The sequence below is a fragment of the Watersipora subatra genome, chromosome 6, assembly GCF_963576615.1.
Source record: "Watersipora subatra chromosome 6, tzWatSuba1.1, whole genome shotgun sequence".
NCBI classification, from domain to species: domain Eukaryota; kingdom Metazoa; phylum Bryozoa; class Gymnolaemata; order Cheilostomatida; family Watersiporidae; genus Watersipora; species Watersipora subatra.
Genome location: NC_088713.1, coordinates 73551 through 217729, shown reverse-complemented (window position 1 = coordinate 217729; position 144179 = coordinate 73551). Strand labels below are relative to the sequence as shown.

The 144179-nt window shown below is 35.1% G+C and overlaps 1 protein-coding gene across 1 annotated transcript; it reads right to left on the bottom strand.

The window, feature by feature from the left end:
- Positions 1-122532: 122532 nt before the first annotated feature.
- LOC137398823 (uncharacterized) lies at positions 122533-125271 on the bottom strand. Its single transcript, XM_068084997.1, has one exon. The coding sequence runs from the start codon at positions 125269-125271 to the stop codon at positions 122533-122535; it is 2739 nt and encodes a 912-aa protein (XP_067941098.1).
- Positions 125272-144179: the final 18908 nt, after the last annotated feature.

Sequence of the window (144179 nt, the reverse complement as noted above, 5' to 3'; positions counted from 1 at the left end):
GTTTTCTATTATATTCTACAATGTGTAGTAAAGAAACTTACCTGTTTCAAACTCTAGGTTTTTTATAAACCTTAATTGACCAATAATGTTTGCAAAGCAAAATCTGAATAACAAGTAACATGATTCAACAAATTTACTTCTTTAAGATAACACAATTTCTGAATGGAACAGCTTAGCTATTAATTTGGATTCCCATTAAACCTCCCTACTAATTGATAGGTACAAAATATTGCTGTTCAATGTGCATTTATTTGACATCCAAAATACATTTGATGCAAGTAAAAATACAATAATCAGTGGTAAATACAACAAAGGGAATATCTATGCGAATTAGTAAAATCACGTAGTGTAAATTTTATCTATTGGTTCATATACATATTTAAATTTGGTTGCAAATGTTTCTATTTTAAGACAGTAGGTAAAATTTAATTATTATATGGTTGCCCTTAAATAAGGTCAACAAAATTTGAGAGGTTGGTTGAAGACACAACAACATGATATTTGATAACTTCGATAAGAATAATGCAAAAAAACTTAATACTGATTGTGAGAGGTGCTAGGGAATATGCTGACTACCCTTGTGTTTAACAGAGCTATGTAAATAAGATAAGTAACCATTGGCTAACTATTATGTTATTCTCAAAATATAAAAATATAAAAAAACGGCAACAAATGAAAACATAAAACAGCCAGTATATTTAAAAACCCCTTTAGTCAATGAAGCATAATTGTTAGCCTTCTATGTGCTTGCTGGGTTTTTTAGACTTTTTACTGGCATTGTAATATTTTACTGTTTTAATACATTTGATAAAATTGGTTTAGATTTTTTAATTAGCCAAATTAAATTTAAACAGTTTGCCTAAATAGCTTGTAAAAAAATTGACCTTAGGTGAATATGAAATTTTGCTATGACAAATTTACAAACCAAAAGTTCCTTCAGGCTTTTACATATTTGTTGCACAAAAGCAGCTGTGCGACTTTGTCTGAGACATTTCTCGGTTTGATAACAACGAAACCTTCAGGAATGGTTACATGCCTAGTCTTAATAAACAACTCAGGTTACATAAAATTTTTGCCAGAATAGGTGGTTTCCTTTGATAATTAAACATAAGCGCTTTCGATCAAAATGTCATATCTGGTTGGGTGTCTCTAGACTATGATAACATATAACTATTTCCATACAGCTTTTTTGCCAAAATAGTGTACGACTCTTTAGCTAGTAAATTACTATTTACAGCTCCCAGATCTGTCACAAATGCCAAGATCAGTCCTTCACAAAACATAAGTGTTCTTAGGATTCGTCTTACCCATTATAACTACAACTTTGTGGAATCTTCTATTCGCTGCACTGGTCATTTTTCTAGTTATGATTTCGAGGGAGAGCAAAAATGTGAAACATATTAAGTAAGTTATTAAATCTTTTATTTTTTTTGGTTTAATTTAAATCAAACTCAATTTAAAGTAAAACAAATGTATTTTGTTCACCATAATATGTTTTTTTATTCTTAGGTTACTTTTTTGGATAAATGCTCCTGACCACTTTTACACAGCTTACAATTTTATAATTAAGAGTGACAGGCTGGACATGTTCTAAAAAATCCTAAAAAACGCTTCATTGTACTGCTGTCACAAGACCATGTTTAGAAGACTTTTTAACGCTAAAACAGCAGTGTAAAAACTTTGCTGGACGGTTCAGCAAATGATATTGCGCATAATATAGAGCATCAACAAAATACAGCTAAAATAACCTGTGAAGCGTTTACCACAATTAGACACTATAGAAAGCACACTCTTGTCCCACTCTTTGTAGGGAGACCTTGCCATCGTTTTCATATTCGTAATGAAGTGCAAACATTGAAATTTGTAAAACAATCTTTTGCCAACATGTAAAGTCAACATTTAGAGTTTACATTATTTTGCTGATTTATTTTATATTGGTAATACAAATGAATAAAACTGTTAATTTGCTTCATTTCATTTAAGTTCAAATAATCTTTCTTTATTGATAGGCTACAAATTTTACAAATAGACCATGAACTGCTAACAAAAATAATAAAAGTCAATTTGCTTGGTCACCAAGGAGTTTTGGCAGCGTTTTCATTAAAGGTTGACTTGCAACAAAATTCACGTAACAGTTATTTGATAGGAAAAGATTTACCATGTCTTACTTTGTTGTGTTGTAAGTGCAAAATACAGTATGTGGAAATGTGATTACAAGCTCTTAAAAACTCAAAAACGAACAGTTAATCGCAGCCACACGAGACCGCCGTAGTTTGGATTCTCTTTCCAAAACGGCTCAAATGTGATGTAGCCGTGGTAGATGGCTTCTGTTTAAACTTTCATGCAACCTTAATTCGTCAAAATATTTTCACAAATATACTTCACGCATTCAATAAAACGATGTCTATTGTTCTTACGCGCCTGTTTTATCGACATTGTAATGCTGTCACTTTTAGCACTGATATCTTATAACCTACCGTAAAAACTTGTTTAAATTTTTAGCCTTAGCTTGAAGGAGTACATATCATTGCCTGATAATCATGACAAGCCTATTAGTCACTTGTGATAATCGAAAAGTGCTGCAGAAATTATTTGCGAAGTATTGGGTCACATGATCAGACTACGACTTGCCGATTAGACCAACCCGAAACAAAACTGTAAAGTAGCGAGCATCTATATTTGATACGTAGTCTTCGGTAAATCCCAAAGTGTTTGTCATAAACTAGTTCTACGATAAGTTTTATATGGAGCTTTTTATTGGCCTTTCAATACACGTGAGAACATCACGTGACAAGACAATAACCAAATTTTATGACTACGTCAGAGAAATAAAGAGATTCTAATCTACAGCGGCTTTTCGTTTTTGAGCTTTTAAGAGCTTGTAATCACATTTCCACATATTTGGCATCTACAACACAACAGAGTAAGACATGGTGAATCTTTTGATACCAAATAACTGTAATGTGAACTTTGTCGCAAATCAACCTTTAAGCAAACTAAAAAAATTCACAAAGAGCCAGTTAACTAAAAAAATACCATGTTACAATGAAATGTTATTACCCAACATTTAACATTAAACATTGTTAGAACATTTTTAAAACCTTCATTTCCGAACATACATGTAAACGTCGCTACACCAGAATGTTCCCTTTACACTGCAAAATATTGTTATATGGGTGTTTAGACTTAAATAAAATTGACCTTTGGGTAACCTTAAAATAGCTTTCTTGTTACATTACTTGGAAATCAGCTAAAAATAAAAAATGAGCCATATCATCAAGTTTTTTTTACATTGGAATTCAATGTTACATAGATGTTTATGTTCAAACACTCTAAATTAACTTTATAGGACCGGTAAAGGACGGGACGTTTAATAAAATTTTCAGTCACAACATTACGATAAGAGTAGATGAGTTTTTGCCTGTAACATTTTCAAGAGCATTAGGATAATATTTTAGAACAACTTCTGTCAATCTTCCCGCAACATTGTTGTAACGTAATACAATAACGATCACGAAATAAAATTTTTAGAATATTCTGAAAACGTTTGAGGAAAGCGTTGTTTTTTGCATAACAATATTGAATGTTTTAGCAGTGTTGTTGTTATCTGGGTAAAACCATAAAGATAAAAATTGATACATTTTTTGTAGAAAAGGTTTTACTTTTCTACTTAAACTATCAGTATAATTTTTCACAGATGATTTTTAAAATGATGATTAAGAAAACTTTTAAAAAGGGTAATATTTTTAGCTTGTGCCTATAATAACTCTTTGGCTGGATAAAACCCCCAAAAAACAGCAAAAAATGACGTAATTTATTTTTGAAAATTTAAAAAAATGTAGTATAATAATAATAGACATACTATAAATATTGTAGCTCAGACTAAGGTTTATTTATATCAACAAACTATCTTGCTCATAAAAATTCATTCACATAGGTACTACTACAAAAAAGCTACAACTATGTACAATTGTCAATGTATGAAATGCTTAGAAGCATCACCTTCGGCCATAGCGAAGCCAAGGCCATTAGCATTTTCATCATCACTTTCATATCAATCAATTTTCTTTGTATATTTAGAGGCTTCCGGGTTTACTTTACAATCGTCCTGATCAGGCAAAAGGTCACTAACGGTTGCAGGAACAAATAAATTTTTTTTCTTGTTGCAAACATCAAGCAGTACGTTGCCTGGTTTTTCCAAATTCTATTTTGTCAACGAAGTCGTGATCTCTTTAGACTTTAGCACAAGGCAACGCCTCTCAGAAGATTGTTTTTTAGTGTAATTTATCGACTAACACCTTGTCAAAGACATTTAATATTTATTAGCGTTTATATCTTTGTCTATTGCTACTAAGCAACAACTTTATAAACGACTTCTAAAATCAACAGAAAAGTCGTTTCCCGACGGAACCGATCAACTCATTATTTCTGTTTTCCAGTGAAAGGGCTAACTTGTTTTTAAAAAAAAAATTAATTTTAATCAAAGACACACTGCTAACCATTTTAAAAAAAAATTTGTATTTTAATTTGCAAACCCAAATTATCCAGCGATATTGCCCCACCAGCAAAAATTTCACAGATTTTAAAGATAAATTGAAGATTATTACTTACAAAGTCTTTTTTGGTGGATTATTCACTGGAACAATACTGTTTTGTGATAGAGGAAATATTCTATAGATATGAACGACTCTGTTGACTAACTAAAGTTAGATTGTGTGTAAATAAATGGCCTGGGCCAAAGCCTAACTAGATAAAAAGCCGACAAAAAAGGCTACCCAAGCCATGACCGACGACTGTCGGTAGCCTTCCCGATCGGCTAGCTACCGAGTTGGCCTTACTACCAAAAAAAAGGGCCAAGCCAGCTTCAGAAGCTCTAAAAGATGCCATAAAAGCGACCAAAAGCTGAATGCTTGAGAGTCCTATGCATATACATTTATTGCATACTCACCTGTACCTGTACCATTATATATGCTGAGAAATGTACTTGTATCCATCCATTTGCCGTGCCCTTTAATGGTTTTTTGTGTGAAGCAAGTACAAAAACTCAAAGAATTTATTAAAACCGATGGCAACAGTAAGATTGTAAGTCTTGATCCTACAGCAATTCCCGCACCCCTGGACGCTTTAATTAAGGTTTCCCTACTGATTTTAAGGAGAGAGTTTCAAAGGAAATGAGTGCTTCAACGCAAGACCATCTCTTGATCACAACAAAGCTTTAGCCATTCTGAGAGTAGCCTGCTTCTGAGGGTGTGAGAGGGACTTTTGTAAAGGTCGGCATCAGAATTTTTATTGAGCTTGATCGGAATGCAGACCGGGGTACAGACTATTTGCCAAAGATGCTGGAGAAGATGATCATTAATTGTTCCTTCTGCCCTGGCTCATCAGTTTAAATCACATAAGTACTCTGATTCTAAATAGGCGGATCTCTTCATCAGTCAATTCCAACACATGACCAATGTCAGTGAATGAACTGAGGTAGCCTGCTTACTCTATTTTAAAAAGACTCTGGAGGAGAATTCCGAGCACTGTGATCAAGTTGGTTGTGTGGAGGCCATCAGTATTAGTGTAAACTGAGTACTCTGGCAATAGCCACAACAGCTATCCTCTAAAACATGCATGCAAAATAAAACAGCTGAGCTTAGTGGCATACAGAAACTTGCCAGCTCCCTACTAAGCAAACATGGCTAACAAACTATACTGAAGCACCTTGAACGACTCCAGCTTTGACCCTTTGAACCCAAACAGCTGTTACTCCAGAGTTGTGTCGGCTGTTTCAGAAACCTTAGCAGCCAGAACACCGACATTCACATGACTCTGTTCATAAAATCCTGTTGTAACAGCATAAACCAATTTAATACACTTATTTAAATATGGTACCAAGTTTTTGAAAATTTTCAACGATATCCTAAAACTTACCCATCTTATCGGATGATACATAACTAGAAAGATTAATTTGGCCTAAAATCGCCCCTAAAACCTGACAAGCCTTTTTAACCAAAATTGAGAACGGCCAACAAAATGCCCATAAAGTCGCGCGACAGAAAATATAACCATAAAGCCGTGCGCATTTCTCAAGAAAAATGTGCAAATTTCACCAGTTCAAGGCATTGTCCAATTGCCGGATGTTTCTGTAATAAACGTAGACCGTTTCAGGTGTAGACCGTAGACCGATTTACAGGTACAAAAATGTTGTACACAGTTTATCAGCCTATGTTTTTTGTCCAATTAAGAAGGTTTCATTAAATTATCTAGAACATTAGCCAAATTTCTATGCATCTTATGTACAAGCTTGAGCTTAACTACAATGCCCCGTTGTGACAAGAAATTTTTTTTATTTTGCTCCAGTTTGCAGAAACACCTCCAGACACATGTGAATGCTAATGCTTGCTTTCTTTTACAAATTGCTGTCAAACCATTCTACATTCAACACAACCAACTTTCAGCTGTGTATATTATTTTACTTGCCATTTTACTTCTAATATTGCATTTCTTCTATTGCAGGGAGAGATATAAACATATAATCTTTCATTTCATTATTGCTGTTTGTAGTACATAATAACACCCAGTACATTACAGCTACCATTGCAGTTCTCCTATTGCATTGCAGTTCTCCTACTGCATTGCAGTTCTCATATTGCATTGCAGTTATCCTATTGCACTGCAGTGCCATTTGACTGCTAATGTTGCATTTCTCAACTATCAGCACTCTTTCTTTTTTCCCTTATCACTCTGGTCATTGGCTGTATGACAGGGGAATTTCTAGTACCCATTAAAGTAAAAAGTTAACCTGCTAGAACTTCACATTTCAACTACTGGAAAACAACGATTTGTAACTACAGTGAAGGGTGAAAAATAGTAGACCGTCCAAGTCTTAGTTTTCCCCAGCAAAAAAGTTAGAAAAATTTTATATGCACCATTTCAAAAGAAAAAAAGATGAAAAAGTACTGCAGCTGTTAAGCCAAGGCAACAAGATCAAGGCTACAAAGTAACAAAAATATGCACAGAGTGTAAAGACTATGGTGTAGGCCTTTCGAAGGCGAATATTCTCAGCAGTACGATAGCTAAAGGAACAGTTAGATGAAACAATGACTTGAAACACAATTTTAAGTGTTTACCTGCATCCTAAAAACATAATACAAGTAAAAAATGTCCTAAATAAGAGTGTACAAATGATTTATTTTAAATTGTTTTTTGCAAAATAAAATGGTTCATGGCCTGAAATGGCTAAAAAAAAACCTGCAATAGGGTTTATTAATGACGTCATTGTTCAGCATCAACTACGAACTGTTTTTATTAAGTCACCTTGTAAGCAAAACTTGCATGTTTCTTCACAATAAAAAAATATTTGATTACAGATTGTTTAATAACAGAAGCAAATAACATCATTGCTGCTTATCTATTTTCAGGAGTATGGAAGGTGCTCATTAATGTTATGTATTACAGAACCAATCACCCCAAAAAATTTGACAATAATGGAAAGGGTGAGAAGGGACTCGGTCGAAGTTAAAGTGGCATGGGCAGTAGTTGAGTGGACATTTCAGGAACAGTTTTTCTTAAGTATATGTAACAAGAAATCAGCCTGTAGCAGCCCAATTGAAACGTGGAGGAAACCATCAACAGCTGGACAACTCTCATACACAGAAAATTTACAGCTAGCAGTTTCCCTTGAAGTAGGATCTTAGTTGCTTTCAATTAAGTCAACTGTTAATAATCAAAACTCAAACTTCCTTTCAACACATTTTTGTATTGGTAAGGCAAGATTTTTGCAATTGTAAATGTTCAAATGACATTTCCTTATAATTTCAAATGTTAGAATACATATTTGCCTTATGCTAAGGTTAACCTAATTTTGTCGCCAGTTTAGAATAACTTTTATGGTTTGCAGCTTTTGAAAATATTGAAATAGCCTTGATTTGTTTCCAAATGCCAACTGTTAAATGTATTTAAAAATCAATTTCAAAATTTTTTTAAAATTTTTAAATTTTTCTAAATATTATTTAACATTTTACAGTCTAGTTTTTGTTAATATTTAGATACTTTCTTAGGTAAATTATACATGTATTTTAATTTTTCAAAAAATCACAATCATATTTCAGCTATAGAATAATAGTAATATAAGATTAACACTTTACTGTAACATGAGAGCAGAAAAATGGCTTCTGTACCAGCTGACGCATTTTCAGATGTTGTTAGAAGTGTAAACAAAAAAGTGAAGTGCATTATTATAGGCCCGAAAGAATTTGCCTCCCGCAACAGCACATCATCGGTAATATATCAATTAACTAATTCTCAACATACCGCTCAGAATTCATCACCAGCTGTCGCAGACAATAACTACTACTACCGACTACCGCTACTACTGTCCCCTGTGAGCAGCTATTTTTTAAAGGTTGACTTGCAACAAAATTCACATTACAGTTATTTGGTATCAAAAGATTCACTATGTCTTACTCTGTTGTGTTGTAGGAGCAAAATATGTGGAAAGGTGATTACAAGCCATTAAAAGCTCAAAAACGAACAGAAAATTGCAGCCAGACGAGACCGCCGTAGTTGGGATTCTCTTTCCAAAACGGCTCAAATGTGACGTCGTTGTGAGAGATGGTTTCTGTTTACACTTTCATGCAACCTTATTCGTCAAAATATTTTCACAAATATACTTCACGCATTCAATAAAACTATATTTATTGTTCTTACACGTTTGTTTTATCGTCATTGTAATGCTGTCACTTTTAGCACTGAAATCTTATAATGTACCATAAAAAATTGTTAAACTTTATAACCTTAGCTCGAAGGAGTACATATTATTGTCTGATAATCATGACAAGCCTGTTGGTCACCTGTGATAATCGAAAAGTGCTGCAAAAATTATTTTCAAAGTATTGGGTCACGTGATCAGATTACGACTTGACGACTGAATAATGCCGAAACAAAACTGTAAAGTAGCGAGCATCTATATTTGATACGGGGTCTTCGATAAAACCCGAAGTGTTTGTCATAAACTAGAGCTACGACAAGTTTTATACTGAGCTTTTTCTTGGCCGTTCAATTTACGTGAGAACATCACATGACAAGACGATAACCAAATTTCATGGCTACGTCATCTAAATAAAGAGATTCCAGTCTACGGCGGCTTTTCGTTTTTGAGCTTTTAAGAGCTTGTAATCACATTTCCACATATTTGGCACTTACAACACAACAAAGTAAGACAAGCTGAATGTTTTGATACCAAATAACTGTAATGTAAATTTTATTGCAAGCCAACCTTTAAAGCCAGCAATATTGTATGTAGTAAGAGAGCATTTCTTCATTCGGATAATGCGAATAGACTGTGCTGCTTCAACTTTTGGGTGGCTCAATTATTGACTTTCACGGACTATTTTGAAACTCATAATAATTAATCCATTGTAATTTATGTACATTGTACATAACTTGTACTCCTGTTAACAACAATTGTCTCAAATATAATTAATTTATATGTAACTGTATTAATTGTTTTTGAATATGCAGGTATTTGCTAGATTATTTCTAAGATTAATCAACGATTAATTGGTTGAGACCAGCTATTAACCCCGATTAATATTTATAATCGTTGAGCAGCTCTAATATATATATTTACTAGCGATGCTACCCAGAGTTGCCTGTGTAATAAAAAAGGTTTCCGAACAAAGAATTGATTTTTATTTAACATTCAACAACATTTGACATTCTAAATTTCAAACTGCTTGTCATGAGAAGAGTGTGCTGAGTAGTTGAAATAAATTAGAAAAAATAAATAAAAACAGCCGTAAAGATTTTCAAATTTTTCCAAACAACTGTAACTTTCAAACTTCATATCATGAAAAAATGTCTTGCGCGGAACAAACAAATTAAAACAAATTACAACAACAATAATATTGTTTAAATGTAAATGAGGAATAATTAGCAAGTAATAGCTAAATTAGGTCTGTTTTGCTATAATTACAATAGAATATATGATTCAGTAATGATACAATTAATACAGACTGAGTAAACAAATTAATAATCCTGAATAAGTTGATTTAATAATAACAATTCGTTGTATAGAAGTGTGTATATAAAAAAGGTAACTGTTCCCCAAAAGCTAACTATCAAAAATTTGAATACAGTGATACTGTTATCTCTTGATACTGGTACCAGTATAAAAATGAGATGTCATACTGTTGTGGAATGTGGTCCACTGGGAGCTGAGCATACGGCTGAGTTAAGCCAACCAAGCTGTGTTCAGTTAGGCGTGTTAATGAGGTCAGAGTTCAGCCAAGCCAAGCCAGAGCCATGCCGTGTCCAGCCAAGTAGAACGGAGGCGGAGCTAACTAGCTATATAAGCTCGAACATTTGCGTAGAAGAGCAGAGCTGTTCTGGGCCTGTTCATTACCTGTTACTTGATTCATTCTTGTACACTTTATGAACTGAGCAGAAATATATGTATTGTACTCATGCACGAGTCTTGTACTAGTGGAGGAACATGAAGGTCGCACAAAACCTTTACAATACTCTCGTGGTCTGCCTCAACATAGAGAATGTAAAGGCTCTTTCTACGGAGATGATGCAATTGATGCTATAAGTAGATATGACTGTGATATAGCATTTGACCTTTGACCCTAACGAAAAACCGAAAAGGAAGTTAAAGAAAACATGAAAAAGCATTATGTTTCATATAGTTAATGGAACTTAAAGTGTTTCAAATAACACGTCATTTAGCACGTACACAAATTATACAGCAAATGATAACGTCTTTGATCAATTGATACACTTTTGATGAATCTTAAGTAGAGAGTGTCGATTTAAAATTTAGAGTTGCAATATCTATGAGTTCAAATCCAGCAGGATGCGAAATTTTAATACTAAGATATTAATTGCTATAGCTGGGCAAACACAAAAACGGTCCCACAAAACTTGAGAACCACATGTACACACACACACACACACACAAATAAACATACACAGAAAGTTACATAGTGTGTTTATCATTGTCTGCTACTGTCAATTTCTTGCTTATGCATTCATCAAGCTGCGGATCTCAACTAGACTAAGATTGTGGCTTTTCAAATATTTTGATCTGTCATATGATGGGTGGATTTTGCAGTCTTCTGATTGGCTTGTTTCTAAAATTACAAAAGAGATAATTGTTGAAAGGAGAAGAGGATGAAGCAATTTAATTTTTTTATTTACTCTTTACATGTAAAGTTTTTTAATACTGTAATATTTTTCATAAAGAGACAAAGGAATATTGCATTATTAAAAAACCTTTGTAGTCAACACCTAATGAAAACATAAACTGTTTGTTCTCGTTTTCTTTTCCTTCTTACCTTCTTGTGCTTGAGAGAGCACCACACCGATTCCACAGCTGCTTGCTTCCATATCTAGGGCATACAGTTAACTTGAATCTGGGCAGCAAAGAACATGTGCTGAAGACAGATGTCCTTTCAGCTCATCAAAAATGCTCTGCTCGGCCTTGTCCATTTTCCATATTTTTCCCTTGTCCATTATTTGGTGTGAAAGCTGCTCTATGAAGTCAAAGTCAAAAATGTACTGTCGGTAGTACCCTACCATTTCTAAAAAGCTCTTAGATCCCGGAGTCTCTAGGGATCAGCCATTAAAAGATACTTTGGGTCTCCTCTAAAACAATAGCCCCTCTTTCATAGCTTACAACCTAATTTAGATACTTATTTGTGACTTAAAAAACTTAGAGGGTTTCAAATTCAAGCCAACTCCTTTCAGTCAATATACCGCCTTATACAAATGTTGCAAGTGTATGTCAAAGTTGGAACGATGACTGTGATGTCATTCAGGTAGAGCACTAGACAGTATATTCAGATGCAGGTCACGCAGCACTCGCTCAACCAACCTCTGAAAGGTGGTCGATACTGATGTAAGAACAAAATGCAAAACCTTACACACCCAGAGTCGAGAAAAAGTTCTAGGTGTTTACTTTTCTTATGCATCAGAGTCCAAAGATACCTTCTACTAGCCACTGACCAAGTACATGGTACAAAAGTACTTGCTACCAGACAACTTATCAACAGTGCTATCAATGTTGGAAAGGGGTAAATGTCCTGCCCGGTGATAGCACATAGCCATTAGTAATTAACATATGAAAATTCTTTGCCGTCCTATATTTGGATGATTACCACTGAGAAGCTCCAAGCACCTCTAGAAGTTTCAATAAGTCCCTGGTTCAGCACATTCTTGATTTGATGCTCTGCTTCTTTTTCTGGTTTTAGTCAATGTGGTGGCTGAAAGATAGGGATGTTATTTTTTGACTGGAATAGAATGCTCCGCGTTGGACGATAGGCCCGAATCTCCCTCTTTGGTGCTGAAGATACCCTGGTAGCCTCTCAGCAAGCAAGCCATCTGACAAACCTGTCTCGGCTAAGTAGATTTGTATCTTCAAGGTGTTCTAGCACCTTTCCATGTGACAAATTCGCTTCCAAAGGCGCAACTTCTGAGCCAAAAGATAGGTGACTCCTCATTCAAATGATGGTTCTGTATTCCGGTGTACATGTCTAGCATACTGCCAGCTCAGATTTGAAGAGGCTTTTCTATTGGATTGAGGCACTACGCTATTAAGCTTCCTTTCGACCTACGTGTGTTCAAGCTTGTAGCCAGCAGCAATCAACCCAGACAATCTTTGATCACCTTAAACATGTAGTGAGTGATTCTTTGTAGTCAACGGAGATGAAACGCCATTTCTGGCTTGGCTGGCGCAACAATGTTGTGAACCACTTGAACCTTATTGAACAGCAGCTGACTATGCCTATCCGTGCAACGGACACCGCAGACTGCTGGAACTTTAGCGTCACATGGCGCACCACTACAAATGGTGTTCACAGAGTGGCAGCCGCACTGATGTGGCTTGCCACGAATACCTCTGCTGCCTTCATGCCACGAAACCTACTGGCCGCCATATAATACAATAACAAGAAGTTGGGTTGCATCAGTCAAAAGCCTGTGACTATCACTTTCTCATAACAGGTTTCTGGCAACATGAGAAAGCTTATTAAACACCTGCTTGCTTAGCAAATTTGTTTGCGTTGAGTTTCAATCAGAATAGTTCATGCTTTCTATTTTTTGGAATGGAAAACATCTGATGGAATAAGGCTGGTTTTGCTTCTGTGCTCGACCTGACTTAGCACTTATACATTTAAGCCGTGTGAGTTTATTTTTACCAGGTACTTCTGACACTGCTGAGGCAGCTCTCTGATTAGCCAGTGAAATCTTGCCAAAATGTTTGCAGAAAGTAGGTCTTTATGCCTTTAAGGCAGTCTAATGAAGCAATACAGGCCAATCCAGTCAGCACTTGGAGCCCATGTTACGCGGACAAGCTCCCAAAGCAGTTGACCTGGAAGAAAAAGTGATAGTTGGCAAGCTAGCCAGACTGTAGATACAAGCTTCCAATGTTGTTTTGTTCAAAAATTTTCTAGTTGATCATTTAATGCATTCTAGGTAGAGCAGCCTCATATAGTTTACCTTGATATCAAGGACATACTGGCATTAAGGATCCGATTCCTCTAAAGCCTGATTGTCCTTTTGGGAGCCACAGCGGAAGTCTGCTCTGATGACAGCGTGACCAGTTTAGCAGGAACAACCATCCTTCTTCTTGGCTGTCCACCCTGCTGCCAATGTTTCTGGAGTGGAGTCCTTTCTTGCAAGACTTTCTCTGTCAGTGATAGGTGGGATTGACAATTATGACAAGCTGTCAACTCTGCTTCAGCAGATTTCTTTCTGTCAGTTTGAAAGGAGATTAGTGGTAAAATGTGGGTCCGTTAGTGCAACTAATAGTCAAAATTAAAATTGCGGGCCTTTTGTGGTTTTCCTGGTGTAGCCTCTTATTGGAGCAGTGCCAATGCACATTCATGGGAGTCCTACAGCAAGAAAGCTGCAAGGTTTCTTGTTGTGTTTTTCTTTAGATTGGCTTTCATCATTTTCCTGTTGCCGTTGTTGCAAGTGCTGTGTTAGCTGCTTAATGAGAAGGAAGAATTGACTGACCATGTCACATGGTCAGTCTGTCAACGAACTGCTGTAGTTCTGGTGCACATGGCATGTGCACCAGAACCACAGCAGTTCGTTCCTAAAGTACTTCATTTATAGCTTAAATTTTAGTCATTCCTTTCTCATTTGGTAAGATTTAGAGAAACTCAGCCGACTGCTTATGTATTCTTTCAGTGCGGTCACACGTGCAGTCAAAACGCACCCATGTAAGCTGACATGATTCATGTAGTCACCGGACAAAAATCTGGCTATGTAGGCTCTGTATGCAGCCAATGGGTAACCATATGCCATACATACAAGCCGTTCCAGCTAACAGGCATATTTCTAGAGGGTAGTAGCTGTGGCCACTCTAACGGTGCTCAACTTGCTACAAGCCTGGCTAGAGGAGAGACTAAAATGACCTTACAGCGCATCGAAGAAAACTTATACCCAGTCAGATCGTCTGTAGTCCTGCATATCCTCTAGACGTTCCATCTAAATGTGGTGCTTTGTCACTTTTTGAACCCTGTCGATGAAGCACTTGAAATATTTGGGTCCAGAGCAATGAGATGCCTTAAACAACAAAAGGTCTTAGCTTGGAGTACAAATACCAGTCTCTCAAAAACTTTTCCTAGCCAATCTGTATCTCTATCCCTGTTCTCCACGCATTGGTTGACAGCTCTCCTTGCATAAATGTTTGCCAACTCAAAAGGTAGTCCTGTTTCCTCAATACACAGTTCACCGAGATCAGAGACTCTCCTCTTCACCAATAATTTGGGTGAATATTCGGTAACTGTTAAAAGACAGTGACGCTCACTCCAAAAACATGACCCGCCAAAGGCCAGGGATGACTTTTGTCTTTAGTTTGGATTTTGTTGAGCTGAGAACCTTAAACTCATGGTTGTCACCATTTAAAGGCCTCTACACCGCTCTTCACTGTTCACAAAACCAAAGAGGCATACAAACACAACAGGTGTTTATTCAAAAGAAAATGAAGGTATATAAATAGAAATAATATATACACCTTATTTTTAGTAGTGATTATATGATAGTACATAAATTTCAAACATCATCAAGCATGCATAGAGGGTTTATCGAGCTCGCTCGCCATGGAAGACCCATGGCAGCTGGCTATACCGGCACCTGTATAGTTGTCTCACCAAGGTATTTAAAGCTAGATACAGCAAAGATAAAGCTTCGTTTAACCACAAAAACAAACAACACCACACAGAACTGAGCAAGCAGATTTAGAAGTTGAAATACAGCAACTCAACATACAACATAACATAAAAAATATTAGCTCAATCACAATTATACACAAACAAAACAAAACGATGCAAACAATGTTTACTAGAAGAATACTTCATAATATGCAAACCACACTTAAACACATTGAATAAAAGAAATGAATTGATTTCTAATTGCAGACATGCTAGAAGCTATCTCCTCGAATACATTTAGCACTAAATCACATGATTAACACAGCGAGCCCATGTCTAGCATTTCGGCACATTCGGTGCAGCTTTTCGTTGTAGTACAACCGCGTCTGATGAGTGCATCACACGAAACAAATTTGTAGCACAATTACTGATAGTTTGATTTTTCCTTGATATTTTTTCAAATATGTCACACTACACTAATTATCTTTTAGGTTTTTAGTATAGAGTTCTCTTTTTATATGCTTTTGCACCTGTTTTTAGTTTTATATATATAAACATATACTATATTTATTTAATATATACACTTAATGCTCATACCAAATTCCTAAAGATTACCCTAGATCTATTATTTATACTCAAAAAAAGATTATGAGTAGAAAATGCTACCAATGAAGTTTATTTTCAAAATGCGTGTATAAATTGCATTCCTGAATTGTTGAATACAATCATAGTTTATTCATTAGTAATTTTTTACAATATGGGATAGCTTTTACAAAATTTTGGTGAATTAACTGAAATAGTCTTTACTGACTATGATGTCAACCTGGCTTATGAAGTCAATATACATCTTTATGTATTCACAACTGCTGTTTTTCTGTAGAAATTTAATTTTATGATGAAAAAGATGTAAAGTTGCACTGAGTGTGAACATGTGATAGACAGTTTATTAGATAAGATACTGGTAGCAAATTGAGCATTTATTTTTGTTCTCAGAAGTTTATTTTATATTTGTAACATTTTTACAGAAATTGCAATTTTTTTAAATTTTCTCAAATCTTTCTAGCGGGTTGGTCTTAGATTTAGTGTCCAATGGGTAAAATTACCTCAGCATTCCAAGGCAGCTTAGCAAATGAAAGCAGTGCCATTTATAAAAAAAAACACTTTGTAGCAATATAACAAAAAAATGAAAAAGTAATTTTACATAAATTTCGGAACGAAAACCTGTGAGTGTTTCAATTTTTTGAAATAATGATTGCAGATCTTCAATCCATCACAGGAGCAGAAATAAATCCTGGACAAAATGGAAATGTTCTTAAGATTCATCTTATCCACTCTAACAACAACTTTTTGGAGTATTCTATTCTATGCACTGGTCATTTATCTAATAATAATTGTGAAGGAGAGCACAAATGCTTCGCATCATCAGGTTGAGTATTGAAACCGATAAAATCTAATTTTGTTTAAAAGTAAAAAGCTAATTATTAATTAAAGCAATATAAAGTAGTTAAACACAAATATTACATTAGTAATCAACTTTTTACAACAATATTTTTTTTCATATATACAAACTTTTGACGAGAAATTATAACGTTTTTTAACAATGGGTATTGTACTTGCTGCTTAGTTGAAAGTGAAAATTTAATTTTAAGTTTCAACTTCAAGCTACATTTAGTTGCTTTTAAACTATTTAATTGGCTTTGTGTCTAATCTTGAATTTGATTTTGTTGAAGTATTTCTCAGAATAGAGGATTTACTCTTTAACATATTCAGAACAAGATTGACAGTCTAATAAATACAAGTTTTTAGATTCCTTCTATTTCTATTATGTGCATCTTGGTAATGATGGTCAATTGTTTAGGTAAACCTTTCACCATTGCTTTGTGTGAAATACCAATCAAACATGGAGAGATCTATACTTTGACTGCATTTACACACGATGGCAACCTGACCTCTCAACCATATCTGTTTAACTACACTGGACACCAAAGTAAGTTGCATAGTTGTTAGACATTTATTGAGACATTCACGGAGGCAGGTAACACGTGAACCGAGTTAAAAAAGGTGAAACGAGGGGTACTGGAAACTCTAAAAATTAATTATTTTTGATGATTTGAGGTAATCTTCTTATTACAACTAATCAGCTATTGATATTAGTCTCTGACTAAAACAATATTTTTTGTTCTAAAATCATATATAATGTCTGAACTGAATCTTTTTAAACAAGTGTATTGACTTTGCACTTTTTGTAATTTTAACATGAATATTGCACAAAATTGAATCTACATGTACATGTCATTCAGGAACAGAAGGTTGGAAACTTCACCAAATAAATTAGCTGTATTAACCAAAAAAAAGATAGTAACCTAACCTGCCTGCCCTAATAGACCAAAGGTAAAATATTTTGAACACAAAATAGAAACCTTTTTCTAAAAGGTTCTACGGCTCGCCTACATAAATTCTTTGTTCATATTTTTGACAAAAGAATAGTTATAAAAATGAGGCTATGTACGTAGTAGCGTACATATTATTCATTTTTAGTTTTTACTTCCTTGTATCTTCATATTATATCGGAACACTTTTATCTGATCATTGCTGTATCAGTAGACATGCGATCTTGGCACCCCCTTACATGTCTTCTCAAAAATTTTAAATTTTTTTTAGTCAATTTAGCTAAATCCTTTTGGTCCTACTGTGTTTTAGTTTACTAAACTTTAACTGTCCTATTTAGTTCTGCTTGGTGCTCCTTACTGTAAAATAATGCAGTCAAAATTATCTTCACTTGGCTACCTATTTTATTGGTTTTTGTACAAGAAAATCAATAGAGAGAAGGCGGGAAAATTTTTTCATGGCAGTGAACACCTTCAAAATCCCTCTCCATTAGATGTAGCAACTTTTTGTGCTGCTCAAATAAGCAATCAAACTTTGTGTTTTACATGCACACTTCTACATTCTGTGTTACATTATATTGATTCTGTATTCAATATGCATTGTTGACCCATACTGAAATACAGATAAAGTGATGAGGCAAATGGTAGCCTGAAATCTGTTAAATGCTCCCTTGTTCAGGTTCTCATTCCTGCTGCTCTTCCGTAGAAGTCAACTAGAGAAGTGACAAGGCTGTGGCAGAAATCGAGGATGTAATAGCAGAACTCCCTTTGTGTTTCTAAGAATCTAATCAAGTCCCTGGCTTTTTTACGTAACTAGCAAGTCTCTGACAACTTGATTCTTCTCAAGATCAACAACCATACCTTTTCACAAATCAATTGTCCGGAGAAGCAGACCCGTGAATGCAGTAGTTTGGAGTTGGCTAGTATGAGCTTTAGTCAAGAACCGCAGCTATTCGACTAACTTATCAAGCTTATGCCTGTGCATATTAAAATATTTAATGATGAAAAAACAGTTGTTCAAGTACAACAACAATGTTTTTCAGTGTAAGCTTTGTAAACCTTGTTCTATAAGACTCTCAAAAGTAGCTGAGGCATTGGTAAACTTAAATTGAAAGACCTTTCACTTTTAAAGTTAGAGCAGATAGCAAAAGCTCATTTCTCTTGTACATCAGCATCAAGTGAATCTGTCAATAACAGCTGACCTGACATAATGTAATACAAATTTTGGCTTCAGAACAATAGCTAAAAGTTATAATCAATCAAAAGATGGAGTGTTCAATCAAAAGTGTTCTGCTCAATTTTTAAAGACAAATAGATTTTGATAATCTACACAGAGCTTTACGTCTGGCAATTATTCTAGATCAACCACACTGGGGCTTCAAGCATCTCTATGTGGTCTGATCTGCTGCTTTTTCCCAAGTTTACTGACAAGTAATTCTGCATTCGCTTTTGTTTATGGCACCAGTCAAAAGGTGGTTAGTATTTGAGAGGATGCTTTTTTGCTAGAATAAAGTGCTTTACATGTACTTTGAAACTTGGCCAAAATCTTCCTAACATATTTTCAAAGTAATCTGACACTTGGTCAATGGGTTGGCTAGTCATTTGGCTGGTCCCTGTTTTCTGCCTTTTTGCCAATCCGTTTTGGCCATATCTTTTCAGGTGGGCAGTCTCTTTTTACTTGTAATTCTTAATTTCTGGATTAGAAGTTGAAATCAAATTAAATACCACTCATTTTCTACTTCGTGGCCTTTTGCTATTGTGTAGGAGTTCCTTCTAAAATTAGCTCGAAATCTTAGCAGATGTTCAGTTCGGTTCAAAAATCTCATTACCAGCTTTTTATTTGACCTAAATTGATAGAAGCTTGTGGCCATGGAAGCCTCCAAAGAGCCACCCCAATGGTCAGCAGTTTTTTTTTGGTGACCGGTCATCGAGCATTTTTTTAAAGAATAAGAACTACCGTTTCCAACAACTCACATTTTCCTTAACAGCGATTGCCCGCAGGTACATTTTAATTGCATTCAAATAATTAATGAATCCCTTAACTAATTGCTATTAATCAGAATGCTAAAATCTTTTGGAACACGGGTGACCGATCAGGTATGGCGTTCTAAACATGAGGCCATTGCTAATGTGACTTACTTTAGAACTGTTTCAGTTTTTACATCTCTTTCGAGAAAATAGGCAGCTGAACATTTCCACAAAACAGCCTTTGGGCTCATTAGAAAACAAGGGCAACTCTAAATTTTTAAAATTAGACCCTTACTGGCCATGGAAACCATTCAAACGGTTTCTTGCTTATCCAGTCAATTGTAAGTCTGCTGTCTAAAAATAACCGTACACATTGACTCTCTAGCTTTTCTAAGATAACATAGTTAGTTGACTTTGGCCGACAGATTTGAGGCAACAGCCCAGAAGTAGATAAACTCTAAGCTTGGCTCAGGCAGACATATTATTGCTACGTACAAGGTTGGTAAATAGATTGGCCATCCAGCAGTCTGGCTGAGAGTCTTTAGGCTAGTACTGTTACTTAAGAAAACTATCAAGTAAAACCTTTTTACTCAGAAGCAAGTCTGGGTCTTGAGAAAGGTGCTGCTCCATAAGTAGTTCTTTCTAATTTTTGTCTGACTTTCAGTTCTTGATGACCATGACATACTGTAGATAGGAGTAGGAATAGAATTACATAGGGCTATTTCTATGGCTACTTTCATGAGGATTGAATCAATCCATTTTATAGCTACTAAATGGTGGTTTTTGGCCCAAGAATTTCTTTCATTTTGTGATCTATTGTCTGGTTTACCATTTTATTGCTATGAGTTAACTCTGCCTCTCGTATTCTGTTCACCCAAGTAGTATTTTTCTTTTGTGGTAGCTTTCAAGCAAGCAGTAATCAAAAATCCTTGTGCTACCTCTGCCCATTTTCAGTTGCTTATTTTTCCATTATTTGGTCCTTGAACAGGTACTCCACTCAGATGTTGCCAATTTTTCTACAACCATGCAACTGATAGGTCTCAGAAAGGACTGTTTCCTTTGGTGTACTGTTTTGACACTGATGCTGCTAATTCTTCTTTGTCAGCTGATGCACCTAGCGTCAATCCAGCCATATGTTTGGTCTCATGCTACTAACACTTGCTCCGCCATCAATTTTTATAGCTTTGACCAGTCAATTCCAGCTGACCTATTTTTCCAATTTGGAAAAATTCTATGCTAGCATAATTGTGGGCACTGTAAATACGTGTTGCTGCATATACAACTTGATCAGCACATCTCCTTGGCCATGTTCATTTGGTGCAAATGTGATAGATTGTTGTATGTTACTCAGACAAAATACTCCACCTTTACAAGATATGTACATTGTGAGTTCTCCTCTACAAATTACTCATCTTGGCTTGAGCGTGCTTGAGAAACACATTGATTGGAGCCTGAAGTGGATCAAAAATGATTCTCTTTAATCATTCTGGACACAGTTCTCTACCTACTACTTTAATGTCTACAATAGTCAAAGCTTCTTATGAAATAATCTAGGTTCCTAGTCTCAGCCTATTGATGTGGTTTAAATCAATAGGTAGAGTCCACACTTTTGCCTTATCAGAGAACCAGAAAATTTTTAAAGTCTCTGTTTTGCTCTTTACTATGGGCTGATCTGGATACACACTAATAGTATTTTTTGCCTTGTGAGCTTTAGCAAATTTTTAGAAGCTCGGCTTTTTTTTAGGTTTGCTTAGTCTCTATCAAGCAAAAAACTGTCTTGCTGCAGGACTAATAGTTTTTATCGAGTCTCCTGTTTTCTGCACATTGAAAAATAGTGATTAGACATTCATTCAAAATATGGCTGGTTTGTTTATGCAGAAAATTTGAGTAACCCAGATTAGTTACTGGAAGGACTAGACTCCGACCTTTAGTTTTGTGCACCTGAGAGATTTAGCCATTTTGTGCTTTAAGTATTAGTGTATTTAATCAATGAATATTCATGCATCAAAAAATGTTTATTACTGCAAACCAATGTGATCAACGATCACTCTTGTGCATGTGCAATCTGTTATACTTCAGTTTGCAATTTTATGTAAAATAATTTGCTTCTCGAGTTTGTCAGGCTTTTCTTCTGTCACCTCTTTGGCATGCTAAATCAGTTTCCTAGTCTTGTTTAGTCAACTAGAAAATTGAGCAGTGTCCTGGGGCCGAGCTGAGTAGAGTTCAGGCCAGCGTGTAAACCAGTATCTACCGGGTCAAGCTTTCGATTTTTTGCAATGTGGTGGTTTGTCAAATTTTACTTTAAACCCTTATTCATCAAAAATAAAATGTTAAAAAACAGTTTACAAATTTTCAAGCTGCTTTCAACTGCTCCATTAGTCTGTTATATATGTAGTATTAATTTTCTCTGAAATAGCTTTTTCATAAAGATATGTTTGCTTTTAACTTTGGACTATTGCCTGTTACCTAATAACTTTGCTTATGTTTTGACACACTTTTTTACCAGCATTTATTTTATTTTCTAAGCAATTACTCAAAATGATGAAAGTTTGTAAAGTAATGTTTTGCATTTGAGAGTATTTATTTTTTTGATTATGGTCATTTTCCTCTGTATTTTTAAACAATGTTCAACCACTACTTTCTTATAGCAATTTTATTGCCGCCAAATTAGAAATAAATAGACAAAGCTAGTCTCTAGGAGCTCAATAATCAAGGTGGCTAAAAAGCAGAAGAAAATTTCTGTTAAGAACTAGGAATAATCAACCCCAAAGCACACTATTAGAATAAATATCGAAGATTGTAGAGTTACTGGGAAAAATAATTTCTTTTTAACTAAGAAGTAGTCATATTTTTGAGCAAATGCGCAAAAAAAATTGTTTAGTTAAATGGATAATTCATCGATGCAAATTAGTTAAAATAAAATGAATTTTTGGACCAGCCTTTTGTTCCTCTGAGTTATGACCAGCATGCACAAAAAGAGCACTTGTCAACAGTTGACAAGTGCTATACAGGTCCTGTATAATATGGTGGTTGATCATTGTTATGCAACAGGGAAGTATTGTTGTTATTGTCTCAAAGTTTTTATGCCACCTTAAAAATAATATTTTGTTCTGTTTGATTTTAGCATCAAGATAATATACTAAAATTATTTTTTACGAAAGCCACAATATTGCGCATAAATATGGTGTTTTACAGGACCGACCACTCCTACAAACTTGACAATGTTGGAGAGAGTGAGAAATGACTTGTACACAGTCCAAGTTGAATGGGAAGTAGTAGAGTGGACTCTTCAGGATAATTTTTCTATTTGGATATGCAAAATGAAGCAACTATGTAAAAATCCAATTAAAGAGCGGACAAAACCTGCATCTGCTGGACAACTGTCATATGCAGCAAACTTACAGTTGACTGATACTCTCACAATAGGCTTTTATTCGGTTTCTATTAAGGCAACTGTCAGGAATCAACATTCAGCGCCTCTTTCAACACAGTTCAAAGTTGGTAAGCTAAAATTTGAGCCATAATAAAGCTCAGTTCAATTATTTTTTCTATTAGAAGATATTTACTTAAATATCAATATTAACCTTTTCGATTCGATGTTTATACTGTTCTACGACTAATGTCATGGAAAAAAGCAGTAAAAATTTATTACCAACTGGTAAAAAAGAGCAAAACATTTTTTTTGATGCATTGAACAGTACTGTAGATGATCCTAAAATGCCATGCAGGTACCTTTACTATGCTTTTGCATTTCATTTATGTATCAATGATTTAAGTTAATTGCTTTCATAATTATAGGTGTTTTGGCGTAATCATTATTTAGTCATAATCAGTGCTTCTGCATAATCATTTTTGTTTATAATATTTGACTCATTTGCGCAAACATTTTCAAGCAATTTTTATGCAAAAGCTAAAAATAAATTACATAGACTTACCCTCCCAAAAAGCTAGATCAGCACAGATTTTTAATTACCTAGTATCAGTTCTTTAATGAAGTGCAAAGGATGTTTGTAATTAAAGTAAAACTGCAGTTTTGTATTTTATTTATGCAAATAACAAATTGAATAAAACATTTCATAACCACAACCTTACGTTTTTTTAGAAAAAATATTGGAAGGTTGGTTTCTTTAATGATACCCAAACTAGAAAAAAGAAACCTTTCCAAGGGTTTTTGAAGTCCTTGAGCTCTGACTATTATTTTCAAGGTGTATTGTTTTAATATTCCAAGTTTTTTTTCTAACTATCGGAGGTTTTAAAACTTTTGTTAAACATTTCTGAATACATTAACAATCTAAAGCTATTGGGTCAAGAATTAATAAAGTAATCCAACCACACACAGCAATTGTCATCAAATATAAACAGAGCAGTTCACAGTTTTTTAGTCAAAAACCATGCGAAGTAGAATGATTTAAGAACTATTAAACACCTTTTACAGTTGTATCTAATTTATTCAACAAATATTCTCCATTGTTTTATTACAAAAATGATTGGCCAAATCATGGCTGGTAATATGTCATTGTTTGTCTACATGGCAAGCATCTACTACATACAAAAAACCATATCATTTTTTTCACGATATTGTGCTAGAAAAGTTGTTATCATACCAAAAATGACTATAGATTAAATAGAAAGCTGTTAAATTGAAATAGAATTTCTGGTCTAATACTTTGTGGTAGAATTAATTTGATTGATTCACACTGTTACTTAGAAACAGCAACTGTACACAGAATCATGCTAGTGCCAGTTTTGTCAAGTCTTCTGGCACACGCTATTCCATGCTAAAATACCAGTCATAAGGGCTTCCGCCAAACCTTATGCAATGCCACCAACCAGTTTTCAGGGTTTTTGGTATACCCTATGCATTACAAGTATTTTGGTCATTACAGTTTTTAGCAAACCCTACGCAACGCCATTTATTTCAATGCCCTAGTTCAACCGTTAAGACATTAATCGTTGAAAATTTCCCAAACCTTTCGTAACTACAATGGAACTCATTAGAACTTTCTCATGTTAAACATAATTTATTATCCTGTTTGTTATCCTGCACCCATAATTGTTAGTTTGTAGTCCCAATCATTTTATCAATCACATCCATAATGTTCAACATACAAAAATCTTTTGATTCATAAACAATTATTCTGAAATTTTGTGAGTTATCCCAGTAGTTTTATGACAATGCCTAATTTAGGTTTTTCTGTCACTGTTATTGGCTCATGGGAAAAAGGATAAGCAGACAATGAAGAATAATTTTATACAAAAGATCAAAAATGGGCTGGCTAATTTACATTTTCTAATTTCAACTAGGTTTTTGAACTTTTCTTTAAACATTAGACTTTTTATTCTATTTTGTTTTCACCAAACCACAAGTATGTATTTATACTGGGCATTTGTTTTTAGTAAATGCTCCCTACCAGACTATGTTTTTTTCAAACATTTTTTGTACATTGAACATTTTCCTGAGGAGAAACTGTGATGTGGCTCGATGAATTTACAGAAGCAGTAACACTATGTAATAATGCAAAATGAGTCTTTAGTGAAATAATCGATTGAATATAATTAGATAACAAAAAATCTTCTCTGAAATAATTATTAAAATGCCTAATATATCTAAAAAAAGCACTCAAACAAATTTAGAAAAAGTGATGCTTCAATTTTGACATAAAGTAGAAGGTTTTAAAAAATGTAAATAAAATTCAAAGCGCCCAAAAAGCTCCAACATAAAATTCCTTTTAGTTTGTGAACAAGATATTGTTTTGCCAAAAACAGATGACAGTTATCATCTTGCTAAGATATTAGCTCAATTTTTTGCTTGCAAATGTTAAATTAAAACCATGTTCGCATATAGAATTTCACAAGCAAGATACCAATTACAACCACTTGTAGTGCAATACGTATTACTAAATTATGCTCACAGGCTATAATACATAATATGTATTATAGCCTGTGAGCATAATTTAGTAATACGTATTGCACTACAAGTGGTTATATTATATGACGTAACAAAATGATGGATGATGAATGGTTAAAACACTTGCCAATTAATTGCCTGGGAATAATGTAGATAATAATTAAGCATTGCTCTTTTCAATTCTGTTCATGACCTACGAAATTTTCCACTTTTTAAAGTAAATCATAATTTACTGTGAGCCATAAATAACTAGAGAGTACACATTATGAGTTCTTCAAAAAGTAAAATTTGAACTAGCATATTAGTGTAGGTTGAAACTGAGATCTTGTCATAAAAAACCTTAACAATTGATACGCCGTAGTTTACGATACATTTATTTTTATTACACAATTCATAACATAAGAGGCTAGTCGAATTTTAAGTAAACAATTTGTTTGAATTAAAAATTATGGTGAAACGCTTCAGGCAGTAAATAGATAATTATGACAAGAGAAAAAATATTTAGTAATTTTCGCAAATGAACATTTTATTAGACAAAATTTGATTTTCTGATGAAAAGGATTTCTGTTGAAACTTTCTGATTCTTTCTCGGCAAGCAAATTTATAAAGATATATTTGCTTGATAATTATTTGTCAATTGACCCCTTTTGGGAGTTTGCACAGTACTATGATAAAACTAAATACCAAGGAGATCAGAAAATCACCATACCACATTATTCATGTTAAAATTCCAGTATGCATACACAAAATGTTGTGAAGTGTTGTTTATGTGGCATTGATTTTGATAGATTACGTTACTAGAGCTTATCAGGATGTTTCTGAAGCGATGACTTTAATCCAGCTCTTTTGCAAAGGTAATACTAGGAGTGGTATTCAAAACTGAGACACGCGTATATACCCATAGGTTCAGCTTTTTGTTAATATGCCTGTAAACCGTAGGCATGCTTTTATTATTAACAAATGTGTATAACAATTGGTTTAACTAATAAAATGAAATAAATTTAACAATCTAACAAAATTTAAGTAATAGTTTTAGAAGTCTATTAAACAAGATAACAATAATTGAAGCTAAGAGTATCACTGTCAGAATATTAATAACAACCAACAATCGACTCAGACACTTTGTCTTTTGTAGATGCAGTTCCAGCCAAACCAAATGCTGAACCCATTTTCATAGGTAACTCAAGTCAAATACCATAACAGCTATATTTTAATTTAATAATTAAAGTCAAAAAAGCTTTGTTAGCAAATATGAAAAACATTAATACCATACATATTATAATATATCGTATCATATTATTTTGTTGAAAAACACGTCTGGTAATGTAACTAGTTCTCTAAATACAGGATTAAAATCGTGGTGTTTGTTTCATTTCATTACCAATATTTATTAAATGTGACACCTATCATGTCAATAACTTAAATCTTACTCTGAAATCAATTTTGTCCTTGCAACAGCCATGCAATCGTCCATTTTGGTAAAACTTTGTTATCAATTGTATAGAAACTTTGAATTGATTTTGGATCTTGTAAAGACAGTTTACTTAGTAACAATAAATTACATGTTAACAGCATCAAATTACAAATTATAATTATATTTATTTGAAACTTTATTTTTTTTGCAGCAAAAATAACTCTTTAATCAAACAATTTGCGTTGAAGTTTATTGTCTTTGTTTGCTTCGCTAAATATCATTTAAAAAAACTAAGAATGATTATTGTGTTAAAATAAGATAGACATGAGCTCAACAAACTTCTTTGGTATTTTAAGGTTTTTAACTCTTAATATAAAATGTCTTGATAAAGGTTGTAATCAATTGAGTAGCCTATCAAAGCAGTTACTTTAATAACAATAGTTTAGATGTTCATAGAATTCAATAACGGTTACAACATATGATCAGACGCTTGCTTTTCTGGCATAAATAAAGTGTCATTGAGCTTAACTAAATCATGAACTGTAGCTGTATGTAACAAATGTAGCTGTATCATTTGCTATATAGATTATTTTTGATTTGGTGGTTTTGCTTGTGATAAAAAGGACTTACACAAGTTCTAAAAACTTGTTTGTAATATTTTTGCTGTCTCGGGGCTGTTAAATCAAAATATTTTATTAATTATTCTACAAGGTGTATTTAACTTCAACTATATAAACAAAAGTTACAGATCAGATGAGTCAACTATGCAAGAGCAAATTACACTTTGATTAGGCTAGTACACGTATCATAGATTCATTTTATTTTGTTACAGACTCGTCAATACTCATAGCAATTTCTGTGAGTGTTTGTTTCCAACTTAGTTGTGTGGTGGCAATAATGCTCCACCGCAAATCTGCACAACGCCGAGTAGGATTGAACAGGTAATGTAGATTATTCTTTGTTTGAGATTACCGCTAAAAGTGCTCACTTGAAGGTTTTTAAGGCCAATATATGTTTATTGTACAAAAGTATTATATCTTTGTGAGTAAAGACTGCAGATGATCAAAGTACCCAAGGTGATGTGCTGATGTGCTAATAGAATCGTGCAATTAATATTTTCTTTTGTAACAATTGACTTATTCAAAATCAAAAATAGCTGCAATGCATTACGTAATGATAATAATTTGTCGCATTATTTATTGTTTAACCATTATACTTTTGTTCACTGCTTTGGTAGGCTTTGCGACATTAGAGTTCTTTGCACTTTGCTGAGCCTTACTTATATTTCACAGAACTTTATTTTTCTAAATAGGTTGAGTTTGATCCTATTACCAGACATCGATTAACTGAGCAAAAATTAGACTATAACTTAAATAAACCAGCAAATAGTCAGTGGTTTCTGGTGCTTATTTACTGTTGTATATGTTCAATGTCAAACACAATAATGAGCTATTTGAAATAGTAAGTTTATAGTGAGATTCCAAACATCTACCTTTGAAAGAGTTTACAAACTAACACGGAATAAAAATATTTGCCTTTTTTGCAATTTCAAAAGGTCTTATTTCTCTCATTAAAAAAAAGTTACCATAGTCTGCAATATTGGCACACCACATTAGTGTCCAGCTAAGACTCAAAAGTTACAGCATCAGTATACAAACTCAAAAAAACACTGATTTTTATACATTGTTTACCAGATATAATATTGCATACAACTACATGTACATGTATGTATAAATTAAAATAGACCCATTTGAAGGTAGTTTTTCTGCCGACAAATAGGCTTCAAGTGTTTGTTTCATCATTTTTTAAATGATGCACATGTTCTAATCAGTCTATGTTTACACATTATAAGCATTCCAGTTGTTATAAAAAGATTTCATGTTTGCGAAGTATAATTTATGTTAGCCAAATGCTCAAAGTTGGATGGGTATGAAAAACAGATTATTAACAGAGGCAAGTGATGTATTTGCCTGGCAATTGCCATTATCCTGTCACATTGCCAATAGCGTATTTGAGTATGTTAGTATCTGTTTTACTAATATTGCTAATAAAAGCTGTGACAGCAAGTTTTAATGATGTTACGTGTATAACAGGGTAAAACAGGCTACAAGTACGTATTTTAACCCACATAACGGCTTATATCACCCAATGGATACCTTGCATCGCATGTAGACTATTGGGTTAGCTTATCAACTAGTACAAATAAGGTCTGAAATTAACTTTTTTTTGGAATGCAGTTTTTCATTCCTTGATACTAATCACTAGAGCTAGACAGACATTCGAAAAACTTTAAGATTTTTGTAAACATAGATTTCAGAAGCTTACATATGGTTTCATAACTAAACTTTACACAAATCTTTCTAACCTCAATTAGTCTGATTCTAGTCTTTTAAACCTCACCAATGATCTGAGCTTTAAAAGTCATTTTAGCAAATAATAGTTTAGCTATTAGCAGTTCAGTTAAACCGATTACTTTTTTTCAGTAAAAACAAAAGATTTAGAGCAGACGAGCAAAGAATGCATGCATCTCGGAGGATGACCGATGTGTAAGTACATGCGATTAGGTACATTTAAGATTTATATTTTTAAAAGCTAACCAGAGCATATTCAACTTACTTTGCTTTCACCTAAGGCTTTTAGCAAAACAACTTGTAGAGGTAACAAGTTCCATTACTACTTTTCACTAGCTCAATAATTTAAAAAATCTTCTACTTCAGTTAAAATATGTAAATCAACCACTGAATGCTAAATTAAACTATATTTATTTGTTCCTGCATTACTTTAAAAAACATAATAAAATAATACGAATCTCATCTATGCCAAGAAAGGTATATGTTAGGTGACTAACCAGTTCATGAATCATTAAATGATAAGCAAGTTATAGATAAATGTATAATTTTTTCTGACTTCAATTGATGAGAAGTAACTGTCTTACAAAATACTTGTTTGTTTTTGCAATATTTTTTAGGATATATTTGCAAGTTTACAATTAAAAAACACAGTTAGCTGTTTGTGTATCACTGAAAATTTTATTTAATAATTGAGCTATTTTTTAGTCTTCTTTGAGCATCTGAGATTCTCTCTGATGATATTATTCCATCAGATAGTATGGTGTCTCTACGCCGTGGTTCGAATGGTTTTGGTTTTGCTACTTTGTGGTTTGGGTTTACTGTTATTTGACTTGATAGCTATGCCAGAAGGTGGTTCTGCATCTTTTGTTAATGAAAATGTTGGACAGAGCTGATCTAAAGGATTTTTTTAGGCTTGTCATTAAAAACGAACTTATACAGTTTCCAGCTCGTTACAAAATACTCAGAGTACAACAGCCCCTATTCATTTAAATTGTTGTCTCTTCTTGACTACAACAATATAAATTGTAGCATGGTGTTCCTTTGTGTAATAATATATGATCTTAACAGACCGTTTATCTTGCATCTGTTAGCGCTATGCCATGTAAACTCGAGGTGGCAGCAAGGTGTCAATCTTGGTCCTGGTTTGTTTTCTATTTAATAGTTCACTTGGTGAGTATGCATAACATGAGGGTGTCATTTTATACTGCATCAATAACCTTTGCGCTGCAGTCGTTCTAAAAAGATCAACCTTTTTGACTGCTTGTTTGAAAGATTTTATCTTTTTTGCAACGCTCTACTAGAGGCATGATGGTATGAAACTTTAGTGTGTTAGAACATTTCGCCGTTTTTGTACTATTCTTTGAATTTTTCAGATTTATGTGCTAGTCCATTATTAGATACAAAACTATGTAGACATCCGAAATGAGCAGAGTTTACCTCTGGTAATTCTGTAGTAGCTTTATTGATACTGGTGTAGTGGCATATATACATATGCTTTGTGTAGGCATCCACTAACACCAACCAGTATGTTTTTGTACTATTCTTTGAATTTTTCAGATTTATGTGCTAGTCCATTATTAGATACAAGACTATGTAGACATCCGAAATGAGCAGAGTTTACCTCTGGTAATTCTGTAGTAGCTTTATTGATACTGGTGTAGTGGCATATATACATATGCTTTGTGTAGGCATCCACTAACACTAACCAGTATGTTCCAGTCAGGTTGATTGCATAAACATGTGTGCATAACGATCATGCTTGCATCATCCAGGGTAGCATTTAAGGGTAGCAAGGAATCATATCTGACTTGTTTGGATAATTTTTTGCAGGAAGTGCCATGATGTGAAGTATCAGATAGTTGCTTATCATCTGGACGCAAAAATGCCAAAGATGTAAGATTTGAAGAACTTGTCTCAGTTAAGATATAGGGGCTACGACTTTGGTTCTGTTCAGTAGAAATCCACTATTAATTGATAATGACCCCTCCAGTATCTTGAAGTCTTTTATGAACCAACCTTTTGTAACAGTATGAGATTAGTTGCTGCTGCATCTTTAGGTTATCTGTCTTTCAGGTATTTTATCACAGAGCTGATTATAGGATCATTTGCTGGCTCTTTCTTTAGAATATTCTGATCTGTTAGATTGAATTGGCATTCATATTGTTTTATAACGCATACTGTATTAAAGTCCTCATCTTCTTCCTTTCTATTAAAAATGTCCTTCAGGCCAAATGGCAAGCAGCTGAGACCATATACATACTGTATCCATGATCAGAAGTTGTTATATAATTTATGGTGTAGTCATACTGATTCAGTGTAATTTCCCATCTCACTAACCTATTTGCTGTTAAAACTGGTCTTGCTATGTCAAGTGGAATAGTGCATACAACAGCTTGTGATAAGTCACCAAAACAATTTTTTTCTGTAGACGAACTGATGAAACTCACTGAATGCATAGATAATTGAAAGAGTCTCCTTTTGAATTTGGCTATATTTTCTTAGTGTGTTTTCGATTCCTTGCTAGCATGACAAGTTGGTCTTCCACTGCCGTCCTTGTACCTGTAAAAAATACAGCTCCTATTTTAACCTCTGAAGTCATTGGATGTCTTTGCAAGCTGAGGTCCATTGCATCTCTATACTGGTATTAACAGCTTGTACTACCTTCACAAATTTTAAAGGCTTAACACTCTTCTGTTTTTTTTTCATCAAACTGCATATACTTCTATATGTCCTGTGAGCTTTCAAAAGTTGCAAGTAATATTTTTGTATCTGCGTTCGGTTGACTTGTGATTTGGTTTGCTACGCGTATATCATACTTTTATATTCTCAGAATCAGTGGTAGGCTTCTCAGTCGTTTTCTTTTTGTTCACGACTTTCACACAGTAAGTTCAACCATATCCTGGTTATTTTTGTACTTCAGCTGTTTGTTTCATTTCTATAGTATTGTCAAAAGCTGTGGTAAAAGTGAGCTCTTTATTGTTAGGTTTGAAAAAGCGCTTTACAATTGCTCCGTTTTAAACTGAGCATATGAACCTTATAGATAATGCAGATTTCTGAACATTGATAATGGTATGCTCGTGACAAGTTGTAGCTTAATTTTTAAATCTTGCTGCAAGTTCTTGAATTGTCTTTCCTTGATTGCTTTTCATATTGCTTGAGTAAAATTTGTTCTTCTTCAATAAAACATGTCATTGGGTTGTATTAAGTCATCATGTACCTATATATTTTTCAGTATAATACCTTTCAAGTTTGTCAATTTGTTTTTGGGGCATTGTTGATACAAACAACCAGTTAACTGTTGTTAAATAAGTTATGATTGATTTGTCAAAAAATCTGTGGAATGGATCATCGTTGCAAATGATATGTGGTGTTATCTCAAATACTTGTATTTGTTATTATGCAGTAGTGAGTGCACATAAAAATGGTAAAATATACCCTACTTACGTGTATATAATCAGAGACTTGCTACCAATTTGGCTTAAATAGCAAAAAAATATTAATCACATAAAATCAGGTTAAAAAACTCAATAGCAAAATATAGCAAACAAACAAAATAATCATATGCTTAGTTTATTTTGTAGCAAATGATGTCTTAAAACGTTTTCTGTAGATAATAATTTCGTAAGTTAAAGTAACTTTTAAATGAGCCTCACAATTTAAGGTATCATGTGATCATGTTTTATGACAAACTTTTAATGACAGACTCAACACTTATTAAAAACAGATAATAGTACCACAAACATTTTTGCAACTATATGAGTAGTCAAAATTTACAATAATTGATTAGAATGTGCAAATTTCCAACCGTGATTAATAGGGGCTAGTTAAAATGTGCCTTTTTACTCAAAAGGAGAATAGGTTTTGAGATGAACCTATATAATTGAGCTCTGAGATATGGAAAAAATCTTACCTTGAAAGTTTTATACAATAAATGTGTAATCCATAAATTATGAGAGAAAAACCTATCCTGAGCCTCAACGTTTTTAAAGCTTGTTTAAACATTAAAAACTAAACTGTAATTACTTCCAATTAGTTTCAAAATTCATCATCAATAATTGATCAAGTGAAAAAGGCTAGAATAATAGATTTAACAATTGTTTTAGAACTTTTAAAACTGTTTTTTTCATCAAATGTGTGTCAGTTTCCCTGAGCAATTTTTCCAACAATAGGAACTTTTAAAAAATTGATTAAATATATCTAATTGTATCTAAATTGTATATCTAAATTAAATATATTTATCTGTTTGTGTACCAGTTGTAAAAAAGTTCAGCAGTAAACAGAAAATTTCTCAAAATGGAAAAGAGCTTTTTACAGCTTTTCAGAGTAAAGCCACAATAACGGATGCAATTTAAAAAAACTTATAAAGCCCTTTTCATATGCATTATAATTATCAAGCGCAGGTTCATCATTGTTTAATAACTCAAAATTATGCCCAAAGTTAAGCTTAGTGCAATATAATTTTTTATTTGCATCACCGACATCTACATCCATGCCAAAAAAGAGACGTGTCAATTTTTTCGAATTTTTGTCTTGGTAAAAGATTGTTATAATGAAAGAAGTGAATAAAGATACTTGAAAGCAGCAGAAACAGAAGTAAAAATCTTTGCATAAAGCCTTGTTCAAAATCTATTTTTTTGGTTGGTGCTGTTGTTTCAAACAGTACATGTAAAAAGACTCATTTGGATACCATGGTATAGCCAAGATATAACCATGGTATGTCATTGTATTTAACCATGATAGCATGGTTTCTTGGGTTTGACACACTTTTCTTAATGGCAGAATACTGACCCTCAGGCTTTACAATATTAAATTTAACAAATTAAAGTTGAATAGAAAATAACTGAACAATCAAAAGGTAAAACTGCTTTCGAATTGTGTTCATTAACCAAACATTCAAAAATATATTCAATATATAACAAGCACTTGATTGTGCTACTCTCAAGGGCTTTCTAGTGCATTATATAGTTAGCCATTACAATAAAAACTCTCACATAAATCAGGTTAGGAAGAGATGCAATGTTGATTTGTGTTTTAATTCATTCTTCAGTGTATCTTTAATGTTGGTTGATCTCAATTTTTTAAGTAGAAGCTGTAATAAAGTTTATCATTATTAGACACATTATATTGATTTAGTATACAAAAGGCACCGACTGTACAAAGTTCGTATGCTGGACACTCATTAATAGACAAATTATATTGATTTAGTATACAAAAGGCACCGACTGTACAAAGTTCGTATGCTGGACACTACTGAAGAAAGGGAACTTCTAATCATTTAAAGTCGAGACGGTATGACAAGTTCAATTTGGGTAATCTTCCAGCTTTTTCAAAAGTTTAAAATATATCGCATTATACTTGTTGAGCAAATGTTTATCATTGTTTTAAGACTCAAAATAATGCTCAAAACAATGTTCACAATGCTGGTAAGTTTAATAAAGGTTTTAATATGCTTCACCATCATTCAGAACATACCAACAAATGTTTCTTACCAAAATTTGTCTCAGCAAAATCTTTGTTACAACAAAAGAAGTAGATGAAGATATTTAAAGGTAGACTTGCAACAAAATGCACATAACAGTTATTTGATATCAAAATATTCACCATTTCTTACTCTTGTGTTGTAAGTGCGAAAGATGTGGGAAAGTGATTACAAGCTCTTAAAAGCTAAAAAATGAACAGCTAATCGCAGCCACACGAGACCGCCGTAGTTTGGATTCTCTTCCCAAAACGGCTCAAATGTGACGTAGTTGTGAGAGATGGTTTCTGTTTACACTTTCATGCAACCTTATTTGTCAACATATGTTCACAAATATACTTCACGCATTCAATAAAACGATGTCTATTGTTCTTGCGCGTCTATTTTTATCGTCATTGTAATGATGTCACTTTTAGCAATGATATCTTAGAACTTACATGAAAATTCATTTAATTTTTTAACCTTACCTCGAAGGATTACATATCGTTGTCTAATAATCATGGCGAGCCTGTTGGTCACCTGTGATAATTGAAAAGTGCTGCAACAATTATTTGTGAAATATTGAGTCACATGATCAGATTACGACTTGATGATTAGATCAAGCCGAAACAAAACTGTAAAGTAGCGAGCATCTATATTTGATACGGGGTCTTCGGTAAAACCCGAAGTGTTTGTCATAAACTAGTGTTACGATAAGTTCAATATCAAGCTTTTTATTGGCTTTTCAATTCAGGTGAGAACATCAGGTAACAAGACAATAACTAAACTGTAATGAATACGTCAAAAAATAAACAGGCTCCAATCTATGGCAGCTTTTCATTTTTGAGCTTTTAAGAGCTTGTAATCACATTTCCACATATTTGGCACCCACAACACAACAGAGTAAGACATGGTGAATCTTTTGATACCAAATAACTGTAAGGTGAATTTTGTTGCAAGTCAACTTTTAAAAATGGCTAAAACGCAAGTAGAATTTTTGGTCTAATGCTCCTTGCACAAGTTAATTCGATTGGTTTGCGCTGTTGCTTAGAATTATCAGCTGTAAAAAAAACTATGTAGCTACCAATGTTTTGGTTCTTAGAGTTTCTGATGCACCTTTTTTAATGCCAGAATACTGGTTGTCAATGTTCATAGAGCTAAAAGTAATGAAAGTAAAAGTGAAAGTAACGAATTGCCGCTGAACAGAAAAAAGAAGGCAAAACTGCATTCAAATTGTGATGATTAATCAGCTGCTACTAAATTATGAAATTTTAAAGATGTAAATATACAAGAATAGCTAATAGGACTACAAGATATAATCAACTTGGCTTGGTTACCCTTACGGGCTGCCTATAGCATTGAAATATTAACCATCACATTAAATTTATCCTAAATAATTCAAATTATGAACAACTGCAACTTTCACTTTTGCTTTAATGTATTCTTCAACGTATCTTTAAAAAGGATTTAATTCAAATCTGCAAGCAGTAACTGTAATATAGTTCTTAATTAATTTAGAGTGCACAGGTCATTGAGTGTACACAGTTTGTATAATGGGTACTACTCAACAATAAAAACCCTGATAATTCACTGCAGAGAGAAAGTATGGAAAATCTAACTTTGATAATGTTTCTGTTTTTTTCAAAAAATTATAAAAATTAGGTTAAAAATATTTTTGGTTAATTTTCTAGAGTCTAAACCAATAATGTTCTATTCAAAAAATACACAAAAGGTTGTTAAATACGACTGCTTCCTGATAACTTTTTTTATTCTTTTATATAAGTTTGCAATTGCAAATACTGTTGAAATGATTTGGAAAAATTTCTGGTTAGTAAACGCATCCAAAATTATGCATTGATTTTAACTAGCTTGTAACTTTTTTATTTTTTTTATTTAAGTTTGCAATTACAAAAACTTTTGAAATAATTTGGAAAAATTTCTGATTAGTAAACGCATCCAAAATTATGCAGCCATTTTAACTAGCTTGTACCAAATGCTGTAACTTTCAAAATAATACATTGGGAAGATTTTGCAAAAAAAGAGGCAATGCTTAAAATTCTCAAAAACGACCTAATAAGAAAGTTCAGTGGTGAAAAAGGGCTATTTATTCCAAGTTAACTGCCTCTGCTGGTGATACTCAGACAACATGATTTTTTGAGCCACAAAGCTGCATTTCTTCTACATCCTTAATAAATATTTTATCTTTTCAAAATTTAGTTTCAAATAATCATTGCTTTGCCTTCTTTCCAAGTATTTCTACATGTTGATATTTTTAGAAAAACCTCTCTTGTGACTAAGCACTAGCAAGAGCTTTTTTGAAAAACGCCAATTAAAATTTTGACAAGAAATTACGTTGAAAACATATTAAGAAATGTTTATAGCAAAAATGGCTTTATGACAGTAGACCAATCATAAAATTGGTAGAAATTCATAAAATGATTCAATCTTTGATGTTAATTCTAGGGCTAAAAATCTTATGAATGTTTTTACTGAATCTTTAGCAAGTTTAATAGAGCCTCTATAACTCTCAGCTAAGTAGTAGTGACTAAGCTGTTTTCTGTGAAAGTCAGAGTTGAAAGTTTCACACTGTCTCGGATCCAATCTTTGCAAATTGCACTCTTGAATAAGTTAACAAAATTCTCGCAAGTTTCCTTTTTTGAGGTTCACTCTGGTAAAGCTTTGATCCTAAATATGCAGACTTTTAAGTTTTCCAGTTCAACCAGGTAAAAGTCTATGGTGATATGTTCAAGCAGTTGTCTCTAGTTGATAAAACTGACTAAAATTTTAGACTGAATATGATTCTTTGTACATCAACAGTGATTTTTCAGCTGAGTTACACTGATTCAAGAAACTGCTTAAAGTGCCAATTTGTTGCAACCCCATGAAAATTTGGCAGCGCATGCTCCATCGCTATATGAATAAATATTCGAAAGAGTTAATTTAAGCAAAAGTTATTTTGTATTTGCTAGCCTAGTTTGGCAACATCTTAAAGAGAAATACTTCAACGATAAACAGAGGACCGACATCATGTGACATTGTTTGGTTTCTTGGCCGGCGTTATACATTGAAAGTGTTGTATAAAGCACCATAGAACTCTATATAAATTTTCCAATGCAAAGAATTGGCAAAAATCATCAAAATTTATATACATGTGATGTGTCAAAAGAGTAAGTAAAGAAAATTAAATAAACTTATGTAACTACAGTAGTCTACAGTCACTCTAATATATATCTACTAACTTATATATATATATATTTCTCAAAGTTTGTCTAATGACTTTTCATTGTAAACATCCATCTATTGCTATTTCAATCTTGTAATTAAATATCCACAATTTGATGGATTTGAACTTATATAGATTGCTACTGCAAGATTGTTACCATGAACTCTACCACTGAGCTACGAAAGGTATTATATTGATCAAGTATCGTTATCATATACCGTATAGCGTTTGCTGCGCTAGATGACGTATTATTTAAAAGTATGTGATTTTTATAAACTTTATAAAGTACAAGACCCTTTTGCGTTTTCATGAACTTCTATTTTTAGCTCTTTGTAATAGTTAGTTGCTAAATCACGATGAAGGTCAAAACTTTTCACGAGGAAAAGTGTAATATCTCGACGAGGAATCGCCTCTAAATTTTCTCATCGTTCGGTCAGACAAGGACAGTATGATAGTTCATTTTTACATTTGTATTATCAAGGGGTACCAGTATTGTCATATTCAGAGTTTTGATGAATAACTTCTGATGGAACAGTAAGCTTTTTTATACATACACTTCTGTGCATGAACTGTTATAAATTAATTCAACATTTTCATAATTTTTATTTTGTTTCTCATTTTGTGGTAATTGTATCATTTTGAAACATCTCTTATTGGGTTCATAGCAAAAAAGAATTGATTTAGCTTTTACTTGCTAACTATTTCACATTTACATTTATACTTTTTAAAACCTTTCTATTTTTTTAATTGGTTTGACCAGCACCAAACCTTTTTTCTCATGATGAGAAGTTTGAAAGTTGCAGTGGTTTGATGAAGTTCGAAAACCATAAAGTTGTTTTATTTTCTCTCTTAATTTATTTAAATTTCGCAAAAAACTTTTCTCATGATATGTAGTTTGAATCTTAGAATAGCAAATGTTGTGACATGTTAGATACAAATAAATCAGTGGTCCAAAGACTTTTTATTACCCGGAAAACGCTGGGTAGTTCGACTAGTATATACATATATATACGTTATTAAAAATCTTATAAGTACTACATATATTATTCTCCATATAGCAAATATACATATACATGTATATGTATAATTACAAGTAAAGACAATATTATAAAACAATATATTGAGAGCTTTATGATAAATTGGAGCAAATAATAATATTTAGTTGAAAATGCTGTACTTAACTTGCAGCTAATGACAGTTTCATTATTTATTACGTCAAGCTTCATGCTGCTACTATTACTATTATATTGTATATAAGAATTACTACACACATATATATACATACATAAATATATATTATATATATATAAATTGTTTCCTCACCCCGGATACCCCGTACGGGTGGTAAATTCTGCTTTAACTCGGGTCTCCTACCAGAGACCTGGGAGTTTGAGCACTCGCCTCAAGATCTTAGCTGTTCCCAATAGCGCACTTTTCTGCAACTCACCTGAGTTGATTGTTGTTGGTATTTGGGCATGCCACATTTTATGCGCCGGTGTTATTGCGCCCAGTGCCCCAATGACTACTGGGATTACAGTTGTTCTTACATTCCAACATTTTTCAATCTCTTTTTCAATATATATATATATATATATATATATATATATATATATATATATATATATATATATATATATACAGGACAGATAGCGCAGTTGGTAAGGTATCGGGACAGTGAACATCAGGTCCTAGGTTTAAAGCCAAGCAACTGAACCCTTCTGCCAGGTCCTTAGACAGGACCCTTACCAGTATATTGTCTACAACGTCTATGATGAGTGCAATAATCAAAGCCATGCCGGCTCGAATGTCGCCCGGTCAAACAAGGGCTGCGCTGCCTGTAGCTGAACTAGGACAAAGCAGTGAAAAGTGGGCTACTGGTTCAAAAACGGATGAGTGCTCAAACTCCCAGATCTCTGGTAGTAGACCCGAGTTAGAGCAGAAATTACTACCCATATGGGTTCACTGGGGTGCGAAAACAATTTATATATATATATATATATATATATATATGTATATATATATATATATATTGTTAGTCTATAGGATACATGTATATTATACATATTATAGTTTGTGTCTGTGCATTGGTATGTTCAGCTATAACAACGCCATCATGAAATACAAAGCTTCATGCTGGCTTCAAACTCTTGGAAATGGCAACATCAAGTTTTTAACCATGCATTTAGTTGCAAGTTAGTAGAAAATACTCAAATGCTAAATTTATTAAACACTTTAGTGTTTAGTATTTTGTATAAAGCTTTATTCATCATATATATATAAATATATATATATATACATATATATATATATATTAATATATATATACATATACATATGTTTATATATATTTATACATATTTATATATATATATATTTATATATGATGAATAAAGCTTTATACAAAATTCTAAAGACCAAAATGTTTAATAGATTTAGCATTTTCGTATTTTTCACTAACTTTTGTTTCAACGCAGTATCAAGCATTTACAAAACAGTAAGAATATTGAACTAGAAAATGTGAATGTGTATTTTTTTAATTTGTTGTGGGAGGGATTTTGACTGACAGCACATTGACATATTTGTTATTCTAATTTCTTTAGACATGTGGCAGCCAAATATCAGTTTGACGAACATTTATATTGGTGTTGTAGGGTAAAATATTTGTAGAAGAAAAAAGATTTTGTCTTCCGCCTCATCGACTGCATCATCATTGGGGAAAAAATCAACCGTAAAACAGGAATGTCAGAACCCAGTAATGCACTGTATTTAAAATACTGTCTTTCGATTGCGCTTTACATATTACACAGCAACTTATAATTTATTCAACAATAGTTGCCTAAAATTTAGGTTTCTAGCAAAAAAATATGCAACTTTAACCAATTCCATTACCAATCCTTTTTACTAGATACAACACTTTAGCCGTCTTCAAATTTAGATAAGAAAAGTGTATCTAACATTAAACACTAAAGTCAACTTGGCTCCTATGTTCTTGCAGTGTTTAACATAAAAATATTATAATATAATAAACTTGATCTATGTCTTAATATTATACTAGCTCACTAATCAGCCAGTTACTGAGTCATTGCATGATAACTAAGTTAAAGATACAAATGCAAATTTTGGTCATTAACTCATCAGACTAAACTGTTATTCCACACATTTGTAGTTTTTTGAAAAATTTATAGAAAAGAGCTTTTTTAAGGTCATTAAAACTTTTAAATGAGCCTCACTGCTTAGGACATCAGGTTATCAGACAATCTTTCAATAGTAGACTCGACACTTAATCAATACATGAAATAGTATCAGTAGCATTTTGACAACTATATGAGGAATCAAATTTTAAAATAATCAATTGAAAGTTCAAATTACCAAGGCAGGCAACAGGGTTTGCTTCAAAATGGGCCAAATTAATTTGAGCTGAGAACTGCTTTTAAAACAAACATATAACATAGAAACCTGTATTACGAAAAATTTTAACCTTAAAAATTCTACGCAAGGATGTTTGTCTTCCAACAATTAGGAATAGAGGACATATCCTAGCCTTTAAAGTTCTTTAAACCTGTCTAAACTCAGTGCATTAACGATATAAGCTAAATTCACCTCAAGTTACATGTAGTGCCAAAAAACGCTATCGACAATTGATAAACTTAAAAAATTTATTCTAAAAGAAAAAAATTAGAAGTTATATCAACATAAGGAATGCTGACAAACCTTTTAAATGAGTAAAATTATCCCTAGACAATTATTTTCTAATCATAATAAGTCTTATAAGTTTTATTATATAAACTTAAATATGTTTATAATCAATTGGTATTTAGGATACCATTACAAGAAAGGTCCAGCAATGTATATCAATTGTTTCCAAATGGAAAAAAAGATACTTTCTACAGTTTTTGAGCTAGCATCTTGAAAACTGTTCCATATTAACAATTTCTAAAAGACTTTACACAAGCATTATATTTATTGAGCGCATGTACACTATGTTCATCAGTGTGGAATGACTCAAAATAGTGTTTAAAATAAAGGTTAGTATTATATATTTTTTTGTATGTATCCCAATCATTTACACTATACCAAAAAATGAGTTGTACCAATTTCACTAGCGACTTCATCACAGTAAAAAAAGTTTACCATTAAAGAACTACGCAATTCTATTTAAAAACGACTACAAACTTAAGTAAAAACTTTGGTTTTAACACTATGTGCAAGAGTTAACTTAATTGGTTCATGCTGTTGCCTAGAAACACCAAGTGTAAAAAAGAGCCATGTGGCTACCAGTATTTCAATCATTAGGACTTCTGGCTCACCTTTTTTGCCACAAAAACTTGCCATCAAAGAAAAAAGAGTTAAAAATAACAAATGAACCTTCAACAGAAAAAAACCAGTAAAATTTAAACAGTATTCAAATTGTGTTAAATATCTAACACCTCTAAAAACTATAAAACTGTAAAATACAAAAATATAAAGAGAAACTCACACAACTATTATACAAAAAAATAATTTGTCTGTGTTACCCATAAATGCTGTCTAGAGCATTAAATGTTAGTCATTACATTAAAGATACCCTTAAATAAATCAGATTAGCAAAAGATTCAACATACATGTGTGTTTTATCGTATACTTCAATGTAAATTTAACGTAGCCTTTTCTCGAATTTGCATGTAAGAACTGTGATATATACCGACAGTATATGTATAATATAACTGTTGATATGTTATATTGATTTAGGTCACAGAAGGCACCGACTGTACAGATTTTTCACTCAAGGCATTCGTCAATGAAGGGAACTTCGAATTATTTACAGCAAAAACGGTATAACAAATTTACCTTTCATAATCTTTATAATTTTTTGAAAGCAACAAAATATGTGTTACAATCAACATGTTAAATCCTAAGAGTTAAAATCAATAATCTTTTATTGCCAAAAAATAATTGCTAAACATGAATGGCTCCTGGCATGTTCTTTTATAAATCATATTCTAGCGAAATGCTCTATTTTGATCTTGAAGATAGGTCTTGGCACAGAAAATCTATTTCCATTAAACATATATAACAGTTAGGATTTTAATATTTAAACTTAATACCATGAATAAAGTGTTTTAAACTGATAAAAATTATTAAATAGAAGATTAAGTAAAAGAAAAGCCAAAAAGACTGTGAAGACTTTCGGGTGTGATTAGCAAATAGCAATTAGCAAGTATTGGTGAAATAATATGTTTGTCTACTATGATTAAAACAAAAAATGATTTGATACTAATAAAATTAATACAAAATTCAGAAATACAGACTATGAATATGTTGAATTAATGATGATCTTTAGTACTATTACATAGACCTGTGTTTAGAAATAGGTTACTATTGCAGCAAAAGGTGTTCATCTAAACTTTAATCTAACGAGACTGGTTTTTCTCGATATAGGTATAAATGCGAAAATAAAATACGGAAATTAAATACATGTACATCAGTAAAGCACACAAAAGTACTTTGTCTGAAAGAATGAAGAGAGAATGCAAAGGCAAATCCTTTTTGAGAGTTTCCAAGTGAACCATTTTTAGTTTTGCAATTTATAGCAATTGCACTTTGGAAGAAAACGGAAACTGAAGGCGAAATTGTACCCTTTAAAATAATTTGAACATTCAAAATCATTAATGCAAATTTATAGAAAATTAGAAAATTAGATAAAAAGTAACGCTCATAACATGAGAAGCATTTAAGCAAAAAATAATTGCAAAAATTAATCTCTAAAAATAAGCAGTTTTTTCATATTTAATTATTGTGGAATGCTAGATAATTGCTATAATTTTTTTATAAATACGCTTTAATCTGAATCAAGAAAAATATAGTATAGCTTAAAAGTCTTCTGAGCAGAGGAAATAAGTTAGGAAAGCAAATAAATTTAGATACAAAATAAATAGCAAAGATGTGAAATACAAAACAAATGATTTGATAATGATGGCAATTAGGCAAACTAAAAAAATAAAATAAAAATTGTTATTTCATCTTAATTGGTACAAAGGTTTGTTGATATCATATGGCAAAAAAACTAATTTAATCTAGGATAAGACAAAAAAATCGTGTTCCAAAGTGTTAGGTGGAGAAATATTTTACAGCAGGGCATTGTAATCCATAAGCGCACTGTGTAAATTAATATGTCATTGAGAGCACAAAATGAGGAAAAGTATACATAACATGCAGTAGGAGCAAAGAAATGTAAGAGCCATTCTAGACTTTTGGTTAGATGCTTTGTTTAATTACATACGGTTGTAATCTTGTGAGTTCAAATCCAGCGCGACACAAACCTTTCCTACCATCATTTTAATAGCTATGTCTAGACACCGGACAACAGATGCCACACAAATTTTGAGATTTATGTATATATGGAATCTTGCAATTATAGAAAACATAAGAAATTGTTTTTGTTTTGCTAATTAGATATATAATATTAGGCTTTTGTATGTAGGTTATTTGTATTAGATGGTTAATTCCTATTCTGAATTGTAGCAATAGTACAAAGAACAAAAGACGTTCAGAGTTTGTCAAAAAGGAGACTCACTAAGAAACTGAAAAGATTAAACAAAAAGGCTGTATATCCAAAATGAGCTGCATTTGCTGATGAATGCCATAGAAAAGAAAATTTTCAGCCACTCAACTGTATTTCTTCACCTTTCTCAGTCAACATCTTATGCTTTAAAAATGTATTTCTTAATACCGAAAACTTAAGCGTTTCATCACATGTTTCTAATGAGTTGTTTTTATTAGGGAATCTGCATTAACAGCTGAGCGACTTATAGACTGTTCTAACAAACAGCAAACAATAACTTCACAAAAAAATTACAATGTTTAAAAAAATTAGCCAACACCAGTTTCAAAAAACTAACTTTCAGACAATAGGAAGACAGATAAATTAAGATGAAGCCCCTACCGTAAGCATTATTTGATGTTCATTCCACGGCTGTAAGTTTTTTCAATGATGTAAAACGCTTGATAGAGCTGTCTCTATTAATCTCTCTTTACATTGGACTCACATAGAATACTTTTAAGGCGCGATTCACAAACCATAAGGCCTCTTGTAACCACCCATTTAAGAGAAACTCTACTGAATTAGGCAAATACATATTATCACTAAAGGACAATAATACCAACTACATAATACCACGGAAAACTCTTCAACATTCTGAAGCATACTAGAATATATCTAACAAGTGCAACTTATGCCTATGGGAGAAATTCTATATTATTTGCTGACCATCATTAGGCACTCTTAATAAACGTACCGAGCTATTATCATACTGCAGACATTATTCTGTTTTTGCTACACCGTTGTATCACCTAGCGATATGGCTTTTAGCTTCTATACCCAACCATTATCAGTATAACAAAGTCTAAATCTGTATAACAGCGTATTACTGGTGTATGAGATTTATTTTAGACATTTTATCTGAATAGTGTGATACTTATTGTACAACATGAAACAATCAGTAAATAAAATGTAATTTATAGAGTGAAGTTCCAATTCTACATATTATATATACATATATATATACATGTACATATATATATATATATACACTGTATATACATGTATATATATATAAATATATATATATATATTTATATATATATGTATATATATATAAATATATGTATAAATATATATATCTCTAGGCACTATCGCTAGGCACCCTTAGCGTAGCACGTAGCAGTTCTTGCTACGTAATTGTATCACTTAACTATTTGGCTTTTCGCTTCTTTACCCTCATCCAATTATCAGCTTATCTAACTCTGCATAACAGCATACTACTGGTAAATAAAGTTCATTTTATACATTTTAACTGAAGAGTGTGATATTTATTGTACCACATGAAACTATTAGTAATCAACTGTTTAACTTATAGAGTGAAGTTCCACTTATACATAGTTTATAATTTAGCTCTGATTTATCATAGAGCACTCTGAAACGACTTGTGCAGCATCAACTTTATATATATACATATATATGAAAAAATAAAAAAAATTGTTTCCTCACCCCGGATACCCCGTATGGGTGGTAAATTCTGCTCTAACTCGGGTCTCCTACCAAAGACCTGGGAGTTTGAGCACTCGCCTCAAGATCTTAGCTGTTCCCAATAGCGCACTTTTCTGCAACTCACCTGAGTTGATTGTTGTTGGTATTTGGGCAAGCCACATTTTATGCGCCGGTGTTATCGCGCCCAGTGCCCCAATGACTACTGGGATTACAGTTGTTCTTAACTTCCAGCATTTTTCAATTTCTTCTCCAAGAGGGAGATATTTCTCTACCTTTTCTTTTTCTTTGCTGGCTATATTGTAGTCATTGGGTACTGCTATATCTATTATAGTAGCCCTCTTGTTCTCCTTGTCTACCACCACTATATCTGGTTGGTTTGCTAGGACATGCTTGTCAGTTTGGATGTAGAAGTCCCAGAGGATCTTAGCCCGGTCATTTTCATTGACCTTACCAGGAGCTTCCCACCAGTGTTGTGGTTTATTAAGTCCATACTCATCACATAGACTTCTATACACAATACCTGCAACATGATTATGCCGCTCAGTGCATGCGTTTCCTGCTAGCTGCCTGCATCCACTGATTATGTGTTGGATGGTCTCAGGTGCATCTTTGCACAGTCTGCATCTAGGATCGTCTCTAGTGTGATAGATTTTCGTTTGGAGTTGCCTTGTTGGGAGCACGTGCTCCTGGGCTGCCATGATTAGCGACTCTGTAATGGCCGTTAGGTTTCCTTTGTTCAGCCACATATATGTCTGGTGAAGATTGCCAACCTTAGATATTTGTTGGTGGTAAGCACCATGAAGAGGTTTCGTGTGCCAGTCAATTTCCTCATCATCAGGGCGTAGGTCCGTTGTAAGAGCAGCCGATTGAAATTCAGCTAGCAACTTATCTGAAATGGCCATTGAGGCTGCATATGCTTTGATGCTTTGCTCCTCCTCTTTCACTGTCTGCTGTACACTTTTGAGTCCCCTTCCGCCATCTTTCCTATCAAGATACAATCTAGCAATATCAGATTTTGGGTGGAGTGCTCAATGCATGGTCAGCAGTTTACGAGTTGCTATATCTGTTTCTTTGATGGCTTCCTCAGTCCACTTTATTATGCCTGCTGGATATCTTATTACTGGCAGTGCGTAGGTATTTATTGCTGTGATTTGGTTCTTGGCATTGAGCTGGCTCCGTAAGACCTGCCGAAGGCGTTTCTTGTATTCGGTAATGGCTTTGTGACGTACCTCGGCTTCGTGGTTGATGTTGCTTTGCATAATCCCCAAGTACTTGTACCCTTCTTCTATATCTTTGATGGTACCATTTGGCATTCTTAGGCCATCTGTGAGCACAGAGTGGCCTTTCTTAAGAATTAGCCTTCCACATTTCTCAATACCGAAGGTCATTCCGATGTTCTTGCTGTATACCTGAGTGAGGTGTATTAGCGAATCAATGTCCCTTTCTTTGTTAGCGTACAGCTTGATGTCATCCATGTAGAAGAGGTGGTTTATCTTGGTGCCACTCTTAAACTGGTACCTATATTGAGTCTCCTCCAGCATATTGCTTAGAGGGTTTAGGCATATGCAGAAGAGCAGCGGTGATAAGGAGTCACCTTGATAGATGCCTCGCTTAATTTGTACACTCGCCAGCTTTTTGCCATTAGCCTCCAGTTCCGTCTTCCATTTGGTCATTGACATCTTTATGAATGCCACAAGAGCAGGGTGAACATTGTACATACTGAGGCACTCAAGTATCCAACTATGGGGAATTGAGTCATAGGCCTTTTTGTAGTCAATCCAAGCCATGGCAAGATTGGTTTGCCTTCTTCTGCTGTCTTGACAGACCATCCGATCCACCAGTAACTGATGTTTAGCTCCTCGGGTGTTGCGCCCAATTCCTTTCTGAGCACTGGTCATATAGTGACTCATGTGCTCTTCCAGTTTGTCTGCAACTATTCCTGAGAGCAGTTTCCAAGCGGTGGGCAAGCACGTTATTGGTCGATAGTTTTTGGGAATCGGCCCCTGCTTTGGATCTTTTATCAGAAGTACAGTTCGTCCTTTGGTCAGCCATTCTGGATGGTCACCTTGTTCTATTAGGCATTCCATCTGCTTAGCCATTCTAGTGTGAAGTGATGTCAATTTCTTTAACCAGAAGGCTTGAATCATGTCATGGCCAGGTGCTGCCCAGTTCTTCATACGCTGCACTCTGCACTTGATGTCCTCTTTGCTGATGGTGAGTCCTTGCTGAGCCACGGTGTGTTGATGGTTCTCTTTAAGCCTCTTCAACCAATTTGCAGTGGTGTTATGAGTAGTCTCTTTCTCATAACACCTCTCATAACACCTTCTTATATATATATATATATATATCTATATATATATATATATCTCTATAGCACTTCTAGCTAGATCGGCTATATATCTATAGCCGATCTAGCACTTCAAAGTTCTGGAAGGACATCTGGGAGAAAGAGACCACTCATAACACCACTGCAAATTGGCTGAAGAGGCTTAAAGAGAACCATCAACACACTGTGGCTCAGCAAGGACTTACCATCAGCAAAGACGACATTAAGTGCAGAGTACAGCGTATGAAGAACTGGGCAGCACCTGGCCATGACATGATTCAAGCCTTCTGGTTAAAGAAATTGACATCACTTCACACTAGAATGGCTAAGCAGATGGAATACCTAATAGAACAAGGTGACCATCCAGAATGGCTGACCAAAGGACGAACTGTGCTTCTGATAAAAGATCCAAAGCAGGGGCCGATTCCCAAAAACTATCGACCAATAACGTGCTTGCCCACCACTTGAAAACTGCTCTCAGGAATAGTTGCAGACAAACTGGAAGAGCACATGAGTCACTATATGACCAGTGCTCAGAAAGGAATTGGGCGCAACACCCGAGGAGCTAAACATCAGTTACTGGTGGATCGGACGGTCTGTCAAGACAGCAGGAGAAGGCAAACCAATCTTGCCATGACTTGGATTGACTACAGAAAGGCCTATGACTCAATTCCCCATAGTTGGATACTTGAGTGCCTCAGTATGTACAATGTTCACCCTGCTCTTGTGGCATTCATAAAGATGTCAATGACCAAATGGAAGACGGAACTGGAGGCTAATGGCAAAAAGCTGGCGAGTGTACAAATTAAGCGAGGCATCTATCAAGGTGACTCCTTATCACCGCTGCTCTTCTGCATATGCCTAAACCCTCTAAGCAATATGCTGGAGGAGACTCAATATGGGTACCAGTTTAAGAGTGGCACCAAGATAAACCACCTCTTCTACATGGATGACATCAAGCTGTACGCTAACAAAGAAAGGGACATTGATTCGCTAATACACCTCACTCAGGTATACAGCAAGGACATTGGAATGACCTTCGGTATTGAGAAATGTGGAAGGCTAATTCTTAAGAAAGGTCATTCTATGCTCACAGATGGCCTAAGAATGCCAAATGGTACCATCAAAGATATAGAAGAAGGGTACAAGTACTTGGGGATTATGCAAAGCAACATCAACCACGAAGCCGAGGTACGTCACAAAGCCATTACCGAATACAAGAAACGCCTTCGGCAGGTCTTACGGAGCCAGCTCAATGCCAAGAATCAAATCATGGCAATAAATACCTACGCACTGCCAGTAATAAGATATCCAGCAGGCATAATAAAGTGGACTGAGGAAGCCATCAAAGAAACAGATATAGCAACTCGTAAACTGCTGACCATGCATGGAGCACTCCACCCAAAATCTGATACTATTAGATTGTATCTTGATAGGAAAGATGGCGGTAGGGGACTCAAAAGTGTACAGCAGACAGTGAAAGAGGAGGAGCAAAGCATCAAAGCATATGCAGCCTCCATGGCCATCTCAGATAATTTGCTAGCTGAATTTCAATCGGCTGCTCTCACAACGGACCTACGCCCTGATGATGAGGAAATTGACTGGCATACGAAACCTCTTCATGGTGCTTACCACCAACAAATATCTAAGGTTGGCGATCTTCACCAGACATATATGTGGCTGAACAAAGGAAACCTAACGGCCAATACAGAGTCGCTAATCATGGCAGCCCAGGAGCAAGTGCTCCCGACAAGGCAACTCCAAACGAAAATCTATCACACTAGAGACGATCCTAGATGCAGACTGTGCAAAGATGCACCTGAGACCATCCAACACATCATCAGTGGATGCAGACAGCTAGCAGGGAACGCATACACTGAGCGGCATAATCATGTCGCAGGTATTGTGTATAGAAGTCTATGTGATGAGTATGGCCTTAATAAACCACAACACTGGTGGGAAGCTCCTGGTAAGGTCAATGAAAATGACCGCGCTAAGATCCTCTGGGACTTCTACATCCAAACTGACAAGCATGTCTTAGCAAACCAACCAGATATAGTGGTGGTAGACAAGGAGAACAAGAGGGCTACTATAATAGATATAGCAGTACCCAATGACTACAATATAGCCAGCAAAGAAAAAGAAAAGGTAGAAAAATATCTCCCTCTTGGAGAAGAAATTGAAAAATGCTGGAATGTAAGAACAACCGTAATCCCAGTAGTCATTGGGGCACTGGGCGCAATAACACCGGCGCATAAAATGTGGCTTGCCCAAATACCAACAACAATCAACTCAGGTGAGTTGCAGAAAAGTGCGCTATTGGGAACAGCTAAGATCTTGAGACGAGTGCTCAAACTCCCAGGTCTCTGGTAGGAGACCCGAGTTAGAGCAGAATTTACCACCCATACGGGGTATCCGGGGTGAGGAAACAATTTTTTTATATATATATATCTATATATATATAAAAATAAAATTTTTTTTATTTTTATATATATATATATATATATATAGATATATATATATATAAATATATATATATATATATATATATATATATATATATATATATATATATATATATATATATATATATACATACATAAAGAGGATGCTGCACAATTTGTTACAGAGTGCTCAATGGTAAATCAGAGCTAAATTATTACTATTATATGTATATATATATATATATATAAATATATATATATATATATATATATATATATATATATATATATATATATATATACTTTAAATATTTGACCATTCACTGAAATCTGAATTGACTATAATGTCAGCAACTTGAGTAGTTTTTTGTCTTTAAGTTAAGAGGTACGTAAAAATGCCATAACAACACTAAACAGTTCGAAATCTGGAAAAGAAAAAAAGTCTGTTTTTGAATTAGAAAATGCTAAACAAAATATTAAAGTTACTTAAGAAATTGAAAATAATTTTGTAAAGAGACCATTGAACAACACTGTCAATACCATAAAGGTCCTGAGGATCTTTGGTTATGCTGATAACCAATAATAAAATCAATCCACTACGCAATTGTTAGAAATTCGCAAAAATGCGGATACGGCAGTCGACTATAGATTTCGCAGTCTACTACAGATAAGGTTTTTACATGGGCAGGTAGGTTGTTTATATATACAGATAAACTGCTCATTTGGGCAAATAATTTGCATATATGCACAGATGTGCAGTGCATATATGTATAGATATGCTGTTATTTTGTACCGGAATGCTGTTCATACCCACATATGTGATGTTGATACATTCATATACAGTATGCTATTTAGATTTTAGGGTATGTTGCTCATTTGTACATATGTGCTGTTCATAAGTACATATAGACTGTTGTTTTGTAAAAATGTGTGGTTCATATGCCCATGTACGTTGATATTGTGTACTGATTTACTGGAAATGTGTACATTCATGCATATGCTAACAATATGTATGTTTGCTCTGTTCAGGTGTGCATGAAACTGGTAATAATTAAATATACACTGTTCATATGTACATATAAGAAGTTCATATCTACATAACTGCTGTTCATATGTACAGATAAAAAGTTCATATGTACATACATGCTGTTCAAATGCACATATAAAAGGTTTATATGTAGAGAAATGCGGTTCAAATGTACAGACATGCTGTTCATATGTACAGACATGCTGTTCCTATGTGCAGACATATTGTTCATGTATACAGATATAAACACATCTTTTTACCTTCAGTTGAATGACTAGGCAGTGTTACCAGAACGTTATTTTAGAATGTTGCACCATAAATGTTTATATGACAGTGACACACAATCTAAAATGATTGTTACGGCGAGACCTAATTTTTACCAAACTTAATGTTCTAATAAAGCTCATATAAAATTTAATTATTTAATGTTTAAAAAAGTCAGTTTTATATGGATGTAAACATCCACATAACATCAATTTGCATTTGAAAGAGAACATTACTGTGCAACATAATTTTTACTCATGAATGAATGTTATAGCAAGCTTCTGACAATGTTCTAGTTATAATGATGTGTAACAGCATTTTTATGGTAATATTTTAATTTCGCTATTCAGCAATCGTTTCCACAACCTTTGTTGATAACTTATTAACTGTTTTGGCAAAATGTCTTTAAAAAATAAATTAAACTTAGTTTTACAACTTTTTCTAAAAAACCATCATTTTTTTTGAAAGTTTGTGTCCTTTGATTGTGAAAATGGGATGTGAAATGATTGGAATAGATTTTCCAGGCTACCAGTTGTTTATTTCACCTGTGGTTAAGTAAATGTTGTTCAAAATTATGAAAATTATGCCAGATCGCAAGACCGATGAGATCTTTCCAATGCTAAAACATTAAAAAAAGTAGAATTGTGTGGCTTTTTAGAGGCATAAACTAAGGACTTAAATTTTATCAGGATAACTTTCACCAAAATATGTATGTAACATTAAGTTGTTCAAAGTTACTTTGATTATTTCCAAAACTGAAAAACAATGAAAGTTGCCAAACGTGAGCAAAAAGAGAAGTGAGTTTTTTCATGACAGCATTAGAATAAACCAATAGGAGTGGTTTTAACTGCTCTGTAAAAACTAGCAAGTAAAGTTTGTATATTATATAAAATAAAGTAATATTGTATACCACAACATGGTGGAAGCAGCTCCAATTGAATTGAACAGTATTTGAGAAAAAGCAACAAAGGTTGTAAGAGATGATTTTTTGATCAATAATGTTTCTTATCAGTTCATTATTGACTAATTGATGTTAAATATCACAATGTCTAATTAACAGATGTCCAGTTGGTACAACTTACATAACATCAAAAGAATGCATGAATAATTTGGTAGAAAATAATTTCAATTTGCGCAGTCAAAATTATAACGCAATAAAAATAAATATTGAATGACAACCTAATGATAGATTAAAATTGTTGATGTGCTTTAACTGATTTGTCAGCGCTGTTTATGAGGTAACAAGCAAACTTTGCTAATGTATACAATGTAGCAATAGAGAATATGTTGAAAAACAATCGAGCGATGATCAGCATTGACAATTTCTACATATATATCTCTCAGTTAACTAGCATAATTATAGTACTGCATAGCAACAACCTTTAGCAAAGTTCTCTTATTTCTTCAGAAGTATGCCAAGTATGTAACAACAAAATTGTACTCCACAGTTCTTTCAAACTTGCCACTCGCATCTGCTGATCACTTTCTGTGTTTATATCAAGAATGACGAAAAGTATCTGCTTGTTCGTAGTGCTTGTTTTTAGCTGTTGTATATATGGAGCCAACCAAAGACCCTGCAGGTAATATTGGAAGGTAGTGAGTAACTTTGATCAATTTCTGTGAAGAGGAAAAAATAAAAACATTTTGAATTTTGTGTCTTTTAATTTCTAAATGGGATCATGGATTTAAAGAAATGGAAAGCAACATGTACAGAGTGTTATTTTTGTTCAGTTAAAAATAAAAACCATCTACATTGATTAAACTTATAACAATGTGTAAATCATTGAGATTAGCTCCTAACATTAAAAGCAATATCACTCGGTCTTTTATTTCATACTAGCTTTATTAACCGGCTTCGCCCAAGTAATGAAAAGGCTTTGGACAATATTTTTAATAGTATTTGACATATAACAGCATTTATAATTCTAAATTTAAAACTACGTATCATGAGAAAATTTGTTTGTGTATTTGAAACAAAATTTGGAGCAAAATTAAAAACAGCCGTTAAAGTTTTAAAACTTTGTAAAACAAATGTAGCTTTGATACTTCATTTCATAAAGAAGATATTTTAGCAAGTAGAATAATTAAAAAGAACTATAAAAAGGGTTTACTTGTGCAAGTTGGAACTGAATTTAATCTGTTTGGCTGCGGTTTCAATAAAAGATGACTCGGTAATAATACAATTAATACAAACTGAGAAATCAAAATTCAACCTCTTAATATGTTGAATTGTTAATAAAAATTCTTGCATAGAAGTGTGTTTATAAAAAGATTGCTGTTTCACCAAAAACTTCCAACTAAAACTTTGAATACAACGGTACTGGCACCTCTCTATACTGGAACAAATGTAAAAATAAAATATCATACTGTCTCTGCTGGATTGAATGGGGAGACAAAATGCTCAAAGTTTTCTAAAAAGATAATACCATTGTCCGAGTGAAAAGAATTGGCTTTGTTTGTAATTTTGGCAATCAAGCTTCAATCAATCAATCAAGCACAAATAAAACTTGGCGAAAGATATTCTAGGACCATTCTTGTTCATTTAAAAGTTTAGGTGCATTCAAATTTCAAAGAAGCATAACTAGGGCACTCTCACATAGTTGAAAATCATGAGAAAGCCTACTGGCCGGTTGTAAAGAGTTTGTAAATTTTGTAGTATAATCGACATAGTCATTCTTTTCAACAACGCAGTCTTTGCTAAAAAATGAAGTTGTAGTCTCAGGCAATTTTTAAGCAGTAGTTAATTTATATGGTCAACAGTGTCATTTGTAGCTGCCACAATTACCTTTTTTTCAGTCGTTGGTGCTGAAAACAATTTTCAAGAATATTGGGGTGAAATTTGTAGTAAACTGTCTTTTTCGTCTACAATAAACCTCCAATTTACACTAAGATATATTATTCCATTGTTAACTGGTAGATTTCTATCACCTATATTTATAAGTTGGGAAGAAAATCCCCCCAATGGTTTATTGTCTCGCAGATGCACTCTCATAGTTGTTGTTAGTAAACACACATCTACACAGTGCAAAGTATAAGACTCTTTTAAGCAAGCTTTGAGTTCATCAGCTGGAGTTTTTTTAACTATGACCGATAAAGTTTGCGATAAATCGCCAGCATGAAGTAAACATACACCAGCCATAACTTTGTCACTGTTATAAATGTCTTGAAGTGTGCGATACAGAGCTTCCAATGTTGCTTTATGTGCCAAACGGCAATCAACCCCAATAATTAGTTTTGTGTCTGTAATAAATGAGCCAATTCAGTACCTTTAGAGAAGTTGCAAAACAGGAGTCTCTAGGTGTCCTATATCTAATGGTAGTTTAAACACGAAATGAGGCGTTCTACCACTCAGCAGCGTAACGGCTATACCGTGGTATGAAACTGCCAGTGCAACTTGTCAGTAAGACTTGATTATTGCAAACAAAATATCGAGCAAGAAAGTTTTTCCAACTACACCGGAATGGTCGAAGAAAAATATTGCTCACCATCGCCATCCACAACTTTAAAAAACTTTTACATAACTATAGTCTGAATGAATGTAAGGTTTGATTCGGTGGTGGTGAAAAACCTATTCAAGTTTGCCATGTCATAATTAGTTTCTCAGAACAATTCTGTCTGTGAAAGCAGGTTTGAATCTTTACATGTCGATGTCAATTCAAGCTGTTCTAGTCTCTCACCAGAAATGTTAATTACTTTGTCATCTACAAAAAATTCAAGCTTTGTTGAAAATTTTGCCGGTAAAATCTAAAGAGATCTGCGGTTGAAGTTGATTCAATTGTTGCCATACATCTTCACTGATGATTTTTTATGATTTAGCCACAATTGTTTAGAATCATACAGATTACAGCTAATCTGAGTAACAGCAGAAATATTATGCGACCAACAAGGTGAATCTGCAACTGATGCCTCCCAAAGAGTGTTGTGCCACTATCTGTCATCTTCTAGTAATCTTTGTTTGAACGATGCTTCCTCAAATGCTGACCAAGCGATTCTGTCAAAGGTTCGACATTGTTGAAACATAGTTAGTGCCATGACTTTCTGTAGTAAAATGCAGAAAAGAAAACATTCAACATCTGTTGGTTGAACGGCATGTATCTTTCCGAGCGCATCTGATGCACATATGTACGTTCAGTTTTCAATAGAATTCCTCGTTTTTTAGATTGCCACTTTTTAGTAGAGTTGAAGCAAAATCATTGCTTTTGCATGTGTAACAAAATTATGTAATAGGCATCTTTGGTGTTTCTGCACACATTGCTCAATGTTGTCTTTGTTTAAGTATACTCACTGTCCATTTACCAAACGTACGGAAAGTGTGTTACTGCAAGATGTCTCTGATGAATTGGCAAACCTGAAATTTTCCAAACAGTGTCATTGCTGGATATGTATCTACCAGTTTGCAAACTAGTCACTTCATCTGACTTATTTTCTATTACAAAAGCTGTCGGATTGCAACTTTAAGTGGATGTGTTTGTAAATTTATGTTGTCGATTTAACCAATTGACAATATGTTACATTTATATAGGTGTCAAAAAACTTTCGATAAAGGGAGATATTTTGTCACAATATATCTGTTATCTATCTCTATTTATGTGCCACTGCACATAATCTATTTAAATTTTCCTCCCATTCCTAGCATTCGCCTTTTATGCTGTGAATATCCAAGTTGTTCTAGTGTCTTACCAAAAATTTTAATGTCTTTGTCATCATGCGCTTGCTCGGATTCAGCTGGATTCTCAGGAGACGACCTGTAATGGAAGCTTTCACACATAGTTGTTCTAGACAAATCACAATGTTCACCAGCAGCAGGAAATGTTAATGGCATAGCTGATGTTTCAGTGTGCATTGTTGCCAATTCAGCCCTTCCGCTACCGCTAGTTTGAGTATAACTAGTCCCTTCCCTAGACTGAGTGAAACCAGGCCAAATAGTGCTGCTTGCTCATGGTGGTGTATCCTCGAGTTCAGAGGTTGATGCAATGTTACTTGATAAGTTAGTGGTAGGTCGGAGTTGTGAGTGAGTGGTAGATTCTGACACATTACTAGACAGGAGACAGGCTGAAACTGTATGCTGTGCTTTGCTGTTCACATTGAGGGCGGTGTGGTTTGGACATGCATGCATTCTAGGTATACTATAAGCTCATCTATAGTTGATACATAACCAGGCGAATCATCAAATGGACAAGTATCAAAATGATTGTATAAATCTTTTAGAGTAGCAAGATGAGCAGATGCCTGGTTAAAAGGGTCAGAGCTTTACAGCAAGAGCTCAGCTGGCCTACTTGCAATTCTAATGTCACATGAAAAAAAGTACATGATTACTTGGCATATTGAGCTATTGTGTCAATAAACAGCTGTTCACCAGAAGCTAAATACTAATCAAGCCAAAAGCCCGAAGCTGTTTGATGAGCCCGGAATAGCTTATCTGATGAGACAGCATCAGTGTATTTGCTGTGCAGGTCAATTAACTGTTTGTAGGTCTTTACTAGTTGTTCTTGCAGAGCCTCAAGTTTGCTAATATAAATGTTCTTACATTTGAACTTGTTGGATATTGACGTGAGTGCTGTTCGTGCTCTGCTGCGCCTGGTCTTTAATTCAATTATCATTGTCTCATCAATAATCAAAGAGGAAATGATGGTTTTAGTTTTTCCTTCTCTGTCTATTGGCACTGTTCTAGTATCTGGTTTGAGATGCATGGATGGCAACAATGAGTAGGTATTATTGTCTTTTGAAATGTGCTTTATTTGTTTAATTCATTTTATTGTGCCCTGTATACAGCATGTCATGCATACTTATAAACAGAAAAAAAAATTATGCACAAAAGTTAAGAAGAAAAATACAGAGTATAAAAACCAAAAGACAGGCAAATGCATTAGTTGAATTGAACATACATGTATGGTACCAACACTCACAATAGTTGGGAGATATCCTCCAAATACTGGTACGCCTTGTCCCAGCTTAGGAAGGTGATATATTAGCTGTTGTAATAATTAACTAGTTGTCGTGAATCGAATAGCATTCTGGAATATAACAATTAGATTCAGCTTAGTACATGTGCAAAAAGTCATTAAAAAGTTGAAAATTACATGTAGTTGTAATAGAAAAAATGAAATTACTGTTAATTCAGATGTTCCTTACGTTGAAAACTTGAAAACTTGCGCACTCTCAAGTAATCATCACAAACTAGCTAATGAACATTGGTTGAAGATAAACTGCTTATATTAGCTGAAGTTATAAACAATGTCATAGTTTGGGATGAAAAGCTTAGCTTGTTAGTTTAAGGTGGGATAATAATATTTCTTGTAGTGAATCTGAGACAGTTATGTCAGCATTGTCCGGCTCCGCTGTACAAATAATAGCTATAGCCAGAATGACAGACAAACGAACTTGGAGAAACATAAATATATATATATATATATAGTGCTCAAAGTTGTCCACCGATAAAAGCTCAGAAAAGCTAAAAAGTTGTCCACCGAATACCATAAAAGCTCAGCTTTAGTATGTGTTTTAAATTTTTTACTGAATGTGACCTTTTTTTCTCTAAAATTTTATCACATATCAGTTTTTGTTTCGCTTTCACAGTAACTTTTAGCGAACCTGTTTAAAACAGTTTTTCAACCAATTTGGCAAAAAAACCTGGATGATGAATTTTTGCAATAAATTGTTGTTTTGTTAGCAGGCTAATTGAAGCTGTCTGACCAAAAAACCTTAGGTATGAAGAGATTCTAACTTCAACTCTGCTACTAGTTTTAAAAGGAAAATATCGCTTTCCACATTAGAATTGCTGAAATCAGAGATATTGGCCATCGGGTCTTTTGTCAGGCATTGTGGCAATATTTTTTGCAAGCACAACATTAGTATCTTTGTTATTTTGTCACACATAATAAGCACACAAACTGCCAAAAGTGAATTTTTTTAATATGTTCGGAGGGATCAACTCGTAGGTGAGGTTAAACAATTGTCATATTGTAGCTTGTAAGGTGAAAAATTGTATATCAGGGTAGTCCTATCCTGAAGGTGCGATGTATTTACAACCAATTAAAACTATTCAATAGATGTTAGGCTGCAAGATCCAACTTGTTAGGGAAAAGTTGTACAAGTTAACCAATACCTGACAAACTTGAGACTGCCTTTATAAGTAGTGTTGCAGTAAAAGTTTACTCAAGTGGTGACTATATAAAATGACCATTTAGTTTTTTTTAAAAAATTTTGTATGTCTGGTTCGCTTTGATGTTTTACCTGCTTTAATTAGTGAAGAAGTGGTAAGGTTGAAACAGCCTGTTGGAGTACTGTTTTGATTATTTTGTTGATTTGAAACCTGACATTGTCTCCATGATCAAAATTATAACCACATATGAAGTTTAATAATTATTTTCATGTTATTGTTTAAAAAACCTTCTTTTACCAAAGAAAATTGTGGGTATCAGCAAAGTATTTATTGAAAAACATTACCAAGCTTAGTTTGCTAAAGTGGTCTGTTCTATTAAGATTTGAACTCACTGGAAAAGGAGATGTAATATTTCATTATACCAAACTGGCAAATGACTGTCGTGCGCTGAACTTCAAAGTTGATTGCAAGTACTCGTATTATGGTAGAAATGCTCAAGGAAACCTCACTGTTATTGAGAATGACCATCCCTGGTATAACCCTTATGGCGATGGGGCAATATTGAGTAGTGTAAGTACTTGAGTAAACAGTAATATTTACACTGTTGAATATATTTTAAAGACCAAGTCTTTATTTCTATTGTTCAAACTATTAGGACAAAATTGTTAATTTTTTCCATGTGAAAAATTTCCTAAGAAACTTTTGCAAAATTTAAAAAATAAAAACTCCTGGTATGCAGAGGTCCGACTAGCGTAGGAGTATGTAAAATTAGTAATATAGATGTTTTTAGTTGGCAGAAGTTGTCAACACCACGTTAAAAAACTTAATTTTTGTGAATTTTGCTCGATACAATTTTATGACAAAGTTTTAATCCAAAACGTTTTATGTTTAATAGAGTAAAACATATGAGATGAAACAAAAATATCTACCACTGATTTTAACAGTTCAAAGATGCTGCAAAGTTTTTACATGATACGGATGTTTAGTTGAAAAGGATTTACAAAAGAAGTCTTCAAAATTGTGTTTCTGCACATTTTAAACCAACATGATTACTAGCGAGTAGTAGTTTGACAGTATCTGTACCATTGTACCATTGTTTATAATGTGTTTATACTAAATCAAGCTGAAATGTTTGTACATGTATATTTAAATATGAGGTTCTTCTGCCTGCTTATTAAACAAAAATGGTTTTGGGAAACAAATCCCTTCCAGAAGCAATTAAACATAAAACCTTTATTTTTGGAAGCAACAAACTTACCCAGTAGACCAAGCATAGAGATTACTAAACATTATGACATCACACTGATAAAAGTACGCTTAGTTATGTGTTGTCTCAGTAGTGTGATTGTTTAGTTAGCTTAATTAAAGAGTACTTAGCACTGCAGTAGTGAAAAAACAAGTATACCTAATAAACAGTATTACTATATAAATAGTGTGATGGAAGAGCATCACAAAAAGAGCCGGTGCCAGGCTGAGCCGTGCCACCCTTTTTCACCCGGAGGCCTTGCCAGCGATAAAGGGACAAGATGACTCAGAGTGTGCGAGTCATGAAGCAGCGAACAATACGACGGGAAACAGAAACCGCAAGTGGGTGGAGCCAACGAGAGAGAAGAACATAAAAGGAAGAGTGTGTTAGAGAAGCAGGCAGAGCAGTGCAGCTTCCTGCATATGATGGACACTGTATTCCAATACTGTTTATTATTTATGTATGCATACTAGACGATTGTTATAATAGTGCAAATGTATTTATCACACAAATATATGTTGTAAGCTCGGATAACAAGTCGGTCTTCGTGATTTACTCAACTTGTGGATAACCATGAAGGTGGCAGGGTAAAGTCCTTTACACTGGTAGCTGAGGTGGAATACTTAGCCCGAATCCACAAAAACTTGAGACATGCTTACAAGATCTCACTTGTAAGCAAGGATCAAGCACATCGGGATTAGTTAGCAGTCGGACAGAAGAGCACACCTGATCCGGCTGCCGACTTTGCTGTTTTATTGATTGGACACACCAGATTGTTGAAGGCCACATAATAGGAAGACCCTACCGAGACGTTATTCCGTATTATATTGATACTGGCAGACCGTGCTGAGGCATGCAGTCGGTTCCCAGTAAACAGGCATACTCTGGGACAAGGATGCAAAGGAGAGCACAGAGCACAGAGCGATGGCCCCATGAACTGAGGCCCTCAGGCAACAGTTGGTGTGTGCCAGGCAGGTGTGACAGCTAGGTGTTTCAACCTCACGAACAAACCCTATCACTTGCGGGCAAGATTAGTCGTCGGTAGCTACAAGAAAGTGCAGAACCTACAGGTGGATGAAAAACCACCTTCCCCCAGATCCGGGCCCGTCCTGGGAGACGTGGAGGTAATGCCGGGTGAAAAGGTGCTAGCCCACCTAAGAGATCTCTATGTGTCTGCCGTAAAAAACTGCCAATTACAGGACCAGCTGGCCCTGCTGGGGCGGCTACTGGTGCATTATCAACACACCTTTAGCATAGGGAACAAGGATGTGGGCCGTACCTCCAAGGTGAAGCACTCCATTCCACTGACGGAAGGTACTCGCTCCATCTGCTAGCCACCTCATCAGCTTGGACTGGAAAAAGGAGCAGAGATTGAGTGGCAGGTACAGGAGCTGCTGGACAGTGGGTTAATCGAGCCAGCCAGGGGCTTGAAGCTCTCCGGTAGTAATAGTCTGGAAGAAAGATGGGAAATGGCAGTTTTGCGTCGACTACCAGCGACTTGACGCCATGACTGCACAGGACGCATACCCACTCCCTGAATTGATGACAGCTTCGATGCCTTGTCCGGCAGCCGATATTTTAGCATGCTCGACCTGATGAGTGGGTATTGGCAGGTACCTCTGGACGCAGACATGCAAGAAAAGTCCGCTTCGCAACTCGATTCGGGCTCTGGAAATGGAAGGTGCTGCCCTTCGGTTTGACCTCGGCTTCGGCCACATTCCAGCAACTAATGGAGCTGGTCCTGCGTAAGCTGCACTGAAAGACACTCTTGTTGTACCTGGATGACATCTTTGCTGTTGCCTAAGATTTTGATACTTACAATGGCTGAAGAAGGTATTGTAGCGCTTGAAGGGAGCTGGACTGAAGCTTAAGCCATCTAAGTACAAGCTACTGCATCCATGAGTTTGGTACTTGGAACATATAGTCAATGAAGAAGGAGTAGCCACCGACCCTGAAAAGACCCTGGCAGTCTAGCAATGGCCAAATCCCAGGGGTCTCCGCGAGCTACAGGGCTTCCTGAGTACTGTGGTGTACCACCGACAGTACATGCCCAGCTTTTCTGATACGGCGCCTTTTGAACCAATTCACCAGCAAGGGGGGAGGCCTGGTCTTAGGGTCAAGAGCATCAAGGAGCGTTTTGACAAGCTGAAGGAGGCGCTGTCCTTGGCCACCGTACTTGGATACCAAGACCTGACTCAGCCGTATATACTAGTTACGGATGTTAGTAATTGCGGAGTCGGTGCAGTGTAGTTCCAAATACAAGGGAGAGTTGAGCGATTCATTGCGTACTTCAGCAAAACATTGAATCCGGCGAAGCAGAATTACTGTGTGATTTAGAGGAACTGCTCGCCGTGGTGAGGGCCGTAAAACACTTCCAGCCATACCTCTATGGGCACCAGTTCTTCCTCTGTACAAATCATGCATCCCTCCAATGGCTGTGTCGGCACAAGAAGCCTTCCACCCAGGTGGCCAGATAATTAAAAATCTTTGCCGATTTCCATTTTACCCTGAAACCCAGGGCTAGCCTCCAACACGGCAACGCAGATGGGCTCAACTGACATACCTGCAAAGACTGTTGGCAGTGTGAGCTGATGGAGTTGCAGGATGGAGGACCAACCCACCGGAAGTTAGCCTCAGAGAATCAACAAGGGAAGAACCCGAGTCTTGACCCGAAAGTCGATGGGATGAAGCGTGAGATGGCCGGTCGTTCCAGCCTGCCTCTGCCCCTGAAGGTATCGAGGGCTAGTTCAAGGCAGGCCGAGGCTACTCCGGGACTCTGTGGGTCGGCTTGGATAAAAACCAGAGAAACCGCCACGGGAGAGTTGGCACGCATGCAGGCTGCAACATGTGAACCAATGGCCTCAATGCACCTCTTTATGTAGAAAGTGACAAAGTTAACTTCCGAGCAATTGGAATTGGGCAAATTTGAACTGCGGCAGCTACATTGCATTCGCCCATCCCTCCTGCTGCAGAAGGCTAGCCAAGGTAGTGCTCGGTCTGCCCCCGTCTGTTTGAGAAACAGCGGTTTGGCAGACTCCCACCCCGGCCCACTCTGGGGTGGGGAAACGGGTGAGCCAGTTCCAATTGATTAGGTATTAGCTAGGGATGACTGCCGTGGTGAAAAAAATGGTCAGGTGCTGTGAGGTCTGACAGGCGCCTAAGCACAGCGGCAACAAGGGAGCAAGTAGCTGGCAGAGGCTATACACAGGTCGGCTCTGGCAAAAGGTAGCAGTGGACCTTGTTGAACCGATGTCGAAGACACCGAGAGGTAACTAGTGAATCCTGATGATAACATACTATTCCTTTTGGTGGCAGAATGCACTAGCCCTTCTAAATGCCACGTCTCCTGTAGTTGCCAATGCGCTAGACAAGCGAGTATTTTGCTACATGGGCTTGCCAGAGCAAATACATGCGGACCAATGGGCACAGTTTGAGAGCCAACTGATGGAAGAACTGTGCTTGTTATAGCAGTGGAAAAAACACACACTACACCATATCACCTTCAAGCTAACGACATGGCGGAAAGAACCAACTGACAACATGGAGAGTTGTTTTGAGCGCTTCTGCTAATACTAAGACAGGGGAGTGGGGCAGGCTGCTACCGCAGCTGGAGCGGGCTTACAGGGGTACGCCGCAATCTGTTATGTGCAAAACATCAAACCTGCTGATATTCGGCTGAGTGTTATGCCTCCCTGACCAGTTGGAAATAAGCCCGCCTCCACGGGAGGAGCAGCCTTCTCACCAGTATCTACAGTAGACATAAAAAGGTTAGAAGCAGCTCACGAGATACTGAAAGAGGCCCAACTGGCGGTGAAACAGTAGGCTCAGGAAAAGCCACCACTGTATGCGCCAGGAGAGTGGGTGTGGCTTCTGAATTAGCGCTGGTGAAGGGGAGAGAACTCCAAAGTACAGGCCAAATATGAGGACCCTTTTAAAATCAGAAAGGCTTGGGCAAACAATACATATTTGATAGAGAGACAGGGCCAGTCCTCTATCTGAAATGAGTGCCGGCTATGTATATACATGTATATATATACTAGCTGCATTACCCGTGTTCGGGAACAGATTTACGTGAAGCAATAATTTTATTGAGAGTTGTCTTTCATACCGTAAAACAACTCCAAATATGCATTCTACTGAAATTTTTGTGCTGATCTGACTGCATACACAAATGCAGTTGTACATGTCAATAATGTTGGAGAGCCCATTGGAGATATGCAACGTGTTTTACAGCTAGTCTACAATGCATCAGTCTCGAACTACTCAAATCAGCATTGCCCTAATTTTGTACACAGAACTGATAATGAAATTGATATTGCTAGGCAAACTGACGCTGTTCAAACTGGCAGTATAGAAAAGTTTTACATATTTTAAGAAATTCTAGAAAATATTTTGCTGTTGCACTGCTTAGCTATCGCCAGCTTTTATTGAATTGAGACTTCTGCATGCTTGACGCACTAATCATGACTCACCAGTTCTTCGTCTATAGCCTGTGTTTTGACATGGTATATACAAACTGTGCAGCAGTAATGCGGTTGTTGATAAAATTTATTATCAATAAAATCTACTATATAAACTACATACATGGCCTCTCGCCTTTTCAACGTAAGGCGTTACATCTGGAGCATTTTTGGACATTCGTCCCATAAAAAAATTCAATCCTATACTGTGTTGCATGACTGTAGTCAAGCGCGAAGTTTTCTGTCCATACACGGCGCCTGGTAGCAGCTGCTGTAGTTAGTGCATCTCGCTGTTGTCGCCATTTCATCCGCTCCGAAAATTCAGCTCGGTGAGCAGCTGTTGTAGCTAGTGCATCATGTTCTTGTCGCCGCTGCACTCGCTTGGAGGTTTCTGCACGTCTGGCTGATGTAGCGGCTGCTCTGAGCCATTTGAGTTACTGCTGGGGTCGGTCTAGTAGTCTCTGCACTTCTAGCGGCAGCAGCATCTATTCTGGCCTGCTCTCGATGTACCCGTGTTTGTTTGGCGGTTTCTGCTTTTCTAGCAGCTGCAGCAGCAGTTCCGTTTCGTTGTGGGCGTAGCTGCGTTTGCTCTGCAGTTTCTGCTCGTCTTGCTGCTGCTTCGCAAATTCGATCTCTCTCTACGGGAATCAATCTGTTTTTGCGTTTGGGCAATAGGCTTTTTGGAAGGCATTGTACTGCTTCAAGCATTTCTAACATTGAATGAGATGGTGTGCTTTTTGTAATATACGCTGCTCGTTTTCTTCTCACCGCTGCCTATCGCCAGGCTCGGAGTGCCCGTGCAAGTTCTGTAGTTTCTGTAGTTCTCGTGGTTGAAAAAAAAAGTAAAAGTAACTCAGCTGCGGAAGGAAATGAACATGTTTATTATCACCAACAGTGGCAAGTCCAACGTTTTCAACCCTTTCACTGAAGTAGACTCCCTCATGCGTTTTCTATGGTCGACCGCCATAGACACATTTTTGCGACTTTCCCAGCAATTGCTAGTAAGTAACTGAATTTTATTATTCGTTAATAACATAACCAACGATTTTTAAAACTTGTATGAAGTGAAAGTGATGTCCAAAGATTTCTCTATAAAATTAGCCTAAAATTTAATTTTAAAGCTTTGTTTGAGAATTTCCAACTTAACCACTTTGGGTGCATGCACCACTATAGCGGCTTCGAGTATATTCTTCTCAAGTTCACTAGCCAGTTTTTAGGCTTTGCGTAGTTGCATTACTCATCCATCTATATTTAGAGCCTGCTTCCAGTTACACTCTATCTACAAAGCTAAGCATGACCTTCAGACATGTTTGCAGACATCGGACTGGGCTAACAGCTATGATCAAATGAAAGAATTTCGAGTAATTTGGGTTCGAAGTTCAACATCTCGATCAGTTAGTAACAACGCATTGTAGTTAAGTAGTTGATGCCGTAGTAGTTAGTAGTTGATGCGTATAGGCTTCAATTCAGCGATAGAAATGGCAGACTTCCAGTAGAGTGGTGACGAAGATTAGTTAACACCTATGGCAGAGACTGTAGATTGCATTGTATACACAGTATGTTTTAATCGTTTGTTATTATATATAGTTTTATACATTTTCATGCTACCCTTATTAGTTAAAAATGTTCGTAGAACACGAATTTTAATAAAACCGCTATTTCATGCTACTTTCAATATTAATTATTGTTAATTTTTGAAATAAAGATAATACGATCAGATACAGAACTTTCTTTGCTTTTCAAGAGTATAAGTGTTCTATGTAAAAATGTGAGTGCTTCTACGGTTAAAATGACTTTTGTTGACCCATGTCATAATCTGTAGAGCATCATGATTTAATTGTACCCAAACTCAAAATTGGATTATGCAATTGTACCCGAAGTGGTTAAAGCAACCATTTTTGTGTAAGTTTTGAAAATGCCATCGAGCTAGAAAACAATTACTTATGTTGATGACATAGCTGATTCAGATTTTTGTGATTACACATATCATTAAAATAGCAATAGCAGTAATAGCAATAACATAGTAAATAGCAATAACATACAAAAATACTAACCTTTTCGATGTAGAAATTTAGTAGGTAAAACGCAGTAGCAGTACTCGTGCAAGTTCTGTAGTAGCTGTAGTACGCGTAGCTGGAAAAGAATAAAAGTAACTCAGGGCGAAGTGAACATGTTTACTATCACAAACAGTGGCAAATCCAACGTTTCCAACTCTTCCACTGAAGTAGACTCATTTATGCGTTTTCTATGGTCGACCGCCGTAGACACATTTTGCAATTTTACCAGCAATTGCTAGTAACTGAATTTTATTATTCGTTGATAACATAACCAACGATCTTTAAGACTTTTATAGTAGTGACAGTGTTGTCCAAAGATTTCTCTATAAAATTAGCCTAAAATTTAATTTTAAATCTTCGTTCGAGAATTTCTAACTTAAAAACGAAGATTTTTTGTGCGAGTTCATTAAATGCGTCCGAGTTAAAAAACAAATAACTACTTGTGTTGATGACACATGACAGATAATTAAAATGCACAAAATATAGATACAACGATTTTTTGTATAGCAGTGCTTGTCAAAATTTTGGCAAAATGAAATACATAACCAAAACAAACAGTATAGATGGAGTTTGAAATTGAAAAAAATATTGTATACATATTAAGCAATATCGGTAAAATGGCTGGCAGTAGGCCGATAGCTAAATTTGTACACGGATGCAAGTGAAAGGTTTATGTTGTGGAAGTGTGGCAATTCATAGACAATACAACATTGATTAAGAAATGCCTACCTTTTTTATGTAGAAATGTAGTAGGTGAAAACTGCGTTTTCCCGTGACCGCAAGAAATCAACATTCGTGTGACCTTCTCATTACACGTTGGCAGTAAATATTAATCGCATGTAAATTACTATTCATTAATCTATTTTATTTAATGATTAGTACATTTGTATAGCTGTATAGGCTGCCGAACTCAGAACGGTGCTTTCTCACACGGCCGCAATTTAGCTGTCCCGAACGCGCCAATGTCGTTGGGCGCCGTAAAGAGGCGCGCTAACCAGATATGGCGTGCTCTGCGTAAAACTATGAATACCGTAGGTTATGTATAGTAGAGGCGTGTACTAACCGGAGAATCCCGTTAACGCGCCCTAGATACCTAGTAGCGGCTAATAGTCGGAAAAGTACGGTACTCTATAAGGCGGACAATCACACAGATACACAGACAACGATTGCCGTTTATATAGTAGATATATATATGTATATATATATAAATATATACAGTCAAACATGGATAACTCGTCCACGGATAGCTCAAACACATGGTTAATTCGAACATTTCCTTTGGTCCGTTCCCACGTAATGATAAATTGCTATAGATAACTCAAACTCAACACTGTTAATTCGAACTGTTTTTTTGCCCAACGGCTACCGAAACCGTTGTTATCGCTTTAGAAAATCACTTTATTCAAAGCCATAGAGGTAAACTTCCTCTTTTCGTAATTCATAAGCGTCGTTATTACCACCATCGGCAAAATATTTTTGTCAACAACTTTTCTAAAAGTTTGGTGAAATTTGATTTATACTGCGATACGATGAATAGCACGGGCTAGCCGGGTCACGCGAGCAAGGTTTTTCGCCACGCACATACAAAAAAAAATCGCATGTTGTTTTGTATGTGCGTGGCAAAAATCCTTGAGTGTGTGACCCGGCTAGCCCGTGATGAATAGTTTTCCGACGTTGATTCCGTGTTGAATCAACGTCGGAATGTTGAATGTTTAAAACGTCTTAAAAATTGTTGTAATTAAACGTATACATTGTCTGAGCTACAAAAAACTATTCATCGTTTGACCTAAACACAAAATACGTGTGTACATTTAATAAGTATCTATTAAAAAGCGTGAGTGATATAGAATGTACCGTAAAACTGCTAACTGAACTGCCTCGGAGTGTTGCTCTTAACGAATCCCAGGTAAAGTAAGATAATCTTTGCATAAACTTCAAGACAAAACGGCAAAATTGATCGTGGGTAAAACCCCAAAAGAAAAAAATGTCTTTTCTTTTGAGCATTTCAACAACGATCAAGTTTTGCCAATGTCAATCTGAAAAACGTCCTGGCAATAACATCCCCTCAAACAACAAACCAATCTCAAGTGATAGAAAAATCTCTATACTTTTTCATGAAAACGTTTTAAACTTTACATTAGAAGCATTTAATTTGAAACAAGCCGTTTGTGCTTTTGATTTATATTATAGTTTGTATATGTACATGTATCTACTAATAAATAAGTAAATATATGGACTTGTGACAGTGCTCTGATAACTTGAACGCTCTGATAATTCGAACACCTTTGCTCGGTCCCTTGAAGTTCGAGTTATCCATGTTTGACTGTATATATATACATATATATATATATATATATATATATATATATACATGTATATATATATATGTATACTTATACATATATTTTTATCTATATATACACATATATGTATATATATATATATATATATATATATATTATACTGTCTGCACTTTAATATAAGCCTGTTTTAAGAATTTAAATTTGCAAGCTAAGGTTAGTATAGAATCAAGTATTTCTCCCAAATGCACAAACTATATTGTTTACTGGTCTTATTGTAACTACTTGCTTACTTTACCTACATCCTGATGAAAAACAAGATAGCAGTTCAGTAGAAGCAAAATGCTCTAGATTAAAATAAAGCATTTATATAAAATGTATCAAGAACTATAAACATTGAAAACTAGCTAATACTGTAAGTTTTATGGTTACCATTCATCAGGTTAAACCAACATCATCTAGAGCTCATGTGACTGCATGCAGCAACACATCAAACAGTCTAAAGATTAGAGCCAAAAATACGTAATACTATAGTCTTTATATATTTATGTGACTGCATTGCAAATCTAGCACTTATCAGAATGCCTGCACTATGACACCATGTTCGTTTTGTGAGTTATGGGCTAAAAATAACTGAAGATGCAAATAGAAGCACCATTGACTTTCTTGTTATATTTTTACATCTACAGAATTAATGTAGTTATATAAACTTTTCATCAAACCGATATTACATCCATTATCCCCAACTTTCTAGTAGAAAAGATTGTAAGAGAAAAAAAAAACAGATAACTTTGGGTTGATTTTAATTTGCAGGTATATTTATTGATTATAAGCGGTGTCTGGGCCTATGCTGAGTGCAACGTAACATGCAACGTATCTGGAACTTCTAGCTGTTCTCTAAATAATGGTAAACATTTACACTATCCACACTTTTAGTACTTACCATGAATTTATAAATATTTGTTCGTTTTGCTATTAGGAGCACAGATTTTAAACGAGTATAATTTAAACTGAACTCAACATTTCCTCATTTCTTAATAAAAGATTAAAGCACATCAATAACATAATTTTTTTAATATATATTTCAATACATAAGAGCCTTGGCTTTCAAATGAGCCATTGTTTGACATAGTGAGACAGACGTTGGTTGGTGTTTTTATGAATTCTCCAGAGCTCTACCGCAACAAAATTTTAGCGGCATGGACTCGAAAATTGTGACGTCACAATTTTTATATGCGGTGTTGTGTGCTCTTACCGTTTATTTTATTGCTTACCGCTTATATTTATCAATTACGATAATTACACCTATGTCAGGCAAAGGTAGGACTACTCCAGAAAACCAATGAAGGTGACAAAAAATAAATAACACAGATTCCCAGCACTATACTATGTTTTCCGAGGATATTATGCACCAGCACTCTCATTTTATTGTGATGTTGAAGGTTGCGACTGAGACTAATTAATTTCAAGCATAGCGTGATCTCGCAAAAGTGTAATTGACATGTAGCCCTAGCACCATGCAACCGCAGGTCACTACTTCATCTATGTGATTTCATTACCTTTATCAATGACAGTATACTTCCAGAACTTGTGTTTGTATTGGTCGGGCAGTAGCACTATTCTCGGGCGTTGTTGATTATCTAGAATCCTAGTTTATTACTAGTGCTCTCTGGGTTTAAAAGCACCGATTGTCACGGAAAAGCGCAGCCTCAATGGCAGCAAAAGGGATCGACTACCTAAGGCTAAATAATAATTGTGGCATCACATTGTGGGAATCGCAACCAAGTGTTTTTTTATTGCCGGACATACTTTTGACACCCTGTTTTTCATAGTTCTATTATTCTTTGTGTATTGAATATAGGCTCATTCAAAAGCCAAGACTCTGATATATTGAACTATATAATAAAAAAATGTAATTTATGTGCTTTAAGCAAAAGTCCTCAGAAATGACCATTATATGTTACGGAAAGTTTATGGGAGCCTGAAGATCTTAAGTCTAAACTCTTAATAACCTAAATACATAACATGTGTATTACTAACATTTTGCAATACCACGGTATTCAATTTATAAACATGAATTTCTATAAAAAAAACTTGTACCCAAGGTAAACTAATTATGCTTTCTAGAAATTCTTTGCAAAAAATTATACTGAACAAGTTAATTAAACTACCAATAAAATTTCCGCATTGACAAGCACATACAAACCATGATGTCATGAACAGTTTTTACATACCAAAATACTATCAGCTGTAGTTGATAGTATTTTAGTATGTATACAGTAAAATTAGATATTTAAACATAAATGTTCTTTTTTATCCCAAAAGTGTTAAAAATACATATAGGGCGTCAGGGTGGCCTCGTGGCAGCGCCTCTGACTGTCCACCATGAGGTTGGTCATTTGAGTCCTTCTTAATGCCAATCTGACAACAAACTCTCAGCAAGCTTTCAACCCTAATTTGCTGTGTGGTTTGAATCTAGACCATAACTTGAACCCCTGTGTACCGCACAGACAACCTAGGCATGTTAAAGATCCACCTCTTTCTGTCACACACTGGGCAAGCAAAATTGCTACCTAGCTCAGTCAGACTGATCGTGTTGCACTGGCATCCCTTCAGATTAGTCTGTCGTTCAAGAAGTGACAGACACTGAGAGCTTGGTCATCGCTTCTCTATGATACTGTTCAACCCTAGCATCCATCACTAAGATGCAAGCCATTTTTTTCAAAACCAACAGACAAGAAATCAAATAAAGAACCTTACTGGATTCAAAAATCTGTTTAAGTTCCAAAAAACCTTTATTTACACGTTGAGTTTGTAAAGCAAGTTCTGAATAACAAATGACTTGATTAAACTGTTTTACTTTTAACAGGCAACCGAGTTTATGGTATGAACTATTTAACTATTAATGTGGCAGCCCTTTAAAATTTCCTATTTATTGATAGATGCACTGTCATGCTGTTAAACTTACATTGACTTGACAGCAAACATTCGTTAATTTCAGTTACAAAAATAAAAATAAAAGATGACTAATCAAAATTAGGACGCTATGCAAATAAGTGGAATCATATTATCTAATATGTATCTATAGTTACGTTAACTTATATAAATTCAGTTGCAAATGTTTTTATTTTAAGATAGTAGGTAAAATCTAACTTTTATATATTTTAATTAACCACATAGAAAAAATGTTTATGATGTCGATTGAAGTTGTATCTACATAGTAATTGATAACTTTAATACTGATAATGCTAAAAATACTAAAATACTAAAATACTATGACATGTTAGATGCGCTATGGGGTTTTCAATTTGCACAGGAACTGTTTTTGCGTTTAATAGAATTATGTAGATCTGAAAACTGCATGTTTGCTTACTACTTTCTTACTATTCAACATAGAAAAGTATAAAAAACTGCACCATCTGAAAACATAAATTAACCAGCAGATTTGAAAAAAATATTCGATAACAAAGTACTATGATTAACTTCCTCCGCGCTTTTCCGAATTTGTTGAGCTCTATACTAGAATCAGGCTTTTTTTATTGCTTTTAATACATTTAAAGAGATGGGGTTTGATTTTACTAAAATCTAAATAAAATTCAACCAGTTTGCTTAAAAAAATCTTCGTAACAATTGGCTTTAGCTGAATGTGACACTTTTACTATAAAAAACCCAAAAGAAAAATATATCTTAGGCTTTTACATAATCGTTTTACATAATGGCTGTGTGACTTTACACATTTTTCAGTCTGATAGCAAAGAAAACTTCATGAATTGGTCGGCTGTATATGACCAGCCAAAATAAACAGTTCAGGTTAAATATAATCTGTGTCAAACCGGTGGATTTTTGGGGAGTTTAACTGCAACTGTTTAAACCAAAAGGAAACAGCTGTTCCAATTGCTATACAGTATGACAACCACTAACTACTTTTTATACTGTTTAATGTCAAAAGAATGTATGACTCTTGAGCTTTTTAAATACATTTTGCAGCTCCTAAAGCTGTCACAGGTGCTCTAATCAGTCCTGGTCAAAACAGAAGCATTCTAAGGATTCGTCTTACCCATTCTAACTACAATTTTGTGGAATCATCTATTGAATGCTTGGGTCATTTCTCCAAATATGATTGCAGAGGAAAGCATGTATGTGAAACAAAAATAGGTGAGATATTAAAAATTTTTATTTTAGTTTTCTTTCAAATCAAATAAACTTGAGGGTAATTACCGAATTGTGTTTTTTTAATAAAACTGCATTTTATTTCTAAAGTTACCTTGTTTTTATAATTGCTCCTAAAAATGTTTATACAGCCAACTATTTTATTTTCAGAGAACCATGTAAATGTGTTCCAAAAAATACAATGTAATTGTTCATTGTGTTAAGGATGATTGTGGAAAAATTATGTCTTGCATAACATATGCTAACATAACAGATGCATAGCATAACTAATCCAAGTCCACACACAACATCAGTGATGAATATGCTTTTTCATTTTATTTTCTTTTGACTGTGTTTATTTTGTGCACTTTTGCATAGCTTGTGTGAGCTAACCTACGTAATTATTACTGGTTCAGGTACAAGTGAACGTGTTAGGATGTTGTAAGCAATACTGATATTTACCAGTAAAATTCATAATTTATTCTACAAGTCCAACAAATAAAATACACAACCGACAAAATTCTAAACAATAATGTTGAAGACAAGAATTTAAAATAGCGAATAAAAGTTACACCATTACTCGAACGGTTGTTCATGTTTGCTGACTCGGCCCACATGGTTGCAAGTTTTGTTGGTCAGATGAGAGTCATGGCAGTCCTTATATGTAGAGGCTCAGTAGTTGAGATAAGGAAGTAGAAGACGATCAGCTGATGGTTGCGAATGAGGCTCAAAGGTAAGGAAAGGGTAGAAACTCTAAAGGCAGAGGGAAGAAAGAAGGAGCTCCATTGGCAGAAAAAGCCTCAACAGGTCCTTGAGAAGGAGAGAGAGGTAGATCAACCAATAGATAGAGATACTTATTCATTAGAGCTGATCTCCATTTTAGCTGTCTGGCATGTGGGATGGTTAGCCTGTGAGTGTAGTTTGAGTGGCATGGTTCAATGCACCATTTCAGGCATATAAAGATATTTTGTTTGCGTAGGCTTTTAGATGGTGCACGTGATGTCGGCTTGTGGGATGGAGCTAAAGACTTACTACTAGTATCTAGATCATGTTTGGCAGGAGTGACAGATCTGTATGTGACTCATTTGATTTGCCTCTAATGTTTCTTCGGTGATGTTTTGGTGGTGGTTAGTAGGTTTAATTACTTTGAATTCTTTTTGGCATGTTATCTATCTTGTGTTGATGCAATTTTTATGGTTAGTCTTCAAATTTTGAAGTTTTTAATTTGTTTTTGACATTTTATAATTACTGGATATTTTGACCGTATTGGGCACCTTGCGGCTTGTACGTATTATATGCTCATCCTCTGTTCTGGATGCATTCCCTATTGGTATGTTGTTTTTGCAGTTTCCAAACAAAATTTGTCCTGTTGTTAAAAATATATACTCATAATGGTGTCAGCCTTCTATGGTGGATTTGATGCTGATATAAGGATGTGAGAGAAGAAAAAATTGTATTTATAAAAAATGAAAAATAATTAGTAATTGAAGTAAAAGTAAATCTAAAATTATAACGTTTTGTAAAATTTTGCACGAACAATAGTAAAGTTAAATAGGATTAATAAAACAAAAACCATAATAATATACAACTTATAAACTATAGGGTAGAGGTGAAATGTCATGTATGAATACAGGTGGTACTTTGTCTGGAGATTTAGTCTAGTGTTCATTGTTATTTCAAAGTCCAGTGTTACTATCCTGTTGTTTTTATTTGGCCTCCCTTAATGACGAAAGCGGGGCTTTCCCCCATATATTGGTATGGGCGAGTGGCTCAAAACAGCTGCTACTGTCATTAGGGTGGCAGCTGCAGAGAGAAGTAAGATGATAATATAAAACAGAAATTTGTACCAACCAAACACATGTTGGCTAAACTACAAAGAAATGAAAAAATAAAGTAACAGTTATAGTTATCCAAGAAAGATTGGTTCAACAAGTTTGGTTTTTGAGGTGCTACCTGATAGTCTTATTTGAAACATACACTTGGTTTTGGCTTGCCTATCTTACCCTAAAAATCTTAGTCTCAAAAATTTTAAATGCAAAAATATTATAATGAATTGAACATAGTACAACAAAATATGTAGCCTAAAAAGTTGGAAGCTTTATTTTTTATAACATTAGTTTGAGGCACTCCGCTAGCTTTTAAATATAGCAAACAGTTTTTTTCAAAGAACATTCATCCAAAGTGAAATTACTAGTTGCAATGAGTTAGTCACTTTCAAAATAATAAACCGGCACATGACCTGTAAGCAAACGCAATCTTTCTCAACGGTTTAAATTGTATAGTGGATACGTGTACGTATACACACAATCGACCAACACACGCATATAGGTTAGGTAACGTGGTAAAATATAATCGTTTCTCATGCGTGAAACTCGTGATTAGTCAATGTATACTAGCCGCACTCTTTCATCAGACAGAAAGTAATTATCGGACCAAGTTAAAATTGGGCATAGCATAACTTGATTGCGAAACCGCAGAGACTGGCCTAATCTTTACATGTTAGCAATACATACATGTAATTTAGTATTTACAATAAAACTTGACTCATCATTATTTTCAAACAAGATAACAATCACTTACACACATACATAACAAAAAACTCACTCATACCTAGATATAAATGCTCTCTCACACCCATGCATCATACTCACTGCTCCAGACATAAATATAATCACTATAGCATCATTCTCTTCATTATAAATTGCCTTTGTAGGCCTACATATAAATCTTGAGAAATGTAAGTGGGAATAATTTCAAATAGACCTACTTAAATATTTCAGGATATTACATTTTTACAAACAAAATTTCTCAAAAATAAGAAACCGCAACCAAGCTTTGGCTAACATAGCGCGATAAAGATCTGCCTACAACTGAAAATCTGTTATTTGTTTGTTTGCCCAGTGGGTAAAATACACTGTTCAAATTTTGAAAAACCTTCCCAGTACTAAAATGGTTGCTAGCACACACTGTAATAGTGCGAGAAAGTAAATAAGTTTAATTTCACTTAAATTGTAATAAGTCGCATAGAAGTTTCTGACATTTAGTTTTAGCTGTATGACTTAATTACCGAAAGCATTCAGTGAATCTTGCCGTAACTACAAAAATTTGTTTTCTATTAGATATTTAGGTTGTGAAACTGGACATACAGAGTTTGAGATCTTTATGCTACAACTTATTAGATTCATACAATGTAGTTAATTTTATTTTATAATTCATTTCTAGCAGTCTTAAATAAAGTTGTGAATCTGTATTATTACTTAGCTAGTGTGAGTCTGAAAAAGCTAGCTGTTCTAACAAAAAATAGTCACGTATTCTTATCAATAAGAAAGAAACTATTAGATTCTGAATATATGGTTAAATATTCTTCCAAGAATTACATGTATTGCCATATTTATTTGTGCTGAAATGTTCTTTTTTATAATAGGTCATGAAGCCATTGCCAGTTGTTATCTTACTTCAGCTAACATAGGCCAGCAAACATTGCTACCCTATAACAAAAATAATAAAATAATGGTCGCCCTGCAAATTAAATGAAAAACCATCATATGTTCTGTAAAGCCAGTCTTGATGTGCATAAGAAGTCTTTATGTATAAGTCGGAAAATTTTTATTTTTTCCTTTGCAACTGAAAATTTTCATCGAAAGAGAAACAAAACTCTACTTTTTATAGTAATTTCAATTGCACAGTTTTGAGAAGATTTTGAGAATTTTGTATAATTATGACAAACTAGCGCTTCATCTCACTCAGGAAAAAAATCTGACCTCAGATTTTAATAATTTTGTAATAATTACATTAGACCGTAGTTTACTCTATTATATTGTAATTACTGGATAACCTTGGTAAAGTATGTACTATCAGCATCTGATCTGGAAAGTTGACCAATTATTGAATTAGATACTGAATCAGAAGTAGCTATGGGAATGCACATCGGCTAAATGATATAAATTAACTAGCCACAAACAGCTCAGCTAACATAGACATTTAATTAGTCCCACAATAGATGTTAATTATCTACGTGCCGGGTAGAATATAGAGACCAAATAAATATTTTAGATAACCAAGCAACTAGATATAAATACAGATATAGATGTTAGATATGCCATAGATGTTATTACAAGCTGATATGAAAGGGAAATTTATTAATAAAAGTAGACTCAAGTTTGACACGTGAATGGTTGAGATCAAACGGCAACTCCATCGGAAATGTTATGGGTGGTTGCGAAAAAAATATGTTATGCATAACTAATCAGAATTCACACACAACATCAGTGTTGAAACTGCTTTGTCATTTTATTTTATATAAAATATGTTTAGTTCGGGCAAATTTGTTTAGCTTGTGGGAACTAGTTTAATTATTACTGGCTTAAGTAAAAGTGCAGATGTTAAGCTGTTGAAAGCAAACTAATATTTAATAGAAAAAAACTAATTTTTTATTTTATTATTCCAACAATTAAATTACATACAAACAAAATTTTAAACAATAATAATAATGAAATGAGGTGAAATAGCTAATAAAATTTGCACCCAAATGGTCGTCCATGTTTGCTTGCTCGGTCAATACGGTTGTGAGTTTTTATATTCAGATGAGACTTATTGCAGTTCTTATACGTAGAGGCTCAATTATAATAGTGGAGATTAGGAAGTAGAAGAGTATCAGATGATGATGGCAAAGGAGGCTGCAGAGATATAGGGAAAGAGTACAGGCTCCAGAGACAGAGGGAAGGAGAGAGAGAGGTCGAAGAGGCAGAAAAAAACTCACTAGGTCCTTGAGAAGGAGAAAGAGAGAGAGGTAGATCAACCCGCAGTTGGAGATGCTTAGTCATTGGAGTTGTTTGCTTTTACAGATGTCTGACATGTGGAATGACTAGCCTGTGAGTGTAGGTTGAGTGTTAAGGTCTAATGCTATATTTCGGGCGTGTGGAGATATTCTGTTTGAATTAATCTTCAGCTGGTGGGCACAATGTCACCATGTAGGTTGGATCCCATGATTTAGTCCAGGTATCTAGGTCATGTGTGGCAGGACTGGCAGATCTGTATGTGATTCATTTGATTCAACTCTGATGTTTCTCTGATGGCTTTTTTGGTGGTGGTGATTAATAGGTTCAATTGCTTCGACTTCTCTTTTGGCATGTTCTCCATCTGGTGCTGATGCCATTTTTATAGTTGACTCTTCTGATTTTGAAGTTTTTAATTTTCTTTTGAAATTTTCTACTTGTTGGGTCTTTTGATGTCTTTTTGCGTCTCGCTTCTCGTATGTATTATATGCGCATCTCGTGATCTAGCTGCATTCCCTGTTGGTATGCTGTTTTTGCAGTATTTCTATACAACAAGTGCAACATTGTCGCATGATTATTTGTATACAAGTTGTTTTGACTTTTGAGCAATGTTGTAGAAAAAAAATTGTTGGAAACTTTAGCATATGATCTCACACAACATTCCTACACTATTGGGAAAGTGCTAGGTTCTAAAACATTATTTCAATGATATTGCCTCAAGTATATTAGCTAGAATACAAAAATCATGATGTAGAGAGCCTTAGTGGAATGTAAAATTGGAGACACTTTCAAACATTCTGGTAATGTTTCTAAAAATGCTTTTATAAACAATGGAGTAAAATTTTATTATAGTGTCCTAGGGCCTTCCTAAGATAATTTGTTATTAATTTATACAGTTGGTAAATGCACATATGGTAGCTAGTAATAATAACAAAAACATATATATATATATATATATATATAGACCATAACAAAATACAGCTAAATAGTCTAACATGAAGGGCTTATCTTGATCAGACGCTATGAGAACACATTCTCTTGCCAGATGCTTTTAAGTGAAACCTTGTTACTTTTGCTTTATTTGTAATGAGTTGCAAAAATAAAACTTTGTGAAAAAGGTCTTATCACACAAAGAAAATAAATTACCACATTCCCTTACATTATTTTGCACATTTTTATAGTTGTAATTAAAATTAGAAGAGCTTTCAATTTGCTTCAATTTATCTAATTGAAAAAATTTCCATTCTTAGTAGGAAAGAACTTCATGAAAATAAGTCATGCGGTGCTAGCAAACATGTTAAGTCCAGTTAGTTTGTTTAAAGGATTTTGGCTAGTATATTTATTGGGTGACATCAAAAATTTTTTATTAGACCAGTCGACTACAAAATTGAAATTTTACAATTGAATGTTTTTACACAGTATTATTTGTGGAACAATGCCAAAAAATTGTAGAAAATTCAGGAAGAGAGTTCGAACGATATTGAACCATAACATTCTTTTTACGCTGTAAGTCAATGTTGCGCAGGTAGTTAGATCAAAATAATATTAAAACATTTTCACCAAAAAATACATTTCCTGTAACATTGCTCAGACAATCGATAAAAAGTAAAAGTCAAGTCGCATCAAAAAGTTTCCTTGAGATTGTAGTTCAAGGTTACTTGAATGTTTACACTCAAGTGTACCAAAATAACTTTTTTATAACATTGCTTAAAAATTAATTTAATATTAATAGATATGTTGCAGCATAAAATTCTAGTTACATTTCATTTCAATACTATACATATGTTTAAACACAGTTGAACAATTTTGATCTCTGTCGTAGACACTGTATTAAAGGCAGTGTTATAAATTTTGCTATTTTCTCCATATCTCTAGATAATAAACATGTATAAGTAATGAAGACTTTAATATATTTAGATCAACCAGCCAACAGTACTGTATGTGAAATACCAGTGAAACATGGAGACGTATTTAACTTCACTGCTCACACACACATTGGCAACTTGACTTCTCCACCATATACGTTTCACTACTCTGGCCACCAAAGCAAGTACTATTAATGTTAAAAATGCCTTTAGGTATATATATTGTTAGGCCCTAAACAGAAGGTGTTTAGAAAGGTAACGTTGGCAGTATTGGAACACAAGAAATAAACCTTTAAATGATCTGAATTAGACATTTCAAGACAATAGAATAATTATTAAATTCAGGAGCTGATTTAGGTTATCTTTTTCCTTATCCAATGTTTTTCTACTTCCTCACTTATAAAGTTTACGAACTTATGCAATGGTATTTTAACCAAAGATTGAAATGTTAAACCATTTTAACTTTTGGTCAAAATAACATAGTTTTGGCAAGAAAAATAAATTTTAATTAAATACATGTCTCTAGCCATATTCAAAATAGCTTTTATTTTTTGCATGGAAACCAGAAATATCTAGTCATATTGTTTAACAAGCAAAAGTTTACACAGACTTAGAACACTGAAAACTATTATTTACAACATTTTAATTCTGGCTCATTAATAGTGACAATGTGATTATATGTTAGATGAACGATAATATAAATGTACATATTAGTTGAATGCCCGGCGTTGCCCGGCAATAAAAGTTTTTGCAAACCAAATTGGTTTTTGTTTAACATACACTGTATAACAACCGTTACCATTCTAACTTTTTAAATTTCACATAATGAAAAATAATGAGAAAGAGAAAGGTTTTTTTTGCAGTTTAAATAAATTAAAGAAAAGACAACTCTGACTGTTTATAAACATTATCAACCAACTGTAACTGTCAAAGTTTATAGCAGGAGGGAAGTCTTATGTGCAGGTTAGAAACAAAAGTGAGAATGAAAAAATTATAAAGGGTTTAAATGTAAACAGAAAATAATTGGCAAGTAATAGCTACATTGAGCCAATTTTTCTATGACTAGAATCAATTGTGACTTTTAATGATGCGATTAATAAAAAGTGAAAAAATAAAGTTTAACCCCTGGAAATGTTCAATTAATATAAAAAATTGTGCATATGCCCAAGCTGAGCGGCATACAGGGAATCACTGGCTCTTTACCAAACAGACTTGGCCAAGAAACTGTTCTGCAGCACTCTGAACAACTCTAGCCATAAGCGCCACTTATTGGTGGTTCCAACACTCACATTGACCAACACTGTTAAGCTGACATAAGATTTTTCAATGAACGGTTGTTTATAGGAAATGTCAATCGACACCCGGTTTGTGGTCATAGGGAAAAAAACTGTATTGGCAGAGAACCAGTTTGTCAATCCGCTGGCGCGAATCGCACAGCAGCAAACAAAACATATAAGCATTTGTGATAAAAAACAGGCTGAATTAGAATGTTCACAAAAAAGAAAAGTTTTCTAATGCTGTGGTTGAGGAGACAAGCAACACAATCACAAAGACAATTCCTGCTGAACATCACATTATTATGGAAACAACTAACTACAGCAGCTGTAGCATCAACTACTGGTTAAAATGATGCCAAAACAGATTTAACTCAATCAAAGGTGTTCCTACCCTCACGTTAGACCGATCCTGCAAGATATATTTCAGCCTGAAGGAGCCTAAGAAATAACAGAGATACCACACAGAGGAAGTCTTCCCATCAAATCCACACACAAAATGACAGTCAAAGAATTTTTGGCTATAGTTATCAAAAACCCATACCAAGGTTTTAATAATGAGGAGGGTAAATACTGAGTCGATTGAAATTAAATTAACCTACACAAGGCTGCCTTGATGAAAGTGAGATTGCAGATCAATTTGAAAGAGACCAGCCTGTGGGTAATCAGAAGTCTGTCTTATAAAGGCTGCAAAACAGGCTCACCCATGACCACCTTTTGGGCTCAACCAACGCACCAAGAGTTCACTCTAAAGCAAGCATGCCCAACAGACGGCTTTGAGGCTGCAAACGGTTCTCAGCTTAGTTTTTTGGCTCTCGAAGGTCAACCTATTTGAAGGATTTTTACCAGTTTATCTTTGCTCTTAGGTTAAAATTAGCAAAGAACACAGCTATTGGTAGTGCACATAAGAATGTACCAACTAATATTATAGATAAGTTCTAATTCCCTTTCTGCTGTTTGTAAATTTTCTTACAGCCTTTATTTCTATTAGCTTATTGAACATCTCAAACGGGATTCCCCAATATGAACTGAGGAATGTTCTTCTGGTTGCGGGATGCTAGCTCAATCTGTAATGCTCAGTTACAATTATAGCCACACAGAAAGGTTGACCCTGAAGGAGAGTATTTAATAGCAGTCGGAAATTGCAATACTTTATCAAATACCACGAGAAAAGCCAAGCAATCTGCGTAATATTCATTCAAGTAATAGCAGCGCTTATAGAGTACAACATAAGGCAGCCTTTTTCAACTTATCATGGTGCATATGAGCAATACTTAGGTTATGACAGACAAGAGAATTACAAGTCGCTATCATCCAATCTGCAGCAACAGCAGCAAAACTTTACAAGATATGCAGAGCTTGGTGAGAAAGACAGAAAATGCAGTCTCGCTATTCTGCCCTCTGCATTAGAAAAGCATTATCTGTTGATATTTTAGAAATCCACTTGCCAAACTCTCTGCAAAGCAGTTGTAAAATCTTGGTTAGGTGAAAGTTATCAGTTATGCCATCATTATTAGAACGATATCAAGCTTTATCGAGTTAAGGTATTAGTCTTATAATTAACCTGTTTTAATGCATTTTGTCTGCAGTTGCCTGTAACAATGGTCTCTACAGACTGCAGTGGAAAAGCCTTACAGACTTTTAATGTGTTCTTTGCACAGATTTTCACATACATTGAACAATCAAATAACTCAATAAAGTCTTACCAAAATCTTATTTCGTTTCCTGCCTAAGTCTATTGAGGTTTTTACCATTTTAATTAGCACATATTTTTACAATTCTTCTCATGTACATCATATATCTTGTGGAATCAACACGAAACCGTCAGCTAAAAAAATTAGACTTTTACTCACCCCAAAACTTCAACTAAAAGAAAATTGTCATGATTGATGTCCTGAGTGTAATTCTCGCATCACTCGAAGGAGAAAGAATTTCGATACTTCTCCAGTTCTTGGTTCTTGAGTAAAATAAACAAAAGCACTGGATTCATCACACTGTTAATAAATATGGAGCTAACACCAAAAACGTCTCTACTCGCCAAAAAGAGGAAAGTTTGACAAAGTTTTGCGGTCAGAAAAAAAGATAGAAATACTTTATTTACCTCATACTAGGTTCAAAAAGATATACGATGTACATGAAAAAAAAATGAAAATATGTGCTTATTAAATCGGTTAAAACCTCAATACACTTAGGCAGGGAACAAAATACGATTTCAGTAAGGCTTTATTGAGTTATTTGATTGCTCAATGTATGCGAAAGTCTGCGCAAAGAACGCATTAAAAGTCTGTAATGCTTTTCTACTGCAGTTTGTAGAGACCATTGTTATAGGCAACTGCAGACAAAAAGCATTAAGACAGATTAATTTTAAGACTAATACCTTAACCCGATAAAGCTTGATATTGTTCTAATAATGATGGCATAACTGATAACTTTCACCTAACAAAGATTTTACAACTGCAGAGAGTTTGACAAGTGGATTTCTAAATTATCAGCAGATAATGCTTTTCTAATGCAATGAGCAGAGTTGTTCTACTAATTTGTCAACGACAACTATCATTTCAACATGGACAATTTGCTAAGGAGGTAAGCATTCTTTTAACTTTATGTCAAATAAGAGTTGCATAAAACAACTATAGGCGTGGAGTTGTAGACCTTAAAAGCCAGAGGCCAGTTATAACTCCTTGCATAGCCTGATGTACCTAAAGCTAAATTAAGAATTTCAACAAAAATTTGTCTGGTTTGCTATTTTCATTGTAATTATATTTTAGTACCCATCAACTACATTTATTTTAACCTTGCTATCTTCTTTTCAGGCACAGGCAGTGTTTCTTGATGAACTCTGCCTTGATGAAAAAAGCACTTTAAAAAGTGTTGCTCCATCAAGAAGCACCATTGCAAGAAGAGTGGAAAATCTGAGTAAGGACATTGAGCGTATAATGCAAGCCTAGATTAAGCAGTTTGTTTATTTCAGCATAGCATTGGATGGGAGCACAGATCTGTTTGACACTTCTCAGCTTGCAATAATGATGCGGGCATTGATACTGAGTTCAACGTTACTGAGGATTTCCTAACTATGAGTAGTCTTCATGGCACAACAACTGGAAAATATGTCTACGAAAGTCAATTAAAACAACTTGCTGAGTTTAGCCTACCACTAGAAGAGATTTCTGACATTTGTACTGAAAAAGAATGTATTAATATGTCTTTGGCTCAGCTCTCACTGATGGGAAGTTCCTCTAGTAGTGTACCGTTGTGACATACATAAAAAAAATTTAGCATTACAAACTTTGAAGATAGATCATGTTAATCGTTTGGTTGTATCGACGGTTAACTTTATTTGATCACAATCATAGAACCATCAGCAATTTAAAATTATGTTCGGGGAGCTAGAATGTGAATAAAAAGGTGTAGTATATTATTGTAAAGTCAGGTGGCTCAGCAGTGCTAAAATCCTGCAAAAGTTTTACAGTCTGCTACCAGAGATTGATTTATTTATGAGAAACAAAAGTCGTGATTGTGATGAGTTCAAAGATCAATTCTGGATCCCTGATATAGCATTTCTAGCTGATATCGCATATCATATGTCAGTAGTGAACCTTCAGGTACAGGAACAGAAAGAGGACATTTCGCAACTCTGGAGGTACATCACTGCATTCAGGACAAAGCTTGAGCTGTGGAAGTGGCAAACCCGAAATCAAAATTATGCTCACTTTAAAACTCTGTCAGAGCATCATCAGAATGGCAAAAGCATTGACGTCAACACCGAGTAATACGCCAACATTTTACCAGATTTATCAGCTGAATTTTCAAGAAGAGTTTTCCAGTTTGCAGAGATTGAAAAAAGATAAAGATATTTGCCGATCCATTTTTTGTCAACCCTAATAGTGTAGCAGGCAAGTTACAGATACAGCTCATTGACTCGCAGGCTACCGAACATCTTAAACAATAAAATTTTAGCCAAGAAGTCATAGAGTTTTATCATGATTTCTGTCTAGCTGACACATATCCAGATTTGCATAAACATTATCTTCGAATGGTGAGCCTCTTTGGCTCTACCTTCTTATGTGACCAGTCCTTCGGTCTCGTGAAGCATATCAAAAGCAAATATCATGCCGGAATAATCAATGAGCATCTAGCTCAGCATCTCAGGATTTCATTTTTGAACATTAAACTTGACCTACGCCGGATTGTGCGTAAGAAGCAGTACTAAGCGGTTCACTGAGAATGGTATGTTCTGTGCCACTTTTAGTGAAAACTTAGCACCTCGATATATCTTCAACAAGGATACTACAAAATAATTTCAATTGATGCTTTTTGTAATTACATGTGTATATTTTTAAAACCCATTATTTTACAAATTTGTGAACTGGTGATTACATGTAGTTAAAGGCAATATATTGATATATTTGTATATTTTCGTAATCACATGTAGTTAAAATAAATATTTTGAGTGTGGAGAATGAAAATTACACGTGATAAATGAAATCATGTAATAAGCAATGTATAAAGTTATGGTAATTCAAATTGTTTTAATACACATAACATATATGTGTGGCCCCCATCCTAGGCTTGACTTTACATGATGGTTACCACTCTAAGAAGTTTGAACACTTTCGGTCTAAAGAGTTTTCTTTTTCTAATTTTACAATTATTTCTCAAAGGAAATTGGGAGATTCGAAGGATAGTGCATCAAGTTTCGGATCCACACCTAGTGCACTGTGATAAAATGTCTAGGTCACACTAGGCCAGGCTCAGTCAGAAGCAGGCCAAGCCGAGCACAGCCTAGCCAAGTTCAGCTGAGCCAAGCCAAGTGGAACAATGAGGCGAGGCCTTGCCCTCGTTATTGTATTAGTGGAGCAGTAAGGACAGCGCACAAAACCTTTACACAGGTGGCGGCAGTGAGAAAAGGCTATCCCCTACAGGCTTCCCCACAAAGCTTTTACTGGAAGGACTTTTTGCTGCCGTCAAAGTGGCAGTATGAAAAACCCAAAAGGAGCAATGTAATTCTTGCCTGAAAAATAGCAGTGCAAAACCCACGATGACGCGAAAAAATGGGAAACAATAAAAGAACTGTGATGGAAGTGCCAGCAACCTACCTGGTAATGCCTCATTAAGAAGATGGCCAACCAAAGAGGAAAGAGCATCGACTCAGGCACTGACTAATTTGTTGAGGACCTAAAACAACTATTGCTGATAACCAAACTCAAGAGCCCTCAAGAGCCGGCATAGCAATTCAAAACTCTTTAATACACGGGCACAAGAGACGTTGGGTATTTTATTGCTCGCTTCCAAGAGGTAGCCGAAGCCAATTGCTGGACAGATGGAGAAACCTTTCTACACTTTCTGAAAGCATTGGTCAAATACTGCGTTTGGAGACTGCAAATATGCGGAGAGCCTGGAGACCGTGTATAACGCTCTTCGGGCTAGGTTCAGACTATCTGCCCCACAAAGGTTTAATCAGATCAGCTCACTTTGAGGAGGCAAGAAGACACCTCTCAAGAAAAGTGCCATAGAAGCGTAAAGTTTAGTATGCCTTGTGTATTGAGACGTACCAAACTCTCACACAAACGACATGATGATAGAAGGTTTCTGTAGCTCACTGGAAAACTTTGCTTTTTGGCAACACCTTCTGCTGGCACCCTCACCCACGCCAGTGTATTTCGTATGGGTCGGAAATGACTACCCCTAAATACAAGGGGAAGATCACAAGCCTGCCAGCTCTTTTGTCCGAGTAGTCTAAAAGGGCCCTTTTCCTAGGTTAACTCAGTAAAAACATAGGTTGATAGCCAATTGGCCATAATGGTCCAATCTTTCACTAAAAAGTTAAAGCAACACCAGGAGCGAGTCCAATCTCGAAAGAAAAGGAAGCGACTACTAACCACCTTTTGCCAGGAATGTAGCAGGCAAGGTCATGCTTGCAAGAACTGTCCTGGTCACCCAAAACTGGCTATGAGAGGCAACGAAAGGTCACATGGTTAGCTCTGGCTGCTGACTGTCCTAAGACCAAATATTCCCAGAAACCAGACAAAGTCACCTAAGATCGAGCAGATGCCGATGAATGGTCTTGCTCAGCAAGGACTAGGCCGAGTGAAATTCATGGACAAGATGAACCTGTAGAAAAACTGCTGTCAGTTTTTGAGCGAGGCCAGCCTCAAACTTTCTCTGGGCTGAGACATGGCCTATACCTTTTTATTTAGCAACTGGAGGTGAGTCAGAAACATATGGGAGTGACCAAAAATCCTCCCTACTCAAGACAACAAAAACTATCGAAGCAAATCCTACCGGGCAGTACAGTCTACATCATGCCGTAAAAGTGGCAAGGCTGATGCCTACTCCGCTTCAGGAAACCCTCTTTATAAAAACAACAGATTGACTCCGGAAACTAGACAACCCTAAGAACTGATTTTTTCTGCTACATAGGAAGGGTATCGCAAGCTCCTCAAGAAACCTTTGGTAGACTGTAGAGCTCTAGCTGTAGGGCAAACCCTCAGCCAACTTCACTCAAATAGGTACTCTCTCCACGGAAGAGTGGAGAGTCCGTCCATACAGTTCCTACTGGATACAGTTTGCACTACCAACCTTTTGAACAAACAAGTGTTTGACCGACTGCATGGAGCCTCGCGAGAATGACTCAAAGAAAGTGACAGTCATGGTATGTTAGATGATGGAACCAGACTTTAATTAATTAATTAATTAATCGGCAGCTCATTCAATTGAGGGAAACTACAACAGAAGAGTTTTTTGTTGTTAACCGACCAAGTGATGATGTCAAATTCAGCATGCTGTTTTTAGCAGTACACCAATATTCTCTGAAAGTTAAGCCGCCATTGGTCTGAGTGGACGAAAACCGACTTTGCCAGGATGCTAGTATGCACCGACAGACACTGACGGTTGCTCTAAAGTAAGGTGCAAGTGATCAGGGAAGCAGTGGTGTCAGCTTGGATGAAGATGGCACTGCACTGTCATACTGCCCATAAAACTATAGTTTGATGGGACTGGTTAAACGTTTCTCCGACAACCCTTGCGGCAAGCAGCTTGAACCAGCCTAATGTCCAAATGTAGCCAAATGGCCTTATAGTCAAATGGCCTTATATGGCAAACGTAGCCTTATAGCCAAATGTCTAAACAGTAAGGGACAACTACTGACTTTCCAGTCCATCACCCCTATTGGTACATATACCAAAATGGACACTCCACAGGTCGAGGAGGGCAATCCCTTATTGTGGACAGCTGGTTTGACTCCAACCAATGGAGTGCCGGCTCACCTTGATGAGTTGTTGCAAGCTGTTTGACCAAACTGTGTAAAAGCAAGCCAAGCAACGAAGCTGGCCACACTGCTGATTTGTTATGCCATGGTGATTAGCACAGGAGACAAAGGACAGTCCATACCTCTCAAAGAAGGGGCTCGACCAATCAAACAACCCCCCCACAGACTAACACTGAAACAGGAAGTAGAGGCCAAGCGGCAGGTACGGTATCTGCTCAAAAAGGGCCTTGTTGAGCCAGCCAGGGGATCTTAGAGATTATCCATGGTATTGGTAAAAAAGGATGAAAAGTGATATTTATGTATAATTGATCTCTGGCGATGAAGCATCTGTACCGAGCAAGACGCGTACCCCCCCCCCTCCCCAGGATTAACACGTCTTAACGCTCTGTCAGGCAGCTAAAATTTTGCACACTCACTCTGGTCAGTGGGTATTTGCAAGTGCTGCTGAATGCAGACGCTCAAGAAAAATCAGATTTCACTGCTAGGTTTGACCTACCACAAAAGAAAGTATTTCCCTTCAGGTTGACCTTTGCCCAGGCAACTCACCAGAAGCTTATGTAACGCATCATGCTTGGCCTTTAATAGAGAACACTGTTGTTAGATCCTGGTGACCTTACAGTCATTGCCCGGGATACTGATAACACTTCAACTGCCTCAAAGAGCTCTTTCAAGGACTTCACAAGGCTAAACTGAAACTAAAGCCTTTGAAATGTGAGCTGTTGCAATCTCAGGTGTGCTACCTGGGCTGTATCATCAGCCAGGATGTGGTCTCTACATAGCAAAAGCAAATAGCAAAAGTGGAAGCTGCCACGTAATGACCGAACTGCTCGGAATCAAAGAGCTCCAAGGATTTCTGGAGCCTGTGGCTAGTACTGGCAGTATTTTCTAGAGTTTGTTACAATAGAGTAGTTTTTAGGTTTTAGGCTATCTCAACCACCGGAAGCAGTATATTCTGGACACCGAGGCAAATGGACATGGGGTAGGAGTCGTGCTGTCTCAGATGCAGCAGGACTGAGAAAGTCATTGCATTCTAGAGTAAGACTAACTCTTTCAGAGCACAATTAGTGCATCTCCCGATGAGAGCTGCTAGCAATCGTCAATGGCGTAAAACATTTCTGGCCTTACCTGTGAGACCAGGAATTCCTTCTCAAAAACCACCACAGCTCTTTCCGCTAACCATTCTAAAAAAGAACCTTCAAACAGAGTAGCCCAAAAGCTCAAAACCCTGGCAGAGTTTTGGTACACGCTGATGGACAGCTCATGTTCAATGCACTGCAACACAGACAGTCTAAGGAGGCAAACCTTCGAGGACTGTCAGCAGGGTGCAAGCATTGAGCAGAGGAAAAAAAGACCATCAAAAAAAAGAGTTTACAACAAAATGAGAGCCACCAGCATCACGGGTATCAACCAGTTGATTGAACAGGAATTCTGCTCTTGACAAGGCAAAATCAAACTTTGACAACATTGCAAACTTTGAAACTCCAATCAGTAGCTTGAATGGGACTACCCACCCCAAAACCGTTCCGCGATTGAACTTGGGCACCAATGATGACTCTGTAAGACTGCCTCCCCCAACCGAATTCAAGACACAAAGAAGCCCGGCGATCAATGCAGCACAAACAATCTCCAAAGAGCTGAGCCAAAAGGTCTAATTGGCAAAACTAAAGGCTATCAGACAAAAGCCAGTGGCCATCATGTACCAGATCATTGCTATGGTAAACGAAGTATCAGACAAAACTTCTGGAAGTGCGAAGCCGAGAGCTGGACGTACTGAACAATTTGTGATGCTCCCTCAGCATTCAGCCAGACGGTATGATGGAGGCCCCTCAGACCATGCCAGATGGCACACCATCTGTCCACCAGCCATACAACAAACTGCAGTGTGGCAGACACATGTCATGGCCTACTCAGGAATGAAAAAAAAACAAGCTGTCTTCAGCCAACATAGGGCTGAGCAGGCCAGGTCTCTACTGTCAGACGACTAGTAAAAGTTTTGAGGTGTGCTAAGCTGCAAAGACCGGAAAAACCAGAACAACTGGCAGAAGGCTGAGGCTATACATGGTCAAACATTGCAAAATGGTAGTCGTCAACTTTTTTGGCCCACTATCTACCAATTCAATAGAAAATGAATTGATGTAGAGTCTCACACAACATTTCATCCGGTGGCAATACACACTGGCACTACCCGACACCACAGCACCGGTGGTTGCAAACTTCCTCGACAAGATCTGCTATTTAGAGCTGTCGGAGCAAATCCATGCAGAGTAGAGGGCGCCGTTCTAAGATGGAAGGAACTCACACCACCCCTTATTACCCACGGGAAAACGGAAAAGTGGAAGAAAAAACTGTGGACTTAGAGACTCGTTTTGGTCGTTATAGCAAGCACACTGGCAGGAATATTTTGACAATGTATTTTCCCAGCTAATGAGAGTGTGCCGAGGCACCCTTTATTACAAAACTGGAGAGACAGCAAACAAGCTGATGCTGGAATGGGAGCTAAGGTTGCCAGATCAGCTAAAGAGTCATCTCCATTGACCGAGTTCCTTCCGACTCACGAGCACGTACTACAGGTACAAAGGAAACTAGAAGCGGCACACGAAGCTCTGCGGCAGAACCAGATGTAAATTTGATAAGAAGAAATGGAAGAGCCCTTGTTGTAAAAACCTGACAACAGGGTGTGGCTCATGAACAGGGACAAGCGACAGGGATGCAACTCAAAGTTGCAAGCAAAGTTTGTAAAACAGTACCAGGTTCTCAAAGCCTGAAACAACCACCCACACCTGGAGGAAAGGCAGGGCTAATCATCAGTTCAAAGTGAGGCAAGACAGCAGGCTTACCACGCCTGTCCGGTCAGGTTAAGACAGGCCCCAGCCAACAAGGAGCAAAGAAGAGGCCCTAATATGAAGGGATCTGGATCAAACGGATCACGAAGAAATTTGGTAGAAGATCCAACAGTAACCCTTAAAATGCTACAGCCTTCCTCTCTTCCCTGCCTGGGAGAAATTGCTCGTAGAAGCCGCAAGGAGCCGTTAGCAGAGGACCACTTTTAAAGTAAATCCAGCTCAACCCGGTAAAAAAATAATCAAGAAGCGAGCTTGAAAAAGATCTGGTCGGACCTGAAAAGGTCCCGGGAGAACTTGGGACATCTCCGACCGAACTCGAAAGGGCTTCGACTGAAACGGCCTCATCAAAAACCGCCAGCATCACCCTAGACCAACCCGAGCCACTAGGAAGCTGAATTGGTATGGATATGGGATTTGTTACTCAATCAAATCCCCAGAAGACGATCTGGAGGACAAAAAGGAAAACGGCAAAACAACTCTCACAGTCGCTCCCAATGTCTTCTTATTACCACTTTAGCTGTCGTAGACGCATTAATGTGTTTTTTATGGTCTACTGCGGTAGACACAACTTTGTGACTTCCTCTGCAATTGGGTAGTAAATGAGTTTAATTATTTGTTGACAGCATAACCCACGATCTTTAGGATTTTTATGATATTGACAGTGTTGTCCAAAGACTTCTTTATAAAAATAACCTAAAGTCACAAATCAATTTATTTTTTTTTGGTTTGTGACTTACTCAACCAAAAACAAACATTTTTGGGGTAAGTTCGGTTAAGTACCACGCGAGTCAGAAAACAAGTAACTCCTGCTGATGACATTATAGCCAATTCAGATTTACATTTTTGTGATCATAGATATAATGGAAGTAGCAGCATGCACTGACACTGATTATAGTGGTGAAAGTAATAGTTTGGTAATGGTAAGAAACATTGTGAAGGATCGTTTAAGCTTTGTAGCAATCATAGATTCACACAGGATTATCATCGCACAAAGTATACAAACATTGAATGTTTGCATAGCAGTGTTTATTAAAATGTTGGCAAAATAAAATATGTAACAAAAAGTTTTGGATAAAGTTTTGAATTGAAAAGATATTGTTTACATATCATGAAGCAATATCGGCAATTTGCGGTAAAATGGCTGGCAGTAAGCCAATAGCTAAGTTTGTACATGGATGGCAGTAAAGGAGTTAAAGCACTAGCTCATTCCAGACACCATCTGTTTATTAAAAAACATGGACAATGCCTGCGAAACTTCTCTGCAAGAGTTACTGACTTCAGTCACAAAAAGCTTGGAAAAACCTGAGAAAGCATTGCGTAAACCAAAGCTGGAAATTGTAGCAGCGTATGAAGGAGATGGAGGATAGAAAGAGGCCATTAACAAAGCCAGCACAAGGCGCTTCAAGCCAATTGCTTCCAAAACCAATGAAGATTATGCAGAGACACTATTATATGATACTGTAACAGAAGAAGTAGAAAAAGTCTGCCGAGTGGCTGCCATAAGCACTGTGCAAAAACACATAGAGCTGTTATCACCGAGACTGTGTTCCCCCTCCCTAAGCACCCCGATCAAGCTCTCCTCTCAGAGAGACACGCTAGTCAGAAAGCCACCTTTCTGTAGGCCGATTGTCAGGACTATCAAATACCTGTCAGCACAGACATTGACAGGATTAGAAGAGTAAGCTAAAGGAGTGAGCTGTCAGATCTGTTGGTTTGTGGCCAGCCATCGGCACATTAAATTTCTTATGCTACAGCACCACAGTGTGTTTGCTTGCACACACCAGGCGCTGCTACACTACGCTACCCACAAAACAGGAGAATTCGGCCGGCGTATTTAGTCGACGGATAAATGCGGAGACAATTCTGCCAAAAATGGAATTGTGACTCACTACATATGATTGGCTGCGCCTCTACTACTAGAGAGAAGACACTGCGCAGCCAACAACAAAACAGACTTCACCGTATGCCAAGGCGCTGGCAACCCACTAAGACGGACCATACTGTATCCACAAAAAAACCAAGTTTCGAACACCCAGTTTTTGTTTCGGCACCCGTACCTTAATGCTAGGCACCCGTACCAGCCAGCCTGACACTGTGGCAGAGAGCGCAGCCAAGCATGATTATGAGGATATGCGAGCGGTGTTGCGTAACAAAAAGTTGTTGGACAGAGAGCGACAACTCCTCCAAGAGGAGATAGGCTTTCACTGAGACACCCGCCATCACGGGGCTCTGGCCCAGCTGAATTTCCAAAACATGTTGATAGGAGACTTGGGTTGCCAATGAGGAGAGTGGATGATGGAATTTTTTAGTCTTACTTGGCCAGGCTCAGTCAGGCTGAGCCGAGCGAAGCAGAGCCGAGCCAATTCCTGCCAAACCAAGTGGAACAGTGAGGTGAGGCCTCCTACTATAGAAGATACCACATCACACTTTAAAAACAGAGCTGTTCTGTGCCTGTTTCCTTGCTTGTTGAATGTTTTTGGCTGTAACTAGTAATTATGAACAAAACAGAAATATATGTACATACCTTTTGCACAGAGTCTTGTGTTGGCGAAGTAGTGAAGGCAGCGCACAAAATCTCTACAGAACCACAAATTTCCTGAGGCAGCTACCGTATGACAAGTTTTATTGAGACATGAATGACTTATTTGAGTTAAAAGAAGTCAGGGTTTTATGGCTGATGGAAACTGACTGCTTTTCTACAAAGTTGTGTGTCTAACCATATGACTTTGTTGCGTAAAGAACGATGAGTTTTTGGTGGTGGGCAACATGCAATGGTAGGAATGCCTTTCTTAGTGGCCAAGCAGTGTGTTTTAGAGTTTTAGCAGCCTGTGGCTTCTATCTGCATTTGACTTATAACATGTATTGATAGACACAAGGGACTCTACTCAGAAAGGCGCAGTTGGTGAGATATACGGATTTGGGCACCTATTATACATAAAGATGGTCATACCATGTCTGGTCATTGCTCGAAACTATTGCCTGTTGGGACTAATGGAGGACTGCCTTGAGGTCATCTGCCGGCTGTTAGCTTGAACTGGCCAAGGCTGTAGGAATGAATTGCCTTGTGATGCCAAAACCTCACAAACTACCCTCTGCATATCATATTTGGCATTACAATTGTATGTACACAAGGATAAAAGGTGAATAAAAAAACCTCATTTACTTGAGTCTTGTAGTACCAGTTCTTGGCAAAAAACGATTCCATGGAAATAGGGCAAGTCCAGCGGCTCATAATGTTACTGAAATATTACCAGTGCACATTCAACACTGCTGACAGAGATGTGGAGCAGAACTCTTAAGTAGAAACTTTATTCCACCAAAAGACAACCCTGCCTATATAGCAATGGCCACTTCAGTCTGGACTGGTGTTATAAAGCTTTTTTCTTGTAGCCTATATCTAGTTTATTATTCTGAATAGCTAGGCTATTATTGTCTATAGATGTGGTCCACTCATTAGCCTGCAATGATAGCTGTTAGTACTTTGTGTCCAGTTGTGGTTTAGTCAAGCAAATATACACACATACACATTCTGAACTCTCCCTCGCTTTTTATATATAATACATACTAAAAGAAAATTAACAACCGGCAAAGAAAGTCTAACAAAACGACAAGTAGAGAGCCTTTATATCTCAAAACACATTGAGTACACCAAAAAAGGCCATGAGCTAATTTATAGTGGCAGTGAAGAAAAAATGATGGTTCTATGTGGAATAACATCGTCTACTTCCATTCACCAAACAAAATACTCTGATTCTCTGAGTTGGCCACATCTTTCATGGTTTTTTTTGCAGTAGAATATTTAGTGCACCCAACTTTTTTAGTGTATACCCTGAAATGTCGACATCTGCTACTTGCTCTTAAAATGTAAGCTAGAGTTGGCCAAGCAGAAAGCGTGAGTTACGAAACACTCAGGGTTTGTGAAGGAACTAGAAGTTTGGCTGGAAGAACTTTGAAACAAACTGTAGCAAGAACAACTCTATTTTGGATCAGCCGGTCAGGCATTGAAGTTCAAGAAAGAAGCAATAAAGATTGTTTGGCAAAACCCTTGACCCACTCAGACCCGTCGGTAACTGGTCTGAGCTGATACTGAGAATGGGTGTGGTTATCTGCGAGAACAACTTAATCTGAGCGACTTAGGGGTGAAGACTGAAGAATGGTCTCAAACTGGAAAGATGAAGTATACCAGTGTCAATTGTGTTTGTAGAGCATGATGAGTTTGCGATTTTGAGATTTGCAGCATCCCAACAAACCTGTCACTGTAGCCTAACAAGTTAAGACTGTTTACTAACTTGGATAAATGTAGCTTGTCAGCACCAATGGAGCAAAGGTAAAAAGCTTGAAAGGCCTCTTAGACTTCAGTATGGAGTCTGTCTCTCTGTGTCACAGCATGGACATGAGACTAGAGATGTCTCGATTCTAAATTAAAAATTACAGTTCGCTCTATGATAACAAAGTTTCTCTTCTATTGCTGCATGAACTACTGTGCCTGTACAAGTTTATAGCAAATTGATGTTTCTTTTAATTGCCGTCGGTGATTCAATTCTCTCAGTAATAAGTCTTTTTCTTTAATCACTATCAAGGTAGGCAGGCGTACTGAAGGGGGACTCACTTGCCACAGATGATTGAGGCCAGGCTAAATACCAATAAACCACGAGGGTTACTGTTTTTTGTATAGTACAAACGATACACTGTATTGTCAGGACAAAGAGAGTAATAGATAACATTATGCATTGGCTGTTTAAATTACTTTCGTAATGATATTACCTATGATTATCACACTGTTTTCTTGTCTCCCATCTTTGTTATCTTGTTCGTGATTGGCTGCAATAGATCCTATCACTGTGATTGTGAAATACCACACTTTGTGATTGCGTCCTGGCTAAAAAGTTTACTCTGCTGTGTTGATCAGGCTATAAACATAAATTAACTTGTGTGGCAAGCCCAAAATTTATTAGATAAAAGTAAGAAGCTTACAGCTGATGATTTTTTATTAATTTAGCAGGCTAAAGTACGGTTTTTTGCTATATAGTTGATCTGTAAAAAGTATCGGAAGTTTCCGATTTTTAAGAAAAATTCAGCCGATACCGATTCAGATACTTGATAACCATATCGACACCAATACCAATTTGGATACCAAAATTAGGGCAACTTTACATGAGACATGCAAATTTGCGAAAGGCAATGAGTTCTAGTAGAAGTATAAGATATTGGTCAGGCCGCTTTCTCAAGCGACTCCGTCTTCAAAAACCGAAAAAAATTATGTTTAAGCACACTTGGTTGGCGCACTAGGTTGCAATGATTGACTGACAACAGCAAAATTATGTCAATCAGTGAGTTGTTAAACAACTCACTTAGTGAAGATGAACCTGTTCAAATGGAAATCCATAACAGCCTTGACTTGTTGGAAGAAATCAAACAAGTTGAGCTTGCCAAAACATCTCAGGTCTGTTATCTGATCAGGACTGAGCCAATTTAATAGCCAACTAACAATCATGTTGGTGAAACTAGAAAGCTAACTAACGAGCCATCAAGAAAAGATTCATCAAGACAAAGTGCAGATGAGTAGATCCATTTAAAAAGAGGTGACTGAGGCTTTACATGACCAGTCTGGCACTTGCCAACTACGAGGCATCAGGACCAGTATCTAGATATGTCGTCAGCATATTTTAGCACTTCACAATATTTGCGTGTTTCTGTCAATGGCAACACATCTAATGTGACTAGGTGAAGTTAAACCAAAGAGAATCTGAAGGTGGCAACTGCGGGAGTGCTTTGTATCGCATCAACCAAGTGGAGTAGGAGACATTTTTTAAAGACAAATTGGACCACCAACTTTTTGAAGAAGCGTGTAACCAAGCTACTATTGTGGCACACTGGCCTTCCAGAGAGTGAAAAGCAAACAAACACATAGCTAAATGAGCAACCCCACCCAAATGACCAATAGTGCAACAGGAACAAAGTTCTTGAGGCGATTTCCCGCAATCAGATTAGTCATTGGCTGCCAAGCAGCTTGATGGGCCTTAACCCTTTGGCTAGGTTAAAGCCCCACAAAAACAACCGAAAGTGGTGTAATTTATTATCGAAAATTCAATAAAATTGATATTTTATGAACATGCGTAGCTCAAATCTTAAATTTATTTCTATGAACAAAATTTTTTTTGTATAAAAACATTCATTTACATGTACATCAACATACATCTACTACTCCAAAAATACAACCATGTGCAATTGTCCCTGTATAAAAATCTTGGAAGCATTTTTTTTTGGTAGAGTCAAACGCTATAACTTAGCCGTGCGAGCCACCATAACGATCGTTTTTTCTGTATATTCCAAGTATATTAAAAGTCCAAAAAGTTTACATCACTTCTATCATTTGAATTATTTTTATTCTGATCAGACAAAAAATCACTAACTATCGCTGGATCAAATAATCTTTTATTTTACCGTTTCGAAAGTCAATCCGATGTTGACTGGTTTTTCCAACTTTTATTTTTTTCCAAGGAGGCGCGATTTGTTTAGCTTTTAGCACAAAAGACACCTCTCAGATAATCGTTTCATATTGTAAATCATCGACCGATATCTTGTTGATGATATTTAAAACTTGCTAGTGTTCATATCCTTTGTTTAACGTTGCTAGGCAACAGCTTTATAAACTTCTACCGAAATCGACATAAATGTAGTTTCCCCACACAACCGGTAGACGACATTTTGGTTGTTTCTCTTGCCAAAGGGCTAAGCTCACAGCCCAACTGCTGCTGAGATAAGGTGAGAAAACACTGATGCAAACTGATTTATGATTCAAGCGAAGTTCTAGCATATTAAAATGTCTACCCATCATTGAGCCTTTAACTCACTGCCGGCAGGAACAAGTTTGCAAAATGCTAGAGGATAACGGTCATTAACAGTATTTATCCGTGAAGACTGCTAGCTCAATCTGAGTCAAGAAGATGAAGGAGAAAAACTGAGCCTCTGCTAAAGCAGAAATTTGCCGTTTAAACTAAAAAGCCCAGCATGCACCTGCTCTGGTCCGAGCTGATCTTCATTAACGATGATGAATGAGCTGGCTCTAATGGCTCAACGTACCTAAGGCGTACCTACGTACCTACGTAGGCTAAGGCAAAGATAGATAAAAACTGATGCCTTGACCAGGCTGAGCCTGGCTGTTTTAGTAGACAATGCGGCAATTGGTAGCAGAACCGGCCAGTCAAAGGTCAGTTACTGAGTCAGCCATATCACTAATGATTGTACAGGGCAAGGCCAGCATCAAAAACTAGAAACTAAATACCATTAGAAAAAAAAGCGCAATGCAGTTAATCATGTGTACATTGCAATATCAATTGTAACATTAGGCTGTACATTTGCCAAAAAAATATATATATACATGTATATATATATGTATTCATTTGCCTTGCAATATATTAGTTTGATTCTAATGAGTAAGTGGAAAAACTTGGTTTGTTCCTTTAAATTTTTCTATTGTATTATATTATTGCAACACTGTTTTTAGCTGTGTTGTTTTTTATATCAGATTAGTATTTTTAGTGCATTTTAAAGCTTTTATTGTGCAAACATAAATATATTCACGTTTAGTTTTAATAAAGTGATATTAATTTTTTAGTTCATTTTGTTAATACACTAGCAGTCCTGATAAAGTTAAGATGGCCTTATGTGTAATGTTATGGAAAATAAACAACTTCAATGTGACAATTCAATGTTATCCAGTAGTTCTGTTATTACCATGCTTTTTGTGCAAAATGGGATACTCACATTTCTCTCCGGCGCGGTTGTCTAAAAATTTTCCCAATGCTCTGAGCCGTCAAAAAAAGTGATTACAAAACCGTAGTTCAAAAAGTGCTCCTAATCTTTTTTATATGCAAGTTACATTTTGCCAAAGATTAACATTACTTCATTACTCATTACTGGCAAAATTATTTCATCAATATTACCATTTTTGACTTGTTAATACAAATTACAACAGCTACTAGTAGATTACAACGACCTCTTCTTTGTTCCTAGTGTTTTAGCAAAGCTTTGTTGAACGAAATATCAGACCAACTTGACTCTTTTTATAATAAAACTTATCGGTATTTTTATAAACTTGCTTGTTAGTATGCATCTAAGTGGTTTTAAAATTTAATACAATAACCTCAAAATTTGATAGTTTTTTATTTAATACAACTAATATTTTATTGAGTAAATCTTTATCTAGAATTTACTGTTCCATCGAGGCTCTTTGATGCTTTAACAACGTTATTGAACTTGATTAAACGACTTTTGTTCGTAATTAAGAGACATGTTAGTTCCAACTGTTTTTTGTTTTGCTTTTCAAAATGCTCACTTGTTTTTTGTTTTGCTTTTCAAAATGCTCACTAGCTATAATCCTGAAATTTTTTTTTCTTCTACAGTAATATTGGTAAAAATTTTATTCTGTCGCTAACGTTGATATACAACTGTACCTTTATAGTTTACCAAATTTTTTGTTACTTTTTGTTTAGAATATAACGTTATTAAACAAAACAAAACCAGCTAATGCAACATATTTATGCATTTTTAAGTGCATTAGTTGGTATTAGTATTTATTAACATTTCCTTTCCATTTTAAACAAGAAACTCTTCCTCTAGAATTTAGCACTTGCATTGTCAGTTCAACTAACACCAAGTGTATAGAGATACTAGCTATACAACCTGGCATTGCCCGAGTAATAAAAAAAAACTGAGAAAAAATATGCATTTGTATCTGACATACAACAACATTAGCCGTTCTAATTTTCATACTAAATATCTTTAAAAATGTTTTTTGTGCATTAAATAATTTAAGAGAAAATAAAAACCACTGTGAAGGTTTTCCAATTTTGGAAACAACCGTAACTTTCTAACTTTTCTAACTTTCTAACATATATATATATAAAATTATATATATATATATATGTATATATATATATATACATGTATATATATATACATGTATATATATATATATATGTATATATATATATATACATGTATATATATATACATGTATATATGTATATATATACACATATATATTTATATATATTTATATATATATTTATATATATTTATATATATATATATATAAATATATATATATATATATATATAGTGTACATAGATTTACTGAAAACCAATGGTAAAGAACAATAAAAATAATTCATCAGGATCATTTGCTAAACAGGCCTAAGAACACATAAGTCATCTACTTAAATAGATGCAATACTTGGTAAGTATGTTTTGGTAATAGTTTTAGGAAAGCTTTATTATTTGCTCAAATTGGTATTTGTAACTCAGACACATTGCCAACAATGATAATTTTAGTTTAACTTTGATCGAATAGTTTAAACAACTTCAATTATATTTTTATTTGCTTAGGATTTTCAAAGTGTTAAAAGCACATTCACAAACTAGTTGGGAGCAGTCGGAAACATCAGATGAGCTATTAATTATTGCCGGAGCAATTGATATTTTTACATATTAAAATAACTAGAGCTTGATGGTACTAAAATACTATCGCTAATTGTTATCAATGATTTTAAAATTTTGATATTGCACTCTTGGTATTAATGCTGCCAGATCACAAACTCAAGGAAGATTATTAAATGTTGATCTCTATCATCCACATTTTGACTAATTTATACTTTCCAGCATTAACACTAGTTAAATTGTTGATATACCAAATGTGTCTCTTTGCAATATATTTTACTTGAGAGTTTTATATCGAGGCCAAAAGGCCGTTACATATAAAACCTACAAAACCATTGTAGCCTGATCACTCAATACAAACAAGAACAAAATTTCTAAATTGTAATTAGTTTAACAAATTGAAGTAAAAATTAACAATGCATTTGTATATTACAATGCTATATTATTCCACAATTACTTCCTGAAAAACTCGTCTTTGAGAGTATACACTGTCAATAAAATTTGTGTTATTTTGCACCCCAAATTTCTTTTAGTAATTTGTTGCAAGTTTAAATGCTAATAATTTAATTTATTTATGTGTACTGAAAGTTCCTATAACAAAAATTATTGACTGCTTTGCCTACCGCAGGATTAGCCAACTCTGTCATAAATTTTGTTTTCTATAGGACCAATCACTCCTAAAAACCTGACAATAATGGAGAGCGTGAGAAAAGACTCAGTTGATATTAAAGTGGCATGGCAGGTATTTGAATGGACTTTTCAGAAACAGTTTTTGTTTTGGATATGTGACGGAGAACCAGTCTGTGAGAGTCCAATTGAGACGTGGAGAAAACCTTCAACAGCTGGACAACTCTCCTACACAGCCAATTTACAATTAGCCAAAACTCTGGCAGTAGGAAATTATTTGCTTCTCGTTAAAGCAATTGTTGAGAATCAAAGCTCAGATTTTCTATCAAAATTTCTCAAAATAGGTAAGTCAATGTTTTTTTTCTAGAAAGTTTGATTTTATTTTATTTCTCAAGACATAATGTATTATATTGAAAATTTATATTAACCTAATACCATTGATAGTTCAATATGCTTTCTACAACTTGCTAGCTTCTGGAGTGTTGAAAATAGGGCCGATTTCCTTCAAAACATACGCTTGACAACAATTTTGTCCTTCTAAGAAATTTTTTTATCTTTTTTAAATAGCTGATAGTAGCCACAAGCTTTCAACATTTTCGAAGATTTTTGGTAAAACCTATCCGTTGACAAAAGAAGTTGTTAAAGGAAATTCCAATATTTGATATTTTGTTGTAAAAGATTGTCTTATTATGTTCATAGTATGTTTTATAATATGTGTTACGTTGTTACATTGGAAACATGAAAACAAAATATAAAATTAGAAACCGACCATCAATAATTGGCAAAAGATTTACAAAGCATAACCAGAATTTTTGTGTACAGCTTTGAAGCATAAAAGACCATTAGAACAAACAGACTTATGTATATAATTTAGTTTTAAATACTTCAACATTAAATACAATTTTCATACTGCTTTTTTTAAAACGAACGAAAGATTAACTGCACCGATTCGCTTCTGAAGCATTCTATAAATGTTACAAATATTTTGATATATGAATAAATATGCTCAAAACATTGTGCAACTCGGTTTTTATTTGAAATAGTGCCAGAATATTACAGGTCATAGTTTGCAGTGACAACTGCTCTGATCTGTTGACTTATCAAGTTATGTTTTTGTATGGGTTATGCTGATTTAGTTTTGTGTTCAAGAATTTAATAATTGTTCAAAACGGCTCCGAAAATTATAAAGACTATCCCCACACAAAGGGATTTTTATTTTATAAATATAGCTTATCAATCTGTACACTTTAGTTTGATTTATTCATGGTGTCAATGAAGACTATATCTATTGGTGTTAATCCTTTTCAACATGTTTAAATAGCAGATTTAAAGATTCCTAAATTATATGGCATGGGTGAGAGGTTGTTCTTTGGCCATGACAAACTTTGCTAGAACAAACAAAATAGTCTATTGGTTACTTTCCTATGTTTATCTGTCTATTTACTATGTTGAAAATTTAGGTTACCTGCTGCGACATTGGTCAATGTTATTGCATTGCATATAAACATAGACTTCAATTATTCCATTATTGAATATTCAATTATAAAATGATGAAAATAAATGTTTTATTTGTACATGACTTGCTTTACTAAAATAACAAAATAGTATGTCGATCTTTCGGTTGTTTATCCATCTCAATGATGTCAAAAGTTCAGGTTCTGTGATGTTACAATTATGAAAGTTATAACACAGCCTGTCTTCATTATATTATTATGGTTACGATTAACATAAAATAATATTGATAATACTCAGTATACCAGTCTTTTAGTTCTACCATCAAATAAAAAACTATTTCAACATTTTTGTAAACAAAATTAAAGGGAATTTATTAAATTGTTGAGTGTTGCAATTAATATATGATTACTGCCACAAGATGAATAGTAAAATGTTTGAGTTCTAAATGAAATTTTATTTTGTTAAATTAATAAAATATACTGGCTGCTCGACTTGTTTCAAACAAAACATTGCTTCTTGAATTTCAATACAGGTAGGCTAGCACAAATTACATATATGTTTATTATGATGATGATTAGGTTAACCATAAATAAATACTTTGAAAATGATGACTTTGAGTTGGAGTGTAACGTTTATTCATGACGCAAATAGTTTCTACTGGTGGTAACCAAATAAAAAATAGACCAAAACCTAAAATTATTATAATGGTAACTCTGTTGTTCTCTTATGCATTGCAGAACCTGATAAAGCAGAAAATCTCAAAGCTGAATTCCTTTGCGTGTCAGGCGTTCAGTGGCTGCTTATGTCATTTGTCTGCCGTGAAGAAGCAGACAAGGCCCATTTTCAACTATGTCTTGAGCGGAATTGTACTCAAACCTTTGTATTTAATTTGACTAGTTGGTCAACCCAACATTCTTTCAACTATATGATTCCCCAAAGACTAGTTTTTGGTGAATATACTCTAGTTCTTAGAGTATCCTATAATGGAATACTGAGTGATGAAACGGCTATTCCTCTTATAACTGGTAGGTTTGAAGTAGGACTCGATAACCTATAGCTCACGAGCCTTATGCTCTTCCTTTGATTAAGCATCTGGCTCTTCTATAAATTCAAAGAAAATGTATTCTTTAAATGTTTTGTTATGTAAACTCCAAAGATTTTTTTCAAATCACAACTCATTTCATTCTGCATTTTTGATGTGCCTCCAGCTGGAATAAGTTTCAAGTGCTTTCGATACTCCGCTCTGCGCAAAACAGCCCAAAAACCCCGTGAGTCATTTTTCGATAAAAAGCTGAATTCTTCAAACAGAAAGATAGGTAAAACAAGAAAGAAAAATAGTATTAAACTTTCAGCAAGAATGTTAAGAAGAATTATCTTTTGTGGAGAGAGAGAGTTCTGCATTGTGGCTAATATACAGTGATAAAATTATATCGCCAAAACGTCAATGATAAATCAACACTCTCATTCACACAATCCCACACTTGCAGCAAAATTTCCAATTGAAAAGAGTAGAAAAAAAGGCTGCAAAGAATTTTCTGTCTACACTACAAGCTAGCCAGCAACAGCTACGACTATGGGCACAACAGGGTGATTTTAAGTCTGCCAACTCTGCAGGTTATTTCACAAATGTGAGGAGCAGGGATGCCAGTTACGAACGGTGAATATGTCAAATCAATTATAGTAGCAGTGGCAAACAAATTGGATGAATATAAAATTAAATACATGATAGTAAAGCAGATGAAGGATATGCCTGTGCCTGCAAGAACTAAACGTGAATGTACCATTATGATAGAAATTCAGGTCGGAAAACTTCATATGATTGACATAAATGCAACAAATTATTTTTCCTTTGCTTTCGACTGATCGGCGGATGCCAGTCATTTATCTCAATTCATCAACATTGCAAGGTAGTCACATCGCAGGTAATAAGTTATGCAAGTGAGTTTATGTGGTTCTTTATTCAAAATGAGAAACAAGAAGAGAATATTTATTTGAGTCTTTCATAAGGCTATCAAAAGAGAAAACCTAACAATGGAAAAACCTGTTTTCATATATAAAAATGGTGCTCCTTGCATGAAGGCTGTCAGTGAGCTCTCATCCTGTACCTAGGACTTACCCTGTTGCTTTATCACACATTGACCTTTGGCTGCATCTTTAAAACTTGGAGATGTCCCAAAAATTCAGTCAGCAGCTTCGGGTTTTTTCCTCGTCTTCTCCTTTTATTAATATGCCAAGGCAAGTCTCCCTGTACATACAGCATAGGCTTTTCTTGATATTACTACAGAATGGAAATCTGCTCCTCTCTGAGAGTTGCATGTACTTCCTCTAGAGTTTTTTACATCTCTCAAATTACCATGCAAAGCTTAGGCCTCGGAAAGTAATAGGTTAAAGTCTAACTGGACAAAATGCTGCCACAATCGTCTGGCATCAAAAAATTCACTATTTTTCATGTGGTTGTGTGTGGTTCGCACAAACATGTTTGCATCAGCTGAGTAAGCAAGCTGCCATCTCCTTCGAAGCCAGGGTCAGTAGCAGTGCTTTCTTTGAGTTGCCAAGCTGTTGGTTGTAGCTTTCGACAACACATTGACTTAAGGTGACAGGGCGTATTATGAGTCTGTTCCACTTGCCAGAGTTGATACAGCTCAATCAAAAGTTAATTCTAAAATTGTGTATGGCCCCCTAGCACAAATGTAGTTCCAAGGCAGTGTAAAGCGGCTCTAGCAAGCCATAAAACAAAACACCCGCTTATCTACTGTAATGGCTATCGGATAGACTCGTGACCTCTGGAAAGGGGAGTGGTGGATCAGAGAACCCTGATGGCCCATAAAGTAGTCCTGGAGTACTAAAATACACTTTTTGTTTTTTGAAATACATGTATCTTACATCGGTCTTACCAGGCCTACGACAACCTTCTACCTGCTGCAAATTTTACTGCAACCGTTTGCTGGCAGCAGTTTTTGCCTGTTGCCGCCACTCATTGCACTACAATAATTTGCCGTCGAGCAAACTCTTCAGCTCTTGATCAGTTTTGTCACCATTTCTGTTATTCTTGGCCAATACCGGATCAGTTGCAGTCAATTAGTTTTTCTATCCACCCCAGAGAAAGCAAAGGCGAGAGTACCCACAATTGTCATATTCCTGATGGCCGGTTAGCAAAAGAATAACCATCATGGCTGGTCAAGTAGGAAAACTTCTACTTTTCAATAGTTTCTCATTACCAATTTAAGTAGGCAAGCCTAAACATAAAATATCACTGATGAGTGTTTCTTATGTGTGACCAGCTCTGACAGACTACAAAAAGAGGCGATCTAGCTAACATGACTTGAAAATTGTCTTTGCAAGACTCAATCATGCAGAAAGTTAGCATTATTTTCTATTACAATAAAAAATGTTAGTCCTGCTAAAACATTGATAAATGTTAAAACTTTGCAAATATCTGGCAGGTATTATCAGTGCCTCTAAAAGAGCTCACTATATAACCCAAAATTGTTGTAAATGACGGGTGAAAAGTTAGAGTTTAAAGCATTGTTTCAACAAATAGCTGAATTGCTGAATAAGCATGACATTCTGAATTAATTTATTATCAGTGTTTCAAATACTGTTTGTTCATATATTTGATAGAGCATACGGTAAATGCATATTTTTCATTTTTTCATTGCTGAATAAGCATGACATTCTGAATTAATTTATTATCAGTGTTTCAAATACTGTTTGTTCATATATTTGATAGAGCATACGGTAAATGCATATTTTTCATTTTTTCCTGCTAACAGAATAGATAGAGAACACTATACTGTAACCATTGTTATTAAACCAGTAGTAAATGTAAGAATAGAATATGAAAGTTATTCTATATGGAGAACTTAAAAGTTATTGACTGCTTGCCATAATTACTACTTCAAAAATGTTTTTAACTTTGTTTCAAAACTTTTAACTAAATTCATCATTTTTTCTATAAACAAACTACTGTTTTTTTATGTAGAAACCCATTTATTTGGCGTTAATGAGTGATTAATATCTGTGGTCCAAAGAATTTTCCCAGATAATATCTTACAAAAATAGGTCAAACTCGACACTTCAGCAGTGATTATGTTTTCTCCTATGTTTTTCAGCACCAAATAAACCAGAAAATCTTAAAGGAGAATTGCTTGAAGAGGCAGGAACTACATTATTACTTGTGTCATTGTTGTGCTATGGAGAAATGGAAGAGGTCGTATTTAAACTGTGTTACTTACGACAATGCACTGAAACATTTGTTGTTGATCTGATTGGTCAGTCATCCAAACATTCGTTCAACTACTCAATTCCCCAAGTACTATGTTATGATGAATATAATCTAACTCTCAAAATGTCATATAAAGGAAAGCTGAGTGATGAAACAACAATTCACCTAAAAAATGGTGGGTATAATATAATTTTACTGATAAAACTTGAGAGATTATGTTAGAGGAAGGTAAAAGTTTTCCCCAAAAGATTTGCTTGTTTTCAAGGCAATGTGGCTCACAACTTATCTGCTTTAAATATCATGAAGACTTTCCTAGTTATTGATGAACAAAATAATATGAAAAAAGAAATGCATTATTTAGCTCAGTATTGGTTTCAACCTAAGCAAACCTCGGTTAATATCATGTTTCAAACTGCATAAATAAATACATTTATACATGTATATGTAAATTGAAAATGCGTACATGCTCACATCTAAATATACACATATAAGTGATTACAATAAAAATGCATACACATATTCATTGTAGTGTATTCAAACTACAATTAATACTTTAATTGTGGTTTATATTTAAATTGGTTAGATTTTAAATAAATAAATTTAAATAAATAAACATGTATTTAGTAAAAAATACTAAGAGTTAAAGTATAAATAGTATATGGATACCTGTGTTTACATACATATGTATATAAAATGTATTAAACCGTAAAATACAAAGTTGGAAATATTTTATTACTAATAAGTTCGGCTCAGTTAACGCAACTGCCCTTATTAGATACAGGTTGCCTAATATTATAATAGTATGAGTGTATATATATATTTATAAAGATATATATATATATAAATTTGTTTCCTCACCTCGGCTAACTCATATGGGTGGTAATTTCTGCTCTAACTCGGGTCTCCTACCAGAGACCTGGGAGTTTGAGCATTCGCCTCAAGATCTTAGCTGTTCCCAATAGCGCAATTTTCTGCAACTCACCTGAGATGATTGCTGTTGATATTTGGGTAATCCACATTTTATGCGCCGGTGTTATTGCGGCCAGTGCCCCAATGACTACTGTGATTACAGTTGTTGTTACATCCCAGCATTTTTCAATCTCTTCTCCAAGAGGGAGATATTTCTTTACCTTTTCTTTTTCTTTGCTGGCTATATTGTAGTCATTGGGTACTGTAATATCAATTACAGTACCCAATTACATACACTTATATATATAAATATATAAATATATATATAAATATATATATATATAAATATATATATATAAACATATATATATATATATATATATATATATAAAATCAATAACACAGAATATAACTTCAGATAAAACACTTTAATACTATTAATTTCATGCTTGGTAAGATCAATCTTCAGATGAAATGTTAGCACCAGTTTTGGTTACTTATATACAGCTGGAACTATGAAAATAACTAAAACTTCATAGGTGGAAGATTATGAATTTGTAGAAGCATTAAGTTTTAAAATTGGACAGTAGGAACTTGCTATAGCGTGTCTGCAAGCGCTGACGAGTTCAGTGCGTTTGTTTAATGAACCAAGGTGTGGCCTGTATATAATATAAAATTTTTCTTGTAGACACAAAGTACAGTTCTTAGAGCTATTGGCCAGTAGAATGGACTGCTCTAGTATTCTCCAGTTAATGGAATAGTTAGTGTTTGAATCCTTCAATCGCCATATATGCTTGGTGAGTTAAACAAACACACTGAACTCGTCAGCGCCTGCAGACACCCTAGCAAGTTCCTACTGTCCAATTTTAAAACTTAATGCTTCTACGAATTCATAATCTTCCAGCTATGAAGTTTTAGTAATTTTCATAGTTCCAGCTGTATATAAGTAACCAAAACTGGTGCTAACACTTCATCTGAAGATTGCTCTTACCAAGCATGAAACTAATAGTAATAAAGTGTTTTAACTAAAGTTATAGTCTGTTTTATTGATTTTAACTTGCTCTGATTTTATCATTGAGCACTCTGCTTAGATCTTACACTTTTATTTATATATATATATATATTCATACATACGTATGTACATGTATATATACAACAATGTATAGCTATAAATTACATGTGTACTATTTTAGGTCTTCATATAATCATGTTGGTGTTTATATTTTTGTTGTTGTTAATAAGTCCAGTTAGAACGGCTAAAATTTTGTAATAAAAATCTGGTTAGCTGAAGATGCCAAACCACTATACATTCAAATTGCAACTCTATGAACAAGCGTACCTAACCACTAAGATAACAAAAATTTGTAATTTACAAAGCTCTTACATGTAGGTTCATTTTTAACAGGACAGCATATACTGAATATTCACTTTTACAATACGTCCTCAAGTTACGCTGACCCTGTTATATAATTTTCTTTGCGGCCCAGTATCAAAGAGACTGTTCAGTCCTCTCCATATGATTTTTTTTCCGTTATACAGTATCAACAGCAGTATTTCTTAATATTAAATTTTAGCTTTTATACGGTGAAAACATTAAAATAACAAAGATGATGTTATGCTTATGCTGAAATGCATTTTCTAGGCTGTGCCTGTCTTATCCTACCAGTTCTATCACTCTTAGCATTTTATGTATATCCTTTCTGCATTTGCACAAGCTATGTATGCTCCCTTCATTTTTACACAATGGCGTGCACCCTAAGACTTCGATGCCCCTGTTTTACTTTTTTTTTTCGTTCTAAAAAGATCAAATACTTTGCCATACCAAGATAAAACTTAAATTTAACAATCAGTGTGCTGAGTACATCAAAAGAACGAATGTGCTAATAGGATGTTTGGCAAAATAATTCCCCTTACTACTCTGTAAAAAACTAAAACACTGAGTGCAAGGTAATCAGAGATATACATTTGGTAGTATATAAAACATGAATAATCTAGTGTTCACATGCAATAAACCGCATGTAGGATACTTGCAAGGATTTTTGGTTATTGTTGCTTCTGGAACTTTTTTGCCTTTAATTAGCTCTGAAATGCTCTGTTTGTGTGTTACTACGCTACCAGTGCATGTTTAAAACTGGCAAGGCGGAGTCAGGTAGAACTTTTGAAACAGAGAATTCATTTTGTTGTTAAAAAGGTTCTGTCACAGATTTGAACCCCATTTCAACTCGAAACAGAGTAAAAGGCAAAAGAAAAGAACCAGGAATAAAAAGAGCTCATTAAACCTGCTAAAGGCACTTGGTGTTTTTTAGTAGCGTTAATCCAAAAATATGAGAAGTTTCAGTTCTGCATTGACTGCTGCCGATTGAATATGTTTAGGAAGCAAAATGCCTGCTTACTTTTCTAAATTGACTATAGCCTCAGCAGCTTCTATTGCAGCATGTTTTTTACCACATCCAATCTGGTCAGTGGTTACTCAAAAAAGCCCTTCAATGCCAACGCCTAAAATAAATCAGCATTTAGTGTTTCCTCCAGTCTGTCAAAAAAGGTTTTGCTGTGTTGATTCACTTCTGAATCAGCAAATTTTAAAAAATTGATAAAGCAGGTGTTGCCTGGCGTTCACTGACAAACAAAACTTCTGTATAATAATGGTATCATAGCTGTACTTTGCACCAACTAAAAGAAGCACATCAGTTGCGGACCAGAGCCAGACCTACACTCAAGCCGATCAAACACAAATGCTTTCCATCACAAGTGAACAATTTTGGTCATGTGATAGCTGCTAAAAAGTGGCAACAGACTCTGAGAAAACTAAGGTAATCCGACAATGGTTGACCATGAGAGAACTTACAGGCTGCAAGTGTTCCTGGATGCAGTGTCCTTTTTGGTAGACAAGTGTCCCTTTAGAGCTTTGCTTCAATTTGTGAACATTGCTCAAGTTGACTAGAAAGAATGAGGCGATTATGTTGGGAGAGAAGGATTAGGCTATCTTTGAAGAGCTCGAAGGAAGGCATTTCCTTGGCATCTGTGTAAGGATATACATACATGCTGTAAAAAGATACCTGCCAATGTGAATTAAAGACAACACTGTTCCATTTATAAAACATAGCCAAATGGTTAATTGCCTGATTCAAAAGAAGCCTAGTATTTGACTAAAGGAACTATTAGGTCTCAAAAACGAGATACAGGCTGTGACCGAAGTCGTAAAGTCCTTCCATCATATCTTTATGGTTGACATTTTTAACTCCGAACCAACTAGCCTCGCTCTGCTGGCCCCGCCAGAAAAAAAAGCTATTTAACCAGATTCCTGCAGTTGGTGAAAATCAAAGCAGTGTTCCAATACATGCATGATCACCGATGTAAATGCGTAATAACAAAAACTAAATGGCTAATTAGCAGACTTTGAAAAACGGTTGACAGTGTGAGCTTTCCAACCACTGTTGAGGGATTGTAGACTCACCCAAAAAGAACTTGTCATGCAGAGCCAAGACTTGTGGAGCAGACTCATTAGAAGCTCAATGACCATGCCAGAAGTCATCATAAGTTTGCGCCAGATAACCAACTGCATGGCCAAATACACAATTACTATGATAGCGGTGAATGAGAAAACGGATCAATCGGATCAATGGGAGCTGAAAGCAAAAAACTTGAGCCACTACACAAAATTTAGCATTTTTTTCAGAGTATGGCTGAATGGAATGTTAAAAGTTCAAAAATCTCTCCACAAGGTCTGATGTTTTGCAGTTTGTCCATCAGCTTCAATAGAGAATACCACAAGGCAAGCACATTCTTTGACCTATTTCGATGTGAAAGGATGACCAGTCACCTTCGTTGGATTTGGCACTAGGCCAAAACTAAGTGTAATGAACTATTCGTTTTACCTGAAAGAATTGACAAAATTCACGAAATTGACAAAATTATTTGACGGAATATTAAAGAATTATTTGACCTGCGCATGCACACCGAATTCGCCAACAAAACGCTTTTATTTGTTGTGAGATATTATGTAAATATTCAAGGCTTTTCAGTGATTAGCCGGTAATGCAAGGGCTGGCTATCTTGGGAAGCCAGGGCTATGGAAAAGCTGGCTTTTCACAAAAAGCACCAGCTTAAAGCAAGGAAAAGCTGGGGGACTAACAGCTCTCGCTATATAAGCAGGCGTTAAACAGATGCTTGGCAGAAGGCTCAGTGGAGAGCAAGTGGGCTGATAATCTGTATTGGCGTGCTTATACTGACAAGCAATTTGCGCTGTGGAGATCGGACTTGAGAGTCCATTGGGTGGCAGTGAGGCTGCTGATTTGGTTGCCTACGGGTTGGCAGATTTGTACTGCCGTGAGATCGGTGACAGCATTCTGCTGTGGGTGTGTATTGCCGTGGTGGTGAAGGCTGGTGGCAAAAGGGAGGTTGGTGTGTCATTGTAGCAGCTTGATGCCACGCAGCAATATCCTCGTTATATTGCTAACATTTGTCTAAATGGGTTATTAGCGAGCACAACTCTAGCAGCTTTTGCAGTTACAGACCAAGGAATTGCAATTGCCATTGCAGACCACAAAAACGTACATGTATGATGACACACAATAAAAATGGGTGTGATTCAACATAGTACGCATGATGCAACTGCTTACATTGCGCTATTGTTTGTTTTTAATTGTTTGGACACTATGTCTACAAGTCGTTTCCTTATAATAATAACAATTCTATTTGTGACAGCCAAGTTCTGTTTTAGAAAGAGTTACCATCTTTATTGAAATAAAGTCAGTTGCATCTTATTCACTAAGGCAAATTGACGTAATATTTTTTGTGGGTCGCCCTGTGTGGTTTGAACTGCGTACATTTTAAAAGCTGTTAGAATCATGCTCGATAACTAACAATAGCGCAACCTAAACAGTTTCATCGTGTGTGTATAATGTTGAATTGTGCTTGTACTTTAATTGTATGTTGTCATATGTGTTTTGGACTCTACTAATTGCAAAAGCTACTAAAGTCATCTTCACTAATACATCTTCGCTAATACCTTGTTTAGCCAATTAACAGCTTTTCACTGACGAACTCCGTGTGCATGCACAGCTCAGATGATTATGTGATATTCGGCCAAATAAATATGTGAATTTTATGAATTTGGTCAGATTGAGCAAATAATTTGTTACGCGTAGTCATATGATAATGGTATACTTGATGAGGTTGGTCAAGAGCTGTAAGACATGCTCAGCCGTAAAGCTCAGCAAAGGCAACTGGAAGCATGCAAAATGGTATGCTGGAAGCTCTTGGTAGAAGGTTGCAGTAGACTTGGGATGCTCGCTGCAATGGAAACTAAACGGTCATTGGCAGTGACTCGGTTGAGACACTGTTGGATCTTAGTAACAACTGATCATTTTGATCGTCGGCAGAATACAGTGTTTTTTTCTGAAAATTCAAACCATAAGAAGTGGTCAACGCCCTTTATTAAGTATACTTTTGCTAAATTGTTTTGCCTGAGCATTTTTAATCGGATTGAAAGATTTGATTTAAGAGTTAGGTAATGACCAATCTGTGAAAGCTTTACCATGTCAAAAGGTCACTCATCATCAACTGTCATTCTCACACCAACTAAGAGGTAGACTGCACAAAATGGTGGCTAATTGGTTTACTCAAAGAGTTGTTGCAAACCACAGGTCATGAGGAATGAAGCATGTTGCCCTTAGCTGATAAAGGGCTACCGGAATACACTACACTCAGGAAACAGAAAAACATGCTAAACCCACTCAGCTTCAAAGAAGAGCTGTGCCTGCTAGATTAGCTGAAGTATGACCCTCTAACTACAGAGTCCCGGCTTCACATGATTACACTGCAGAGCTACTCCAAAAGCTGGAGGAGGTCCATACTACCATCAATTAGGTGGATGTAGCATTAAGGTAAATGATCAAGAAAAGCTATCTATCATGCATCTGAAGGCCAGTTGTGTATTATGAAAAATGACTAAAATGAAGATTATGGGATGCCAGGAGCCTGTATTGAGATTCCGCAGCTTAACTACTTTTTAAACAATTTTTCGAACTAGCCGCCATAGACTTCAAACCAGAAAAACGTAGTAAGTCTTTTAAAGATGCGCTAAACAAGTTTAAGCCTTCAAAGGCAAAAAACTAAAAAGGTTTGAACGGCCTTTTAGGCTCGAACAATAGATCCTGTGGCTATGTGTAAAATCACAGGTACAAAAGACTCAAATGAGACAATGGGGTCTTTATCAATACAGAAAACAGCATCTTGGCTGGTCTTTATCCAAGAACAAACCTCCTTGTGGCCAAATGACTTGTGTTTAGAAAAACTGGTTGATTATCTAACTTCTGCCACAAGCTGACTGAGTCTGGCTACAAGTCATTGGTCATGGTAACCAGCCAATTAAAAGAAAAGGAAGGTTCACCACTTGTGATACATGAGCATGTTGACTGGCTCAAAAAGGTAAAGAAAACTGAGCTAGCTAAAGTGGCAAGGGTCCCTCAATTAACAGAGCAGAATTGGCAAATGAGATGACATTTATTTATACCAACACTGCTGCTGAAACCCCATTCATCAATTTACAATGTATGCTTTTGATACCTGTTAAAAAAACTATCGTGAATACTGAATGCTTCATTACTTAAGCTATTTAGATTAATGTCGCCAAGACACTGCAGGATAAACCAGACACACACATTTTGCGTTGTTTTTCGACAATCCCATCGCAAAACCTGCAATACCTGCTACAACACTTTGTAATTTTTTCCTTGTAACTGGCAACATGATTTATGAAAAAAACTGGTTCTGCACGGAGGGTCACAGAAAAATGGAATGTGTCAATGTCATCTGCCACGTCAACAATTCTAAGGGATAATTTTTCCATAGTATGAGATTTGCAGGAAGATTTTGCCAAAAAATATTATAGTCTTTCATCATCTTCACTAGAGCTCACCAGCTTTGATATAGAGTCAGAAATCAAGCTAGTCAGGGGGGAAGGCACGACTAAGCATAGATGAAAAAGAAGAAACCGAGCGATCCAATAAATATAAAGCAGAGTTTATGAGCCATGATCAGCTCCATTCTGTTGGGTGCCTAGCCAACAGCCTGGTTACTAATTTGACAATTTGAAAAGCTTCTTCAGTCCAGCTCAGCCAAAAACACAATGACCAATGAAACCAAATGCTAGAAAGTCTCCGCCTTAGACTTGCTTTTATATAGTCAGCAAATGAAGTAGGCAAATGGCCTTTAAAGGGCAGCGGTTGCTTGAACGATTTGGGGTTGCACTCAACTGCACTGATCAGGACCATTAGGTTGGAGAGGTTATCCGTATATTTTAAAAGCAGGAAATTAATTAATATGAGTATGGGGCTCAACATCAGGAGCACTGAGTCCAGTTTATTTTTCATCTCTATGGTGATTGGGTGGTCCATCAAGCCTCATTTGGGGAGAAGAGCATTGCAGCCATGGAGTAAAACAGTTACAGGGCAAAAAGACCCGAAGAAAAAGCTCCAAGAAAAAAATAAGTCTAACCGTATTAAAACGAGTGAATAAGCTAAACTACAACTCTTGAAAGTTCCGTAACTCATAAAACTCTTTGTAGGTGCACCCTTTGAATACCTACTATAAATTATAGTATGTTTATCTTTTTGCCTTGTACTCCAGTGGTTTGGTTTTTTGGAGCAGTAAAGAGAGCACAACCGTTTTTTGTTCGATATAAAATTAAATGTTTTTTATTTTCCATAGACAGCTAAAACACAGACAGAACTGGATTTATTGAAACCTGTATGTAATATGCAGATCATTACAGTTTAAGTAATGGTCAAAGTTTGTCATGTTGTTTTTTTGCAGAAGCAGTTGCAGTAAATAAAGAAGTCATTATCATAGGTAAATATAACTATGTCCAACAATTTCATATTTTATAAAGTTAATTTTTTCATATAGTCACACATGCTAAAACTGTGAAGCACTCTGGTGCAATAAATTGTTGTTTTATATTAAATGTCCAAAAGGTGATGCCCATACTTTGTTGCAAAAAAAAGTTATTTTGTAAGTAATGCCCTAACCTACATTAATATGAAAAATCTTTCTGCACGAAAAATCTTTCTGAACATTGAATGTAGCTGACTATTAGATTGCAATCCATTACTATAAACTGCTAATGAAAGAATGTTTAAATGATTATTCACAGGTGTATAAGATCAATATAGTCATGGGGTAAATGATTGCTTATCAGCGATCGACATTCAGAACAAAATTCATAATGACAATAATTCAATTTTTATACCAAAAACATACTGTACTGACATTGATGAAAAGCGCACATTTTTAGTGGTGTAATCTCTATCAAATTTAAAAATGCTTTTTTAACTTGCTAAGCATGTTATTATTTCATATTTAATACAAAATATTTTAATGTTAACAGCAATGAATAATTTTGAAAACAAGTTATTGCAAACTGCACTTTTATGACAGAGAACTTTTTCAGTAAACAAATTATTTATTTTGGATTAGTTGCTTTTATGTGTGCTCAACTTTTTTGGATGGATTCAAATTGGTACACAGCTTTAGAAAAAACCTGTGGTTAAGCTTATGAAGCATATTTTTGACATTTTTGCAGCTTCTGTATAAGTAGAAGGAAACGTTTTATATAAAGACTCATGAGTATAAAACCACATGAATTAAGTATTTAATTTTGGTACCGAAGAATTTGCTTTGATTGATCAATATCTGTTTTGTTCTGCTTACCGAAAAGGCTGCTTTTTAGATTGGGTGATAATCTTCATGATCTCTCTAGATATTGGTTCCCTTCTTGGATGTTTGATATTAGTTGTACTCTGTGAGAAGCGTGTTGAAGACCAGGCATAACCTGACAGGTAGTTGAGTTTCTTTAATATCAAATATTAAATAAGAAGCCTAACTCCGATCTGGCTCTAAACAATTACCTCCTCTACAAATACGTCTGATTTTATTGAGAGAAAACCCCTTGAATACTAAATTACAAAATCGACGTGATGGTGCGACATTAAAAAAATTTAATAGGAAAGTATTTACATACATATGCATATTTATATGCATATATATGTCAAAGGCATATACTTATATGCTTATAAACCAATATTTATACATACGTATTTATATGTGCATGTAGTTACATGTATTTATCAAAAAACTCCCTTTGGGCGCCATTGATCTTTGCTCCAACTCCTTCTCGTTTGCAACGCTTTGTTACATTAATTTATAGGTATTTCAACACTAAATGACATGTTAATTAAAACTATGAACTCTGCTAACTCAAAGAACACAATGTCGGAAGGAACTTGTTCGTCTTTGCCGTACTAGGGGTAATTTGTTTTTGTCAAAGCGATATCAAGTATGATTTTTTTTAAATTAAATTTTGTCTAATATGTCTCGGTCCAGCATCATCTGTTATAATAAAAAGGGATTTGCAAATGAATCTGATAAAATTTTAGTTGAAATATTGCTGAAATACATACAAAACCTTCCATCCAGAATGTTTTTAGTAAGTGAAATTCATTTGAGTTACACGCCAATTCAGCGTTGTATGACTCGGCTCTCTTGAAGGTAAAAGCTCTTCATGTGGTACATTGTAATGTTGCTTTTTTGTAAATCATACTCACAAATTTCACAAAAGTTATTGTTGGGAACTAAAGCTACTAAGGTTTAAATATTGTTTTGTTACTATTTTAATTATTATTTGCAACAGAAGCAACAATATTGATTTACAAATAAAAATCATGCATATGTAAATTTAATAACAGCAATTCTTGCATTGAAGTTTGTGTGTATAAAAATTTATTGTTCTACCAGAAGCTATTCAAAAATATTTTGATTACAGAGACACTCCTACTCGGCGAAAACTTTTCCCACAGAGACAAGACAATTTTCCGCACGAGAAAAATGAGTCTCCACCCTAAATATAGTGATCGAAACATCCAAAAAAAAGTTTCTTAATGAGGTTGTCGTAACACCTGGCTGCAGTGGTAAAATAAGCACAATGAGTTATATCTAGATGTATATCTATAGTCAAAAAACAGACATACAACATGCATATGAAACACTTTTCTTAAAAACTAACAAAATAAAATAAAACAAACTACTGTAAAAGTTTTCAAACCACTGTAAATTAAAAAATGTTACAGCTTTTAGCTTTTTTGTTGTTTGAAGTCTGAGTAACTGGATTGTATTGACACACTTGTGTCATGTGACGTGACCGACACACCTGCACTAATTGCCGTCACCGGCACACCAGTGCCGTTTGATACAACTAATACACTTGTATCAGAGGCTGTTGTTTGCACACCTGTGTCATTTGACATGGCTATTACACCTGCACTAGTTACACCTGCACCTGTATGTATAATTACCGGTATATGAGAAATATGGAGTAGGCAGCTTATATTTTGTCTGAGTTCTTTTGATGGATTTAGATACATGTTTTCCCGCAGCCATTTTGAATGAAACCCGTTTTATTCTACATTATTTTTCAGCAGTGTATCGTTAAGAGTGTTTGCAACTGATACATGTACTTCTGCAAGCACTTGCATCCGATTGTTCAATAGGGTAACTAGCACGTCGACTGGTTTATGTTTGTTTATAGAAAAAGTAATTTGAAGTCAAATAGAGTTCACCCAAGTGAGAGATTTGACACGCTAGTGTCTGCGCTGTCCCATCTGCTTGTCTAAAGTTGTGCCAGTCTGGCGCGGTAACTTTTGAATGTACTTAGAGCTCTGTAAATCTCAAATAAAGCTCATCAGATTTTCTGATTTATACTGCTTTCTTATATTAATCATAAAACATTGTGTTGTCAAACATAAGGTTGATTTTGAACGCTTTGTAACGGTTTAGGATGTAGTTTGTTGAATATTCACTAATGTGAAAAACAGCAATAAACAAGCTAAGCAAAACTAGCAAAATAGTGAAAGCCCATGTTTGACACAATGATTAAGATTATTCAAATACAAGATATATGTATATACGTATACGAATATATATTTGTGTATAGTATATATGTTTGTATACATAGTGTACATATCTCTGCACATTTATGAATCTAGATCTAAATATTAATAGTTTTACCTTGGTGCCAATATAAACTTAATTATATGTGTGTACACAGATCAATTTATCATCATATTTTAAATTTAATCGATGCTGAAATATATTTAAAATACGGCATTGCAGCTATGATACTGACAAGAGGCGATGCTCAAAGATTGCTAAAATGAAACCTACAAAGATATGCAAAAGGTTGAAGAAGAGTGCTATTCATTCCAAATAAACTGTCTTTGATGACGAATGTAATATGTCGTACACTTTCAATCATAAACTTATATTGTTCAACTTCTCTAACTATTATGTGATAGTTCCAGAGCTTATGTGTACGTTGAAAAAACAAATTAGTCACTGCTTCCCCACAATATTCAACTTTGTTGTAAGTAATAGTCGGAATATATTGTACTTTGTTGTAAGTAATGAACATTAGTTGAATATTCAACTTTGTTGTAAGTAATGAACAATCAGCTGCATTAGCTAAGTTATGTATGTCTAGTTTCATTGCAAAGTTGGTACTTGAAAACTTATAAGCAGTTACAAATTTTATGGAAATGATTAAACTTAATCTAAATTTTCATGAGAAAATGAAATTTAGCAATCACACAGAAAAAATATGAGAAAATCATTAAACATTCCATGTTTAAAGCTAACATCATTTAGCCGCTTTTATGGAGCTGTAAAAAAGGTGCTGAATATAGCTATTTGATGTTAACCTACCAAGGTTATTTTTTTCTGAGAGACGACTTTCAGGTTCTAAAACTTTCACTAAATAAAACTTCTTGTCGTTTTTTAAAATGTGTGTCACTAACCACGATCAAACTGTCCAATGATCTGAAGGTTTAAACTTTTTTTGAATATATCTAAATGGGCTCATAATACAATGATATCTATATATATATATATATATATATATATATATATATATATATATATATATATATATATATATATATATATATATATATATATATATATACATATATACAGTGAAACAAAGATAACTCGCTCTCGGATATAGCGAACACATGGTTAACTCGACTGGATTTGCTTGGTCCGTTCCCACGCAATGATAAATGGCTCTATATAACTCGAACTCATCACTGTTATAACGAACTGTTTTTTGCCCAACGGCTACCGAAACGGTTGCTATCGCTTTAGAAAATCACTTTATTCCAAGCCATAGAGGTAAACCTCAACTTTTCGTAATTCATAAGCGTCGTTACTACCTCCATCGGCAAAATATTTTTGTCAACGACTGTTCTAAAGGTTTGGTGAAATTTGATTTATACTGTTATACGATGAATAGCACGGGCTAGCCGGGTCACGGGCGCAAGAATTTTTGCCACACACATACAATACAAAAACAGCATGTTGTTTTTGTTTTGTATTTGCGTGGCGAAAATCCTTCAGTGCGTGACCCGGCTAGCCCGTGATGAATAGTTTTCCGACGTGGATTCCGTGTTGAATCAACGTCGGAATGTTGAATGTTTAAAACGTTTTAAAAATTGTGGTAATTAAACGTATACGTTAACTTAGCTAAAAAAAACTATTCATCGTTTGACCTGAACACAGAATACGTGTGTACATTCAATAAGTATCCATTCAAAAAACGTTAGTGATATACAATGTAGGCTACCGTAAAACCTCATAAAACTTTTAATTGAACTGCCTCGGAGTGTTGCTCTTAACGAATGCCAGGTAAAGTAAGTTAATCTTTGCATAAACTTCAAGAAAAATCGGCAAAACTGATCATGGGTAAAACGCTCAAAAGAAAAAGATGTATTTCTTTTTGAGCATTTCAGCAACAATCAAGTTTTGCCAATGTCAATCTAAAAAAAGTCCTGGCAATAACATCACCTCAAACAACAAACCAATCTCAAGTGATAGAAAAATCTCTATACTTTTTGATAAAAACGTTTTAAACTTTACATTAGAAGCATTTAATTTGAAACAAGCCATTTGTGCTTTTGATTTATATTATAGTTTGTATATGTTCATGTATCTACTAATAAATAAGTAAATACATGGACTTGTGTCAGTGCTCTGATAACTTGAACGCTCTGATAATTCGAACACTTTTGCTCGGTCCCTTGAAGTTTGAGTTATCCGAGTTTCACTGTATATATATACATGTATATTTCTCAAAGTCTGTCCATGTGTCGTCGCCGGAAACCCAGCTATAGATCTTAATATCTTGGAATAAATACTCCATACCAAAGAGGATTCGATCTCAAACTAAGCCATTCACCAGTCTGATGCCTTGCCCACTAGACAACGGAAGTCGAACTGCTACGGAAGTCGAATAAGTCATTATATCAGAGCAAAACCTAACTGCTTTACGTATGACGCGGGTCATAGCATAACGTCACGAAAAGCTGTTTGCTCACATTACTAAACTGGCTATTAGCAAAACTCTCACTACTTCTCATTGTTTGTAAGACAAAAAACTTTTCTCATGATATGTAGTTAGAAAGTTAGAATGGCAAATGTTGTAATATGTTAAATACAAACCAATTTTTTGTCCAAATATTCTTCTATTACACGGGCAACGCCAGGTGGCAAAGCTAGTTTGATAAAACACTTGCGAAAGAGTTGAGCAACTCACAAAAAATGTCATCAAACAGAATAAAAAGCAGTACTTTACCATTACTCAGGATAAAACTATAATAATATTGTTACATTTTCTAAACCCGTGAAAAAATTTAAAGCAGTGTCGTATCTGTTGTGCACTTGTTTATCAACATTTCATGACTTGAAATATACTGGAAATTCCTAGTTGATATCGTAAAATTCTTTATTTGCTTCACAATCATTTATGACCCACCAACAAACAAATCGTATCAATTTGTTCAAGATATTGTTCCAAGAACCTTTGTTATAAAAACCAAGGAAATGAGTAAATCTATTTAAAAACTGCTACAAATAGAAGCGAAAATTGCGATATAACATCATGTGCAAGAATTAATCTTATTGTTTTCGGTTATTAATTAAAAACAGATTTTGCTAACGAGGTTATGTGATTGCCAGAATACCGACCCGCAGGAATTCTGACATACCCTACGCAATGCCAAAAACCGGTCATTAGAGTTAAAAGTGTTAAACATTACAACTTGCTATCATGTAAAAGTCTGTTTTTGTGCTTTTTGAAAGATTTTCCGAGTGAAGTAAACTGTAGCTTTATTTTTGGCATACCCAAACCATAGGTTGAGCGGTTTTTCAACCCTTTCCTTTCCCTATAATAAAGGTGTTTTGTTACAGATAACGTTCAAATCGAGGGTGTTGCTGTAATGTTTTATTCGCTCCTCAGAATAATGGAAAAAATAAGTTTAATTCTTCTTGCTGGCAACTCGATGAAAACTTTCCTTAAATCTGCACTCTCTTTTTGATGGAAAATATTAACGCTGTTAGCTGTAGCAATGTTTCAAATTGTTTTTATATAATTTTAACTATCAGACTGAGGCAAACATGAAAATATAGAAATAATAGTCCAATAGCGTTGTTAGTTATCTACATGGTTACGCTTTTAATGTTCTAAATGAAAACCATGAATCTTTAGACTTAGAAATTGATCATCGGTACATCAAGATAATGTAGTTTGCAGATTTGACACTCTTTCACAACCCTTTCAATCACATCTTTTGAGGCTCTGTCACCAAACCTCTGATTAGCTAAGTAACTCAACTTGTCAACTCCTAAATGGTGAACTTGATGCATGTTATATATTTCTTCATCAATACTTGAAACTTCCTCTGCTGCTACGCCCACACATGATACTAGTGGTTTCAGCCACTTTTTGTTCACCCTTGTTAAAACATCAGCACCATTGTCCGCTGACTTGACCAAGGACATTTGTAGAGTGATGCCATATTCTTCTACCAATTGCGCAATAACCCCCAGCCACCTTTTGACTATCATTTCTGAAAATCCAAAGACTTTGGGGCGATGGCTTTCTGTGATAATGGAATTAACCCAGTTATACACTGATAATGAGTCCGTGACAATCGTAGCTTGTTTTACTCCCCACTTTATTGCAAGATTTAATCCTTTAAGTACAGCTTCAAGTTCAGCTACATTTATATGCATACTGTCATCAATTTTCCTTAGCCATGATGCATCTTCTACAATGCTACCTTCCATTTTTATGCACACACCAATAGCTATAGAGCTCGCATCACACCAGACCTTGCAACACTCATCTCTATTCACAGACCATTTGCCTTGCACTGGGTCATGTCTTGTTACCCTATTTAGTGTTTCATCTAACATCTGCAGCACTTCTTTTGCTATTGCATCATCCCACTTGCCATCAGCAGCACACCGCTTCATGTAGCTGCATGCGACTCGTAGCCAGCCAGCTACTGGATAGTGACCAATCAGTTTACCACACACAGAAAACAAATCTCTTTTTGTACGAATGCTTTCTACTGTTGGCACAGTTGAGTCACATTGCCATGTACATACACCTTTTTTACTGATTGTCACGTGAAGCCCTAGAACACGCGCTTCACGTAAATCGACAGGCTCTTTTGTGACTAGACCAAACTTTAACAAGTGGCTGCGCACAACTTCGACTGGCACTACTGACTTATTTACTAAAATATCATCAATATAATGATTAGTACCAGCAGCAACCACAGGATCAAGTGACAACACTGTTGACAATATTTTTGACATAATCTTAGGCGCTGCATTGAGACCAAAACCTAGTCTAGTCATGACATACAATGTTCCATGGAACATAACAGCTTGAAATCTCTGCAAACTACCATCAACATGCAGTTGTAAATATGCTTTCTTTAAGTCTAACATGCAAGCATCACTGCCTAACTTACACCACTTGCGGAGTTTGTCTTGGCATACTGCTGTGTCCAAACCAGGATGACTGCTGACATACCCATTCAGTTCTCTGCTATAATCCATTACAGGTTGTACCTTTGTCTCTTTATTAGGTTGTGTAGCTGCCAACAATGAAATAATGCCAGTTACAGGTCCAAGAAGCGCTTCTCGGTGTGGCTGCAGCCATCCGTTTTCTATCCATTGCATAACCTGTTTTTCATATTCTTCTCTGACGGCATCATTTATAGAGTATTCTCCACATGTATTGGACAACATAGGCTCTCTACTTAACCACTTCCAAGCAACTGTCCACTTGTGACCATCAAATTGTGCTTTAAAGTCTCTATCATCTATAACTATCGGCGGCTGTTGGTCATCATTATGACTGACAGGACTAGCTTTGTTACGTAGCATCACGCCAACTGTTCTCAACTGTCTTGCTCCAAAGAGTACACCTCTATTTTTATCTATAGATACCCCGCCTAGCTTTGCAATGCTATCCATTCCCAGTATCATCTGGCAACTGCTTACTAGCTTCGGAGCAATCATACACTGAACTGTAATTTTACAAAAGTGATCCAGTTCTATGTCAAGAGTTGTCTCACCCTTGCATGTAGTGATATGTCCATTTAACATCATTATTTGTCGCTGAGGACCTTTCGGGAGCAATCCTAACTGCTGTGCCCACTGTTGTTGTATAATTGTTTGCTCACATCCACTATCCACCAATGCTTTTATCTTTGTGCCTTTTATCCATACATAAACAAACGGTAGCACCAAAATTTTTACATTGGGGGTCATTTTTACATTGGAGCCGGTGCATGCACTTCCCCACTGGCATTTCCCTGCATCTAAAAACAGTTTTTTCTGGATGTGACCAAGTTTATTACACTGGTAGCACCTGACCTCACGGCGCTGCCAATGATGCCTCCTTTTCCCAGCAGCGCATGAGGTTGATTCACCATTTCCTGCAGTTATCATCATGCGGGCCCTGTTCACTAACTCCAAAAGACCCATGTCTTCTACAGAAGCAATAGATTTTAGTTGTGTAGCCATTTCTGTAGGTAATCCCGCCATGAATGCACATTTAAGCAATGGGTCAGGTTCTGATTGTCCCATCAAAGTTGTTAAACGTTTGAGATCTGCCAGATATACATCTAACGCTTCACCATCTCTTAAAGCTCGGTTTTGCAGCTGAATATACATGTAAGCACTGAACCTGTCTACACTAAAAGCTGTCAACAAAGCTGCCTTTAGTTTAGGATAGTCTTCCTTGATATCATCTTCTAAATGTTTATACATGGCAAATGCTGCTCCTGACAATAATAGTGGTAAGAAGGTTGTGAGATCGTCTACTTTTTGAAGCTTGGCCACTAACTCTAGCTTGTCCACCCATACACTGAAGTCACCGCTTTTACCATCCTCATATGTCTTGATAAGCTCGGATACTTTCACTGACATTTCTAGTGTAGTTTAGAGCCGAAATAGCTTGTGGTTTATTAGAGCAATCACAAAATGTGCACTAAAAAATGTAACAGAATGGTGTTTTGGTACAGCAATACCCCAAACAGGCGAGGTATTGTACCTTCGCAAATGCTATACTCCTACGCAGTAAGAAATCCTGACGTTGTTGCAGAGCCACAAAGATTTTTACGTGGAGCGTTAAGAGACCCGTACAAAACTGGTGACACAGTATATGTTAAGCCAGTGCATGCTAAATGTACTACTGTATGGGCAAAAGGAACAGTAACTGTGTTGGTATCTGATGTAGTCTTAGAGGTTGATGGCACAAACAGGCACATTTCAGAAATACGGTTAGCTGATTGTAATGGCAAGGATACGGGCAGTGATAGGGTGTCAAGTGACAATGCTGTGGAAGTTGAATTTGATTTTGATAATCTCAACATCTGTAAAAATGACAATAGTTTTGCAGGCTCAGATACTGAGAGTGACAGTGATCATGACAACGAAAATACTTCAGTGGGTAATACCAGACCAATTAGAGACAGGCGACCTCCAGAAAGATATGGAGAATTTTATGAACACTAGAGCCATGTTTGGGTTGTGACGCTTTGTATTGTCAGTTCAGATATACATGTATGTTATGCTAGTATGTAATCTATTAATATTTTCTGATTATCCTGGTTGTGATTTATAAATCAAGAGATGATGTAGTTTGCATCGTATTATGTAAGCTATTATGTAACACCCTCGGTGTCATGTAGCTAGAACTAATCCCTCAAGCCAGCATTGATGAAAAGACATGCATAGTGTCAAGTTGTACAGTTTGTGATTGCTCTAATAAACCACAGACAACAGCTGTTGCTACGACATACCGTGTTTCTGGAAGACTTTCTCAACATTTGTCGATATGCTTGGGCATTTTCAGGTGTTGTTGTAAACCATGTTTTAAACAATTGTGAAAACAATAGATCAGATTTAGGCTTTTGTGACTTCAAATCAGAATGCAGTTTAAATGAGTTTTACAGTTGATTGCTTCAGGACTGGTATGCTAACACTAAAATCATAGCAACCCTACTGTAACAGTAACAATGAAATAAATTATTGTTAACCATGTAATTGAGTCAATATTATAGACTCAATTATTGGTTTGTAGGCTCTTTTTTACTGATTACTTTTTATTATGAGTTAAAAAAAAATGAAAAAGTTTCAAATTTGCAAGCAAATAAAAGCGGTTTTCAATTGAAAGGTGGCACTGTATTTTTAAACACTTTCCAATAATGCCGTTTACAAAAATGGCATTCACATAAAGACAGCGTTCAGATAACGATTTAATGGTTACTATAATTTAAACCGATGTAGCTGTAAATGCGCCACAGAATTATGCGAATAGGAAAGTACTGCCAGAGCAAAAAATTTCAGAACATCTGTTGTAGTGTTTTTAAAAGGTAAAATATTTTTTGTGAACTTCAATGTTATTCTAACAAACAATATTATTTGGTTATTACTAATCGTTTAGACAATGCTTTTACACTGCTATTGCTGCACTACCATTTGCATATAGTGCAGTCAGTTTGTTATATTTGCAACATGCTGAATGCAATTTGTGTAAAATGTGAGTTGCATCCAAATCTTCTTCAATTTTTTATTCCTGCCTCAAAAGTTTCAAGCTGATTCATTTTGTTATTGAAGAAATAAATAATAAGTAAAAGGAAAAAACCATGAACTTGTACCTGACTGTTTGTACTTCAACAATTTTTCATTCACTTGGTAAAATTAGTCGATACTGTTGTGGAAGTCAGCAAGACCAACCCCGTTACAACCCATACAGACTTACTACCGGTTAACTAGCTAAGTAAGTCATCATTAATTAGCGGCACATGCAGCATCCATTTGAATAAGTTGAAGAGTGAACCTAGTGCAGATGTAGGAACAAAAAAAACTGTGCACATTGATTCCTGTTTTGCTCCTTCGATACGCTGCAGCCAAAGCCAAGCTGTGTGTTGTAATTGCTGATTCCCTACAAAAAGCCTAAAATTCTTCTTGATGTTAACTGTATCTAACAACAATTCTACACACTCACTGTCTATTTTCTGTACATCAAGGGTTAGGAATGTGTGTTCATGACACTTTTTCTTTGTCCAAGCATATTCGTTATCATATATTATTAATGTATAATATATGTATTGAAATATATTATACCTACCTCAAAGCACATAAATTACATAATCTTTTTATTATATATTTCAATACATCAGAGTCTTTCTTTCGAATGAGCCTATATTCAATACACAAAGAATAATAGAACTACGAAAAACGGGGTGTCAATAGTACGTCTTGCAAAAAAAACACTTGGTTCAGGTACTCAAAATGTGGCGTCATAACTCTCATTTAGCCTTAGGTTGTCGATCCCTTTTGCTGCCATTGAGGCTGTGTTTTTCTGTGACAATCAGTGATGTTAAACCCAAAGAGCGCTAACAATAAACTAAGATTCCAGATAATCAACAATGCCCGCGATCGTGCTAACGCCCGACCAATACAAACACATGTTCTAGGTTAATTAAATATGCTTCAATCAATGTACTGTCGTTGAAAAGGTAATGAAATCACATTGATTAAATTATGACCTGCGTTTGCGTGGCCCTAGGACTACATGTAAATGTCAATCGCACTTTTGCGAGATCACTGATTGAAATTAATTAGTCTCAGTTGTCACCCTTAACATCGCATTAAAAATAAAGAGCTAGTGCATAACATCATCGGGAAAATATAGTATGGTTCTTGGGGTCTGAGGTACTTGTCATAGAAATAATATGTACATAGAGAACTGATGACACTGATTCATTTGTCATCTTCATTTGTTCTCTGGAGTTGTTCTACCTTCGCCTGCCACTAGCGTCATTATCATCACTTTCGTAGTTGATAAATAAGCGGTAAGAGCAAACAACAACGAATATGAGAATTATGACATCACAATTTCTGAGCGTATGCCAGTAAACTTTTTCGCGGTAGAGCTCTGGGGAAATCCTACAAACACCAACCAGTGTCTGTCTCAGCATGGCAAACAATAGCTCATTCAAAAGCCAAGACTCTGATGTATTGAAATATACAATAAGGAAATTATGTAATTTATGTACTTTAAAATATTCTTACGTATTATAAGTATTTATTTTTGCATAGTGGTCCCTTTTAAAGGAGAGTAAAACAACTATCATGATTTTGTATCACAGTTTTGTAACAATCTATTCGGATAGACACCAGTAACTTTTGAAACTGAGATTGCTGCATGCTTTCTACAGCTGTCATTGTATGCAAGAATCTCAATATTTCTATTTCAAATGTAATCATTTTGCTCTAATGAAATTTTTTGCAAGGCATCCATCTTTAGCGGTAACATACACGTACAGTATGTATCTCGCTGTATTTTTTACTTCACACTTTAGAATAAATTATGATAGAGAAACAAAATATAAATCTAATTCAATTGCTGATTTAGAAAGCTGTCAACTATATTTGAGTAGTTTTAGGTAAACCCGGCTTACTTGCAGAGCGTACAAAGGAGATCAGGCATTTCATGCACTAGAAAAACTGATGAACATGAAATTTCTGCAATAAGATCTTTTTGCTGAGCCAATTTCACTGAGAAATGATATCAGACCTCATGACTTTAGCTTAACCTAGCAGTGTAAAAGCCTGTATTAGTCTCCTTAGGGTAGAGAGCAGTAGTCTCAGGAGGTCGGAGCTATATATAATATTTAAATGACACTAACACAGTGTATCTCTTCATCTACTCCCTTAGTTTCAGCAAGTACAATATGAACAGAACCTAACCTGCATAATATATAAGTTATACTTACCCATTTCATTTCCGTTGTTTTTACTCTGACTACTACTGGCTCATTTAAAGCTTGTGGACTAATTATAATATTTTTATCTGTCTCCTGATTGGCTGAGCTGATAAGAGTTATTCGAGCAGTGACTCATTTTTAATTTCTCTGATGTTGAATGAAAAAAATGAGCTAATTTTACTGCAGCTTCACTATTGGCCGGCTCTAAAGTCTTGTAACCAGCTGATTTCAGCAACTGTTTATAATTTCAATTAGAGTTTATTTGTTTAAAATGGCGTCAAATTAAAACTTGCAAAGCCAGCAAAGCTTGTTACTGTCCAGTTTTGTTATGCACCTGAACTGAATCTTGTTTGCTTTATTAGATAATGTAACCATGTCAATTAAAAATATACATGTATGTACTAAACAAATCTCAAAGCAATTTAACCTGTGAATACTTGTTAAAATGTTGAAAAAATTATGCTATCTATAGTCAATTGCAACTTTTTATTAATTGATAGAAATGTTTATAGACCTGAGTAAGTCTGTTGAAAATATCAGCATATCGGCCTTTTGCACAGGCTTGCAACTGTAGTGTTGGTGATTGATGGAACTGGATTTTCTCACCAGATACTCTAACTCAAGTTTGAAATGACGCAGTGAGTTATCGAATGCCGATGGGCCTTTTCAAGCAGCTATTGCTAATAACTCATAGATGTGGTATTAGGATGATGACCGACTGTTTTAATCAATCTATATTGTTGAATATATTTAATGAGATTATACGGTTGACCATTTGAAATGCTGATATTTAATAATATTGTTTCGAATAGAATAAAATTTGTGAAGTAAGGAATTTCAAGGTGTTTTCGTTGATCCTATACTTTGTTTACCAATGAGCAACAGATTAAATATTTATACGCTGAAAATAAATTATAAGAACACAATACTAAATGTTTGAGACTTGAAATACAGTCACCCTCTTGTTCTCTCGATAGTCGGCGTTTTGCTCACTCTGCTGTCTCGTCTGGCTGCCACAATGAACTTGTGTTGATAGATCAAAGAATATGAGTGAATAATCGTTTTTTTATACCCATTTATCGGTAACATTACGGTCAATTATGAAACTACATGTTTTATATTTTTCAAGGTTTTGATTGTAAGCCCGGTAGTTTGGGACTTCCAGACTACTTTTTGTTGTTTTCTGTCAGCGGAAGTTTTAACTTGAGTAAGCTCTAATTATAATATCAGTTCTGGTGTCGATTTGTTTGTTTTTCTTGTCATTTTTTTATAGACTGGGCTACAACCACCATATTATGGTCATTATCGGAAATTTCCTTATGCTAAGTTCTCAATGTCTTATTAATACAGTGGATAGGTCAAATCTCGAAGTTGAATTGTAATGGTGATTTACATCATCTTCAGGATTTTAAGAGTGATTAACTGCGGCAGTCTGCTACAAAATTGTCCATATTGCTGCAATTTCCTTTTGCTATGCCTATTTGGAACTGGCTGATATTAGATATAACATAATAACTGTAAATAACGAATAAACAATCATTTGCCCATAACTCTCATAGAAGTTTAGATTGGGGATAGTGCTAGTCAAAATAGACTAACTGAAGCTATTCTTACTTAAACAACCTGAAATTATCTGAATAAATATGAATAAGTCAGGTGAAAGGCGGCTGTTTAACAGCTCTGATGTTTGCAAGGATGCTTGAAAGCATGTTAAACCTTTTTAAAGCTCAAAGGTTTCTATTGAAAAAAGGGTTGGTTCGTCCAAATCTATGCATATGTAGCTATAATTTTAATTGGGTATGTCTGTTTAAATAAATAAGGTTAGCTGTTCGGAATTTACTGCTAAGCTAAATATTTTTAACTTTTCTACTCTGGGCTACCTCTCTGTCATTAACAAGAAGCTTTTCTAGTACACAACCAGGTTTTATGCAAGCAACCTAGAGTACAATCCTTGTGTAATGTCAGTATTCATTGTCAAGCTTTGGCATCTAATTCTTCGGTTGTCGACATAAAGCAATAATGATGTTGGTTATATAAAAAGACGGTAACTGCTTTGAATTAACTAGGATAATTGCTATACATAATAATGTACCTTACAAGAGAATTCCATAAATACTTGCAAAATAAATAAAAAATGATTAGGTTGACATACAAGATAGGTTTCAAACATGTGAAATCGCATCTCTATTTTTAAACAACAAGAGCAACAAAAGTAGTAGGGCTACAAATAATTTTTTTTATTAAATTACACTAGAAATTCCACTGTCATACAGCCCACGACCAAAGAGATGGCCAGAGATATTGGCAAAAAAATAAAGGGTACTGATGGTTGAGAAATGCAATATTAGCAATCAAATGGCTCTGCAGTGCAAACGGATAACTGCCATGGTAGATGTAATGTACTGGGTGTGGGTGTTATTATATACAACAATAAGCAATAATGAATGGAAAAGATGTTTATATTTTCCCCCTGCAACAGGAGAAATGCAATATTGGCCAATATTAGAAGTAAAAATGCACTGATATTCTTAGAATAATCAATTTTATTAATATAGTAATAATAGAAAACCAATACACAATTTTGTTTACATTTCAAAACGTCATAGGTAGCAATATCGAGAAGTTGTGGTATTTATATAGGTTTTTAGAAAATTTATTTAAAAAGTGTTTTGTCATGACAAACAACAACAATGAAAGGAAAATATTACATGTTTATATCTCTCCCTTGCAATAGGAGAAATGCAATGTTGGCGAATATTATAAGTAAAATGCACTGATATTATTAAAATAACCAATATTGTTAATATAGTAATACAGAAATAATAGAAAACCTATGAGCGTTCATGCGTCTCAAAGATTTCTGCAAACTGCAGCAAAATAAAAGCTGTTATAAAAGTGTTATAAAGCTGTAGGCCTAATTTACTGTAATGTATGTAATTCAACAACAATAAAGAAATATGTTTATTATAACTCTGAAATGCAAAATTAGAAGTAAAATGGCAAGCTATTGTGTACTATACACAGTTTGAAAGTTGGTTGCGTTGAATGTAGAATGGTTTTGATAAGCGATCTTTAACAGAAAGCGGGTAGGAGCATTCACGCGTATAAAAATGTAGCAAAATAAAAAATGTTCTCGTCATGAAGGGGCGTTGTAGTTCGGCCCTAGCTTGTACATAAGTTGTAAAGAATTTCGGCTAACGTTTCAAATAATGAAACCTTCGGTGATTGGACAAAAAACACAGGCTGATAAACTGTGTACCACAATTTCGTACCTGTAAATTGGTCTACGCCTCAAACGGTCTACCTTTATTACAGAAACCTTCGAATAAATTCGAATACAAGTAAAAATGGCCATAGACTGATGAAATGAGCACGGTTTTCTCGTGAAATGCGCACTGCTAAATAGTTCTACAATTGGTCACACAGCTTTATTGGCGTTTAAATTTTCGGTCTTAACTTTTATTAAACCGAGCTTTTCAAGCTTTTTGTGGCAATTTTCGTTCAAATTAATCTGTCTATTTGTGTATAATCCGATCAGATGGGTAAGTTTTAAAATAATACCGACGATTTACAAATACTTGGTAACATATTTAAATAGGTTTAAATGTGTTTTGTATCGTTATTATACTTTAACGACTTTACATTCCAATGCTTAAATTTTTTGATGAAATTTCTTGACGAGGGTTCGTCTCATTGTTGATGAATAATTTTCGTAAGTTGTGTGCACATGCATTTATCATAAAAACTCCCACACTTCCGCTCCGCTCGTGTGTTCGTGGGATTAGCATGGTGAAGATAAAAAGTACTTCATGCCGCAATTTAATTCTTGTATCAGAGTTACTCAGCTTTTCGCAGTATTGCCGCATCACCAGAACGGCTTGCACTATTTGTCAGCTCATTGGTAGTACATAATAGCATAAAGTCATTCCCAATTAGAATATCAAATATTTGATGTAACCCTCTTCTAACTTGTTTGACATGTGCATTAAAACCACATCTAATGATGAGCAATAGGCAATAATAATTGTATGACCAAGAGTATCAAGGACCACTTTGGAAATATCGCTAAAAGTTCCTCTTAGTAATATATTAAAATTTTTTAAATATTACCAAGTTACACTTTTGTGTAATAGCAGTAATTAAAATCTGATTCTGAAATGATTTAGCACTCAAGAAAATAAATTAATATTAGAGCCAGAAAGAATTTTTAAATCTAAAGGCTATGAAGGAACAAATTTGACACTTGACCCATTTGTCTCTTTTGAAAGAGACAGTCTGTATCTTCTTCTATCAAAAGTAGGCTGATGCTGGAAAAGGAATCAACCACTTAACTATTCTACCTGATTTTAGAACAGACAGAGTAAGTACGTAGTTGAAAATGGAACAAAGCAAAATGTAACAAGAAGGCTTTGTAAGTAATACTTTAGACTTTTTAGATGATAATAGTAGAAGGCTTTTGAAATAAGAGAATTGGAAGGTCTCATTGATGGTGAACAAATAAACACATTGTTAAGGGAAGATAGAAGCAGTGACAGAAAATTTTAGCTGTTAGTTTATATGGTTTTTGCTACATGGTGCTATGTTTGTTATAGAACAGGCATACTTGATAAAAGCAATATACATATTTTTGAAACTATCTACAGGCCGCCCTTCAGCATTAAAGTGATATGAAATTAAATAGCGTAACTTCCGGTTTATGACAAAATGTGTCACAGCTAAGTGCTTACTAAGTACTCTTGGTGTATGTTACATGTTTGCTGTACTACTGTCTTTGTTATGTCTAAAGCTTACAAGAACTAAACCCCCCTACAACTTTAGCATGAAAGAGTACACAACTTCTTAATCAAGAGAAAAATGGCAATAAAACATCTTTCTAATACTAGTTGTCATATCCAAGATTATTCTCTATCTCTAAGACAAAATAAACACAAAACCGATGCATTATATATAATAGACTGTCATTGTGGTAGGCAGTATCTATTTAGTTGTCAGTCTGTGGTTTGGTATAGTTTTGAAATATGAATGGAAGCACCAAATAGTTGCACTGAGAGAAAATAGTGCACGTGTCAGAAAATGCTTCAAATGACATAAATGTTTTATCTTTTCTATTCCCATGTCAACGATTGGACTTGAAAACTTATTATGACATTTAAATCTAATTTATAGTATGTTAATATCTTACACAGGTTAAAATGTTTGTTTATAATTAGGCCTACACTGTAAAATAATTATTTTCATCAGCGAGCAAATACATAATCATTAGTTAAACAATTTGAACACTAAATAACAGGAAATTACTAAGTCAATCAGAGAGCAAAAAACCAGATATATCTATGGTAATAATTGTCACTTTAAAGGTTACCAGGGTCAAACAATTTTTGAAAACTTTAGCACGTTCTTTACTGGAAGTATGCAGTGTTATCTTGCTAACATTTCAATTGCTAGCTAAATTATATTGTAATAGTCATGTAACCATTGACCCTGACTAAACAATAACACCATGGGTCTGTAAAGTAAGTATGCGAATAATGCAGCAAATTTTAACAAAGTTTATGAGACTGATAGCTATGAAGTTTGAAGGAAACCTGTCAAAAATGCACCTATTCATCTCTGAGGGCTTCAGTAAAGCATATTTTAATTGCCTCAGCTCCCAAGCTAGTATGAAAAAAACATAAAGAGTTGGTTATACTTTACGAGTGCCAATGGTATCTATATTGTATCTATATTATATATATATATATATATATATATATATATATATATATATATATATATATATAATACCCATATCAACATGCTTATGCGTTTGACAAGGGTATCAACAATTTTGATAGAACACGCTAACAACTTGATTAATATCAAGTATAGGATACTGTGTGCATATGTACGTGTGTGTGCGTGTGCGTGTGTGTGCGTGTGCGTGTATGCGTGTGTGCGTGTGTGCGTGTGTGCGTGTGCGTGCACGTGTGTGCATGTGTGTATGAGTGAGTGAGTGTGAGAGTGCGTGTCAGCTAAAGTATGGACAGACATGTGTCCATGTGCGCACACATGCACACATGCACACATGTTCTATAAGTAGCATATGATGACTAATTGTGCACTAAACTTTAGCTACATACCAGTCAGAACATCATAATTTCATTGTTAAGTAACTGTCAATATAAAAAGGAAAAACCCTATTTATATAAAATAAATAGTGGGAGAGAGTTTTATAGTCTGCAGTGTGTTCTAAAATATAAAATATTTGAGTGAGACTTCAGGATAAATCATCAAGAAGCATAGAAACCGTTTTACATAGCAATTGTAAGATTTATCAATGACTATAAGATAATTTTGTGTCCATCTGTGCATAGGTCAAATATCATTGTTTAATTTTCATCTATACATAGCAAAGGATACACTTAACATCTCTCTGGATAAGGCCTTTAAGTTAATGCTTTGTGTGTTTAGCATAAGGGTTTGGGGTTTGGGGTTTGGGGTTTGGGTTTGGGGTTTGGGGTTTGGGGTTTGGGGTTTGGGGTTTGGGGTTTGGGGTTTGGGGGTTTTAACGATTTTATCTGACATGCTCAACTTACATTTTAGATTAAAAATAGAAAACTGAACCCCACTTTATAATTTGTTAGCTTAACCATAACTGGAGTTTTCTTGGTTTGCATTCACACCTTTTTTTCCATTTTTTTATCTCTTTATTTGTTGTTAGGTTTTATGTATGCGTTAGGCCTAATCATAAAATAGGATTTGTGCATTTTTTATGTCATTCGCAACTGCTAATTTATCTTTTTAAACAGGAAGACGATTTTCCGGTAGAAAACTAAAAAATAGTTATTTTATACATCGTCAATAAATTAACCCAGCAGTATATTGTAAAAAAAAGGAGAGCCTTCCGCAGTTATCTATCTGTATCTAGATGGACAACGGTTATGCTAAAATACAAACTTTGATGATGTTCCAATTCTTATAGTAAACAGGCGCAGTAACACACGCGCTAATCAATTGCCTTTTAGTACTTGTATTTGTGAACAATTGTGAAGCTATTTGTTTTCTCAGCATAGCGATACGTCGAACGGTTTATCACGATGCACTAAAATATCAGGAACTTGTATATGTAATAGAGATAAAACTGTATATTGGTAGTTTAATCCCACAGGTGTGGCGATGTGGCAAAATTGATGTTTTAAAGCTGTAACAAAATTATCTGTATTTAAATCGAATTTAAGAAATGGGATTGATTTGATAATTTACATTGTATGGGAATTTTTATGTAGTGTGATGCATATATTTGACCAAAAATTGAAAACAGTGGAACTTGGGTTATACGAGAGGTATATTGAAGAAGCGTCAACTGTAATGGAACTAATAAAGTAGGCTGCTTGATGTAGTAGCAGACTCATAGTTACCAGCTAGTCCTGAGATTAGATACAGCAGCCATTTGGTTACCTTTACCATGTTTTCAGTTCTGGTGACAGAAAAGCCTTTCTATCTCTTAAAGGGCCGCAACTGCTATGTTATACACTGAAGATATAAAATGCAAAAAATATTTGCTCTTTTCTAATGAATTACTAAAAAAATTAAAACAAAAGTGAGGTTTTCCAACTTTCTCAAACCACACAAACTTTTGATTTTTTTACTACGAGAATAGTGTTTTGTTTTAATAAAATAGGAGGAGACATAAAAACTTGAAGGTGTTTAAATGTAAACATAGAATCATCAGCAGTTAATGACTAAATACAGTATAGTCTGTTTTGCCTAAATAATAGTGACAAATTATTAGGTGTTGGAATATATGATTTTAGTGTGTGTCAGTGTTGGCATCATAAGGCTAAAGTACTGTATAGAGTATAGACAAATAGAGTGGTATACAAACCTGTAGTAATTATCTGATATGATAAACGATATGATAAATATCTGATGTCTGGTGTCTGGTAAACATCATTAAAATCACCATCAATAAAAATAATAAGAAAACAATATGTTAATCTAAGTGAATATAGTTACCTACAATATTTTTAGTGCATGTTTTGGTTATAATCAGCAAGAAAATGTAACATCGCAATGCAGTTTGTGCAGAGTTCTTACCTTCAACGCAGCCGGGTAACAAAAAAGTTGAATCAAATTTATATACATCTAGCTTACTAAAGCAAACTTGGAAAAAGTTTTGGTATGCGATGTAATAAACTTTCACCAAAATTTTATCAGTGGTCGGTTTGTGAACCTAGTTTTTACCATAACCGAGGACGCTGAACTATAAGACACAACTGCCAAATTTTAATTTTGGTAGAAATTATTGTTAATTATTGTTATTTTTGCGGAAAAAAACAACTGGCCTTACTTCTGCAAGAAAAAAAAGCATCGTGTTTCATGCAGGTTATAGAGTTCATAGGATTTCAAATAATACGTCATTGAAAGTGTGATGTCGGGAAAGGGTGTATATCGTAGTATGTACAGTAAGAGCTAGTAATCATAAAAGCCCTCATATACTTGTGATTAGGCACATGCATTATTAACCTGCAGTTGCAATCACCGTGAGTTCAAATCCAGCTCACAAGACATTTTTAATTTGAAGATTTTCCCAAGACCAAGAGAGCGAGAGCGAAGTTTGAGAGTTTTTGTGATAAATGCATGTGCACACAACTTATGAAAAATTTTCATCAACAAAATTGCAAACTCTTGTCTAAAAATCTCATCAACAAATTTAACTATCGTTTTGTAGAATCGTTAAAGCATAATAACGATACAAAACACATATAAGTCTATTTAAAAATGTTACCAAGTCTTTGTAAATTGTCGACAGTCTCCTAAAACTTACCCATCTGAACGGATTATACACAAATAGACAGATTTATTTTGCCGAAATTGCCACAAAACGCTTAGAAAGCTTGGTTTAATAAAAGTTAAGGCTGGCCTACGATGCGCCAATAAAGCCGACTGACAGATAGTAAAACTATTTAGCAGTGTGCATTTCATGAGAAAACAGTGCTAATTTTACAAGTCCATGGCCTTGTTTACTTGTGATCGAATTTATTTGAAGGTTTCTGTAATAAACGTAGACTGTGTGAGGCGTAGACCAAGTTACAGGTACAAAATTGTGGTACATAGTTTATCAGCCTATGTTTTTTTGTCCAATCACCGAAGGTTTCAATGAATTATTTAAAACATCAGCCGAAATTCTTCACAACTTATGTACAAGCTAGGGCCGAACTACAATGCTCCTTTTTGATGAGGCATTTTTCTTGATCTAGCATTGGGTTTGACAATACACAAGAGTCAAGGTCCTACCATGGCTAAAGCTGTCATTGATATAGGCCACAACGACATGACTGCTCGAATATTGTTTGGTGCTCTCTCTCTCGAGTTCAAGACATCAATGACTTACTTGTAACAACGTTGCTAGAAAGCGCATTACTCGATTAACTATCAATGACCAAATCTAACAACGCAAAAGAGAGGAGACTAGACTGCGCAACCTTTCCCAGATACCGTATATTTATAACAGATATTGTAATATCAACAGTTAACCAACTACTCGTATACTTGGTTTCAACCCAAATTTACCTCTAAAATAAATTGTTAGCTGCACTTTTTTAGAGTCGTGCTCCCTCAAATTTATTTTATATCATCTCAAACCAGTCTCATTTACACTATACTCTGTCAATTCCTGCTGAGAACTTCTTTTTTAACAACCAACAGTACCCTTTCTTTTTTCCATTATCCCTTTGGTTGTGGGCTGTATGACAGGGAAATTTTTAGTAATAGCTATAGCTGGGCAGGCAGACATCCGATCTAGTTAGTAAACTGTGAGATTTACATACATACAGTGTACAAGTAGCTTGTTTGTGGCAGATATATATTTTTATATAAACATATATATATATATATAAATTGTTTCCTCACCCCGGATACCCGTATGGGTGGTAAATTCTGCTCTAACTCAGGTCTCCTACCAGAGACCTGGGAGTTTGAGCATTCGCCTCAAGATCTTAGCTGTTCCCAATAGCGCACTTTTCTGCAACTCACCTAAGTTGATTGCTGTTGGTATTTGGGCAAGCCACATTTTATGCCCCGGTGTTATTGCGCCCAGTGCCCCAATGACTACTGGGATTACAGTTGTTCTTACATTGTACACTCCAGCATTTTTCAATTTCTTCTCCAAGAGGGAGATATTTTTCTACCTTTTCTTTTTCTTTGCTGGCTATATTGTAGTCAATGGGTACTGCTATATCTATTATTAGTAGCCCTCTTGCTCTCCTTGTCTACCACCACTATATCTGGTTGGTTTGCTAAGACATGCTTGTCAGTTTGGATGTAGAAATCCAGGAGGATCTTAGCCCGGTTATTTTCATTGACCTTATCAGGAGCTTCCTACCAGTGTTGTGGTTTATTAAGGCCATACTCGTCACATAGACTTCTATACACAACACCTGCGACATGATTATGCCGCTCAGTATATGCGTTCCCTATATATATATATATTTGAAAAATTATTGCGAAAAAAGTTAACTTTTAGTATTTGCGTTACAAATTTGTTTCGTGCGAAGCACTCCTCAGACGCAAATGTACTAAAAAAACAGTTTTTTTTTTAAACCGAAGTGAGGGAGCATAATACTCATAATGTTATATATATATATATACTCACTATATATATATATATATATATATATATATGTATATATGTATATATATATATATATGTATATATATATATGTATATATATATATAAATATACATGTATATATATATGTATATATATATATATTGTTGGGAACATATATAATTTTCTTATGCACAGTTGTGCTGCTCATTTGTGGAGGTATACTGATATTTGCAGATGAGCGGTTAAAAGGTCCAGGTGATGGACATTTAGGGATATGTCCTTGATAAGTACACATGAATTGGTGAAAATCTGTTCATACGCACATACGTGTACATATGAACATTATGAACAAATGAACAAAAACATATGAACAAAAATTTATAGGTGAAAGGAGTTCAGTTCATAAACCTGGCATATAAGCGGAAGCATATACAACCAGAATTAGGTAAAAATCACTCTAAGATTTGATGTAAACTTACAAAAATAACTTATAGCGCAATGCATAGAAAACATTGAATATCATTTTTATGAGGTGTTAAAATTTTTGATGCTCTTCCAATGTTTTGTCAGCACTATTGTTGCAAATGACAAGCACACTTTTCTAAAGTATAAAACGTAGCAATAGTAAGTATGTAAGTAAACATTAAATCAATGATTAGCTTGGAGAATTTATAAAAAAGTTCTCCTAGTTAAGTAGCATAAAGGTAGTAAGCAACAATAATCAGCAAAGATATTTTATTTCATCTTAAGTATCTCAAATATGTAACAAAAAAATTGCGCTTCACAGTGGCCTGGAACTTGCAACTCGCATTTGCTGACCACTTTCAGTGGACTTATAGTAAATGATGGAAAGTCTATGGTTATTCACAGTACTGTTTTTTTGCTGTTGTGCGGATAGATTTTACCAAGGCGCATGCAGGTAATATTTCAAGGTGGCATTGTTGATCAATTTCACTGTAGAGTTAAATTGGAAACGATATGTATTTTTTCAGTTTTTTAATATTACTGTGTACTCAGGGTTATTAAATATGTACGGAGCATTTATTTTGTGCAATTATATGAAATTAGAAGCTGTCTAAATTGAACAAACACACAAAAACACGTTGACCATTAGGATAAGTGCCTGTTATTGAAAGCAACACCACTCTTTGTTTCATCTCATATTCAATGATAGTGTTTTATTTCATCACTAACGCTGCCTACACTCACTATTTTTTACCGAAATAAAGTAATTGACATAAACTTTTTATAGACCCATCTGCGTTGCATGCGAAATAACCCGTCAATCGGTACTGATTTAATGATTTTTTGCCAGCCTTGTTATTTAAAGGCAATCTCTACCTGCCATAACCTTTTCTGCAAAATCGAAGCAACTGATTTTAATAATTATAAAAATGTATGTAATGTAATAAACTATGACAACTTTTCATCCTGGGATCACTAAACTATTTACCTTTGGGATAATCTATCACTTTAGTAAAAATGTTTGTGTTGCATCAAATAGCATATCATTCAATATCATAAGGTTTATAACCTTTTCTGGTTGTAAACTAGATCAGCCTTGAAATCACTGGAATCTAAAGGAAAGTCTTCCTTCCCTCTGTTTTTATATCTTTTGAATGTATTTCAATTTAAACTTTAAGTTTTCTTAAGTGCATAATTGCTCCTTTACCCACATAAAATATAATAAGAATTTTTTATTATTTTACAAATTTTTATTGAGTAAATAATCAATGAAATACATGGAATACAAGTTATACAACAATACAATTGATAAACAAAATTGGAACTCAGCTAGTCAAGACTTGATGACTAAACAAATTTGTTGAGTGTGGTGAGGGATCTGACTCAGAAGAAGTCCAAAAATGTCACTTTTACGATTAGAACTGTTTAGATTATTTTTTATATAACTCAGAACAATAATCTTGAGAAACTTGAAGTAGCAAAAAGCGGATGCAGAAATTTAAAAGAGTAATATGTGCATTAAAGCGCACCCTCAGAATACCATTTTAATTTGTTCCAGGGTTGGCTTCGTATGAAAATAACATGTATGTAAGGGTGTAGTAACCATAGTAAATTTGTGGTGCACACATCTCCTGGTAAAAATCGTCAAAAGTTTATATAAGCAGGGTTCATATAAAAAAGTAGTCAGAAAAAAGTATGCTAACCTTGGTAACTTTAGTTACAGTAAATATTGTATTTAGTGTATTTAGTAGTTTTTATTTGCAATAAAAATATAAAGAACTGTCGGGAGTTCTTAACTTCTAGACAGACGCGCATATAACAAAAACTTTGATATCATCTCAAATAAGTTTAAATCAGTAAACACCCATCCACACGCGCATGCTCACACAAGCATGCACATACGCGCACGCACGCACACACACACACACACTTAAAGCTAAGCATTAGTATGTATTTTAACAGTTTTAGGGAATTTCAATTTTTCATCATTTGAAATTTATCTCTCATCAGTTTCTGTACTCACTTTCACTGCAACTTTTAGCAAAGCTGTTTAACCGCAGAACTGTTTTTAACCCAATTCGGTAAGAAAACCGAAACAATGCGATTTTGCACTAAAGTGTATTTTTGTTAGCAAGTGAATGAAAGTTGTAGTATGATAACTAAACTTTTGGTATGAACGGGTTGCAGTTCCAAATTCTTTACTGCTTTAAAGGGAAAATAGAGTTTTGCACACCATAATTGCTGAACTCAGAGATATCAATCATCTTGTCTCTTTCAGGAGTTGCGACAATATTTTCGGCAAACAGCATTTTAACATCTTTGTTATTTTGATGACCATAATAAGCACATTGCCTCTCAAAGTTGTACTCGAGTGAAACTTTTGTTGAACTTGTATGGTAAAATAAAACGGCATAGTGAGGTGAAAAAATTATCATGTTCCATTTGGTAAAGTGAAAAAATCGTATATCGGGGTATCGTATCCTCAGGGTGGGCTGTGTTTGCAACTTTCTAAAACAATATGATGCAAGTTAGAATATGAAATTCAACTTGTTAGAAGAAATGTGTTGAAGATAAACACACCCACATAAAATTAAGAAAGTGTTTATAGATGTAGGCTGTTTTGCAGTTAAAATTCAATCAAGTGGTTGCACTATAAAATGACTGTTTTAATATTTTTTTCAACCTTTAATTGACTGTTCTGTCTACATTTCCTGATTTATAGGTAATTCGCAATGTTATGTTGTTCAAACTAATTGTGTTATTTTACAGTGCTTATTTAGACTGGGCTAAGTATGGCAGAATTGGTCAAGCTGCAGCAGCTTGTTGAAGTACTATGTTGATAATTTTATGGTATTGAAGCCTGGCTATGTCTTTATGATCAAGACTATAGCTTCACCAAATGTTTAATAATTATTCTCATGCTTCAAACTTTTCACCAAACTTATCAATATTCATGCTATAATTCAAAAAAAAATTTATTAAACCAAAATTGTATTTATTAGCAGATTAATTAATTATATATTATACCGATCTTTGTTTGCTAATTTAGTCCGTTATTTTTAGATTTGAAGTAATAGAAGAAGGAGCTGTAATCTTTTATTATCTCGGGCTACCGAGTGACTGCCGTGCGCTAAACTTTCAAGTTGATTGCAAGTACACATATTATGACAGAAATCCTCTAGGAAGTGTCACTTTTATTGAGAACGACAATCCTTTAAGTTTCCCTGCTGGCAATGGTGGGATACTGAGTGAGGTGAGTTACTTGAGTAAATGGTGAAATTTCCGCTGTTGAAAGTTTCTTAAGCAACCAGCCTTTTTTATTGTTTGAATAGTTTCGTTAAGTTCTCTATCGATTATGTGTGACAAAAATTCCCAAATGTTGCCTAAATATTAAACTTTAGTAAGCAGAGATATGAATAGATTAGACATCAAAGTATCATGCTTGGAAAGCATTCTATACTTGTTGGTATATTAGTTTTCATTAAGCAAAAGTCGCTAATACTGTGTTATAAATTTGAATTTTGGTAATTGAGCTTTGTAAAATTTCATAAAATTTTCATTTGAAGAATTTTATGTATGATAAAGTGTAACAAATTTGATGGAATTGATATATTAATGCACGCCAACTACTACTTTGTACAGTTTAAAGATGCTCTAATATTTTCACATACTACGGATTGTTAGTTGATGTTGGTTTAGAAAACTAAGAACAATCTTTTGATAGTTGGTTGAGAAAACCAACTATCAAAATTGTGTGTTTTGCATGTTTCAACTCAAGAGAATCACTAGCGCTTTGTAATTTGGCATTATCTCGACTTGTTTATATTGTGAATGTGAAATAGCTGTGCTATCCAGCATTGTCCGGGTATTAAAACAGCCTATATTCGATGAGTAGTAATAAGAATTGCCAGCCACTTACTATTAGCCTTGCACCGGGTCGCTGGAATATTTGAGTAAGTTCAGGATTAGAAGCTACGACTGCTACGGAAACACGCCATGACTT

Excerpts from the sequence above, each read along its gene's own strand:
- LOC137398823 (XM_068084997.1), bottom strand. The coding sequence starts at position 125,271 with ATGTCAGTGAAAGTATCCGAGCTTATCAAGACATATGAGGATGGTAAA.